Source organism: Eublepharis macularius, chromosome 9 (genome assembly GCF_028583425.1).
Source record: "Eublepharis macularius isolate TG4126 chromosome 9, MPM_Emac_v1.0, whole genome shotgun sequence".
Lineage (NCBI taxonomy): Eukaryota > Metazoa > Chordata > Lepidosauria > Squamata > Eublepharidae > Eublepharis > Eublepharis macularius.
This window is the reverse complement of record NC_072798.1, coordinates 66,863,712-67,007,890: the sequence shown is the minus strand read 5'-3', so window position 1 is coordinate 67,007,890 and position 144,179 is coordinate 66,863,712. Positions and strand designations below refer to the sequence as shown.

At 40.5% G+C, this 144,179-nt stretch overlaps 1 protein-coding gene across 1 annotated transcript; it reads right to left on the bottom strand.

Annotated features, from left to right (window-relative positions):
- Positions 1 to 46,722: 46,722 nt before the first annotated feature.
- TAFA2 (TAFA chemokine like family member 2) lies at positions 46,723 to 119,503 on the bottom strand. Its single transcript, XM_054989130.1, has 4 exons — positions 119,398 to 119,503; positions 61,932 to 62,084; positions 60,834 to 60,958; positions 46,723 to 46,804 (listed from the first exon to the last, which is right to left on the bottom strand). Exons 1-4 carry the CDS (start codon positions 119,501 to 119,503, stop codon positions 46,793 to 46,795), a joined length of 396 nt encoding a protein of 131 aa, XP_054845105.1. The 3' UTR covers positions 46,723 to 46,792.
- Between the last annotated feature and the right edge of the window lie 24,676 nt (positions 119,504 to 144,179).

Below are 144,179 nucleotides of genomic sequence, written 5' to 3'. Positions count from 1 at the left end.
TCTGTGTTTGTTGTTTATTGCGCTGTGGTGTGTAGTTTATAGTTTAAATAAAGAAAATTTTAATACATGAAAGACCAAGTAAATAATGTCAACCAGATTGCCCTTATGTACATGCTTGTTTACTTTCTCAAAGAACTCCAAAAGGTTGGTTAGGCAGGATGTCCCTTTGCAGAAGTCATGTTAATTTCCCTAATAATTCTGTCTTTGTTTACAGTTTCTACCAATTTTCCTTGGACAAACATTAGACTAGCAGTCCTGTAATTTCCTGGTTCCCCTCTGTACCCCTTTTAAAAGTCAGTGTAATGTTTGTTAATCTCCGGTCATCTCATACAGGGGCTGATTTTAGTGATAAGTTACATATATGGGTTGCCCTGACCTGGATAGCCCTGGCAAGCCTGATCTTCTCAGAAGCTAAACAGGGTCAGCCTTGGTTAGTAATTGGATGAGAGTCCTCCAGTGAAGACTGGGATTGCAGAAGCAGGCAACAGCAACCCACCTCTATTAGTCTATTTTCTTAAATAAATGTAAGGAAATAGGATTAAGTTTGCCCATGGCAGTATTGTTGGTAGTAGAGGACAGGTAAGGAACAGGAAATCTACTGCCACCACTCACTCTAATAACAGTGCTAAGGACATATTTCCCCATAGAATCACAAACACAATTTAAGGCTCTCCAAAATTCAAAGCCCAGTCCTGTATCTTGTGGGAAAATTTGCCACAGCTTTTTATTGGCAGTGAGAGAGAGGCAGATGGAAAACCTTCTGCAGCAAAGAAGCCTTCTAAATCTCCATGACTTCTGTGACATAGCCTTAGTAGTAGCAGAAATTAAACGTGCAAATGGAAGAATAGTATACCTTACTCTGTTCTTGCTTATTTGAAGAAGCCTGTTCATGTTTATGACAGGGTTAGTGTAGCTGGTGCATTTCCTAGCTGCAGATCTCAACTTTCTATCCAGTTTCACTCCTCAAGAGATTTCCTTTCAATATCTCATTTTTCACATCATCTCTATTTTAACCACTCATAGTTCTACACATCCGCTGCCAATTCCCCCAACTATTCACTCTCAATGATCTCTTCTTTAATATCTCCCTTCTTTCTATATCTCCTCTCCATTTGTTCTGTAAGGGCTGATTAAGCCAAAATAGCGGAAGGAAACTCATCCCTAACCAACATTACAGGTTTCTAAATTTTCTGTCTTGATATTTGAGATTGCAAGGGTCTTTCTGGTCCTGCTCCTCTGCCTTTGAAAAACAGCCTGAAATATATATATTAGGCAGCTAAAGGGAAAACGGCACCTTGATCCCTTGTTGCATGTGGATTGTACTAATAGCAAAGCAGTAACGAAAACCTAGAGTTAACATTTTTCTGATGAATATGGCTTTGAATATCTTTGCCATGTATTCTATATAAAAAAACACTTATATGATTACTATTTCTTTAAGTCAAATGTTCAAGTAAAAAATGTAAGAAGCACTTGAACTGGTACTTCTATTGCATATCAGTTATGTCTGCAAAGGTGTCTTCTTTTTTGCACCTTTGAATGTTTAAAAAGTCATTTGAAACCCTGGCGTGAAGACACAACAGGACATATTTAAATCAACTGGGAATTTTCATTTCATCTTCCTGGCAGGTACTCTGACATATAATCTTCAAAAGCCCAAAGATAAGGGGGTGCCGAAATCTTATCAGATGGATAGACATAAACCCTTTAAACATGTAATCTAACAAACATGTTTTCTTAGAGCTTTGGGCAGATTAACCCTGAACTATTTATCTACTCAAATATCTAGCTCCCCACATTTCAAGAGTTCTGGGCAGATGAATACAGGCTGTTATTCATTTAATTTGATCATAGGGAGTATAATGTAAAATGTGGAATCAGAGATTCACATCTGATGGCCTCTCCACATGCCCTTGTCTTCTCCAGTCAGTAACATCTGTGGAATCACCCAATTGATGGGTCCTCCTTGACCTCAGTACACTTGTCATTTCAATTTGTGAAGTCATCCATTGGTTTTTCATTGCATATCTGCAAACAGGCACACACACCATTAGAAAAATGCCCATGGAAAAATCTATACATTACTCTGAAGACTCCAGTAGCAATAGTTAGTACCAACCGTTTGCACTTCTGTTTGCAGTTTTTGGATACAAGACCCTCTGTGCGTAACTAGGAAATATTTATTTACAAAAGCATCTGGACAAGCTAGCGGATAAGGTTAGGCAAACAAGTTACAACACATATCTATGTCCAATTTATCCTTTCCAATTCTTCCAGTATCCTTTTAGAGAAAACAGCAACTGGCTACTAAAACTAGTGTGTCCCTTGCTGTATCGTAATGCTTCGAAACTGCTCCGAAGTAGGTATGAATCATGCTGCTGGAACAGGCAACTGGACCCCAAAACAGCTCTTTTACATTTGGAGCCTTTTGCCGTTCCATAGTCAAACTAACACTAGCAAGGAAGCAGGCTGTTTGATTGTTCTTTTTAAAATTCATCCTCAGTGCTACAGACTTGCCGAAAATAGTGTCTAGTTTTCCCTCTTACTATTAGAAATAATAAAAGCATAGCTTTTAGAGATTAAATTGAAAATCTAACCAGGTCAAATTTATTCCAAATTTTCCTTAAATGCCAATTATATTAACCATGACAGTCATTTATCTGGCTTTGTCCGTTCTTAGTGCAACTCAAGGCTTTCTTTTACAAAGCTGTAACAGCAAATCTTCTACAAATAAGGCTGTTATAATAGGTGGCTTCTTGAATTGCTAGATTTGGCATCTTTTTTACCAGTCACTAACACAGGGCATCTTATCTCGGCCACTCAAACAGGCAGTTATCCACCCGCTAATTTAAAAAATCATCCCTAGACAAAAATGATGTCGCCAATTATTACCCTGTCTCTAAACTGCCCTGGGCAAAGTTATTGAGAAAGCAGTAGCTGACCAACTCCAGGACTTCTTGGATAACTATAGTGCTTTGGACACTTTTCAGGATGACAGATCCCTTCAAAGAAGAATCTTTTGACAAAGAACCAGAAATCTTAGCAAGTGAAATAAAAGCTGCACTCAGAGCAATTGGGAGAAACAAATCACCTGGAGTGGATGGAATACCAACAGAGCTATTTCAAGCTACAGAACATGAGTCCATCAAAATTTTAACAAAAATACGAAAAACAATAGGACATTTGGGAGATCTTTCATTCATAGGGTTGCCATAGGTCAGAGGCAACTTGCCAGCACATAACACACAAATCTTAAAGAATAAGTGGTAGATTGCAACTTGGCAACCCTAGGCATAATCATGTAACCAAGTCTACATCCATCATTCCCTGCAGTCCAAGCTCAGTTCACAAGGCTTTTTCAACATTTGTTTGCCCTTCAGCAATCACAGAGTGTTAGCAGATGTGACTACTCAAAAGGCTACTATTCTATGACAAAGAGCATTTCTTGGCTCCCAACATTTCAAGCAACACAGCAAAGAATGTTTGCTGCACAAACTTTCTTACTTTGTCATGATGTATAGAAACCAAGGAAAGAGGTTTTGCTTCACTATTCATCCAGACATCTTTCCTTCAAGTGGTTATGGTTTTGAAAAAAAAATCTCTCAAATGCATAGGCTGTCTTGCTCCTACAAGGACTGTTGTGGTGAAGCAGTTTAAAATCTCATTTCCCTTAAAGGAGAGTTGTGTGCTTAAAGTAAATTATCTCTGTATGAGACGTAAATGTGTAAGGGAGATTAATTGCCTATTATTCTGTGAAATGGAGTGTCTGGCAATCCCCCTCTGAAAAGCAGACCCCTTTAAAGGTGTCCCCAACTGATAGATATGGCAGGTGAGTCTCTCTCCTTGTGAGCAGCCATGTGAAAATAATGAAACCAGCAAGTGGTGCTAACAAAAAATTCATTTTAAACTGAAAATAGCTCCAGTTTTAATCTTAATACAGTTTCCATTTGGAGTTTCTTCTCACAGGGGGATGTGTCTCGGTGTTTAGTATCACTGATGCTAGTGTGCCTGACACATATAGGATAGGAGCTGGCAGACAGAGTGAGCAGCCACAGCATCATTTCACTGGAATGAACATAGCAGCTGGGACCCGCATATCTGATCAGCCTTCCTTGGGGCAACACAAAGACTATGCTGCTCATTAATGTTTCAATAGACAGGCTATTAAGCTATTGAAAAGGTAGAAGCCCATAACAACTTGTTTATTCTGTAAACAGATGACATGACAAAAACAACCTCACATACTGTTATCTCCATGGTCTCCATGGTCTTGTATCTTTTAGGTTTTCCAAGCCTTCTCCTTGACCCGTCATTTCTGCAACATCTTTCCTTCTCCATCCATTATTTCCTTAAGTCCATCTTTTTCACCCCACTGCCCATCCTGCACTGATTCTTTCAGCCATCCTTCCTGGTTGCCGACCTCTATGAGTCCTCTCCAACTGCTTTCTAGAAAGCAGTACTATGTATTCTTGAAGTGATATGGCTAAGGCTCATCATCTCATTTATTAATGTTGTAATAAGCATATGACCAAATGATATCAAAATCTAGTAAATTTCAATTTGTCATATGGCTGAGAAATCAAGAAAGCCTATCGAAGATACACGAGATCAAAGACCCCTTGGAAGCAAATTCCAAACTCCATGGTGAAATTCAGATGAAGAGAATGTGGAAAGCATTTCTTATTTAAACCTCTGTGTCTTTGTACAAAATACTGTAGAATAGAAGCCATAACAGTCTAGACACTGAAAACTAAATCAATTAACTGTTTAACAATATACTGCAGGTACCAAATTATAATTCATAACCATTTTTCCTTTCTCTCCCTGGTTTTCTATTCCAAACTGAATGGTTGGGATTTGATAGGGACTTGCAGGTTCCTTGTCTTTTGAAGTCTTCAACGTTGAGATTTTTGTTTTTCCCTTTCGGAATCGCTTCCTACCTTCCTTGCTTGCGGCAGAAGGATTTATCAGCCATGCTCACACATTAACATTCAGGTCGGTAATTCATTTAATTCTATGAAAAGCTCCAAGTGAAAATGTTATGGAAAGACAGTACAGGAATATAACAATGAGGAGGGGGGAAAGTTGACATTAAGCCACCTTATTCTGTGTTACTGTATTACATTTATCACTCAAAAAACAACAAAGCTATTCTCTTTTACGCATCTTCTGGGAAAGCTTTGTTAGGAAATCTTCCATCCGTACAGCCGAACCATGCAAAAGGAGTTAGATTGAATGGCAGAAAGGTGGGCAATTTAAAATAGCTGACAAACACTTTTTTCAACTCCACTAACAAGCCGCAGTGATTGTTACTGTGTCAAGTGCACCGCTGGTCAGATGATTGAAAGGGAGGAATTAACCAAGGGTCAGTCTTCTGGTTTCCTTAGCACCACATCGTTCCGAAAGTGACCTGATTTTTTTAATTGACTATGAAATTGGCATGCATGTGATCCACTTAAACAGCACTAGTCTAAACTTTTCTGTCATCATTGACATTTTCCTATTATATGAGTATCATCCTTGAGGCATTTTTTTTTATTCTGTTAAATACTTTGAAATTTTGCAAATATTACTACTATGGCTTATTTCTTAAAATCAGAAGATGTTCTTACTAATTCAGGGCAATAAAAACATGTCTTTTATTATTGAAAGCTCAGCTATCTATTCCACCATTGCTGCAGGTGAATGGCTACACAGCGAGTTTCTTATAAGATACAAAATGGGAACTTTTCAGTTTTTTCTTCATATAGCCTGATGTGTTCCTGATGTATTCCTTTGCAGCCTAATCCTACACATGTTTACTCCAAAGAGATCTCCACTGAGTTCAATAAAACTTCATCCCAGATAAATATCCACAGAATTGCATCTTAAATGTATTGAATAAAAATGGGGAGTGCATGGGGGGTGACTGCCTGTCTTGTTCCCAGAAGGAAAGCTGCAGATTTCATGGCATGAAAGGTGAATATATCATTTCAGAAAATTCAGAAGATAAACATACCATTTTCTACAGCTGAGCCGCAAATCTCATTATCTCATCACTGTTTGACTCAAACAGCATGCTGAAGAGCTTTGCCATTAGGGCAGCGGCTCCAAGAGAGAGCATCTGCTTGGCATGCAGAAGGTCCCAGGTTCAGTCCCCAGCACTTCCAGTTTAAAGGATCTGGTACTGGTTGATGTGAAAGATCTCTGCTTCAGACCCTGGAGAGCCGTGGCCAGTGTGAGTAGACAAGACTGACCTTGATAGACCCATGCTCTGATTCAGTATAAGGCAGCTTCATGTATTTATGTAGGTATGGTGGTGGAGTTTCATTTCCTTATGCCATGCAGCTGTTTTTGCATCTGTACAGCAGGCAAAAGCAAAATAGCATCAATAACAGACTTGGACACCAAATGATAAGATTGTTTTAATAACACACAGGTAATTTATAAATAACTGACTGGTTTGCTCAGTTTTTATCTTAACAGCTGAACAGAGCTAGTTTTGAACCTCTTTCTGTTCAAAGTCCCATTTGCAAAGGATCCTATATACATAAGTATTTAAATAGACCACCTATATGTGATATGTTTCCGGAAAATTTGGAGAGTAGGCTTGTGAGTATGTTTGAGCTGGTATGTTTTCAGTCACCCATCCCCCCATGCATTTATTTGTACACTTAATGAATGTTTACACAGGGTTTGCCAGAAGACATTAGAGTCATCAGAGGTGCTCACTTGTGCCATAAAATATAGTACATTGTTTACATTTCATTTCCTGCTATCCATATAAAAAATATTTATTCACCAAAGAAAATGTATTCTTATAGCTATAGGTGGGGTAGCCATGTTGGTCTGCAGTAGAACTGCAGGATTTGAGCCCAGTGGCAATTTAGAGACCAACAAGATTTTCAGGATATGAGCTCTCGAGAGCCAGAGCTCCCTTCTTCAGATATGAGTAGGAATGCAAAACCCCGAGCCTTTCCATCCCAGTGGGAGGGATGTTACAAAGAAGGACATCAGGATGCAAAGGTACAATGTAGCTTGATTAGATGGGTGGGGTGTAGTGAGGGAAGATGTCAGGATGTAAAGTGGTGCAATGCATCTTGATTAGAGCAGAAATTAGCATCTGTAATGAGGTAAGAATCCTAAATCACTATTCAGCCCAGGGTGTATATGTGTTTGTGTGTGTGTGTGTGTGCATTGTTCTGAATTTGTGAATGACCTCCATTTCAGTAATCTCATGTTGTAATCTCCTCTCAAAGTTTCTCTCTTCGAGGACAGTCACTTTTACGTCAGCAGTGGAATGTCCTGGAAGATTAAAATGTTCTCCTGCTTGTTTTTAAGTGTGATTTCCTCAAAATAATATACAGTAACAGAATATTTTTAATAGTAAACTTTATATTTGGTTTGTTTGAGGCTGAATATAGCTAAAAGGAAGACTGCTCGGAGTAGACATGGGTTACACCAGAGGGATGTTTAGAAAATGCAGCAGGTTTAGACTGTCTTTAATATTTAATTGATCATAGGAGTCAGATATGGATAAAGCCTATTAGATCTATCTTCATTAATGATTAGGGAACTGAGGTTAACCAGCATGCTAATTAAGTTAGCAGGGGATAATAAATTAGGAAATGTAGCAAATGCCCTTTCTGTAGTAAAGTCACCGCAGCAGTACATAGGATCCAAAGCTGATTAGAAATATCTACTGAAAAAAGAAAAGATGGATTGTTGTGAACTGTGTGGTATGTACATCAGCTCCAGATATATTGAAATCTTTTTTTTACAGCTCATTGATTAAGAAGTGTGGCATCATAGATCTAGATGGTCCCTTTCAAGCCAAGCAGGAGTTTGGGGGGCTTCTTCTCAAAGATATCGAAAGATATTCCTTTTTAAAAATCTGTTTTGCAATGTTTGTGTTTTAGAGAGCAATCTTTTCTGATAAAGAAGACTGGCAGTGGCCAGTGACATTGGTTAGGTCCCAACAAAGGGTTGGCAGGATTAGTGCAGGTTAGGTGCTACAACTTAATTAATTGGTAAACAGCCTAAGGCATCCATGGGCAGGATCAACTTATCAGGCACTTTGGGTTGATTGGTTCAAGGTCCTTGGAAGAGAACTCTCTGTGTTAGGCATCATGACATGAACCTGCATGCTGACTGATCTACAAAATGACAAGCAACATCTATTTTGCACATTTTAGTGTGCAGGCAAGGAAAAGTGAGGTGTGGCTCTGTTACTGATTCAAGCATTGAGCCAGAGTAGTTTTGGCCAAATGCTGCTAAACCCATTGTATAGCCTTTTAAGGAACCCATGCTAACAAAAGGGGAAGAGTTCATACACTGCAGTTCAGTATTTAAAAATTTCAGTAAACCGTAGTTTAACTAGTATTGGTATCTGGTGACTTCATTTTTTGACGTGTGGGACCAACCAGTATGTTCCCAAAATGATCACATACCTGGCATCTAAAGTCAATTAAATCCAATTTTACAGATTTGTTGTTGAAAACTATATAAAATATCACCACAGGAGACTAAGGTAGGGAGAATTTTCCTTAAGACTCTGCAATTCTCTATTTAAAAAAAATCTGAAAATGGCTGTGGCCAGTTTGGTGTAGTGGTTAAGAGCGCAGGACTCTAATCTGGAGAACCGGGTTTGATTCCTCACTCCTTCACTTGGTGCCAGCTGGGTGACTTTGGGCTAGTCACAGTTCTCTGGAGCTCTCTCAGCCCCACCCACCTCACAGGGTGTTTTGTTGTGGGGATGATAGTAACATACTTTGTAAACCACTCTGAGTGGGTGTTAAGGGTGGTATATAAATTGAATGTTATTATTATTGCAGTAGATTCAAGACAGACAAAAGGAAATACTTCTTTATAAAATAAGTGAATTAAGATGTGGAATTCAGTGCCAGAGAACTTAGTGATGGCCACAGGCATATACAGCTTTAAAAGAAGATTAGACAAAGTCTTGGAACATAGGTCTATCAGTGGTACTATGTATTGAATGTTGTTGTTGTTGTTATTGTTAGGTTTCAGTTTTCTGCTGCAGAACTGCTTCTTGCTATATACTCACTCAAGAATAGGTGTTGTGTACTGGGTTGAGTTTCAGGCTAAGCTAGGCTCCTAATGCCTTATTATTCATTGGTTACTTTTCATAGGCAGTAGCCAATCAGTCCACAGAAATATAGATCAACCAAAGGGCTGCAAATAAGTTACATTGTATATAGTTCATGCAAATTAAGGATTCTAGTTGTGTGTGTTCTTATTGGTTACTGTTTGAAAGGGGCGTGGAGTTTATGTGTATATATTTGCTCCTGTTGATCCTGTGCTGTCTGTCTGTTTCTGGTCTTCAATAAAGATGTTGTTATGAGCTGAAATCCTTACTAGCTGAAATCACGATGAGCAGAAATCACAATACATAATAACAGGGATCCCAGATGCCCACTGGTGATGGGCAATCTCCCAGCGTTTTACCTCCTTGCCCATTGATTGCTGGCAACAGGCTGGAGATTTCAAGCCATCCAGAGGTAGCCTGCTACCAGCAGGTGTCCTGAGAACATGAGTGGCACACACACTTCCAGCAGACATGCCAATGTCACTTCCAGAAGTGATGTCATCACACCAGCCATGGCAGTGCTCCTGCACTTTGTTTGGGATGATTCTCAAAGAATCAGCCCTGCGCATAGTGCGGCAGCACTCCTGTGGCTGGTGGGATGACATCAGTGCTGGGAGCAATCGCATGCTTTGCACTTGAGCAAGAAAGAGATTCCTGGTAAGTACTGGGTCATCCCCTCCCACTGGGAGATATAGGGACCTGGAAATGCTCCTCAAGGAGCACTTAAATTCATTCTATCATTACAGTTATTGTCTGGTCTAAACAGATGTCCTTCATGGATTGCGTGAAGTGTGTTAGTGCAGAGTAAACAGAAGATTAGACAAATATGTAAGGGTAGTGCACCTCAGAAATGATGGACCAGAGAAGTAGGAGTTCTTGCAGTTTGTAATTGATAACCTCTCATTAGGGGTCTAATTGCAACTAAAATGATGCTTTCAGTTCTGACCTATTGATAATGACATAGAGAGTTAAAAATGAAGGGAATGAGCTAAAAGCAGAGTGATAATGAGGGGCCAGGGAAAATATTTTTCTGAGAAAAAAAGATTAAAAGAGCTAAATGTCTATAGTTGCCCTAAGAAGAACGTGCTGAGTGTGCTAATGCTAAAGGGTGAAACATGAAATGAATGGATGGAATTAATAAGAATTTATGCAGAAACATTGTTGGCTGAGGTGAGAGCTATTGGGGGCTATAAAATAGTTTTGGGCTAGAAGTCTTTAAGACCAACAGTGAACAAGCCCTGGAGAATGGAGTATATTGGACAGACTTGACCTTGTTAGCATAGTAGAACAGGAACTCTCTTGGATTTGCCCATCTCTGAAAGCTTTGGCAAAACTGAGTCTGAAGTGGAGCAGCAAAGCTGGAGCAATGACCAGAGCACGTAAAAAACTCCAGAATTAGAAGTCATTGAGGAAGTGTCAGCTGTAGCACACGTGACTTCTTCCTGTGGTCAAAAGTACTCCCGTAAGGTCACAGGGGATTATTGACTACCCTTTGCATAGTGGCTGGATAGCTCCTCTCAAGAGAAACCATGTGCACATAAAGCATTGCCTGTATTCTTTTATTGCCTCTTCTTTACCTTGCTAACATCTTATTTTCCACTACGACTTCTGAGTTTAAAAAAGGTGTCACTACATGTGTCTGATGACAAGTAATGTTAATGTATACACTTCACAACCTACCAGTTTTCTACAATTGTAACAATTCTTTTTTATGTAGTACTAGGACTGGCGTCAGAGATTGGCAGTGTCTGGCAGATGGTAGAATTCTGGGGGCTCAGAAAGGCCCTCTGCTGACTCCTCCTGACATCCCGCCACACAGCAGAACTCATTGCTCTGAGCCCTCTCTCTCTCTCTCTGAATAGTGGAAGAACTATGTGCGTGGATACCCGCCCCCCCCCCCCCAGGGATTGGATCCTCCTACCTTTCTTGTTGCATGTGGTGGCATGTGACATTCAGCCTCAGAAGAGAGAAGGGCAAGAAGCACCAAGACAGACAAATAGGAGAGAGCAAGTAAGCAGTTGTTTTGACAATGAATCTTGGATGCCATTGCCACTTGCTCATTGGCCTGGATTGGTAAACTACAGGGCAATCCTAAGCAGAGTTACCCCATTCAGGGGCCATTGAATTCTCATTTTTTATTACGACAGGAGCTGGCCTCATAAAGCAACGGGCAACCATTGTCTTCTGCTTGTGCATATCCCTCAGGCAACAGAAATGAATCTCTTTAAGGAAATGTGCTCCTGCTGCTGCTGTGGCCCAGAAAAAGAGAAGCAGGCAAGCAATGTACAATAGCAACTATTGTTGCAGACCTCCTCTGGTGATTGCCTCCTCCAGAGCTGCCCTGGCTACCCAAAATGGTAGCCACAGTCTTACAAGAAGGGGGAATCTCATGATGCTTTGGGAAGCCATGTAGAGCATGCACAACTTGAGTCCTGGGGAGGAGGATTATGTTCTCCATAAGGAGGATTATGTTAATATCACAGGACAAGGGAGAGGAAACACCATCCTGATCTCTTTGGTTGAAAGGAGAGATAAAGATAGATAGGCAGACAGCCAAACTAAAATAAGAGCATAAAGACAGGCTGAAATATGAATATGGAGACCATAGTCATAGTGTTTCTACTGATAAAGAAGGGCATAAGAGGTGATCTGAAGAGGGGTATCACAGGATCTGAGCAATAGAAAAGGTAAGGATTTGTATCAGCATTTTTGATTTGAAGAGAGAAGGTTAAAGTATGGCAAGGAAAAGCCAGAAAAAAGAAAGATTTGTTGAAGACATAATTATCCAATGAAGCTTTTCACAGATAAGGCATGAAACACCTGTGTTAGGTCTAACTAGTTTATTAAATGTCAATAAACTGAATTGCATTTAATAAACTAAATCTCATTTATATGGGTGGACTGCACTTGGCAGTCATTCATGGCTCCCCTCGTTTAGAAAGTACCACCCTGGCTCCAAATGCAGCCAGCAAACAATTGCCAGCATTGCTTATCCTAGCCTGCACATGAACTGTGCCAAGAGGTCACCACCCTGCCTCCACACTGAGCCATATAACAACGAAAGTTTGGGCCTGTGCTGCTCAGCATCCAGGATGTTCTTTCATGAAAACCACCCCACTAGATGATGGTGGTGGTGGTGGTGGTGGTGGTGGTGGTGGTGGTGATATACCACCCCTCAGAACAACTTAATGCCCACTCAGAGTGGTTTACAAAGTATGTTATTATTATCCCCACAACAATCACCCTGTGAGGTGGGTGGGGCTGAGAGCGCTCCAGAGAGCTGTGACTAGCCCAAGGTCACCCAGCTGGCTTCAAGTGGAGGAGTGGGGAATCAAACCCAGTTCTCCAGGTTAGAGTTCTGCCACTCTTAACTACTACACTAAACTGGCTAATGACTGAAACTATTGTCATAGCATGATGCCTCAGTGCACCCTTCCAAATCTTCCTGCCTCCCTATTGCTGCCTCACAAGAGAGTTTCTCATTGTACATTTAGGAATATGAGTGTTTGTCTGAACCCATGAGACCTTTGTCCATATTCACATTTTACTTTCCCAAGAATCAGCTGCCCTGTCTATCTAACCTTGTTATGTGTCCCTCAGTTGGAGTCTCAAAAATGCTCAAAAGACCTTTGAGTCAAAGTAAATCTGTCAAAAATATCAGTCTGAGTAGCCCAAACTGAAGTTACCTACAATAAATCTAAAAGAAGAACCACCCAAGCTTTGATTGAGAGGAAACAGAGGAAGATATTATGCAACACAGGTCCAGTGTCAGGATTAACTTGGCACAACAGGTCAGGGTTTTTAAATTTTTATTTTAAGGTCTATAGAGATGTTCAGGAGATAATCAAGCTTATAAATTAAATAAATATTGAGGGAATATTTGTGGGTGCAATAAGAATCATATTAATGGTAAGAGGTTTTCAAAGCTGTGCATATAGTGGAGTTTAAAACAATTTCAGTCCTGACTATGTTCTGCATTGGGAGCAATCTGCTTCATGAGTTCCGTAAGTGGAATGATTAGACAGTACCTATCACAATGTTCTTGCAGTAGGTTATGGGACCAAGCAGTTCTGCGAAATGTAACAGAGAAATGAAACAGCATAGCAGCGATTTTGAGATCAGTTGGAGGAAGAATTGCACATTGAATAAAGTTTCTTGATATCAGCTGCTTGAGTCAAATCATTGGTCTATCAAGGTCAATATCATCTCCTCAAACTGGCAGACTCGTCATAAATATGATCATAAATAGGGGTAGAAATCTTTCATATTACATACTACTGGGTCCATTTATCTGCCGATATGGAGGGTTGAATCTGAACCTTTCTGCACACTGAGCTAGGATCCCACTCCACAATCTCATACTTAGGATTCCTGAGGCAGAATTTTACAAATATTTCATAAGCTCATGGTATCTGCCTGTCTGCTCACGGCTGTGCTGCTGGATTAAATGAAGAGACCAGAAATTTAAAAATATGTCTCCCAACCTAGGACTGCATATTGCAGCAGCACTATAGCTTACCTGAACTTGATCTGAAGGCCACATACAGTTTTGCCATTTCTGTTCTAAATATGCAGTGTAGGGCATTTTCATCCACATAATGCTTTGCACTGCTTTGTCAAAGAAGAACCTTCCCCCGCCCCCATTCCTATATCCTACAATACCTGTTAGGGATTAGAGAGTAGCAAAAATTCTAGCACTTGATTTTTGTAATGAAGTGATGAAATAAAGTGATGGTAGACACGAAGGAAAAGCCTCAAGCAAATGATAGACATATATTGAATAGTTGCTACAGTACACTCCCTCAGAGAACTGCTTTAATGGGATATTAATATGTCAGCCATTGGAAGCCCTCCGACAAGTACTGAACAGCAGATCGGAGAGTTCAGGGCATGCTCTGTCATCTCTGCATGGGAGTATGCAGTCATTTGGGCTTTTCTCATCTTCACACAAAGCAGCTGTAACAAAAACCATTGAATGAATAAACAGGCTGTAAAAATAATGAATGGCAGAGACTGTTTCTTGTATCTTGGTATCTGTTTAATGGGAGACAGCCATTCCATTGAAACCCACTGATCAGACAGGCTTAGCAGTGGCTGAGTTTGTGCTGTGTATTACAAAGGCAATACATTTTATCCCCATATGTGGTGGTAGAGAGTGCCCTCATGTCATAGCTGACTTATGACGACCCCTGGCAGGGTTTTCATGGCAAGAAACTAACAGAGGTGATTTGCCATTGCCTCCCTCTGTCACCCTGGTCTTCATTGGAGGTCTCCCATCCAATTACTAACCAAGGCCATCCCTGCTTAGCTTCTGAGATCTGATGAGATCAGGCCACGGCCGGATTGAGGGGGGGCAGGGGGGTAGTCTGCCCCCAGTGCTGGCAAAGAGAGGGCGCCGGGCACAGCTGCCAGCCGCCAGGAGCGTGCCGGCGGCAGTGCGGGCAGCTGAATGGCCACCCGCACCATTCGCCTGCCCTGCAGGACAGGGAGCACGCAACAAGCTTGCCACCCCCTCAGCTGGGCAGGTGAATGGCATGGAGAGCTGGGAGGTCGCCCGCACCACTCACCTCCCCCATTGAGAGGGCGGCCGGCTTGCCGCACACTCCCTGTCGTGCTGGGCAAGCAAGCGGCACGGAGGGCTGGCAGCACGCCTGCCCTGCATGATGACATCGCGAACTGACGTCATCACACAGTGCCAGGAGCACAAGGGCAGCCGTACTTGGGTTGTCCCAGGCGCCAGGAACCCTAGATCCAGCCCTGGATCAGGCTCACCTCATCAGTACTCAACCCTAAATATCTCAGAGTCTATGTCAAAGAATCCTGAATTCTTTGTAAATTAACATAAATTTACTTACTAAAGAATATCAGTAATGGTCTATGAAAAACAAACTGGGAAACATAGAAGTGTCATCAGAAGTATGAGTTATGGCACTTGTCAGCATGTAGTTATCCATGCCGAGGAATCAGCACACATAACAAATTTACAGAATGATTGCTACCAAGTAGAACTAATTAATGTGGTCTCCATGTGGCTGTTCCTTATAGGCACCGATCCTCAGAATAGGTAGCTCAGGAACACAAATTGTTGTGAATCTGCTAATATTAATAGCTTTACCATATCTTCTGTTCAGCTTTCAGCTGTCTTAATTTTTCACCTCAAGAGCACAAGACATTTTCATTCTATGGAGAGAATATGCAGAACTCAAAGAAAGAAAGGAAGGTTAGTCTTTCGATCTAGAGCACTGTGGGATTAAAAGATCTGCAGTTCCACTTAGTACTTTCTGTGTAACATGGCAAGTCAAGTCATCAGCTATCCTGAGGTCAAGAAAGATTTTTTTGGTTTTTACTGGAAAGCATTACACATTCAAACCAGAGATAGTGTGCATGGACTATCATTAACTGTGTTTGCACACAGCTTATCACTGTTTCAGCCTGGCCTACTTAACTTGAAAGTACCAGGCAATGCAAATGGTGAATAATCAAGAAATGCAGCCATGTGCTACTGTGCTCAGCTGATGGGACACTTCATAGCCACCTGAGATTGAAAAAGAAAATTAGAATACTGAACATCCAGAAAGAGGAAAGCTAGCATGACAGATGGCTCAAATTGTACCTTCTTTGGTAAAGTGTATGGTGTGACTGCCCGGGGGATAAATCCCACCTGAGATGTGAACTCACTTTGGTCAAACTGATCTTAGTTCCCCACCTATAGAATTGGATCAATATTGGTTTACTTCATAGGTTTGTGGTGAAGACAAGTAAGATAGAAGTAGTGAGGTTCTATGTGGAATTCAAGCGCTATAGAAATGATTAGTGTTAATGGGTTGGATCCCATAGATCCTTACCACTATGGAAGAGCCTTAAGCTGCAGAATGGTACCCCCAATAGTAGAATGGATCCTTGGGATCTAATGTACTGAAATGAGATCTATGGCAAACAGTGATCTGATTTCTCATTTCAAGAACATTTTCTAGAATAAATGCTGGACTAAACTTTGTTAGCCTTAAAAATGTCACTGGCTTCTTGTTCTATTATGCGGCTACAGGCAAACATGGCTACCCATCAGAATTTACATTACTATAATGATCATTATATTGTTATGTTCAGATATGGGTAAACCTGTTATTTATTCTATTTTAGGACCTCTTTCTTAATAATTGGTTTTTTGCTTTGAGTGTGTGTCATCCTATTGACTCTAATCCACTGTGCTTTAAGCACACTTCCAGGCAGCTAACAGCTCAGTAATATTGGCTTATAGACACAGGGATTTGGTTCTTGGACAATCAGATAATGTGGCGATAAAGCTGTGTTTAGTATATACCACTTGATATGATTGAATGCTCCTCTGTACAAAAACACACCCTACAACCCAAATAAAGAACATTAGCATGTCTACTTTTCACCCTGACTTGATAGTTTGCTAAATACAGAGAGAATTGCGGGGGGGGGGGGGCGGATATGGAAATGCATTCAATTAAGTCAGCCCCTACCTGCAGTCTGAAATGTTACAGTGCAAACACAAGTTTACCCCCACAGTGGGAGCCAGGTCTTTCTCTCTTTTGATTAGACATATCAGCTCATTAAACACTGCATAAGAGCATAGGCTGAAACCTTTAGCACAGCAAATGAACACTGTGAAACTGAACTTCTCTTTTAATGATCTCCTTTTAAACAAGAGTGAAATCAGAAAGACAAAGAATACTGACTTTTGTCAGTGTTGACTTAATCTTCCTATGTGAAATTGTCCTAATGCTTGAGCTTCCTGGCAGGCTTTGGAACTAGGAATGTTTCACAATTTCATTTCTATGTCCTGTAATCATTCCATAACATCAGGCAAAGGGGGGGGGGGGGAAGCACTTATCCCACTGCCGAAGCTGTGAAGCTGTCACCTTAAAGAGTAACAAAATTTATTGCAGCAGCTTTTCTGAGTCAGAGCTCACTTCATCAGCTGCACTGAAATGTACATCCATTACAAGGATGCATTTCTACATAAGACCACAAACAACAGAAACGGGTAGTGGTACCAGTTACAGTTTTTATTTTTAAAGTTCCAGTTAAAGTAGTGTATTAATTACATCTGATGAAGTGAGCTCTGATTCTTGAAAGCTGATACTGGAATACATTTTTTTTACTCTTTAAGGTGACATTGAACTCTTGTTTTATTGTGAAGTTCTTCCTTGAATCCACCTTTTTGTGACATTGTACAACCCCCACTATTGTGATGGTGTAGGCTTTCCTGATCTAACTATGTAGAAAATGATAAAGTTACTTTGTTATTGTACCAAACGGTGCTGGCTAGAATCTACAAAGCTTTTGAGAATCATAGGATATTTTCATTAATCAGATAAAAGGCATTGCATTTCGAACACTTGTCTTTTTGCCCACACCCTGAGAAGAATACATGAGACACAAATGCATGGGTCATGTAGGTTTATTAAAGATTATACACAAACATTTATTAACTCTACTTTACATAAGTTTCCTCCAAATTTTGTAGCTTAAATATAAAAATAGCCCAATAAAATATGCTTAGTAAAGGTAACTCCACCCTGGCTAAAACCTCAGCACAGTTAATACCCCCACAATGCCACAAGGCATGAAGTGCCTGACACCTAAGCTCCTGCCATGCCCCCTTGTTTCTCATTCCTTTGAAGGGAGGGTGAGGCCAAAATCACTACTGGCCACCTTTGAGGGTCCCATTCAAATTTTTTCAAAGTGGAAACCTATTTTCAACATTCTAGTCTACCTGAGTTGCATAAATATCTGGCTGTTGACCAAGATGGCCAAGCTATGAGACCAAATCCTCACAATATTTTTTTGTCTCACTGAGCATTCCTCAAGAGCATAGCTTTGTGGATATACATAAATTGTAAAGTGAAGAATCAGGACTATCACTGGCCACAATTATCCTGCCCACAGAGATACCCTTTCCATCCTGCTAGATCACTAGAATTATCGCCAGCCACATTCATCATCACCACCTGCCTTGCTTGTATATTATGTATCTTGCTACAAATATGTACCAGGGATGGTTTGAAGTTGAAATGAGTCATACTAAAAAAAGGTAGAACAAGGCTAGCCATGACTGACTGACTGACTGACACACACAGAGAGAGAGAGAGAGAGAGAGAGAGAGAGAGAGAGAGAGAGAGAGAGAGAGTGAACAGGCTGCAAAAAGGGGATGCTGTTACATTTCCAGTCAGTATTGGGGGGGGGGGCTAATGACATTAACACATATATCACAGTATAAGAAAAAAGCAAATAGTAGCAATAGCATAGAACTGGAACCAACTCAGTGTGGCAAACTCAGCTAAAATGTGTCTAAACTTTTAATGACTGCTGATTTCGCTCTTAAAATGAATAATGTAAGACAGCTTGGATAGTGGCCTCGAAAGCATCATAATTATATATTATTTAATGCCAATTACAAGTAGAAGCAGAAATGTATCAAAAAACACCATCATACCCTACTGACTCTTGACTGGTATGTCATTTTGTATCCAGAAAAAGAAGAGGTAACAGACTTTATAGCTGATGAGAAATTGAGGCATTCTAAATTATTTTGATTGTATATTTTCATTCCTTGAGACAGCATTTATGAGCTGCCAAAAATTACAACACACATCACAATTTGCAGCACCACAGATAAATCAGTAGTCTCTCTCACACAGAGAGAGAGAGAAGAGAAAGAGAGAGAGAGAGTTGCATACTGGTCTACTTCTGCACAAGCAGGTGAGAGCCTGTGACAATAGCTATGTCATTTTTGGAGTTTGAGGTGCAGAGGTCCAATGGAACTGCCTCTCAAAGCAAAGGCATCCATTCTTTATCTTTCAAGGACAATGTTCTAATTCCCTTTAAAATTGTTACTGTGAATTACTGTGTAACAACATACTGGCTGCGTTCAAGTATTATAGGAACAAATTTTGCAAGTCCTTGGGATTGTGAATTCTTCCTATTCCTGGTTTGCAACAAACCCTATTTTGTTATTTTGTCCAAATCAGATTTTAAAAAAACAAATTATGCTTTGTTTTCTTTCCCACAAACTAGTATTCTAAATCAAGATAAACTGTTGGTTTGGAATCCTGGCAGGAGGAAAAAACATCCAGTTTGATCAAAATGACAATGTGTTGGAAAGCCAGCATTTCAAAAAAATTGTTCTGAACTGAATGCAAGGAGAAGTCTAAAGATTTCTAAGGGCTTCTGATGGTTTGTCATTATATTTGAATACAGTATTTGAATTTAAAGTTACTATTGCAATTTTCCACTACAGAATTTGAGGGCAGATTGTCATGAAATCTGGTTTAATAAGTGAGCAAGATTCGGGTCCAATACTTCCTTAAAGACCAACTAGATTAAAGTGCTACTGGACCCGAACCATGCTCTTCTACTGTAGACCGACATGACTACCCACCTGAAACTGTTTTAATAAATATATCCCTGTGCATTGTTAAATGCAGGCAAAGCACAGTGCTATAATTTGTACTATACAGTGATGCAAGTTCTAGATTTTCCAGGGTGTTTTTTAATGTTTACGGTTAGGGAAGCTCAGCCTGCCTGGTCTTCCCACAGTGGTCGTTTATGACAGGTAATTTCTTCCAACAATACTTATACTCAGGACTTTTTTTTCAGCAGGAACACGGTGGAACGGAGTTCCGGCACCTCTTAAAAATGGTCACATGGCCAGTGGCCCCACCCCCTGATCTCCAGACAGAGGGGAGTTTAGATCGCCCTCCGCGCCACTTGGCCATTTTCGCTGAGGGCAATTCAAACTTTAAAAAACTCCCCCCTTGTTCCAGCTGACCCAAAGTGATGTCATTGTGCAGTCTTGAGTTCCACCACCTCTTTTCCCAGAAAAAAAGCCCTGCTTATACTAGAGCTAGACAATGTACCTCAATGAGCACACTTTAAAAGTCCTATTCAACTCAGAATAGTATAAGTATAGGATCAAGTGTACATGTCACAGTTTCCCTTCCTACACTCGCTGAGGCAATTCAGTAGATATTTGTGGAGTTGATTATCACATGTATTCCATATCACTGAGACCCAGTGCAGCACTTTAAATCATGCAGTTACAGGAACTTTTGAACAAAAAGTAACTGAGAGAAATGTTCCAATTCTCACAAATTGTAGAAGTTCCTGTTTTTATTGTCAAGTAAAATGAGTGAGTATTTGTACATAACTAAAAATATATCACTGAATTATCTCCGAGATGATCAGCAGCAAGAAGCATCAGTTCTATCATGCACTCAGTGTAACAAGTTGCCTTGTACAAAGTTAGACCACCTAGCTGAACATTGTCTAGCAGAGAAAGTCCTTTCCTATCTCCTATCACTTGAGAGTCTCTCACTGGAGATGCCAAGGGCTGTACCAGAAACCATTTGTATGCAAGGCATGTGTTCACCCAATGAGCCATAGCCCCTCCCCATACTCTTGGCATGCAAGTTGTTTCTTTGAAAAATGATAGTATAATCTAACACGGCCCAGCACCATCTATCATCTCCTGACGCTATGTATAAAAGAGCATAGCCACCTTAGAATTCATGAACTGTGCAGATCATACCCCAAGCCTTGTTTCTAGGGCAAAGATGCTTCCCACATCTACATCCTACTTGTGTCCTCAAATGTCACATAGATCACACGCTCGCTCCTCTATCTCTGTCTCCTCGAGAGTGCTGCTTTCATGTCCTCTTTCAATTAGCTTAAATGTTCCTGTCTATTCCATGACAGGATGCTTTATGTCATCCTATTTTGCATTTTTATCTACCAATTATGCCTTTCCTTTAGTTGTATAATTCTAACGATACATTCCATGGTTCAGTTCAGATGTTTGGAGAATCAGGAATGTGCTGAAGGTTTTATACTCCCTCTTACCCTCTTGCATGCTGATTCCCTCCTCTGATTCCAGATTAGACTAAGCATAGTCTGCTGTGCTATTATGGCAAACTGTGGAGGAGGGAATTGGTTCGACTCATGAGATATACCCAGTTCTTCAGATCATGGCTTGCTGGATAAGATCATGACGGCTGGGATCATGTTTTTAACTGAGCAGTTAGCATAAATACAAGTGGTCACTGAATTTGTTGATAGATCTCCAAACCTCAGGGAAAGTAAGATCTGATTTTCTGGATACCTTTAGGCTATCTTTCCCAAATCTAAAATGCTGCTATTGTTGTCAATGACACTTCTTGTGAGATAAGAAATGTAAGTGGTGATTCCCCTCCGTAAATCCCTGTACAAGTTTCTTATCTGCTTCTCAATCCAACAAAACTTCAGTCTTCTGTGTCTTTGCCCTCCCTTTACCACTCTGCTCTCATACCCTCCCTGTCCATATGGTACTGCATTATGCCAATTCCACCATCCTCAGCCATTTCTAAAACCATTCTACTCTCTGTACAGCCCCTTACACCTAGAACTGCCTTCATGAACAACAGCATCAATCCTCTCATTTCCTCCAAATCCCATTTCCAAACCCATATTTTTCCACAAAAGCTTTGTTGGCACTCCTACTAAAATGCATGAAACTGTAATGGGTTAATATATATCCCCTATTTATCCCACTTCCACCTCTCACTTTGTTGTCTCCCTGACATCACATTCAGATTACAGGCTTCTTGGAGGAAGGACCTGTCCTTTTAAGCTCTATAAAGCACCATAGAAATTGATGACATAATGATAACAATAATAAGGTACCATATTTAAAGTTGTACCATTCAGTATGGACATATGAAACTGCCAAGTTAGACCACCAATTGGTCTAATTCTATTGTCTACTTTAACAGGCAGCGGTTCTCAGTGTCTCATGCAAAGAAGGATCTTTCCCAGCACCAGCTACCTTGAAATACTTTTAAAGAGAGATGCCAAGGATTAAATGGGGGGGGGAGCTTTCTGGATGCTAAGCTTCTGCTACATCATGTAGTCTCTCTACATGAGTCTTTTCACCAAGTTGTATATCCAGACTTGGTTCTACATAAGATGCTGTGACAGACAGGACTGGCTCCAGCTCCAGCTCTCCAATGGGAGAAGGTAAAATGCTGAGCCAATGACAGTGTCCGTTGGAGGGGAAAAACAGCTTTTGAGGGCTGCTGATTGAGGGGAGAAGGGATTGAGATGCTGCTAAAGGAGGCAGCAGAAAGATAGCTCGCTGTTTATCTATTCTGTTACATTGAAACATTCTTTGTTTCGGTCCAGTTTATTAGTTTAAAATCAGTTCACTCCTATGTTCCATTTTGTAAATAAAGTTTATTTTTGTTTTGTTTACTCTTGGCTGGCTTGAAATCATTGTCTGAGGGAAAATATCTCACACACAGTCCTCAAATGCTCTGGCCACATTAAATGGGCCAAGTTTAAATGGTGGCAAGTGTCTATACAAGGAAAGTAACCTCTAAGTTCCCTTTTCCTGGGCAGTAGCTGGGTGGGGGAACATAAATATAGGAGTGTGCTGCCTGTCTGGTGGAGCTTCTGGAAAAGGAGATACGGTGCCCTGTGAGGATTTGGGTCAGGGGTCTCTGCCTGCTATAATGGAGGCTAGACCGGTGGCATATGGTGACCCAGCCTTTACCTATCTGGGAGGTCCCAAACCTCTGAAGAGAGGTTTAGGGTGGGTGCTAAGAGTGTGTGAAAGTCTTGTGAGAGGATCTCTGCCATAGTTGCATATACATTATAAAATTCTGAAATGTTTTGAACCAAACAAGCAGCTAGAACACCCTGATGGGGTAGGTGGGGGAGCATTTGTAGAAGGGGGAGAGAGATTACATCAACATCCCATTCTTTTAATCTAAAATTGTTCAGAATATTGGACTCGTAATATAACATGAAAATAACATACAGCGTTAGGTGTGCTGCAAATTTTGCATAATGGAAAGTTCACCAAATGTTTGGAATGTTGCGTTACCAGCCTGGTCCAATTTTGTTCACCACTCAAAGACTTTACAAAGAAAGGTGTCCAAGAAGAAACGGTAATAGAAGTAGACATTCTGAGCAATAGGAAAGGGAAATTCTGTCATATCTATTTTGTCAGAGCCCTTTTCTCTACTGTAAGCATGTAAAGCTATAATAAGGGCTTTTATAGTTAAATTTCAAATGAAAACAGTGAAGGAAAGACTTTTCTCATTCTGACTGTGTAACATATTTTGGCATTGCTTCTATGAGTTAGCTGTTTTGACAAAGAACTCATTACTTTTGCTTTGGATTAAGACTATAAATTTTAAAAGTTCACTGTCGTATGTTTATACATGCACTTGTTTAATACAAACACTGGAAGAACAGCCTATTGCATGTCAAGAGCTGAACCTGGATAAGATTGACAACTGAAGGACTACTTTTCAATATTGTGTCCTGCTGAACATACAAAATCAACAGGAAGCTGAAATGTTAGAGTTTTCTTTTCTTTTAGAGAATCTAAAGAATTGGAAGAAAAGCTCTGTGAGAAGAACCTCATGTTCATTTCTTTTTATACTTTGTGAAACTGCAGAGACCAGGGATGTCCTTTCAATCTAAATTAAGATGACGTTAATTAAGATGGATGAAAGGGTTGACCAAGCAATTATTAATGAAAAGTATATGAACCGATAAAAGAGAAATTATGTACATCTCCATGATGGTTTAGAAGAAGACACCTAAACTATCCATATCCTTTCATATTATTTCTTCACCCCAGTAATTAATGGGATGTTCATTTGGCTTTTGCATTCGTGGTACATGTGAATCTTGAAGATTTGGGGTCATTACATCATTGTCTCAAAGAATAACTGCAACTACACACAGTGGTCGACTGATGTGACACCCCAAACCTTAAAAGTGTTCAGAATTATCATAAAATGAGTTTTTAAGATTCCAGTGCAGAATTATCCATAACAATAATGTGCAGCCAAAAAAAAATCCTTCAACCAGAAAGACATTGACCATTGCAGGAAGCTATACCCAGAATGCACTGAAGTTTAGGGCATGATTCCACTGAGGACCATGGTCCTTGAAGGACAGAAAGAACTATGTAGTTTTTTTCACAGATTTTTTAATCTTTAGGGCAGTGGCTACAATTCAAGGGGAGGCAGGTGTGCACAGGCAGGGGAAGACCATTTTGTTCTATCATCTTACACTTGTTCTGATAAAAGCAGGTGGGGTTCTGAGAAAAGAGGTGGTGGAACTCTCAAGAGGGAAATGAGGAAGATGGGATTCTTTGAAATAATATTATTTTCACACACTATTGCCGAGTATTTTCAAGAGGTGCCAGAACTCCGTTCCACCGCGTTCCCCCTGAAAAAAAGCCCTGGATAAAAGTAATCACTACTACCAAGCTGCAAGTTGGGGGGGAAATATGGGAAGCCATTAACATTTTCCTCTAAGCATTCTTTAAAGAGAGTCCCTGAACTTATCCTGGTAGTTTAGGACAGGAAAGGTTACAACTAGAGTTCCCCCCCCCCTTCTAAATCTCAGGTGTATATTTAAATAAATTTTGTAAATAATCCCTAAACAAACAAGCAAAGATATATTGTCGAAGGCTTTCATGGCTGGAGAACGATGGTTGTTGTGGGTTTTCCGGGCTGCATTGCCGTGGTCTTGGCATTGTAGTTCCTGACGTTTCGCCAGCAGCTGTGGCTGGCATCTTCAGAGGTGTAGCACCAAAAGACAGAGATCTAGCACCAAAAGACAGAGATCTCTCAGTGTGACACTGAGAGACAGAGATCTAACACCAAAAGACAGAGATCTCTCAGTGTGACACTGAGAGATCTCTGTCTTTTGGTGCTACACCTCTGAAGATGCCAGCCACAGCTGCTGGCAAAACGTCAGGAACTACAATGCCAAGACCACGGCAATACAGCCCGGAAAACCCACAACAACCATCAAACAAGCAAAGCTTTGATTTTGGAAGTTTCTTTGGGTTTCTGAAGGTCAGTATGAGGGCATACGTTCACTGCTATCAAGAGATTAGCAGCTCTGCACTAAGACCCAGCTGGCATGTCAGATTTGCTTTCAGCTGTAGTAATATTACTCAATTCTAGTTCCTCAAATGCAGCTGTGCCTACCTTCTCAGTACCACAAGACAATGAAGAGCATAAGGGCTTGCATACAACCATCTGGGAATGGGAGGCACATAGAATTTTCTAACATACTTTTCTAGTCCTGCAGCCCCTTTTGACCCCTGGAAAGATAATTTGCTAGTATCATGGGACCTGGAATGAGGACTGTTCACATGGTTGGTGGAGCAGATGGGTACCTTCACAATGTGGCTCTCTGACACTGGGAAGGAGGGAGAGTCAGTTCAGCCAAGAGGACTGGCTGATCATCTCCCAGATAGTGGAGGTCCTTAGGCTGTTTAAGGACTTCACTGTCATGATCTCGTCTGACATGGCAACCCTGTGTCTGGTCCAAATGCTTTAGAGGAAGATGGCCCCAGGGACAGGATGTGCAGACCTTGGTCCAGCAGTATGAGCATGCTTGTGAGAGGGCTACAAGAGAGCATTGAGTTCCACCTGCAATACCTCACTGAAAACAAGTTGTACATATTCACAACCCTGTGCAAATTAAGGGCAGCATCGTTGAGCAGGCTAGGAAGCTCACAAGCTTGAGTGACAAGCTCTCTCAGCAGGGGTAGTGTATATATGCCAGGAGGGGCACCATGCCAGCAGAGGGGAGGGAGACCAGCTCTGCTGTTGTACCTCGCAATTCCTCTTCTTAGCAGGGTTCTCCCACAGCCACTCCAGAGATGGAGATGACAGCCATCTCCATGGAGATGATTACTATCAGGGAGCCACTTGGATTCTCTGGGAATGTGAGGCACAAGGGTCAAGATATGGAAGAGGCAATAATCAGGGTCTATCCTTTAATGCCCTGTGAGCTGCATATCACTGATCCTCTGAGCGACTGGGCCAAGAAACAGGTAGTCTGGCCAGAACTCTTTCTCAAGGCTCAAAGGCTTCTCTCATAGTCTCTGACAAGTGAGAAGAGAGAACATGTGTTTTCTTATGCACCTATGGGAAGTAGGTGCAGACTCTCATTCAGACCAAAGAAAGGGGATAGAACTTATAAAGGAGAGGAGATTTCCCCTACCCAGTTAAACAGGGAGGTAGCTCTGGAGAATGAAGAGATCCCTGGTTGGGTGTGGTTGGAAACTGCCTTTTGGAGACCTTAAGATTCAGTTAAAAACTGAAGGAAAGCACTGGAGTTTGAAGATAAGAGGTTTGGGGTACTAGAAAGTGGGTACCAGCATTCTTAAACCCAAAAAAGAAAGAGAATACTAAAAGAAAGTATACTAGACTGCTTGGGGAAAACACAAAAGTGTCTAAACATAAGGATTTAAGTATCTGTGAAGAGCATGAGAACTAAAGTCTGTGTATGTACTGATTTTACCTCCGAGATATCTGAGGAATTACTTGAGAAATTTTCAGCCCCTAATTTCACCTGACCTTCTTCCTCCAAAATAAATTAGTTATTTTTTAATTTTATGCCTCGGATGTCATTTTTGCTGCTTAAGGACTAAGAAGAAGGAAAGAGTAGGAAGGAATGTCATAGAGGTCTTCCATGGGAGAGGGATCTTGTACTAAGTTACTTCTGTGTGTGTTTGCTTCCCATTGTCAGCACTTGTGCCAGGTTGGTGGTTCTCCTGGATGATTGATGTTGGCCCTTGGTTCTGTTCAATGATGTTAAGACATTGGCCCTGGTCCTGCCTGGCTTCTGTGAGTGATACTAGTTCTGTTGGGCTTGCAGCAGTATCCCTTGCTTCAGTTTGGTTCTCCTGAAATTTTCTGGTTTGACACTAATTTCAGGTGGGTAGCTGTGCTGGTATATAGCAGAAGAGTGAGATTTGAATCCAGTAGCACCTCTACTGGAATTCTCTGGTTTGATGTTGTTTCTGTTGGACTTTTTTGGTTCGGCTTGCTCTGGGACTAGACCTCTAGCCAGTGGTTACTGCTGTGTGTTTGGTAAAGGTTTTTTGCTGGAAAACCAGCTCAGAATTCTTCCCCTCACAGGGAATGCGGAGAATGGTAGGGGTAGCATGTTCAAGGGCCCATAGAATTGAACCCTTTGCTACAATCTTCTTAAAAGTATGGGGTCTTTAATGGACAGGAAGGACTATAATCCCTGAAATACACAAAAAACACACCCCCTCCCTGGATAGCTTCCCCCATAAGGAATAATGGAGCCAAATGTATTCAGATTGCCAAACAAAACCTGACTGAATTCTGAATTGGTATATTTGGACCCTAATATCCAGAATACCAAATATATATGGTATTTTGGATACCCAGATTCAAACAATACAAAACAATATAGTATGATGTGGTCCTAAGTTCCAGTAGCGAACAAGCTAGCTACAAGATGTTACCATCAAAAGACTGGCTCCTGTAAGGAGAGCTAACTATTCACTGCAAATTATAACCATTTAAACATTCTGTCCATTATTTTGAATGGTTATTCAGCAATCAATGTTTCTCATTATCAGGGTAGGTGCACAACAACTTTGAATATTCATGCTATCTTTGAATTTCTTTTCTCTCCATAATTATTCATGAAGGAAATGCTTTCCATTTACTTAGTCCCATTTTACATTGCAATTACCTGAAGTAATAGATCTATTACTATCACATTTTTATCTGTTGAAAATTCATGCCAATAGATCTACAAGTGAGAAGGCACAACTATATACCCGGTTAGAGATATGCATTCAGAGAATTACATTATATTTTCACCCCAGCTGGAATTTTCTTTTGTGAGTATTTAATTCAGCTACACAATCACAGTGTCATTGCTTTTTACCATTTCAGTCTGATAGGAGCATGTTCATTTTCTCAGCACTTCAGACCGAATGTTTTCCCACTTGTTTCAATGGTGACTGATGGTCAGAACAGCAGAGCCAAACGGTGCTCAGAAATTTGGTAATGAGGCTCATAAAGTTTATTGAATAAAATATAGAAGCTCATTTTGAAGGTCATATAAAGTTGCAATGTATTTCAGCTTAAACTGGGTGAAAAGCAGTTCTGTAAGTGTTCATTTTTTTTGAAGGGCATATGAGGGATTTTACTCCAACAAAGGAAGCTTCAGCATCATTTTGTTATCCAGCAGAGTTGTGGTGCTAGGAGCAAGCGAGAACGAAATTGTCATTATTGATTATTAAAATCAATTAGAGCTATTATGATTATCCCAAAGCTTTCCAAATGGATTTTTAGATTCCAGTCTGAGAAGGCAGATTTTGCCTCCCCAGTTTTTCATCTTCGTCTCACTTCTACTTTTAATTCCTTGATGCGCCTCTTAGATCTATAATATCCCCTTGTCAGCCCACTCATAGAGGTCTCCTTTGCTAGAAATGTTGCCACTCAGATATCAAAGTGCATGCTCTCCATCATTCTAATAGTTAAATGATGGCAACACTATGTAATTGAAACAGCAGGAAAGGTCACCTTGACAGTCCGGCGGCTGGTTTTTAAAAAGTAGCTTATGGCAACACAGCTTTTATTGTGAATCAGTCGACAGAGTTTATGTCTATGCTCAGACAAAGTACATTTGAATAATCTTAAAGGTGACATAAAGCCCCCCAAACCCATTTGAAGATACTGTAGGGAATGAACTCATTTTCTAAAAAATTCAGACCAGACAGTTTGCAATGTTAGTAGTCATGGCTGGAGCGATGCCACCAAACTTTTCTTGAGAAACGGGTCTGCTAGAATGGAGACTGTAAGAGAGAATTTCAAGTCTGTGCGAAGAGCCATAATGTATTTAACTGTCCAAACCAGTTCTTAGATCACAGGGCTTAGAAGAACTGTATAACGCAGTTTAGGATTGCCCTGTAAATCACGTGCATCATGTAGAATGTATATTTTGAACAGTGCCTTTTACTGCCTTCATGATCAGTGTTTCTAAGAACATTCAAGGTACTTGAATGTTTTTCCTTAAAAACCTCTCAAATAACAACAACAACAACAACATTCGATTTATATACCGCCCTTCAGGACAACTTAATGCCCACTCAGAGCGATTTAAAAAGTATGTCATTATTATCCCCACAACAAAATACCCTGTGAGGTGGGTGGGGCTGAGAGAGCTCCTAGAAGCTGTGACTGTGGGACAGACAGGCTTTAGTTCTTAGGTTTCAGAATGAGTTTCTTAAGCTCTTCAAAGTTACTTAAAACTTTATGTTGAGAGGCTTTTGTTCCAGTGTTTAGCCAAATACTCTTGTACACTTTCTTTGAGCATTTTATTACTTTTTTTGGTTTCCAGAAGGCTGATATCCTCTTTCCAGTACCGAAACTCCTTCTCTTGAAACACCAGTACTCGTCTTGAGTTTCTAACCACACCAGACCAGGGATTTCTTCATTGTTCAGAGCTAACTCCTTGTTTGATAGGGTAGGGAAATTCTTCTCTCACTAGAAGATCTACTCCCTTTCTTTGGCCCAAATGGGAGTCTTCACCTACTTCCCAAACTTTCTTGCCAACTTTCCCCCAGTTCTCCTATGTTAAGCTGCTCTCTGTCAGGGCTGGATCTCAAATCTCTCAGCACTCAACTCCTCTCGGCTAGTGCTGAAATCAAACTCCCCTCTCCCCAGCATCCAGTTCAGAAGTCTTTCCCTGTTCAGTTCATGCTACCCAATCAGTGTAGCCTTTCACTCAAAGCTCTGTTTCTGTGCAGCATTAACCCTTCACAGTTCTTCAGCTGTTTGTACAGCACTTCTAAAAATGCAGTCTGTCACACTAGGCATTCAGATTCCCTCCCTTAGCTGGAAAACAGAGGAAGTCCTTTCTTCATCACTCACTGCCAACTATTTTGAAACTCAGACAGGCTTTTGCTTACTATTGAGTGATTGGCTACTGAACTTTGAAACGTTGTTTTCCCCTTCTATGAAGTAACTAGATTGTATTGACTTACTACATAATTCATATTAGTAGGTATGGCATTGTCTGCTATTATCCTAATTAATCTACTGAGCAAGTATTTGAGCTACTAGCTCCCTTCAGACCTCATGAAGGTATTCTTTAAAATGGGATTGTTAATGGTTGCCCGTATCATGACTCCTCTTGCTCATTGTGACCTTCAGTTTGTTCTTTTTGATCTTTAATTGCTATATTTACACTTGACTAGAATTATGTTCTTGAGTTGCTGTTCATAAGTGATTTTGTGTATATAAATGTATGGTTCCACAAGATATTCTACGAACTGTGTACAATGTTTTTGCTTTGTTGTTGTTGTTGCTGCTGCTGCTGCTGCTGCTGTTACACACAACAGGGGTCTTAATAAATTATTTAGTTGAGAAAACTAGGCAGGATCTCAGACATGTGTCTGTTCTTGACTCACTGAAAAAGGGGGATGCTCCAATAGTTGAGGAACAGACACATGTAGACTATATGGGTAACAAGTCTTCTAAGACAATGTTGGGCAGTGGATTATCTCATCACTTATTTAACAAGTGAGAGAGAAGCCTTTCTAGGATACTAGCAATGCAATCCTATGCAGTTACTGCAGTCTACGCTTAGACTGGAGTAGAATGGGCATTCAGATATTCTGAAACTGAAATAATACATGAAAATTGTTGTTTCATTGACAGAAAACACTCCTGAAATTTTGGAATTGCTGAAAATGTATGACCTGAAATATTGAGAGTGCTTCCACTTTGGGGAACTCACCAACTGGTGAGGTGGGGAGGTGAGCCAGCTGGAGCTTTGAGGTGGCAGCCAGCCCAGATGTGGGCACCTGCTCTCCCTTTCAGGCAACAGAGGCAGCAGGAGAAACAAGGAAGGAAGACGAGCGAGCGAGCGAGCGAGAGAGAGAGAGAGAGCATGCCAAGGCTGGACCGCTGAATTGTCAATGTTGCTGTGGCCCTTTAAAATCACTTTAAATTTTAAACTTCCTCTGTTATCAGTAGGTGGTAGATCCCATGCTTCCTTTGAATATTACCTTTTCAGCATGAGGGTATAGGCTCACTGAAAACACCTTTTCTACAACACACTTTCATGGCAATGTGAGAAAAATTCAGCAGAGGGAATGATAATACTTTTATTAGACCCACTACCATCCTACAGACAAGTATACAAACTTTTACATTCACTAGAATTCTTCTTTAGGCAGGATTTAAGCAGAAAAAAACCAGAAGGGGAAGAGAGAGAAAGATGTTGCTGAGCACAAGGGGTTTCAGTCTGCTGTTTGAAGCAATCTTAAAATGGAAAATGGCAAAGGTGTTTTGCAGACTTAATTAGGTTATATTCGGCCTTGTATAAAAAGATCTCAGGCTGTAGCAAGTCATGCTGGATCAAAAAAGCAGAGTCCACAATATCTTTGAAAATATAACAGTCGGAAGTTATTAGATTCTGATTCTAGCATGAATCAATACTCTTGGTCCTTGATAAAGCAGAGAAGTGAAGAAAAACGTGGCAGTCCTTACATTAGTCCTTATATTAGTAAAGAGAAAGTTAGGAGAATGTTCAAATGCTATAACACCTTCTACAAGTGTGCCAGTGTTTTCACGACAATGGAACAGATTGTTATGGGAGATTCAACAGCATAGTTAGATCTTAGTACACAGCTACCAAGATACTCCTATGACCACCATTTCTACTGTTCGTGGTGTCCTTTTCTACAACACACTTTCATGGAAATGTGAGAAACTGCTATACCCTTTTAGCAATATAACAGGAAGATCAAAAAAGACGGACAAACTCCACTTGAGAGAGTTGAGGTGTTATTATTCATTCCCCAGAAATGGCAAAATCATCTAAAGCTGTGTTGTGCTATAATAAAGCTAAATAAATGAACAAACAGGATCAGAAAAATGACAAGAGTTGTGCATCAATTAATATTTATGCAGCAATGCACAAAAAATAAATCAGAGTACCCATATATAACTGAGCTGAAGCCTGGTAGCCAAATTTTGACTAGCTGGTGCAAATATCTGGGAAATTAGTATTTTCCCACCCAACCTCATCCCGTCCTGCTTTAAATATCTCTTTCTCATGAGATTACTGTTCTGCTGATGCCAAAACATTTACTCACCTTTACATATTCTTAACTACAGGCTTGCTAAATTCCAGCACTCAGCCATTGATAAGAGCATACACTCCTGATTTATCGAGGGAGGAAGGATTCTAAAAGAGAGATTGGAAAAGCATTTTTCTGATGCAGGAGTCTTTCTTGACAACTATTTTGCTGCTACAATTACAAATGTTTGTAAAAGCAATCCATAGACTGGCATTATGTGAACGACCCTATCAGATGCCCCATTATCACGTACACTTTCTTGGTCTATCCTCCATTCTCCTCTTATGTGTCACAGACTAAAAAGTGTTACAGCATCTAGTTCATGTATACACAAGCATGTGATAATATAACCACAGTCTTACCTCTGAATGCAGCCCTTGTTCTAAAAACTGCCCTCAGAAATTCAATATGGAAAAACAGTCTCTTTTCCTCAGCAGCTCTCTCTAGTTCTGCCAGTAAAAGTGTTGGCTTGCATTTTAACACCAACTGAAGCAACATGTCCCTGGTAAGAGCCCTCCAACATGATTTCAGTGAAGGCTGGCCCATTAGAGCAAATGGGGAAGCTCCACAAACTTCCACTGTCCCCAACCCCCTCCTGCCTGCCTCCTTATCTTCAACAGGCAGTCCATGAAATGGCAGTCTGTAGTTGTGGGCCAAGCTACACATGACGAATGACACTTGAACAGCAAGTATATTTCTCTCTGTTCACTTGCCCTCCACTCAATCCACTTGCCGTTCAAGTGTCATTTGTCATGTGTAGCTTGGCCCTGTGTCTATTTCTTGTCTTTGTTTAACTCTGCACTGCAAGCAGGTGCCACCAGCCCTCAGAAGTAGAGGGTGTTTTCCTCTCTAAGAAAGGCCCATCCACACCAGTATTCATTGGGAAACAAGTATCCTTATAGCTCCCTCTGAGTTTGTGGCAATGGATCCATAAGAAACCATTTACTAAGCATGTCAATCTTTCTTCTTCCCCAGGGGAAAAGAAGGGGAAGAAAAACATTGACCAATCAGGGGATCTCACAGAAGGTGAATTTTTATGGCTACCAGAGCCCCAAGAAACTAGTGTTTTATCTTTTTAAGTCCTCGATTTCCCTGTATTCAAAATCAGCCCTATATAATAGAATGCATCCACTATGAATGAGCAAAAATGGCAAAACTTAGGTCACATCAGAGAGAAAACAGTAAGTTCGTTTGTGGTCAAATGTAAACCTCTTATTGACTTTTTATGTGAAATAAATAATGATTTGGTGACTCATGGATATTTGGACTAAGGAATTTGGACATGAGAAAGAAAATGTATTTTAACATAGCGTAAGAGGAAATTTGAAAATACTAATATTTGTCATGGCAAAAATTGGAAACCTTTGTTTAGTTTATATAGTTTCTTTCTTCTTTTTTCTATTTATATTTTGTTCTGTTTGTATGGTTTGTTACTGTTTCTTACTGTTGTTTGTCTACTAGCTGATTCTATTTGGCTAATTTTGGGGTTATTGTATTTTTATGTTTCATTTTCCTTTCTTGTTTCTATTTTATAAAACTCTTAATTTTTTTTAAGCATAAGCACAAAAATGAGAGGCTATGGTGAAATTAGTTACTTCCAGGTTACATTAGGACCAATTTTTTTCATTAGTTAGCTAGTTTTTACATCCAAAACTATGTTTAGCCATTCTGGTTTGTAAGGTAAGTACAAACCAGTTTGCCAGTGAGGATGAAATGGGATCATCCTTGTCAATGCAGGAAATAAATAATTAATGATGGGAGGAGGGGGCATGCCAATGTACCTAAGGCTTACATAATAGTGAGCTGTGCTTTCACTATTTAGCTGACTGGTAGAACTCCATATTTTATATATAACATCTCAAGAAAAGTGTGTAAGTGGCACATGCAAGGAGTCCGCAGCTGAAATTTTCACTGAAGTGTTTACAGTGACAGGCTGTGCAATAGGAAAGGACAGGTTTGTAAGATCAAGAATAAATTGTTTAAAATACATCATCTGGGACCATTTTCTAATAGCATAGAAGAGTAAACATAAGTGATCTCTGGAATGGGAATTAAACAGTGAAGGCTGACAAACAGTGATTAGGTAATGCTCTTTTTGCTATCTAACAGCACTGAAAATACAAGAAACTACTTAATTCCATCAGATTGTTGAGCTGTGTCATCTCAATGCAGAGCTCACTCAATTTAACTATCAGCAAAAAAACCAAACAGCAACAACAAAAAGATCAGGATGACATTTTGCACTGAAAAATCAAAAGCATGCCTCATTTGCTAGTATCTGTCTTGCAGATGATATGCTGCAATTCTAGGCATGGGAGACAATCAACAGGGAGAGATGACAATAGCGGCTTTACATCAAAATACTTAGAAGTGACCAGGGCTTTTTTTCAGCTGGTACATGGTGGAACGGAGTTCCGGCACCTCTTGATAATGGTCACATGGCTGGTGTCCCCGCCCCCTGATCTCCAGACAGAGGGGAGTTTAGATCGCCTTCCATGCCATGTGATGCGGAGGGCCATCTAAATTCCCTTCTGTCTGGAGATCAGGGGGCGGGGACACCAGCCATGTGACCATTTTCACCAAGGGCAATTTAAACTTTAAAAAACTCCCCCCTTGTTCCAGCTGACCCAAAGTGACATCGTTGTGTGGTCCTGAGTTCCACCACCTCTTTTCCCAGAAAAAAAGCCCTGGAAGTGACTAACTAGTCATGTAACCCCTTGTCATAAAACAAGGCATCTAGTCCTCCCACCCAACGTAATCTGGACCTCAGTGTCCCCATATCACTGCACTGGGACACTGCAGAGAATTATCTGCCAACCAAATAGCTCCAGAGAGAGCATGCAAGTAATCCAAGTAAGATAAAGAAAATAACTAGATTTGGCTAAGTGACAGAAACAAATCTGGAAATGTAACTTTTACCACAATCTAGCTCTAGTAAGTTAGGAATTTGATGGTCTTCACTGTAATGTCATCGATGGAAAAGCAGGTATGAGAGGCAGGAGGTGTGGTCAGCATGATGTATTGCAGGCCAGCTTGGAGGCAGAGAAATAATATGGCGTGAATCTTGCAGCAGCTCCTCCTTCTTTCCAACATGAATTATTGGCATAGCTGGGAACATATATTAGGTACCTGGAAACATATATTAGGACCTCCTGTTCTGTTTTTTTGTTTACTTTTTACTTTTTTACTTCCCCTCTCCACAAGCTTAAATCCACTTCCAAATAATTGACTTACCCTAAAATAATACAAACAATAAAACCCATCTGTATCAACAGCAGGAAGTATAAATATTTTACCTCGTTGCTAAGGCTGAACATCTTTTATAATAAATATGGTATTTGGTGTTTGTATGGCTTATGGCTTCGGCCGGAAAAGCAATAAACATATTATTATTATAAATATGGTATACATGCCTTCCCTAAGGTGAGGGAGAAAAATGATATATCTCAAAATGATTGCTGAAACTCTAAGGCTGTGGAATGAAGTCCCTGTTTCTTGCTGAAGTCTTCATCTCATGTAGGAAAGATACCCAGGACAGATCTGAGCAGGACATAGTATTTATAAGGAGGTAGATGAATTTTAGCTTTCAGGATAGTAAACATTAATTCTGAAATGATTTTATTGAACAGTGCAATCACTGTTCACCATTTTAGGCCTCAGACATAACCCCTTTACTTTATACTTAACTGAAGGAGAGCCTAAAAACATTATAATTTATCTCTCTGTCCAAATTTCCATCTTTATTTGCAGAAATTATAATCTGGAAAAAAACATGGCAACCTACTCAAAGTCATAAATGATGGAGCTTTAGCAAACAGAAAACCTGTTTCCAAGTGTGCATGCATATTAAAATAAATTCTTTTGATACCATAGTTTTATTAACTGTTTATCAGTTGTCACAACCCAGTATAGATGCTCACTTTAATATATTTGAAAATCCATTTATTTTCACCTATTGATATGCATGTCTTACACTTGTAAATAATACAGCATTTTAGCGTTGGTTTAAAGAATAAACACAAAGGAAACAGATGTTGAGAAGCATGTCATAGAATTTTGGCTAAACTTAGGCCAAACTCATAACTTCTACAAAATTACACATTTATACTTCGTACTATTCCAAGCAAAGGAATTCATCATAAGTGTCAAATGCTGTGGTCCTCCACTACACATCCATTTTAAAGCTGACCCGATACAATATTAACCATTTTAAAATACTAAGGAAGGTAATCGGTGCTACAGCTAATTTCTCCTCATTGAAATAATATAATTCCTTGTAAAAATTTAGATTTATTGTGTGGCAGAATGATACACTCTACACCTCAAACTGATGTTCACCCATCATTAGTTTTCCAACATCCCATGCCATGATACAACAAAGGTAATGAAATAGTGGGACAATTTTGTTTCATGTGATGGAGCACAATACCCTGGGCTGTTCATCTATCATGGAATCCAATTTATTTATGATTAGTCAATGCTCACTGTTACAATGAGTTGTAACAACGGGAAGAGTTGTCAGTGATATACCAATGTTAGTAACCATTAGAAGCAACTTTAGATTGTGGACCCAATTATCTCCATCAAGACTGAGCTTCTCAATCTATACTATCAATTTACAAAACAAATGCAGATCAGTATAAATCTCTCTTTGTGCCTTTTCTAAAACCAGATTGCTTTTACAATATCTGGGTGGTATGCAAAAGAATAGCCTGCTCTTTGTCCTAAATTTCAAGATAGCATGATGTATATTAAATGGCATATAAAATTATACATTCTGTAAATAACTTCAAAAAATGTTTACAACTGCTTAAGGCATTTAAACATTAGAGATTTTGTTCATGAAACAACAGATGACCACGATTAAAAAACAGATACCAAAATAGAAGATAGAAAAAGATGGGCTGGTTTAACAACATGACTGCAGCATGGACCCAAAATAGCAAGGAAGTGGCCAAGGAAATATCAATGGATTCCAAATTTGAAACTAATTTTCTCTATCAAGAAACAGAACTGAGCAGACATCTACTTAAACATCCAGATAGTACTATTTTTTCAAGCAACAGATTTTTTTAAAAAAGAGAGCCCTAAAAGACACATCTGTGTGACTACTCTTGAATTTCAGAAATGAAAAATTAACATGCATCCTTGTCTATCTTTATGTAGGGAGTAGTTAGCAGTAGTTAGAGTTTATTATTTATTAACTTTGTAGGAATTAATGTTAATAAATCAAAGTGCATACAAGAAACATCCATCTTCTTGAAATTATATAAAACTGATATTTTAAAGGCATAAAATACCAGGGAGGGAAAATGAAAATTGAGTTTTGACCATCCTTTATTTTTCTGAAAGGAGTTGCAGTAGCTGATTAGCCGTAGGGAAACATGTCCAACTAATGATACATTCGTATATGAGTGACATGTTCAGGTAACTACTACTTGTCAACAATAATGATTAACAATGGAGATATATATTTTCATTCCTATAAGAAAAACAACTTCACTGTGTTCAAATATGTACTTTCGGACCTTCAGTATTAGAATACAAATTAAAAGTGTGCTGTGTCAGAGGACATTTCCTGGAACAGTAGTTTGATGAAAGCTGTATGCAATCCCAACAGGTATGGAGGATAAGGAAAGTTCTGCAGGAAATAGATCAGTACATTTCAAAGTCTGCTTTTGTAGAGGTGAAATGTCACAAGTATCAAGCCAAGATCCAGCAGACTACTGTTTCTTCTATGTCCCTTTTGCATCACCTCTTGACCTCCTTAGCCATATTGTTCCTTTAAGTTTGTGCTATTTTTACAAATGTACACAATTCAGTCCACTGAAATCATTACGATAGACAGATTTGTGCAGCTGAGTTTCCAGTAGTTTTGATCCCAAGTGGCTATTTATCACAGCTCATGTTCTCATTGAAATAATCTGCATGCCCCAGCAGTTGCAAGCTTAACCTCATGGATCATACTTGAGTATTAAAACTTCTTACATGGCTGTATTTAACATTATCAGTCATGAGTTTGATTTGATTTGTCGTTTGCTATCGAGTTACCTGTAAAGATAAAAATATAAAAAGAAGACAAGATCAAATTTAGATGTGTTGAACATTAGGTTTATAATGGTATAAATCTGTTTTCAAAGCCCCTATGTAGAGAAGGCACATGTAGTGCAATAAGACTGCAGTTAGGTCTACATATTCCAAAACACATTGATTCTATGAGTAATATTCTAAGTGAGTTTAATCTGAAAACATAGAATAGACAGGAATAAGGAAGGCATCTCAGATGTTGAAGGAGTATGGGTGGGTAGGTGTGGCCCATTTTCTCATTTCTTGACAATGTAAAATATCCCTAATTTCCATTTGAGTACATCGTTTTGCAGTGAATTCTGGTAAATTGAAAACTAGGTTCTGCCCATTGTAGTAAAATTCTAGTATATATGTTTGGAATATTTCTCCCTAGAATTGAAGACGTCTGGCTGAAAAATATCTTCAAAGATTATTTTTAACAAAGATACATAGAATCCCAAAAGATCATTGGGCAAATCCTGCTAACTAATTAGTAGCAAAAATCACAAGATACTTTGAAGAATAAAGTAGTTTGGGATCAATAACAACAATCCTCAGATCCAAACTTGATGACAATCTAAGTTCCATAGTCGGTCTGGCTGCCTTTTTCAAAATCAGGCATAGCCTTTCCAATTTAAACCACTTCTATCTCCACACTATAGAGAAAACATGCAAGTACCATTCTGTGTATGCAAAATAAATAAGTTGTACAAAAGGCCTGTTGCTCATGGAAACACACAGACTTTTGTTGGAACCATAACCTCTGAAAATATTACTGTGGGATATTATTTCATACTGAAGGAATTTAAGCAGCCATACACTGAAATCAAATTACTGCCTAGATTATGGGCAATGCTGAAAATTTGTTCATTACTTTCATGATCTTTTAGATGTCATCTTTTCCTATCAATGCAGAAAGCAGAAAACATTTGGGGGAGGTAGCTTCACTGGAGAAGAAAAACACATCTGTATATGCAAAATATATTCACCCTCCACCCCTTTGTAGACATAGCAAGCAATCCTCAGAACATCACTACAGCACTTTCATCCAGTCTTACATTAAAAACAAAAACGAGAACGAGTTCACAAGACAGAATATTTCACAGTAATTGGATTTTCCCCCATGCCTGACTTGGATTTAAAACATGAAGAGAAAAGAAACAAAATCTGTCATATCAAACAAAAACCTCTTTTAAGGACTATTTCTGCTGTGTCAGTGGATACAATTAATAATCATGTTACTTTCTGAAACACAACTTTAACAAATGATGCTATCCATTCTCTGGAGGACTGACCCAGTGGACGGACTGCAATAATGGTTTATCAAGGGATGTCTCAGATTTCGAAGGGTCATGTTCCTTAATGATGAAACATTCCTTTGCCCTCAGCAAAACCATCTGCATTTAGTTCTTATCAATTCTGCAGTGTAGAAATGCTGATAAGAATACTAAAAAGGATTGCCTTAGGGCTTTACTACTTAGTTTTACACTCACAAACATATGAATATTTTATAAAGAAAAAGAAACAATAGAGCTATATTTTGGGATTGGGACAATCTATAGTAATATAGGCATGTAGACAAGTAGGAAAAAAGTGGCGGTGGCAGCACTATGCAGGGGAGAGACAGGCATTAAGTTAGGCTGCGGCTCTTGGCCATACAGAAGGTTTTTGTTACGGTCTTTGAACTTATCAGCTGGATTTGGAATTTGTTCAAGACTCGTTTTTGAGAAGGCCACAGATTTTGTCTCACTGAATGGAGTGCAATGTCAACTCTCAGAAATCAATTAAATATTCTTTGCATTACCCACGCAGTATTAAGTATCGATTAAGATGGAATGCAAAATAATTGGAAGAAACAAGATTTATGTACACTGTCTTGAGTCCCCTGGAAAATAAACAGGAGCCATGAGACAGTATTATCCTTATGATTATAGTTTAACACAGCCAATAGTTTAACAATATAATTTTGGAAGTTAAGTCAGAACCCCATCTCCCTTCTTCTAAAGCAGAAAAGTTGGTCGGACACAACCTATTGTATCATTATGATTCTGCAGAAGTCCATAAAACAGTCATGTCTCAGCGAGTTCTTATCTGTCTTGGAAAGTTAAGGATGTATACCATAGCTATTGATTGGTTGGATGGTTGGTTGGTTGGTTGGTTGACTTACCTTCTTTATACTCTGCCTTTCTCATTGAGAATCAAGGCAGTGTAAATCCATGCAATCAACAGCTGGGACATTTAATAAACAATGCAAAAGGGTATACAAATGCAAAATTTGCAGAAGTTTGGAAACAAGCAGTATATGTGACTATTTGCACCATTGCAAGCATGTGCCATCCAAATGATTGATCTGCAGATTCACAATCTAAGCAATGCATGGCACATGATCATACATAGCGGCAATCTCTGTTTATGCAAAGGATTATTTCATGCATCGCTAGATTATTTTATTTCAGTTTACTTATTGTTATATCATTACTGCCATTATTATTGTTTTATTGGAGAGCCTAATGGCTTTCAGTTGCCAGCACTCCTGCTGCTCCACATGTCCTTCCTTTTTTGTCTTAATTTTATGCCTGTAGGTCACATGTTGTTTCTCTGAGTAACACTTGGAAAAGTCCACATTGGCTACTATCTGGGAACATAAATCCTAATATGAGGGGAGCACACATCAGCCATTAGTGTTAATGACACCTATCTGCTTGCACATTAAGCAGAGTATAGACTATTTGGAATGTGGAAGTCAATTTCATAAAAATGTAGTTAAATTTAGCTAATACTCATCCATGTTATTTACACGAAGGCTTTGTTTTTGGATGGCATTCAAGGTTTTCAACAGAGCAGCTGGAAGGCAGGGTCCTGTGCCAGTTTCCTTAAAAAAAAAAATAAGACTGCAACACAGTGCTGGTCTTAAAAATCCTAGGAGAACAGTAACATTCCAAATGCATTCCAATCAATTCCAATCAACTTTTCAATTAATTATTAATACATCTGAAAATTAACTTTTGCTGTTGCTCAGCACTACAGATGGGGGGAAAGGAATATAACACCCTAAATATTTATTTGAATTAATTTGTTCATACTTGGCAAAAATTGCTCCCTATATGCTAATGTCTTTTTTCACATAGGTTGCTACATTATAAATACAAAGAATTAAACTCTCTTCATTTTCTGCGTACTCAGTGCACAATTACGGAATAATTACTCTGCTGTTTCAAGACTTTTTAATTTAAATTGGTGAACGGTTGCTGTGAGCCAAGCCTAATTGTTTGTGAACTTACTAGTTTCATATTAAAACAACAATGCATAATTAAATCCAAAAAGAGTTTTACACCTCAGATAAAGTTGGATGGGTACTTGTTAGTTTGAATTGCTTCATTTACCATAGAAATAACTTGGAAGGTCTCTTGAAGGATATAGCTATCAATTAACTATTGCAGTTGGTTAAACCATGTCCGCTTCTGAAGCAAGCAACAATGAAGGCCAAAGAAACCTGATAGTTTCACTCCAGGTATCAGAACTCAGTTGCTATGTGGATTCTTTAGAAGAGAGGAGGGGAATTTAAAACAACACAGAGAGCTGAGAGGGAACCTTTCTGTATCTAAGTGTCCAGGAAAGGCTCCATGAACAGGTATAATTCCTGTCAGGAGAAAAATTATTAGGGAAAGAGGAGGAATGTTGGGGGACTGTGGATGGAAGTGAGTTATGGACTTCATTCATGTCATTATTTTGAAGGATCTACTAGTAATATAGTTTACTGGAACATCTGTGTATTAAGTAGGCAGCTTATGTGTATGTATCCTAAAAGCCTCAAAATTTTGTTTGGCCAGAATGAAAATACAAGGCTAACATGAACTGAAAGTCACTAGATTTTGAGCAGCGCAAATTAACAAGTAGAACATGATTCAACAATTTGACAGCATGAATCCCATGTAAAACATGTTTATATTGCCTTTTCTCCAAGGAACTCAGGGAGGTATACATGGTTCTTCCTTTCCTGTTTCCTTTCTTTTCCTATGCAGCATCCTCTCATATATATAACTGTCAACTTTTCCTCACTAATTGCCCTACTATTTAATGACAACTTTTCCCTAAGGGCACTTTGGGCTCAGAGGATCCCTTTCTCAAAATAGCTTCTTTTCTACTTTGATGAAAGCTGCATACCAGAGAGGTTGCACAGGGCAAAGAAATGGAAGATTAGGTAGGATCAGCCAAACATAGCTATCTAGTAATTTCCATAAATTTGGTTGTTCATGCAGCTATATTTAGCAGAAAACAAGTCATTTGCCTATACGTCAGGTGTAAACAGACTGCTCTTCATTAGAATCCAGACTGAATTCTCATCACTAGAAGGAAACTGTTGATGGTTTTTATTTCTGAACTTTAAAGAATGGCGAGATACTGTCTGGAAATGCTTATTTGAGCAGATGGGTATTCATTAGTTGTAGGAATTTGAGAAACAGAGTTCTATGTTTTGCACAAATAGTCAACAATATGACTATTCTGCTGCTCTGCTCCTTGGTGTTTCAGTGTGCCTTAGTTGTTACAGACTAGGATAGATTCAGTTGAGTAGTTGACATTACATTGAATTCACTTGACTGAATGGGCAAATATATTCATGTGCTGAAAAGGGCATGCTTAGAACATACTTCTTCCTCTAATAATTACTGTCTCAAATAGTCATTGCTGCTTTATTTCTTGTCAGCTTTGTCAACTTTAGCCTCCTTGTTACCAATTGCTACTGGCCCAGCAATCTAGAAGCCATACCTTCAATGGGACATTGAGAGATCTCCATGCCACTTCAGCTACAAGATGTACTTCATAATCCTTCATATATCTCAAGGACCATCTAATAAACTATCTCTGCCTACATGTCCCTTTGCACTAGTTGAGGTCCTCAGGTTGCCCCCCCCCTCCCAGTAGCATTCCTAATATCATGGCTATGCCTTTTCTATTGCAGATCCCACTCTGAAAATTTTTTTACAAGACACTGCAAAGTTATTTGCCAGGGCTTTTAATGAGGATATAGACTAAAGATATCTTTTTGGGGAGGAGGTTTTTTTTATTATATTCTGAATTGTAATTTATAATAATGAGGAAAGGCAGGATATAAATATTTTAATAAATAATTTAAAGTAGTATCAGAACACTTGGGTCAGACATTTAGATGGCAAGACTATATTAAGCATGCCATTGCCAGCTTATCCACTACTGTCTCCTGTCATGGATAATGTTTGCCATCCCCTGCAAGCAAGTACACTCACAAAACCATCACAAACTCTGCTTTCTTGGCTGCCAGTTATTCTTTCTGAAATTCTAATTATTCTCTGCCCACATCTCCTAATCTAAAACTACTCACTGAGTGTCTGGCATGGCTCCACAGGTCTACTTCTGCCAAAAGATCTGGACTGAATCTTTCCCCTAATGCATATGATTGTTTGTGCTAATTCCAGAGTATCTCATGATTCTTGCTGGATTTCTAGGAACCATTAAAACCCATATTTCTATTTTGTCTGCCTTAAATATGGCATACAAGTAACTCCATATATTAAAGCTTTGATGCCTTTTAAAACTGGAATTTCACTGAAGATACTGAGACTTATTTTTTAAAACATCAGCTTTATACTCCTTTAGCAAACTGAACTATTCAAAAATCACAGATGCAATTAAAAGATCATTTATTCCAACCAAATGTTATCAATGATAGGTGACAAAACACAACATCACCTTCTTAAGGTCTTAAATAAATGGTAGGCAGAAAAAAAGCAAATAGCAAATAGGGTGCCCACTTAATTAAGTGGCAAAAGGCCACTAGAAACCCAAAATGTATAATATTAAGGTCAGAAAGAATGTGCATTTCAATGACATTTATTTGTCTCTATTCACCTGTTATTTATGTGACCCTACATAGCTGAACTTGAGCCTAGGCTCACTAGACCTTGTTCCTTAGCATGTGGAGAATGCCTTTTCCACCTACCTAAGCAACCCAAGAAAGTCTATACACATCTGGGATTTTTAAAAAAAAGCTGGATCAGAGGTAGTGAAGGCCTAAATAATGACACCTTTACTTTTAAAAATGTATTACTTTATATGTGCCAGGAAAACTGCAGTATAACCATTAAACTTAATTATTGCAGAGCTAGAGGATAAAGGGAGAAAAAGAGAGAGTGTTCATTCACTGATGTAACAAGGAGTTGAAGACTCTGTTGTGCTATAACGAGAGTGTGAAATTAACATTTTATTTAAATTTTATTTTGGTATTTCAGAAAAGACATGATTACCATCATACAAACATTTCAGGAGTACAGATATTATTTCAGGAATACATTTTAGGTATGTTTTTCAGGTTTCAAAGTATTGGGCATATTTAGGATCTAGAGGTGGGCACGAAACAAAATATGAACCGAAGTTTGTCATGAACCAGGGTCGGTTCATGGTTCGTGAACCGGCGGTTCGTGGGAGCTAATTTCTTATGAACTGTGATGAATTTTAGCCCTTCATTTGATTTATATTTTGGTTTGTCACTGCTGACAGCTTGGCGCTGATCAATCAGTTTCCTAGGCAACAGGGGGGAGGGCTCTCAGCAGACCTTTTGCTGACCCGGAAGTGATGTTTTCACACACTGAACAAACTGATTCGCAAACTAGGGCAAGTTCGTGAAAGTTTGTGGTTCGTGAAATGCGATGAACCACAAACTGCATGGTTTAGAATTTTCTCGGTTTGTGCCCATTTCTAGTGGGATCCAATCCAGGCTACTCATGTTTGTGCACTCCAGAGGCCCTTCAGTGATGTTTACACTGGAATTGATGGCGTTTCTTTGGGGCCAAATCAACCCCAAACATATTATTTTTGCTATGTTTGAGGACAGTTTGGCCCACTGAGACCCCATCCAGTTTTCTACCAGAAGTGACTTTAGCGGGGCCTCCAGAGCACATGTCATTTTGCAACATGGTCCAGGGTTCCTGGCCTACTGCCCCTCTCACACAGCTAGATGAGTGGGACAGGGGTGCTAGCCATCCTGGTGGCGGTAGGGGATCCGTGCCCCCACCAGGATGGCTAGCACCCCTGTTTTAGCTCTGGAATATTATGTATGTATCTATGTATGCATTCATTTGTTCATTCATTCATTTGATTTCTAGCCTGCTCTCCCCGCAAATGGGCTCAAGGTGGGTTACAAGAAGATATAAATTACATTTAAAACCAGAATACAACCACATTATCTACACAACCAAATATTACAGTAAAATACAGTTCTTGAGATAGCAGCCCATACCATCCTGCAATGATGCACGGTGGGAAGGAAGGGGGAAGAACAGCCATCTTGATCAGAGTATGATTCATGTGGGGGGGCCGAGCTGACTATACCAAATTCACATTCTTATGCTATAAGTCACTTGTCCTAATACAGTCAAGGTCATGGTTAAAGTAAAGGAAGATCGTTGTTATCTATGGGCAACATCATTTAAATGGAAGTAAGCTCTGGACAGGGCAGCATTTTGCAACAAAGCTTAATTCTTTTACTAGAAGAAACTGTATTATCTCCTATAACATAACACAGTCTCTATTATTAATTTGCTTGTTTATCATATACAACAAAGGAACATTTACCAAAGCACATATCGCAACAGTGCAACACATATCGCACTGGAGATTCAGCAAAGCCAGAGCCTGAATATATTCTGGTAGCAGTGCAAAAGTTGCAAACCATTTATTTGGGTACTGGTTCTTAGTAACATGTTAGTGATATAGTGGGTACATCTGTAGCTGTAATGTTCACCAGAAGAAATTCAGCCCATATTCTTTTTAGCTGTGTTTGTAATATGTATGCATGCTGTGGAAAGCATGATTGGTTAAGGTTCCCATGGCATGTACACAGCGTAGACCAAAGTTAAAGAGAACATCATGGGGATGTACGTGCAGGCATATACCTGCTGATTTCAATAAGGTAAAAATGGCTTGTGTGGTATAATAATTAGAATATCAAATTAGGATCAAATCCCTATGCAGTCAATGAAGGATGTTCACTTGGGTTAATGTCTCTCGGCCTAACAAAACTCACAAGTTTGATGTGAAGATAAAATGGAAGGCAGAAAAATTCATGTAAACCTTTGAGGAAAGGCAGCATAAAAATGTAATTGAAAGATAGATCTGAAATGGTAGCACTGGCACTGGGGAGACAACTCCAATTATGCTTGTAATTTTACTGGAAATGTAGTGATATTTATACATTTTATTTTTTTAGATTTTATTTGCACTTTTCAGATTATAGCACTTGTTATGAGAACTATCTAATGAGTGCCTGCAACAATCACATTAAAACATACACGTCTGTTATAGAGCATGGATTCCACTGCAGAGGGCTACCTCTGGCTTTGCTAATGTATAGTTTGAAACTACATGCTCTGCAAAATTACATGATACTGAGAAACAGCAAGATACATCAAATTTGGCTACAGCTATGGAAACCTGTTTTTGTACACACCTGCTGCTCTGTGAGTATTAAACCAAGGCTGGAACATCTTTATTCCTCAACGAACCTTCAGGCCCTTCCTGAGAATCCGACCAAGACTAGGATTCATCACTAGTGCCCCAAACGTGGAGCCAGAATATTGTGTATGTGTGGAATAATCAAAAACTGACATCAGCCACAGCAGAAATCTCCTTGTTCTTGAAGGATTTTACACGTTTGCCTAAGAAACAAACACAGGTCAGGTACTACACTGTTACAGGCTGAACTGTATAAAGCAAAACTGGAATTAGCGGCAGAACTTTTTGCTTACAGAAAAGATACACATTGTCTTAAACAAATATAGTAATATTTATTACCAAAGTGCATGATAAACATTTCCCTGATAAGGAAATGTATTGAACATTAATATAATCATCTTATAGCAGAGCAAGAACATTCACTAAACTGAATTGCAGCAACAATGATTCAGTTCTCACTGCATGACAACTAAATGTCCATATTGAAGTTAATTTTATTTAAAATTGGAGAGCATAAAAATGAAATTACTTTTTCTATGTTGTTTCAGCAAGCATTTTGATTGCTTGTTTTTAATTTGCTTGTGAAAGGGCTTGTCTGATTGTTTTATTGATATGTTTTATCTATTTCACTGTATATTTCTTTTCTGTATAGAAATATTTTTAATGATGTTGTTAGTCACCTTGAAACTCTGGAAATGTGGCATCCACATTTTCAAATAAATAAATACAAGGAAATATGGCATGATTCAGCAACATTTAGTCATGGGGTCTGTCCAACTGAAAGTAATTGGAATTTACAATTAACTTTCGGTGCATTGTGTTTGACCATAGTACTTACATTATTTGGGAGTAAAAAAATCATGATTATCTAGAGCTTGTGTACACATTACCTTTATACAGCCATCTGAGTACACTACTTGGATGTGACTTGCAGACGTGTTCCATGCATGATATGCATAATCAGTTCAGCTAAAGATTGCAATCTGCATTATCTGGCAACACACACACTTGAACAACATTTTATTCCTTAGTTACCATACTAACAGGTAGATATAGCATTTATCTTTTAGCAGCTGTTCAGCTAAAGTCTATCAGAAAGTACTACCTAGGGGGGAAATGATCAAAATTAGGGAAGTAAGAAAGTTAATGGGTCACCTACTTCTAGATGACACAAGAAAGGAGGCAGCAGGTGTAAGCAAGGGCATATGATTTCCATTCCCTTGTAAGTTTTTGTAAGTATTCCTCCCCAAATTTCTCCTACTAAACTCTGGCAAATTCATATGATTAAAACTTGTACTTTGCATTTGTCAGAATGGAAAGATTATGTCTATATGTCTCATAACCAATAAAAGGAACTGATCTGTACATGTGACTTTACAGATTTTATCTTCACAATAACCCTGTGAGATAAGTTAGCCTGAGAATGTGTCACTGAACCAAGGTCACCCATCAGCTCCCATGGTGATTCAAACTCTCAGATCCTAATCTGAAATGCTAGCCACTACACCACACTGGCTTTCATGGAGTGGCTGCTGTTCAATAGTAGCAAGCAGCTGGGCCTGGGTGAGTCATGCAAGTTCTGTAGTATCAAGTCACCCAGTGGTTACTGTCAGGCTTGACCCCAATGAGTCCTCCTTCAAAGGACAACAACATCCCTAGAAAATACCCTGCCCCCTTCACCTGCCCTGACAGAAACCAAGGCCTGAAGGCTAGCAATACTGTTGTGGTTGCCTAGCAATGACCACCGAGGGCCATTGCTACAGGGGATATTTCTATTGCTATGGCCACTGAGAGCCATTGCAACAGGGGTTGTTGCTATTGTTTTGAGGGGTTTGAACTTCTATTGTATTGTATTGCATTGTATATTGTAGGGAGGGGTCTCAGATGCTTTGCTAATGAGTTAGGGACCATAGACTTCACCACTATGTTGCCTTGCATATATTTGTTGTTTTGAATATGTACTCCTATATACTACCTGTGCTTCATGTTATCTAATGTCAGTCCTAGAATTGATTATGTTCTGTTTCAGCAATTCTTCAACTTTGTATTGGTTCCTTGCTAATGCTATATCTTTGTAAAGTCCTATAACATTGTTTATGGAAATGTCCTTGATACTGATTGTACTAATATCACACTATGTAATCCATCTTGAGTCTCAGTGAGAAAGGCAGACTATAAATGACATAAATCTATTTTTAAAAATATTTCAGATTTTTCTGCAAATCTGGGGCTTTTTCAGGTTTATAGAAGATCTGTCTTGGCTGTTCATGGGTCTGGTCTCTGGATTTAAGAATCTACTGATTTGGCCATGTTGAGAATTAGATATATCGATATAAGAACTCATATGAGAGGGGAAAGAATCAAAACAACTAAAAGGAAATAAAAATATTAATTTTCCATATGAAGTTTCTATACATCTATTCAGGCAGTGAAATAAACAGTGTCATAAATCTGTTTGCAATCTGTTGTTGAACTAAGTCTGCTTAAGGTTAGCTCTAGAAACAATTTACAAGTGCCTTGTTGGATCTGAGAAGTGATACACTACACAGTGTTGCTAGAAAGACAACTCTGCACACATTGATAATATGGCACTGAATTAAATCTATAGTTTGAATATTTAGATGCTTTAACTTTATAAAGGAAGGTTAGAGTAATGAAATATTTACCAGAAAATTAGTTTTATCTGGAGAAAATGTACTCATTTAATTATATTTGGAAATATATCATGAATGTGTCTGAACTACTAAAACATTTTAACTGGGTATGTTTGATCTTTCTTCTGAAACTATGGCCCCTAAAAGGAAAACTACACTTAAATTTCCGTATATATGAAATGATAGGAATATTTCAGGTTTTTCAAACAATATCTGCAGGGTTATCCACCTATATATATTAAGTAGGCACTTTACTTATGCAATAGAGATGGGCACGAACCAGAAAAAACGAACCGTGCAGTTCATGGTTCACTGCATTTCACGAACCACAAACCATGAACTTTCACGAACCTGCCCAGTTCACAAACCGGTTTGTTTGGTTTGTGAAAATGTCACATCCAGGTCAGCAAACTGTCACTTCTGGGTCAGCAGAAGGTCACTTCCGGGACAGAAGAAGGCCACTTCTGGGTCAGCAGAAGATCTGCAGGAAGTCCATCCCCTGTTACCTAGGAAACTGATTGATCAGTGCCAGGCTGTCTGCAGAGGTGAACCAAAAACAAACCAAATGAACTAGCCTAAAGTTTGTGGTGGTTCATCAGAAATGGGCTCTGACAAATTGCCGGTTCGCAAACCATGAACCGGCCCAGTTAGTCATGAACTTTGGTTCGTATTTCGGTTCGTGCCCCTCTCTATTGTGCAATCATCCTTATAGGCCATTTAGTCTGCGTGAATTTTCTAGCTTCAATATATATTACACAAAAACATTAAAATCAGGGTTTTATGTAGCACATACCAAAGTTGGAAAATATATGTGGTGCCCTAATCAGGAAAAATTGCATTGGAGCCTATCAGGAGACCTGATTTAAGGTAGCATGTGCTCCTGATATGAGCGGCTAGATATCCTCAAATGTAACAGACATCATAGCATTTAGGACATCCTTCTGCCTTCCCAAATACACATAAAAACAGTTACCAATATAAGCAAAATGCTGGTGAACACATGTACATACATAAAATTATGTATATAATAATATGGTGAACATATTACATATTTGGACCTCATTGTTAACTGGGTAGACAGGTAGGTTAACATAGAAATTGTATATGAACAAATAATGGAAAACTAGCACAACAGGCTGATCCTATGCATACTAAATCTAGAAAGAGGAAAGAAAAAACAGCTGATGATTAAATACTTGTATTACTGTGCTTGAAAATCGAATATTTAGCTATTTCTGCTGCTAGCAGGGAAAAAATGGGTCAGAAACAACTAGAATTTTCTAAATTCTTCATAAGAAAAAATCCCAAACCATCACATTAACAGTGAAATCCTAAGCAGAGTTACTCCAGTCTAAGCCCACTAAAATCAGTGGGCTTAGACTGGTATAATTATGCTTAGAATTTCACTGTTAATTGCTTAATGCACACTAGGTTTTAGGGAAAATGCATTTAAAGTAGGAAGGTCAGCAGAAAAACGTTTCAGCTAGAAACCAAAAATACCTGCAAGTTTTCTGTAAATAAAAACTCTTTCATACCATTTGGAGCAGGATGTTTACTTATGACCGAACCTTCAGCAATAATGATTCCCTCTATGAAGCAGAAACATACTACTTGATATGAACTGACAAACTGATACATTTTGGAATTACCAGTTCCCCTACATCCACTATGTACAGCTCCCATATTTGGATCCCACGATATTGCTTCAGCTGAGGAACAAACCAGATGTGCCATCTGAAGACCCTTTATTAGCTCATCTAGTGTTTTTTGTTTCTTTATATTTAGAAGTAATCTTGGGGAAGGAGCTGAGGCTCTCAGGGGTTCTCCTTCGTGACATTTTCCCCAATTTGAATACCTCCCCCCACCTGCTATTTGCTTCATGATGGAAAACACACTTGTGCCACAGAGGTATGGGTATTTTTTTTCCTGTGGAGCAGATAGATAGAGGGGAGCAATTTAAATTTGGAAAATGGCAAGGAGAAAAAGAACTAAACATCCCTTTCTCAATCGAATTTGGGCTTCCCTCCCCATGTGCCATTAGTTTTAAAAGCCACAGAAAATCTGACTATGGATCTCCTGCCATTTCATCTAGTTGTACCCTGAAAGAATGTAAAAGAAAAGCAATGCCATTTTCAAAAATGACCTTCATGGATAGAGATGGAAATATAATGAAACAGTTAATTATATGTTTCAATGGCCAGACTTTTTCACATTTAAGGAGATGTTTGACACTTAACATCTGTAAATCCTGCTTTTGCTAATGCAGGCTTCCTGCGTTGTTGGGAGAAAATTGTTCTAGTACAATTAGACAAGAGGAAATGTTATTAAAATTTCACATTTTTTTTAATAATACAAATGACCCAGAGGAGCATGCCTGCGCCCAAAAGAATAATGTGAAAAGTGGGTCCGAAAACAATTCAGCCAAAGTTAAGCATTTTCAAATAATAAAATGTTGCATAGGAACAGATGTAGAAGAGAACAACCTATTCAAAAAAAATAAGGCCAATTATATGAACTAAGACTATAGAAAGCTCTTCAACCATTTCATACTTACTGTAATTTCTTTAATACTGGAACTGGGTTTTTTTCCTAATGAGCATGAGATTTTGAGGAGAGAGCATAAATGCAAGTACATCCTCCTGGATTAACACAACAGTACCAAATGAGCCATAATAGATCACTACTACGATGGCTAAATGGAACCTCCATGTTCAGAATAGTCTGAATAGCAGCTGCTGGAAAGGCAGCAAGAGACATGTTGATCTTGATAACCTTCTTTGCAAGGTTTCCAAAGGCATCTGGTTGGCCACTGTAGGAAGCAGGATGGTGGGCCAATGGAACGCAGGATTCTTATTACGTTCTTAATTAAACTGAATATTATTATTATATATTATTATCGTACTGAAACCTTCTCTGGAAAAAATCCTCAAGATTATTATTATTATTCTGTGTATTAAGAACTCCAAACTCCATTGGTGGTAACAAAGAATAAAAATACATGTTGCTAAGTACCTTGGGACACTCAAGTGCAAGATTTTATGTGTGGTCCTCAAGTCACATGCAGGCTGTTCTTTCTTGGCACACGTGCATGCTGCTTTCATGGGAACTCTCTTTTTGTGATTGCACCCACAAGTGAGCCAGGAGGCCAGAGCGCCAATTTAGCTCTGTTTTCACTACAAGAACAAGTATTGTTGGCTCCTTTGACTTGCCAATTTGTATTTATTTAAGGTGTGAGAAAGTGTCAATACCTGCATTTCAACGGGTGGGTGTGGGAAATGGGGGAAACTGGGATTCTGGCAGTTCTAAACAGAGAATTTCCTTGTCAAAGATTGCCTACAGGGATAGCAAAGAAAGGAATAGCCAGAGCTATTTCTTTATAAAAATGTAATGCAACAGTTTCCATCAATTTCAAACCACACTGTTATTAGAAGGGGAAAATGTGAAACGTGAAATTAGCTCACTTGAGGACATCTCACACTTTCATCGAGCCTGTGAGACAAAAGACTGGGTCCTCTTGCAGATTAGGCAGGAATCCTGCCTACTCAGCCATGGAACTACTCTGGCCAGCTGAAAAGTTATTTCCTCCAATAAGCTTCTGTAGCCTTATTATTTTGTTCCACCCTCCTGCTCTAAAGTAATCTACATAACTCTTGAGTGTTCTTACTCAAAGCCATTGACTGTGCATTCTGCTTCCTTACTTTTCTGGATGCCTTGCTCAGCACCTGGTTTTTCCTGTCCTTGATATTCTGTGGCACAGAACATCCTATATATGCTTCCTTCTCAGGCTTCTGTATTACACATGAAGTACATCTTTAAGTGGCACAGACATTGACAGAGTACCGTCTGCCCTTCTGATGTGTCACTCCAATTCTACTTCATTTTCTGGCTTTGACCTCAGGCTTGTTTTGATTTCTAGTTTTTGGCTGACTCCTAAGTAGCTTCAATGAGAGTGCATAGGAGTTCAGCTTTAGACAATGTTGCACAAACTCAACCCTTTGCAATCTTCAAATTGTTTTTCCTGGAGTCCTCCCCCCTTAAAATCAGCAACACCTATTCTGGATCAAGTCATTTGAGAATTGCACCTTGAATGTGAAAATAATTCCACTGTTGTTCTCATGTGTTGATCACACTTATTCTGTTGTCCCATAGGATCTAATCTATAACCTTTTCAAGATAAATGGTGTGCCTTTGACAAATCTGTTTAATCTGAGCTACAGCCCTATTTGTGTGAAGAAATTGAGAAAGCATGACAACTCAAAGGGAAAAAGCTAGCAAGAGAGCAATATTTTTACCTTTTTTGCTAGCACAGAAAGCAGAATTTGTACTGTTTTTTTTTCTCTGTAGCTGCCGAAAATGCTTATGCATCTGTTATAATTCAGAAGAGGACTGATCATCAGCCACTATATCTGCTTCATTGACACTAATATCAGCCTAGGCTAAAGATAAATTTCATTTCTAAATCCAGGGACTCATTTTCAGCCCTTCTGTATTGTTCTTACTTGTCCATCTTTATTTTTTTCCTTAGCAGGTAAGTAAGTAAAGAGTCCTAATAGAAGAAATGGAATCATGGGCTATAGCAACAACTGTCAACACCAGATGATTACATTATTCTTACCAATTACCACATCGGTAATAGTCTTTTGGAGGGGAGTTAAGGTACATCAAATCCAGATTTCATGACAGAGCATTTTTGGCCATCAGGGCAAAGTTTCTTTTCCAACATTGTTCAGGTTACACAGAGAACTTTTACTGTTTTGTCTCCTTTCAGATTAAGAAATGAATGAAATCTGCTGGCTTTGTCTTCAATCTTCATATCAATGTCCATAAGGATTGAAAATACATGAGTGGGACTAAATGACCAGGGCATATGAAAAGCAACATTCTTTAACAAGTGAAAAGCCATTTTTTCCTAAGATACAATAATGTTTATAATCATAATAGTACAATCCTAAACAGTGTTAATCCTAATTAAAGGTATAACTCTGCTTAGTATAGCAATGTTAAGCGCAGTCTTAGAGTTACACCCTTCTAAACTCATTAATTTCAATAGATTTTAAAGGATGTAAATCATTTTAGGATTGCACTGTAAAACAACTCGAGTTAATTGTGTGAACACTGCAAATGCACAATTAGCTCTGTGGCCTCCATCATATCTTTTGGCTATAAAATAGCTTTAGATTCCTTAGCAAACCAAGATTTCATGTAAATCCAACAATGTGCCACTTGTATATTATAATATGAAAGTGCCTTGTTCCTCTGTACTGGGAATTCTTCCAAACAGAGTAGAACACTCGCTATGCATGTAGATATTGCTAAAGTAGATCAGTAGCATCTTCCCACAATTCGGCCCCCACCCAGCCGGCAGCCAAGGGCTTGAGGCTGGAGGCCGCATTTGCCGCCGCGGAGGATAAGTGCAGCATTTCCCCGGCCTCTCAGGGTCACATGGGAAGGGGGCGGGGCTGTGCCTTAACAGGACAGTCCTGCCTCTGCATCAGCACTTGTTGCCTCGTGCTCTTATTCATTATGCGGAAGCCTTTTTTCCTTTTCAAGGGGCCTTCATTTGCTGCCTTGAGCATATATCAGGCTCTCTCAGCTGAGCTCTTCTGAGGCCAGTTTTACTGAAGGCCCTAAGGGCTAGGTGGCTATAGCTGCCTTGGGGAAAGCTGTGATATTCCCCTGCTTGACGCCTTCAAACAACAAGAGGAGAGCCAGGGCCCAGCACCAGGCTCAGTGGTTTGGCAGAGATTTTTTATTATTATTATTATCCCTTTCTTATTTATATTTGGGGACTGTTGTCTAACAGTCAGGAGGGCTAAAGCAGGGTTATATCCAGTCCTTGCAGGCCTCTGGCCTAATTAGGCTCTTCTTCCCCTTCCCCTTATTTTGTTGGGAGGGTGTATTTTCAGCAGAAACAGCACTAGGCTTTGCTGTAGGCCGCAGGGGTGAATTGCAGCCATCTGAGGGGTGGATTACATTACTGCTACTGGCTTAGTAGGGTGGATGCTGGTAGGCCTCCCTCTCTCTGTCTAGGCTCCCCTCCCCCCCGCCCCCGTTTATACTTACTTAGGAGGGAGTATTTCTAGTAGCAATAGCTCGGCTTCAGGCCTTCAGGCAGCAGGGGGTGCATTTTGTGAAAAGGCTTGGCAGTTTATTCAGTTGGGTGCAACCATTTTGAGTGTGGCACAAGTGGCCTGCTTTGCCTCCTGGCAGTGCAGCCTTATTGAGAAGGCTTCTACAATATGCACAGCTCCAACAGCGGCCATTTTGAGTGTGGGTTTTATATGGTCTGCTTTGCCTCCTGCTTACTGGCAGTGGAGGCCATTTTGGTGGGGCTTTTGGCCTGCTTAGCCTCCTAGCACTGGCAGCCATTTTATAGACGCCTCTGCAGCTTACACAGTGTTTGGGCTACCTTTTGGGGAGTATGGGTTACTACAGTACATTACCAAAAAGAGTCCAGGAGCACCTTAAAGACTAACCAATTTTATTGTAGCATAAGCTTTCGAGAATCACGTTCTCTTCGTCAGATGCATGGAGGGCAGAAGGAAACTGGCCAAATATAGAGGAGGAGAGGGGGGAAAGGGGGGAAGGAGGAGAGGGGGGATGTAAACAACCCCTTTGATATGGAGATGCAGACAGCTCCTTTTGGTGTGGGGATCAGTTTGCTTGTGTAAAGATTCAAAGGAGTTTGCCGTGTTAGTCTGTAGTAGCATTACTGTACATTTCCATCATGCCACTATTTAAAAACAAAACAAAGCAAAACAGGCTAGCAGCTCTGCTAAGGGCAAACAGCCACTGAATACGTATCATGCAAAGGAGCCCTACCTGCATAGTTAACCTTTGAGGAGAATGAAGTGGCCATAGGGAGTAAGGAAATGAATGAAATCTGCTGGCTTTGTCTTCAATCTTCATATCAATGTCCACAAGGATTTAAAATACATGGGTGGGACTAAATGACCAGGGCATATGAAAAGCAACATTCTTTAACAAGTGAAAAGCCTTTTTTTTCCTGAGATACAATAACTTTTATAATCATAATAACAGTGCAATCCTAAACAGCGTTAATCCTAAATAAAGGTATAACTCTGCTTAGGATAGCAATGTTAAGAGCAGTCTTAAATAGAGTTACACTGTTCTAAACTCATCAATTTCAATGGATTTTAAAGGATATAAATCATTTTAGGATTGCTCTGTAAAACAACTCAAGTTAATTGTGTGAACACTGCAAATGCACAATTAGCTCTGTGGCCTCCATCATATCTTTTGGCTATAAAATAGCTTTAGATTCCTTAGCAAACCAAGATTTCATGTAAATCCAACAATGTGCCACTTGTATATTATAATATGAAAGTGCCTTGTTCCTCTGTACTGGGAATTCTTCCAAACAGAGTAGAACGCTCGCTATGCATGTAGATATTGCTAAATTAGATCAGTAGCATCTTCCCACAAAGGAAGATTGGAAAACCTGGGCTGAATCCACATTACCTCCGCGCGTCCCGGTGTTGCACTAAATGTTCGCTAAACACCCGGAAGTATAGCGTCTTTCTAGCGCTATTCAGAAATTGCGCTCGAAAGACGCTATACTTCTGGGTATTTAGCGAACATTTAGTGCAACACTGGGACACGCGGAGGTAATGTGGATTCAGCCCTGCTGTCAAGTAGTATGTAAAATATTGGGCTAAACATAACAATGAGCTAAGTCAGATCAATTTGTTAGGATTTTTCTACATTGACAATGAGGTCAATTTGTTTTTCCCACACAGGCACCAGTTTCTCAGAAGAAAATGTATGCAACATAAATGCAGATCATCATGTAGAATTATTCTATAGGAATTTCTTGCATTATATGAATGCACACAGGGAACCTCTGTGTTCCAAAACAGTTGATTATTTCTAACAAAATCTGTGTCTAAAATTTGTTGAACATATAGATAAATATCTACTTTTTAAATTATCTCCTATTAAATTAGGCATGTTGGCAGCAACTTACCACTTCTGAAGAATCTGACTGTGGGGAAGCCCTCCCCTCTCCCTAGTGCTTACAAGGAACACCCAGGGAATGGTGGTCGCAGGGGGAGACACCAGAGCAGGTGGCAGCTGAGCCAGCCCATCTGCTGTCTTCTCCCATGATGAACTCTCTCTTCTGCAGTTCTCTGAGAGCAGGGAGAACAGGAGAGCAGGTCGAAAAGCCAGGCCACCATCACTGCAGCTGGGTAGGGGGTGAGCAACACATAGTGCCCAAGGAGACCTTGGGAATGTTCTGCCCGAGGCAAGAGGAGGTGCACATGGAGTATCAGGATAAGGGGACCTTGTTGCCACTGCTGTAGTTGAGAGTGGGCAAACAGCAGGCAGCAGCTAGGAAAACCTGGGGCCCCAACCAGAAGAGAGGTGTCCAATGGAGGCAGGGCCCTGGGGAGGGCTAAGGCTGGCTACACAGGAGCAGCTGCAGCCAACCCCTGAGGACAGTAATTACTTGGGGGAGGGCAGGTTCATACCACGGGGGAGCAAGGTAGCTGCCCTATTGGCTCCTTGCTCTGTCCCTTCTGGGGCAGACAGCCACCAGGGAAGGGAGCCACCAGATAGGAGATTCCATCTGATGGAGACTTTAAAAAGCCAGGCAGGAAGATGCTGAGGAGGAAGGGCAAAGCATCTCCCATGCTCCAGGTGGGAGAGTCGAGCACCTTGAGGGAAGAGGGAGGCACAGGTGATGCTGAAACCCTTCCCCCCATTTCTGAGGTAAAATCCTGGCTCAAGGCTGCAGAAAGCAGCCCAAGGACAAGGCAGTTGTCCTGGACTCTGACCTCAATGAGGAGGAGGTGGAAACTGATATATTTTTGAAAATACTATAAAGTTGGTATACACTGGGGTTGGATCCTATGATGCTTTCGACTAAGTTGGGTCTTCTAGCTCCCTTCCTCCAATTTTTCTTCCAATGCAGGAAGACTTTCTCCATCTGAAGAAGTTTTTCTACATTGCAATGTCTTTTTCCATGAAAGAAATACTTAATGGAAGGGACATGTAGGAGCCAGCCCTCATTTTGTAATTGGTTGTTCTGTATTTGTTTGTAATTGTAGTTTTAGTTTGATTTCATATAATTTAATCATATATTTAGAGATCTGGGTAAGGCTTAATAATACTATCTATCTGGTCTGCTATTTGTGGGTTTTTAATTGCCACCAGTGTAGGAATTACTCACGAGCAGGAGTCATTTCGTAGAAAAAGAGCTGGAGGAACTCATTAGCATAACTTATTTGCATATGCCACACCCCTTGACATCACCAGAAATGTGTCATTAGCATAACTGATTTGCATATGCCACACCCCTTGACATCACCTATCTTGGCTGTTTTGGACCCAATCCTGGCCATTCAGGGCCAAAATTGGGCCCAAAATGGCAAAAAGGGGCTGAAAATGGCCAAAAAGGGGCCCAAAATGGTCAGGATTGGGCCGCTGCTGAGCGGGAGAGTGATCCACCACCCATCAGAGGCCAGATCTGGGCCGTTCAGCCCCAATCCAGGCCGAAACAGGCCCCAAATGGCTGAGAGTCAGGTGGGTGGGGCCACCTGACGTGACCTCTTTGGGGAACTACCGGAACTGCGTTCCTGCACGTTCCCCCTCAAAATGAGCCCTGCTCACAAGTAAATAATCCAGCAGAGTACTTACTCCTAATTAGACCTTCTGTCAGGGAAAAGCTCCAAAACTGCTGCTTAGAGAGTGCAGACTAAGTAGAAGACCACTATATTCACCAATCTGTAGTAGAATCGGTTCTCCCAAATATCACCACTGGGACAATATCTTTTAGAACAGTTAGTTGTCTTTGATTAAGCTCTGTTTCTTTGGATAAATCCTTCCGTAGACCCTGATCTGCATTTAAATCATGCTGGATTTTCAGTGCCCTTTCACTATTGTTGTCTTTTTAATACAGAAGCATCTGTCAAACAAAAGAGCCTAATTAAAAGGAAGACAGACAGACAGATCTTAGAATACTGATTCTCTCTGCAAATCTCTGCTAAGTTCCTTCAAAGCTGAAGTATGAGATCAACAAGGTCTTAAAAATGCACACAAACTTTAATTCTTTTGAGAACACTGAAGCACATACAAAATGTCATTTGACTATTTTTCCTTTTATGTTATATATTAACATCTATGGATTATTTCTTTTGACAAGATAGATTCATATTTTTATACTGCTGAGTCTTTATGCAGTTCTCAATTAATTTGTTCTTGATTTGAGTTAAACACAAGAATTTGGGAAAATTAGGCAAGATGTATAAAAAAACTCCTACAGGTGCTATACAATTGGTATGGCATTTAAATATGTAAACTTAGGTTCTTATGTATAATGTGTGTAATGAGTATAAATTAATTAGCTAAATTAATTAGATAACAAAAGACAGAGAGGCCTTTCATACTAAATTAGTCCCCCAAGCAAGTAAGGCATGAACTGTATGCCTTTTTCTTGAGATCAAGGCTGGATCTACGGGTGCAGGCACCCCATGCAACCCTTGCCCGGGTCTCTGTGCGTGCACGCAGTGCGCACATGCTCTCAGCACTGCATGATGATGTCACTTTCATGACATCATCACACAGGGTGGGAGGGTGCTACCCGCACGGCAAGCTGGCCGTTCCAGCGCCCGGTGCATTGTGGAGCTGGCAGCGTCGGTGGTGCAGGGGCGGCCGGCTGGCTGGCTTGCCGTGCGCAGAGGGCCTCCTAGATCTGCGCTCAGCTGCCTGCACGGCAAGCCAGCCGCAGCGCTCCATGTGCTGGGGCGGCTGGCTTGCCGTGCGGGCAGCTGAGCACAGGGCCAGGAGGCCCTCCATGCGGTTCACCTGACCCGCTGCCCCATGCCGCCCGCACGGCAAGCTGGCCACCCCAGCGCACAGTATGCTGTGGAGCTGGCGGTGGTGGCGGGTGCCTGGTGGCAGCGAGGGCGTGTGCTGCTGCTGGGGCACCTGGCTTGCCACATGGGTGGCTGAGCTCAGGGCTGGGAGGTCCTGTGTGTGCGGCAAGCCAGCCACCCCATTGGAGGGCCTGGCGAGGGCCTCCCAACCTTGCATTCAGCCTCCCGCGTGACAAGCCACAGCACGCTCCCAGCGGCTGGTAGCCACGCCCAGTGCCCCCTCTTTGGTGGTGCCAGGGGCAGGCTACCCCCCCTGCCCCCCCTCGATCCGGCCTTGCTTGAGGTTGCTTCCTCCTTCCACCATGGACTTAATATGAGCCCAAGACAATCCTTTAAAGTTAAGTTTATATGATACCAAAATTAGTATCTGGAATTTGTGAAGCAGTATTAAAGAAAATAATATCTGTTAGAATGTTTAAAGTACAGGTTTTAATTTTAATCACAATGGCTTAGAATGGGGACCAGGATTTCATTTCTTTTGGACTTACTTCCCCACAAACCAGCTGTCTAGTGGTATATTGACCTTTTTGAAAGGAGTACATTTTCTTTGGATTACAGAAACTGTAAATAACATCATCATCATCACCATCAGCTGGTTGTTTGAGAATACTTCAAAAGCAAAGGTCCACCAAGTCCAGTGTTCTTTCAGCACCGCAGCCAGATGTAAATACTATACCTACCCTTGTTGTTTTCACCTTATTCCCAGAAGAACAGCTCCATCCTTTCCGATCTGGAAGAACTTTGCACTCTTCACCTTCAAGACATGGTTGCATTTGACACCACCATTTTTGTTCCACTATTGAAGCTACAGCATAAGAAGAAATGCAAATGGACAGTATCTTTTTATTATTCCTTATAAATAATTGAATTATCAAGACATTCTGTAGCAAAGCCATACGTGTACCATAATCTGAATACAGGATTTAAAACATTATAAACACTTGGCACATAAAGCTAAAATGATAATTTCATGGGTGTACTTGAACTGATATCAGAAGGTCATTCAACTGTAAGGCCAATGAATTGCATCAGTATTGGAACTTTCAGTTCGTCTACAAACATGTGCTTTCTTTTAGACTGCTTTAAACGTCTTCTGGACAAATTCTGATTTCTTAGACATCCAGCATCTTTTCCCTGGTCCACTTTCCCCTTCTTAATTCAGCTGTATTTTTCAATTAGGCTATAAAACTAGTAAAAATTCTAGTCTAAAGTATGTATAAAAGTATTCTTTGAATTTAGCACTGCTTCTATGTCAGTTGAAAACACAAAACTGGAGTGGAGGTGGGGATTCACACAACTCTTCAAAGAAAATGTTGTGAAATTAGCCAAAGAAACTTGCACCTTCTCTGGGGCTTTGTAACTGCTGTACAGAAAGTAATCATTTATCTAAACTGACTAAAAGAAATGTTTTAAAAAATCCTCTCTCTCATTGTGTTGCATCTTGGTAGCAAAAATAACATAAAGGAAGTGTGAAATCACAGCACATGGAGCAAATGTGCTGATGTAGCTTTGGGACCAGAATTAAAAATGAATTTGCTTCAACACTATAGGCATTCGGATTTTTACATAAAATTATGCTTCTCAAGAGGTTCCTTGCAGAAGTAGGCTCAGCAATTCATTTTGAAATCTCTAGCTATCATTCATCCTGGGTATACCTCAAGAGAAGTCTCAACATCCTTTTTCTTATTATCAACATTGGCTTGAATGAAAAGCAAGTATTACAGAACTCAGGAGAATATAACAGAAGGGGGAAGAACAAACAACATAGTATGTCGCACCATCAACACAAGAAGGAGCTGCTCGGGTGGTACCAGCTACCTGCCCAGGAAAGCAGGAGCATTTGACTGTCTGCGATCTTTCTTCTATCTTGTTCTTATTACAACATCGGTGGAGAGCCACCACTTCACAAGTTCCAGTTTTAACATGATGAGCTGTGGAAACAAGAAGAGGTTGACAACAGTGATGACATTTCTGTTTAGATGCAGTACAATTCTTTTGAAGCAGAACGTTACCGAACTGGAGGCCCTTGTTCTGCAGACTTCATCTGAGAGTTCCTCTGTGTGAAAAGTGAGTCTATCCTGTTCCCTAGATTGAGATACTTTACAATTTTTATAGCTCAGAACATGGTACCTGTGCAATTTTTATAGCTCAGAACATGGTACCTTACTAGTGCAAGACAGAGAAATTGTATGCGTGGGGTCCATGCATGATGGAGGCAGAGTACAGAAGGTACCCAGAAGGAGCCTAGATTCAGTTCTGACATATGATCTCTTTTTCCTATGATTTAGAACTTCATATGGCATTTGCAGGGCAATATTATGTAGAGTTATGCTTCTCAAACCCACTAACTTCAAATGCTGTCCTAAATAGAGTTACATCCATTAACTTCAATGGACTTAGAAAGTCTTATAACTCAATAGACTTTATAACTCTGGACTTCAGGCAGCACTATTAGAAAACAACATTCTGTGATATGGTAAGAACTAGAGGCACTGCTATCCAACCATATTCTGAAAACTTAAGGGAACTTATTTTTTTACAAAACAGGAGTGGTGATTTTTATCACTTCTCCCTCCGTCTGCAAATCCTGACTATGATGTTGCTGAAGAAAAGCAACACATTTCTAGGTTCTCAGTAGACTGCAATGGAAAGGGAGAAATGGCTGAACTGGCAGAAATCATTCTCTCCTCTTAAGGAAACGTTAGGGAACTTGAGTTGTCTTAACTGCATCGTTGGATACAGGCCACTGTAAACGTACGAAAAATATAGCATATGTGTTTTTTACATCAAACAAGTATAGAATACTCCATTGTGTGACAGTTTATAAAATAAATGGTCAGTTCTTAATGTATTCATGATTTTTTGCTTTCATTTGCCTACTTATTTAGTGTCAACTTGTTATATGCAACAACCATATACTTTGGAAATATAAATATGAAAAGGGATGTGTAAACTTTTCATATGTCAAGAAACTCAAGAAACTCCCTCCGGAAGAAACATAAAACCTCCACCTTTACCATTTTTCTATTAACTAATTTTTTTCCAATAATCATTTTGAAACACTTGCTGTAGATGTATTGCTATAGCAAATATCATTTGCTTTGTGTTAGACTTATGGAACGAACATTCAATATGATGAACAGTGCTGAGAGTAGAAAAATCAAACATTCAGACAGTATCAATAGTTTTTTAGTTCAAGGTGAATGTTAATGAATGTATTTCATGATACACCAATTGAAAGCACTCCCTTACTGGAAGAAGCATCTAAATCAGGAAGTTTGCTTGCATTATTACAAAATCAAAAACAAAGTTGCTGACTTTTTTTTTTAAGAAAGAAGAAATGAGCCATGCAGTTCTTATGAAAAATTTTCCATGATGAAATTTATTGATTTGTTTTGAAACTTAAAAAAAAATTCAGTTCTTTTCCTCTGAGGAAACCCTTCTTCACAGCACAAAGATGGCAGGGCAGGAGTGAAGGTACAATGTTCAATTTGGAGAAATAAGAGCCGGTGTGGTAACAGATGCAGGAGCTTGAAGCTTGGCAGGTGAAATACATATTACTTCTTGAAATCCTTCTTATGGATTAGGTAGGCTTGCCATCCCACTGCCCCTACCTGCTGCCTCCTGGCCCGCTCACCTGGACGGGTGGGGGGGGGGAGGCAAGGGGAAGAAATGAGTGTGCTCGCTCCCATGTTTCTCCGTCATGCTGGAAAGCAAAGTCATGGAGCACTCTAAAACCCAGTCCAGTAAAAATCACCTCCAAATGGGAGATCCAAACAGGTAATTTTTACTGAACTGGGCTTCAGTGCGACTCGCAGCTTCCTTGTTGTGCTGGAAAATAGAGGTGCTGTGGGATTTGCTGAAGCCTGGGCCAGGGGCGGGGGTTGCACTGAAACACTGATCAGTAAAAACCATCTGTTTCAAGGCAATTTTTACTGAACTTGGTTTCAGTGCAACCAGCTGCTCCTCTGTTTTCTGGCGCAAGATGGGAGTGTGGAAGCATGGACATGCTGGAGGTAAGTACCCCATCCCACCCCCCAATTCCCAGTCCCCTGCACACCCAGTTTGTTCCCTGGGGCCCCTGGAAAGCCTGACATTAGGGAATAACATATTAGTTATTCCCCCTCCCCAGCATAAACACAGTCAGACATATGGTACAATCCCTTCCCATAAACAGAGTCCTCTTTCCCTTTCTCCTTACATGTTCTGCAGAACATGGGATCATTTCTGGGAACAAGAAGTCTATGAGGTTTACATCTATCTACACTCTCTTTATGACTCGGTACAAGTTACTGAAGCTTCAAAGAGTTAAATGTTTTCAAGGAATGAAAATCCAGCAATCTATAGATCAGGTTTCTCTATCACAATGTTCAGGATTTATCATTGTTTAGGGAAGCTGGAAGAAATGAACAGATTAATTAGCAATTACCTTGGATTTATTAAGAAACATTTCAAAAATGTTGCTGTAATTTAGTTTTCGGCAGACTTTAAGGAGATGGGTTAAATCAGTAGGATGAGTAACTAGGCACAGGCTATATTACAGGCGGAATAACTGTTTTAACAGGAAACAGAAGGCATGAATTAGGGTTGCCAGCCTCCAGGTGGTGGCTGGAGATCTCCCAGAATTACTAGTGATCTCCAGGTGACAAAAATAAGTTCCCCTGGAGAAAATGGCTGCTTTGTAGGGTGGGATCTATGACATTATACCCCACTGAGGACCCTGTCCTCCCTAAACCCCACCCTTTCCAGCCTCCACCCCCAAAATCTCCAGGAATTTCCCAACTTGGACCTGGCAACCCTACATGAATACCATAAATTTAGCTTAACATATCTAGAGTAAGAAAGCAGTTTTCTCTCTGCACCTAAATAGTAATACTGAAGTGTTTTGTCAGCCCTCTATTAAGCAGCTGATTCCAAAATTATGGTGCTACCATCAAGGAAACCCTACCCCAAGCCCAATATGTTTGGACTTTATAGGTCCAGGAGCAAAGTGAAAGGATTGCATAACACATAGGCACTGAGGATCTGTCCACTGAAATATTTCAATAACTACCTCCATAAGTCCAGTGTAAAAAGATCAGCGTTGTTTTAGACAGTGTGGCTTGGTTCAGATGTTATTCCTCAGAACTGCAAGAATCTCATGTAGGCGTTCTATTGACTCAGACTTTTGGTTGATTTGAATGTTTTTATTTTTCCCTCTTCTATCATGATTCAAATGTTTTATGTTGACTTTTATGCATCAGTTATATCTTTATTTGAATTTCATGCTGCTAGCAAGCTGCAATTTTCTGTTGAGGACTGTTTTACTATAAAAGCCTCTAGATTTGTGTGATAGAAGTTAATTAAATAAAATAAATATAAGGAGTGTAAACAAATCAGTGCCCCGGGGCGCCTCCTAAAAAATGAGAAACTGTCCTAGAAACCCCAACAATGTCACAGAGTATGGGATTCTCTTCTGCTCTATTTCCTGTATTGCCACCAGGCAAATGAGTGATCAACTCAGCATCTCCATTCACGGTGGGCTCTCTACAAGTCCTGACTTGTGAAAGTGAGCCTGAAGCTCTTTCAAGCCTCATTCACACACTGCCAAACTGTGATCTGTTTCAACTGGACCTCATGCTTGCCATTCTCTTCATTGTCCAAGAGAACAAGGTCGTATAGCAGAACATGGGTCACTATGCCCATTCAAATACTTCTACAGGAAATTCAAATTCTTTCCACACTCTTCTATAAGCTGAAAGATTTTGTCATCTCTATACAAAATGCTCACAATCACTTTCTCTGGCATAAGATGCAATACATTGGTTCATTTAAAACAGTACTATAACCAAAATATCACAATATTAACCAATACTTCATGGTTCTGCTATAGGCCTAGCTTGTTTCTTTCCCTTTTTCTAAACATGGAAGAGAAGCAATAGCACCCAGTTGTGATATAGAAACAGTCCCAAAAACTGCAAGGAAAGAGGGACAAGAGAAGTAGAATAACAGCAAAAAGATGGGATAAAATGTTAACTAAAAGCCTAGCTGAACAGAAATGTTTTCTCTAGTAGGAGGCAGCAGGCAGCCTTCAAGAAGGAAGGCAGTAGGGCAGCACCAATGAAAAGATCCTGTCCCTGGTCATTTCTGTGGGCAGAGGCACAGGGAATTCTGCTTGGGAAGATGATCCTAACTGGAAAGCTGGACAGTATAGAAGAATGCAGTTCTTCAGGTGCCCCAGTCCCAAGCCATTCAAACCTTCACTGGGAAACACCACTTAAATTCCAATTGATAAGAGAGGCAGCCACTGTAGATCTTTCAGAGCATAGGGTGATAAGTTTTCACTTCAATAAGCTGTACAATGACCCATTGTCCAAGTAAACAAATACTATAAGCACAAAACAAAAATTGCCCTTCCTAGCAGAATAGTTAGTGCAGACCTGCTCACAAATCTAGTACACTGCTATGCAAAACATGGCTGTCTGCAAACAGGAGAAGCACAGACAAAACTGAAATGTAAAATTAGTGTTGGGCTATGGGTCTCATCCCTACTTTTGCTGCTTCTTTCCAAAGTTCTTATTTGTGTTCTGAATTGTCTCACTGATCCTAGATTTCATTTGTCTCCACACATTCCCTATTTAATCGTTTTTACACAGCAAAACTAGCTCTCCAGAGATGGCACATTACACCTTCTAAGCAGAAATCAAGCACTACCTACATGCACCAATAAGCATTTGAAATGCAAGCTATTTAATATATTTAGTTTGTTGTAAAACACTTTCAAAACAAATTAGTGCTGAAGCAAACCTTTTCAAGGCAGCAAATTTCTAGGCTGCAGCCATTACCAAGAAAGAATGGGACATTTTTGGGTTTTTATGTCAACATAATCAAATTAAATAGAACAGCCATTTAAATTTATAAATGGTATAGAAAGCATTCCAATGGAAAATGTGAAGAACAGATTAGATGAGAAAATAACCAGACTTGCCAATAATGGTCACAGAAAAAGGTAATTCATTTCATTCTTAATGAAGAAAACTTCAAGTTTCTATATAAGACATTCCTACCATTTTGATGCAATAAAAATCACTGGCAAAGAGTTTCTGTTTTTTATCTACATTATGTGACATTTTCCCCAAGATATAGCTCATTGTTGTCTCTCAAATAATTAAGTTCCAGTGTTATAAATACAGTTACCTCTAGCATTAAAGATAAAAGAAACATCCCATGCAGACTTCCCATAACCAAGTATTACTTTCCTGCAATGTAGTGTAAGTTACTATTTTAACAGTGCAGTTCTAAGCAGAAGTTAAATGCTTCTGAATCTATTGGTATCAATTGACTTAAAAGGTTGTACCTGGTTTATGATTGCACTAGGGGTGTACAGTTGGAGACTGCCAACCTGAAAAATAACCTGACTTGCCTGGCATTGAATTGGGTAGACTGTATCTGAGGCTGTCAAAACTAGAGGTGGGCACAGACTGTGAAAAAACCACAGACCACTGGTCCGTAGTCAGTCAATTTTCACAGTCCACGGACCAGTCACAGACCCACCCCAGTTCGCAGACTGGTTCATCGGTCCATGGTCTGTCACTTCTGGGGGCCCTGGTACCTCCCCCTTTGCACTCACAGATGCCAAGCAGCAAGTCTTCAATAGGCTCTCCTCCAGCCACCCTCCAAGTTTGCCCAAGATAGCATTTCAGAGCTCTGAGTTACAAACTCTCAAATAGGTCGCCCCAGGAAACTTCCAGTAGGAGCCGCAAAAGCCAAATGAGTTGCATTGGCTTGCAGCACCAAAAAGTTGCAATGAAACATTGGATTGAGTTGGAGAATCTTCCTCTGACAACGTAACAATGGCCCCCAGAGTAGAATGATGGTCCCAGGGAGCAGAAAACATGCTCTGGGGCTGGAATGGGAAGGGAGAAAAGTACTGCTGGTGCTGGGCACTGATGTGCAATCAGGACAACCTTTGTACTTCTTCCCCCCATGACCACCCTTCCTCCTCATTCCAATCCTCACGGTGCTATAAGAAAAGCCCTCAGCCGAAGGACCCCCTGAGTTTGGTCCCAGAACTTGCTGCAGCCCTGAGACTGGGTTGGGGCAGAGCCCTAGCCAATCATCACATCCTAAGGGACCGCCTCTCCCCGTATGTGCCCCGGAGAATGCTCCAATTGGTTGGCCTCAACCAGGGCCAGGGCCTTTTTGGTCCTGGCCCCAACCTGGTGGAACTTCCTGTCTGAGGGCACCCGAGCCCATCAGGATCTTCTATCATTTCAGCAGGCCTGTAAGACAGAGATGTTTCACCAGGCGTATGGTTGAGGCCAGCATGAGATCCTCACTGAGCCTCTCACCAGCCTCCCACTAAGTGTGGGTTTATATAGTGTCCACCGGCCGGCTGCCCAACATATGGGTACAGCATGGGGCTATGTAGTGCCCATTCGTTTGCTGACCCACGTATGGGTTGCAGTACATTATCTGTCCACTTCCCTCCCCCTGTATGTTGATGGGCAGGAATCTGGAATTGACCTCATCTCAGAACAGTTAGTATCTGTTGTTGATTTTATGAACTCTTGTTTTATGAATTGTTTTAATATTTGTATTATATTTTTATAACTGCGGTACCTTGCCCTGAGCACACTTGTGGGAAGGGCGAGTTAGAAATGTAATTAATTAATTAATTAATTAATTGAAAAGGAAAAAAAATGAGTCAGAAGAGTGAGCCCTCAAGGAGCCCAATAAGCTCAGCACTGGGATGTCTGGTTTCATGGACCAAAGGACCAGCCAAAGTTCGTCACGTCCATGAACTGGCCCGGTCCATGTAAAATTTTGGTCCCTTTTCCAATCCGTGCCCAACTCTAGTCAAAATTTCCCAGAATGACTTCTGGATCTCTTAACATCATGAATTAACTGCTGGAGATTTAATAGAGCCTGCCTGCCCAGATTTTTTAAAAAAATGTTTCTCCCATTCAACAGTAAAAAGCATTTCTCCCAGCCAGTTGTAGCCCTGGGACCAATCAGATGAGTTGCCTTGGAAAATTATAGTCTTGTGCTCACTGCTCCTTGCATCTTGGGAGAGATGCCATGCTTGGATTATGCTCTGGGTTGCCATATGGAAAAAATGAACATACCAATTTAGAAGTTCTTGCAACTAAGTGCAGGGCATGTAGGCTCTCAGGCCTGGCATGATGATGTCACTTCCAGAAGTGCTGTCAACAGCCATCCTCACCACCTGGGCAGCTTCACAAGGCCAAAGAGCAGAGCAGCAGAGCAAGGCCCAGACCAGGTCATGGCAGTGCTTCTTTTTCTCAGCTGGCCAACCTTGCTGAGGGGTAGAATGGCAGAGCGAGTCTGGCCCGGGCTGCGGCAACACCTCCAGTATTTTAATCTCATTTCCCCAGAAAAATACCAGTGAATACTGGGCACCTGGCAACCCTAATTATGCTAGACCCTGGGTGTATTTGGTCACTTAGGAGGAGAGTTCTGGAGAGGAATTATTCTGATTACTGTTTTGGGTTCTATGCAGTTTAAGCAGCTTGTTTTGAGCTTCTGCCTTTCCTTTTTTTTGTGCTTATGATGCATTTGTGTTTCTTGTTTTTCATTACAGCTTTTTTCTTGCTTTGTTAGCTTTTCAGTCAATGTTACCCATTTTCCACTGTTTTGCAGATTAATTAGTGATTTGGGGTAATGTCACATATTTATTGCTTAGGTTGGATAGGTAGGCTCCCTTTCCTCCACAACATGATTGATGGGACAGGTGGGAGCCTCACTAGACAGACTGGGAGAAAAATTTTACTCAAAGATATTAAGCTTTGAAGAAGAAGAACATGGCCATGTTTGCACCTTTTCCCACTATACTGAAAGGATAGCAGGGGGCATCTTATTCAAGGGGCTGTAAAATCAAAACCTTTTGTCCAATTCACTTGAAACTTGGGGAGTCTTTAGAAGACAGTGAACTGGATTCCTTGATGTTTTGATACCATTTTGTGGAAAAAAAACATCCTGTCAGGAAAATCTGCCTTTTCCCACACATAGAAAACCATGGGTACACATCCTATCTGATCTTAAAGAAAATGGAAATGGAACCTAATGAGTCTTCACAATACAATTCAGTTTTAATTCTTAAATCTGATATACCTTCCCTTCTTAATTTACAATATGGAATTAACAATAATTTTTCTAGGCTTGAAAGTAAACCAGTGTAAAAACAATGGGGGAAATAAGCAGCTTTTCTGAAATTGTTTATGGAATCAACATTCAGAAATGAATAATCCAGTTCTGACAGCATCGATGATGTGTTTGTTTAATATTTTTAAACACATGTACTTTCCTTACGTAAAGACTGAGTGCTTCTGACTGCAGGCTCGAGCAAACGTAAGTTTGAGTTTGATAACTGAGAGTGATGCTACAGTCCTTCCTTTTTTGACTTCTACTTGTATGTATACTTACCTGCTCATTTCCCTCCAAGTAACTACAAGTGTGAAGGTAGAAAGAAAGAAAGAAGCTAATGGGAAGGGGCACAAATCCAAGTTTACAGAACCCTTGTGTCTCTTTTAATGTGCCTGCTTTACAACCTATTAGGGACTGTGCTCATCACCTGCCTCATCACCTATGTCCTCAACTCCCTTATAATTCACCCAGTCTCCACCTTTCCAGCATTCTCATCTGGATCCCTTCTGCGCTCACTTCTGAGTTTCAGGATAGAATCTAGACAATGCCTGCAGGATCACAATGCTCTCTGGCTCTTCCTTATTTGCAGTCTACTCTATAGTACATACTTTTATGACAGAGTGATAACAAGTACATAAAAGTTCAAGATACGTAATCATAATGCAAAGTATTTCTGTATCTAATAATAAACTGACTAGCCCCTGTGTGAATGAATAATGCCACAAAAAGGGACCCTCCACAGACACAAGGTACCTACTTAGGAAACAGTTGGGCCACAGACAAAAGAAAACACTGGCTTTCAATTTAAAGCCACTAAAATATCTGAGAAAAGTATCCAATATTTCACAAGGCAAAGTTTATGGATTCATATATGTCAAAGACCATGGGTTTTCCAAAACATGGAATCTGTGGATTAGATGTGGGACGTGCATTCAAAGCGAGTGCTTGTCTTTGAGCCAGGATCCAATACAAATTCCTTATTGTAATGTATTGCATATAATGTATTTATTTTGGATTTTGTTTCTGCTTGCTAATGTTTTTTTTAGTTTAAATGCAGGTGTCTGGGGGGGGAAAGGGGTGTTGCCAAGTAGACCCCCTCTCCTGCTTTAAGGCCTGCCATGAACTGTGTTAAAGTTTCCTGCGTTGCTGTTTTACTGCTGCACCAAAGACTGCCCTGCACGTGTGTGTTCTGGTACACTTGTCAGTTTCCTGCCTGCGTGTTAATTACCTCGCTGCTATAATAGACTGTGTTAGTTCCCTGACTCCATGGTTGGATAACTGCACAAAGGACTCTTTTCCTGGGCAGCCCTGCCCAGACCTGTACCTGGACTTCCCAGTGTGTGTTTGAACTTTATTACAAGTGTGCCCCGTGCCTGCATGACCATCTACCACGGACCGTGCCTGTTCCCTGCTTTGGACTGTGTTTTAAAGTGTTGTTCCCCCTGCCTTCATGGAAGCCTGCCTCATATGGGCCCAAGCCGCTGCTAGCAGCCGGGCGCCTGCCGGGGAAACCTCCAGCGAGCGTGGCTAGGCGCTCCCTGGTCAGTTCCCGCCTGGAGACTCCCGCGGGTCGGTCCCCGAGCTTGCCCTCGCTACCGGGCAGCCTGCTATCCAGCCCCAGCTATGCCCAGCCGGCATCCATGTTTTCAGGCAGCCAGAAGACCCAGGGAAGAAGACTGCTTTGGGAAGCCATTTCGGTGAAGCGGGCACACCACGTCCGCAGCGAGAGTACCTCGCCCCGCTCTGCATATCTTAGGAGCCGCCCCGGAGAAGGAACTAAGTGCCGACCATCCCAAGCACTTAGGGAATGCATCTCAAAGAAACCTCTGCATTCCAGAGCTGATGACATCAGGGCAAGCCCTGTCCGCTGGAACATCCATTCAGCCCACTCGGATTTCCCCCTCCTTCTTTTGTCCCCCCCTTCCTAAGGTGTCACTTATCACAATCAGATTACCAAAGTGGCCCATCTAAGCCATTCAGTAGCCCATTAGAACCTTTGTTTTAAACTGTGAGAACCACCAAGTACAGCACCAGCCCCAGGGTACGTTTTGGGGTATTTAAGCCGGTCTCCCAGACCGCATGGCGCGTGTGCCACCCTATCCAGAATCCCTTGCTGTCCGTCTGTGGTCCCAGTGCTGGCATTGGGCCACCTCGCTGTTGTGTCTCTGCTTCGCTTCAGGATTGTGAGTATTCCCCACCATCGTTGGGAACCTGCTAATGCGAAAGTCTCTATACTTCTTATGCTGTATTTCCTAGTCCTTGTATGCTTTCTTGTGTGTATGTGCAAGTTCAGGCTTACGCCACATTATTAGTAAAATACATGTGTTTGGAACCTATTTGTAGTCTGCCTCTTTGTCACTAGAGTGTCTGGAATCGGGACCTCCGTAAACATAGGTTAGATCCACGCTAATTTTAGTTACAGACTGCTAAGCTAATTTCCCCCTTATAATAAAAAAAAAAGCAGTTCTGGTAACAGGGGGCAGACAGATGAATGGAGTGTGATCAGATTGGACAGCAGCTGTACCCTAAGGGGCATGAAAAATTAGTCTGTGTGAATAGGTTTGTGAATATATCTTTCTTTGAAACCACCAAGCTTAAGAACTATTCTGAAACCAATATGCTTATCAAAACTCTGCAACCACCAGTTATGTATTTACAAAGAAATTCTACTTTTGTTTAAGAAAAACAGATTTTTTTTAACCTCACAACCACTCTCATGGGCTGACCATTCCATCAAACTATTTTCTATAATAAAGTCTTCCAGTAGAAGCAGTTAAGCAGAAGAAATCTAAAGAGAAAGCATTTTGTGGCAGTGAAAAAAAATTGAGGGTGGCAGCAATATCCAAGTCACTAAAAAAAGAGAAGAAGGTGTTCTCATACTCTAAGCCTGAGTAAAGTAAAGAACACCAGAAGCTTTGTGTGAATGGAAACATAAAGACTGGCACAGGAACCTTCCTGAGGTATAAGTTTAAGGTGACATAGGGAATAGCTGAACTAAAGGTCCAAAGGCAAAGGTTTAAAAAAGTTTTTTTAAAATGGCAAATCATTACAGGATGGTTCAAAGCAGGGTTGTTCAAAGCATTACAGTTATTGACTATAATGGTGTATGACACTAGAGATGGGCACGATCCGCATTACAAACGGAAAAAAACCCACGATAATGGCGATCGTGACCTGGCAGATCGTGCTCGTCCATGGCCAACGATCCAGTGGTCGGGAGAGGCCTGGATCGGGGCGTTCGGGGATCCAGACACTCGGGCGCCAGCAATCTATTCCCCTGGCAACGGAGCCAGGGGAATGCCTGAGCTCTGTTTGCCCTCCTTCTGTCGCCCTGGAAACACGAATGGAAGCCCAGCTTGCCTTGATCAGCAGGGCTTCCTTCCAACCACAGAGCAGCAAAGCAGTCATAAGTTGGGAGAAGGCACCTGGGGGAGGGAGGGGGAAGGGGGTGTTCTGTAGCCATGGGCACTCCAATCTCATCCCTGCAAACCCTGATAGGCAGCTCTGACGGCCAAACACAGACCTCCTGTGTTGCTGAATGGGACCCATGCTTATAAATAGCCATGGTCTCCCAGGCTGGGTTTCACTTTCTGCGAGCAGTCAAGTGGGACAGAGCTCTTGCTTGCTACTTGCTAGCCTTTGGAGAGAGAGAGAGAGACTGAGAGAGAGGGCCCCGCCACAACCCACCTTCCCACATAGCTGGGAATACCAGCGTGCCCCGCTTTGGCATCCATGATCCATGGTTCAGGAAAGGGAGCTGATCGGTGTGGATTGTTAATTCAGGATCGTCGCTGGCGCCGAACCACGATCCACTGGCTCGTTAATTTTTTGGGGATTGTGCCAGTCACTATATGACACCCCTTCTCCCTTTTTGACTTAAACAACTTAAATGGCACTAGAGGTGTTTTTATATTCAAAAATAACAAACTATTTCATGTACTATAGAAAGGTCAGGTGAATTCAGGGGCTGAAAATTTCTGAGGTAACTCAATATAGATAACTCTGAGGGAAAATCAGTACATGCACACACTTAAGGTCTAATGTTTCAGACTAATGAGAGTTTCTTAAGCTCTTCACAGTTACTTAAATCATTATGTTGAGAGGCTTTTGTTCCAGTGTTTATCCGAACACTCGAGTACACTTTCTTTGAGTATTCTCTTACTGTTTTTGGTTTCCAGAAGGCAGTTATCCTCTTTCCAGTACCCCAAACCCTTCGGTACTCACCTTCAGTTTTTAACTGACTCTGAAGGTCCCCAAAGCAGTTTCTAACCACACCAGACCAGGAGCTAACCCCCTGTTTGACTGGGCAAGGAAATTCTCCTCTCACTAGAAGATCTATCCCATTTCTTTGACCTGAATAGGAGTCTTCACCTCCTTCCCAAAATTCCTTGCCATTTTTCTCCTAGTTCTGTCTGTGTAAAACTGCTCTCAGTCAGAGCTGAATCTCGAAGCTGTCAGTACTTGGCTCTTCCCAGCATCCATTTCAGAAATCTTTTTCTGATTAGCTCATGCTACCCAATCAGATTCCTTGGAGTAGCCTGTCACTCAAGGCTCTCTGTTTCTGGGAAGCATTAACCCTTCACAGTCCTTCAGCTGTTTGTACAGCACTTCTAAGTTTTAAAAAGTGCAGTCCATCACATGGTGGGATAGTGATGAGTGGGGAAAAGGTGCAGTGACATATTTTAGTGATAGTTGAGAAGAGAACAGGCTTAAGAAAGAGAAATGGCAGAATTTCTGGGAATGAGAAAGGACGTTTTAATAGAAAAGTGTATTGAATTGGGAAAATCTGTTGAGATGTTCAGGGTGTCCCTAATACAGCACCAGACAAAGGGGAGCGGTACAGAAGGAACTTTAGGAAGTTCTGAGGTAATTTCTACATCCTCAAGGCCCAAAGACAAATGTTTTAAACTGTTTTAAAAACAGGGCAAATCATTACAGGGTGGTTTAAAACTAAGTAAACAGTTACATTTACATTCTGCACCAAGAATATATAATAACAATCCTTAACTAAGGCCACTTTTGCATTTTTGGAGCAATATTAAGTTTTATGGATCATGACAATTAGAATCAATGTAGAGTAGTTCTTAATAGGTGACACCATGAAAGTATACCAATTTCCACATCCATTCGTTTCAGTTGCTCACATGTATCCACCTTAATATGGTTTACCTATTCAATACTGTATAACATTACAACCTAAAAGAATGCTTAGATTTTCTATATCATACAACAGTAATGCAAAATAGTGTGAGTAAAATACCTTTCAAGTCATACCCTAAATCAGCATGTTATTATTTCATGACTACTGATTTTGGCAGGGATTTGCTTTATTCATACTGATTGACATGGAAAGCTGAATGTAGGTTATCTTTTCTCTACACTTCAGCAATTTCAATATGTCACATCAGTCTCAGCCTGTCACATTAGAAAGCAATGATATGAATAGCCTTGCAATTTTTTCAGAGCCTTGTTGCATAATGTTCAGATGTATCAGATTTTTCCTAATGGATTGGTAGGTTCAACGTAAATGTATATTTAATACAAGACTTAGAGCTAAGCATTTTTGGTAAATGTCAACTGAACATTACAAAAAAGAAATATAAAATTTTAACATAGTTACAATTATCATGTAGTCTCCTACAATCAAGGTTCCAACACATTCAAGATCCATTTGGCCAAAGGATCTTCACAAACTTGTATTATTGCTTCAATCTTCTATGAAATACTTAAGAATTGATTTGCATAATTTCCTTCAGATCCATGAAAACTCTGTAAAAACATCTCAAATAATCTACACTAGATCATTGATTGTTGGCCCTTTTATGTGCCCTTCACGAGGACAACCAATGATTAGAAAGATGCAACCCTCAAGGGCGCCCATCTCACAAAGTGCCAGTTAGAAAGGGTGTGAAACAAGGCTATGTATTTGTTCCTTTATTATTCTTTTGTAATATAAATCCATGGTACAGTCCCCATCTAATCTGGATTTTCACCCCCTAAACACCCCTAAATAGACCCATTTTTATGCTCTTATATGCAGATGACACAGCTATTCTGTCATACACCAAGATAGGGCTGAGAAGAGCCTTCCAAGCACCTTCAACTTACTGTAATGAGGAATTTGTCAAAAGACCCAAGATGCACAGGTGGCAAATAGATAGATATAAGATTGAACAAGTCAAAGTATTCAGACATTTGGGAGTTGCACGTCAATGTTCAGGTTCATGGGCTGCTCACCTTCCCCAGGTTACAGAATCGGCTCAAAAAACAGCCTTTGCAATGTTGAGATTTTTTCATACTAAAGGTGGAGCTTACATTTCCTATGCTCTGAAGGTTTTCCAGGGCAAGACGGTACCTCATCATGTAAGGTATGCAGGTATCCCTGTATAAAAAGTATTCCAAACCTGAAACAGTTCAATCAATATTTTTAAGATCCTTATTAGGAATACCAAGGTGTGTTCATAATGCTTTGCTTAGGCTAGAGGCTAGATTAGTTTCATTGAAAACCTGGGACTGGTTCTGTGCTATTTGCCTATGGCTCAAGATAAAACTCTTCCCCTCAGGATTATCTCTTTAATCCTCTTGGATAGTTTTCACTCAAGGTGGGTCTCAACAATAGGACGTAAAATGTCACTACTTTTACTTCAATTTGAAATATGCTATTCCACAATTCAGACTTTTGTCTTGATCCAGAAAAAAACTTACTGTAAGGTTTGTTCCATAGTAGGCAGTCAGAAATATTACTGAAAAATTGGGTTCAAAACTTAGGTGCCAATCCCTACATTTTTATTTCCCTTTTATATTTACTAGTACGCAGCCATCTTTTCCTCATGGGGGGTCCCCGGGGGGGATCCCCAGATCCCACCCTTCCCCCTGCACCCACTTACCTGGCTGGTGGGGGACGCGCTCCCTGGGGTGCCCCCTCCCTGGGTGGTGTGGTGCGCCCTCAGGCAGGGGGTGTGCTCCTGTGCTGCAAGACCAGGCGGTGGTGGCAGCAGTAAGAGCAGGCCGCTCTTGCTGTGACCATGGCCGCTCCCTTACACTGCCACTGCTTGACACTGCGGCCCCTGTACGCCAAATGACAGTGGGCCACGGTTATCGTGAGAGTGAGCAGTGGCAGCAGCAAGAGCGAGCCGTTGCACTGAGAAGAGGCAGTGATGGCAACAAGGGTCCCCTTTGACCCAGGGGCACTCTTTGACCCCATGTGATGATGTCACTCATGGAAAGGAAGCCAGGGTAAGTACCAGCTCCCAATCCCCCGCCAGGAGACTACAGAGACCTGGAGATCCCCCGTCGAGGGACTCCAGGTCCCCGGCAACCCGAGATCTGATCCGTATCCTGCTCAAATTTCCATTCAAAGTAGTTCCTTTCCTACTTAATGCTGAATTAAAATGAATTATACCCTCATATTATATAATTGTATAAAGACACTTCTGTCTATAATACATTAATATTGATGTGATATCACCCTCCGACGGTTATCATGAAGTCACAGTTATTCAGTGCTTCTAAAAGTAATTACAAAATAAAAGTGCTGTAGTTGAAACTGATATTTTGAGGCCAGCACATAAATTTGCATAGACATGTCACAGGCTATACCCCACGCTGTAGTATATATAATTCTGCTGAATGACACTTCATGCATCTGATGAAATAGCTCATGAAAGCTTGTGCCTTATAAAAACTGTCTGCCTTTAAGGCAACATAACCCCCTTTTTTGTTTCTGTTGCAATAAACTTATACAACTACCACACTGGAATTCCTAATCCATATTGTAAAAGACTAAATTATTCTTCACATTCTTACAACTATTATTTACTTTCTCTACATGGAACAACTCCCTTAAACAGACTATTTTTGCCACAGCTCTAACATACTCCTCCAGTCAGCTTTTTAACGAAGCACTTTTTTAGTATTAGAAAGCATAATTTATATATTGACTGTGAATGGTTGCATTTTTAGTTTGGTTATCTCTCTGAGACAGGTTATATCCACAGTAATAATAAACTATTCAACATGGATGCTGTGTAAATTGGTGGCAATTATTTTTGTGCCATATTTGTACAACATAGCATCTTCAGCCATACGAGGAGGCTAAGAAAAGAAGTCTGAAAAATAAGCACATGTCTATATCAGACCTTAGCGAGTTGGTCCTTCTATTAAGACTAGAGATGGTAACGAACCAGAAAAAAATGAAACATGCGGTTCGTCAAATTTCATGAACCATGAACTTTTACGAACCTGCACTCGGTTCGCGAACCGCTTTGTTTGGTTTGTGAAAACGTCATATTCAGGTCAGAAAACCGTCACTTCCGGGCCAGCAGAAGGTCACTTACAGGTCAGCAGAAGGTTGTGCAGGAAGTCCATCCCCTGTTGCCTAGGAAACTGATTGATCGGCACCAGGCTGTTTGCAGTGACAAACCAAAAAACGAACCAAATGAACCAGCCTAAAGCTCATGGCGGTTTGTCAGAAATGGGATCTGATGAACTGCTGGTTCGCGAACCACGAACCGACCTGGTTCGTCATGAATTTTGGTTCGTATTTTGGTTCATGCCCATCTCTAATTAAACTAAAAGTAAGTTTTGATAAATTGTAATCTCACTTATTGTAGGCAACTAGCTTGAAAAGCCTTTGCTGTGCAATTAACCTTCTTAGTCCAGGTGCGGATAGCGAGAAGAGTTAACATGGTATACTGTGAATTGGTAACCTTTAAAATAAACAGCAAATGAATAGTTTACCTTTGCCAAATTGCCAAACATTGCTACACTGTGCCAGGAATAAATCTCTTTCATCAGTTTGCCTGCCAGCTACACGTTACTACCATCTGTATGGGAAGACTTTTAGACTCTTGGCAAAAGATCAAGGAAAACTGTATTGTAATTCCATTCCCAGTACAGAAAATCACTAATGACTAATCAAAATACCCAGTTATCAAAATCCCAAGTGTATAATCTAGATATAGAAATAGACTTTGAGTTGAATTATCTCAGTTAATGGAAAACAGAGGAATATGTTGGATTAATAGGAAAAAACTGGCTCAGATTCATCTGTGTGCAAACTTTTGAATGCATAAATCCATCAGCTAGAGTACTTCATGTATAATCTTTTGGATGAGGAGAATTTTCTGCCATCTGATTTCATCCTGTTGGGTTTAGCAAAAATAATTCTATTCAACCACTCTTTTGGTATTGTTAAATAAGTGTTGTCAGCAGAAAACTATGGCTTCAATGAAGGATTTTTCATGAGGATACAAAATCAAAATTTATTTATTTATTGTATTTATTTATATCCTGCCTCTCTCTTGCCAGTTCATTCTAACTCACTAGCCAGTGTCTAAAATTTGATAGGTATCAGTTTATAACAAATAAGGTGACCGTCCTTTAGAAAGCATTGATAAAATGGTTTCAAATCTCCTTTAATCTGAATTAATTATGTACAGTTCAGAATCTATACATTTCTCCAAGATATGGTTAAAGGAAGGCAGACACATTTTCTAAAAGATGCACTGTGACATTTCTGTGCTTAAACAGCATTGCTGCAGAGAGGATGCTCTGTCCCTTCAACATGATACAACCCCCCCCCCAAAAAAAAACCAATGGAAGCTGCAGGGATCAAGGGAAGCAAGTTCTTCAGCTGTATTGTGTGGGGGCTAAACTGAAAAAACATGTTCATTATTAGGGTAGTCTTTTGCATCACTCCCTGAACTGAACCTGTCTACTGTGGAAAAATGGCCATAGGCAAGCAGTGCAGGCAGATACTGTTTTCTCTTGGGAAACCAGACCTAGCAGTGAAGCTGCACTAACATTCATTAGATTTTCCCAGTAAACATCAGATTCCCCAATTTATTTCTAAATTCACGCTCTAGGATTACAGTACCCAAATTACTTCCCAATAATTTCGCTAAAACTTCTAAAAGCCAAAACAAAACTTTTTTTGGTTAATGATTATGGCAGATTTCCAAATAAATTGAAATACAATAATGCATTACATGAAAATTTAGGCTATTTCCAAATACCAACAGATTGTTATGCACCTGAATATCCAGAAAACTCAGTTAGCTATGATGGACCCCCCCCCCCCACTTCTCTCTCCCCACTGTGAGGCAGATTTTCCCACCAAAACTAAGTTTTCCTGCACTGACTGAGCAGCCCCAAGTAGTGTATTAATATTTGTGTGTTTGATAGTCTGTTTGTCCCACTCTGACATGCAGATATAATTCTGTCTTTTTACCCCTGCCCAGGAACTTGATGGGGAAAAGCAGGTGCCCTCTTCCTGTTTGTTGGAAATGGCATTAGAAACTGTATAATGTTAAAAAAAGAAATAACTTTATTTGACATGCAGGGACTGAGTACGTGTAGTCAGTGAATGGAAATGCAAAGGTACAATTTTGGTGGTATTACAGAATACACTTCGTGCAACAGGCAAAATACTATCCTTGCTTATTTTCATATATTCTTGATTCCTAAAGTGAGAGGAATTTTACTTAGTAATTTATGTATAGCTAGGGTTGCCAGACTCCAGGTAGTGGTTGGAGATCTCCCAGAATTTCAACTGGTCTCCAGGCCACAGAGATCAGTTCACCTGGAGAAAATGGCTACTTTGAGGGGTGGACTCTATGGAATTATGCCATGCCAAGGTCCTTTCCCTCCTCAAACCCGACTTTCTCCAGGTTTCTCCAGGTTTCACCCCCCAGATCTCCAGGAATTTCCCAACTTGGAACTCGCAACTCTATGTACAGCAACAATGTTTTTCAGGAAGTTTCCTATGACAGTTCAGGTTTTCTGGAGTTAGACACTTTCTTTGTACACCTAACTTGCTCTTTTCTTGAAACTAGAGGGTATTTCATCTCCTAAGTAGGCTAAAACCATTTTCCCTTCAAAACAGAGCTGGGGTCCTCCTTAGAGTCAAACCCCCTTAAAAAACTGGGCAGGAATTAATTTTATTCTCCTTAGAAGATATAACCTCTCTTCTTTTTGACTTGAAAGGGAGTCTCAGCCCACTACCCAATCACTCTTGCCAAAACACACTCCCAGTTTTCTGGTGTCTGTGTAAAGTGTACTTCAGCTTATGCTGATGCTTAGACTTTGAATTCTTAGATAGAATTCTTCCTCAGGGCTGTCATACTACAGTTAAGGAAAATGCCTCCAGCTACATGCCTCCAGCTACCACCCTAAACATACCACTCGGTTGATTGTCTACAGCCAAACCTTACGTTACAATTGTATCTGTTCCAATGCTCTTGATCGGGACTCCCATTTAAGAGATTTACAACAAGCATTTTTGGGGCTACAGTACCCACCTAATGAAGTGAGGAACAAATCGACAGGGCCAGACTAGTACCCATAAACAGCCTGTTCCAGGACAAACCTAAAGGAACTAACAACAGAACACCACTGGTTGTAACATACAGTTCCCAGCTCAAACCCATCCAATGTATCATCAGTGACCTACAACCCATCCTGGAAAATGATGCCTCACACAAGCCCTGGGTGGAAGACCTCTTCTTGCCGACAGCCCCCCAACCTTAAACGACTTTTCACCTACAACCATGAATTGGCTAGCAGAGTCTCCAACACAGGTACCAGACCCTGCAACAGACCCAGATGCCAGCTCTGCCGTCATATCTACCCAGGAAATACAATTACAGGACCCAATGGTGTCAACTACACTGTCTCTGGCTCTTACAGCTGCTCATCCTCCAATGTGATATATGTCCTCATGTGCCAACAATGTCCACCTGCTCTGTACATTGGACAAACCAGTCAACCTCTGCGCAAAAGAATAAATGGACACAAATCTGACATAAAAATGGCAACATCCAGAAACCAGTGGGAGAACACTTCAATCTATCAGGACATTCCATCAAGGACTTAAAGGTCACTGTAGTTCAACAGAAACCTTTCAAAACCAGAATCCAATGGGAAGCTGCTGAACTGGAATCCCTATGTAAATTTGACTCACGTCAGGCTTGGATTGAATAGGGACTATGAACGGTTATCTCATTATCAGAAGTAACTGATTTCATTATCAGAAGCTACTGATTGCATCTACTCCCCCTCCCCTCTCCACCTATATATCTGACCAGTTTCTTCTTACCCTCCATGCATCTGATGAAGAGAACTGTGATTCTTGAAAGCTTATGCTACAGTAAAGTTAGTTAGTCTTAAAGGTGCTACTGGACTCTTCTATTTTGCTACTACAAACTAACACAGCTATCTCCTCTGGATCTCTTCACTCTAAAGGTGAACCTATCTAACTTTTCTTGTCAGACTCCCTGACTCCAAATCCTGTCAGAAAACAAACTAACTGCCTTCAACCTGGTTCGAACTGACCAATCAGAGAAGAGGGACCAGCCTGTCACTCCATTTTAGGGAACAGTTAACCCTTCCCCTCCCAGCTGTCAGATTTTGCTTCACTTCAGAAACCTGCTGTTAAGTGCAGTCTATCACAGCTGACATCATTCAAAGGACAGAGTCCTCTTCACTAGCCACTATACTCCCTGTGTCTTAGGCAAGCACCCTCCATTCCTATATCTCAAGCTGTCTAGAGGACTCCAGCCATTGCTGGGCTTCAGGAACTGGAGCCTGGAACTGGCTCTGTCAGAGGGCTCCTAGCCAGCTGACATGTGTAGGATGGTTCCATGCCTTGAAAATAAAGTGAAGTGTCCTCCCAGGCATGGGGGGCTGTTGCCACAGCGTTCCCAAGGGGGCAAAATTTGGTCATTTTAGTTTCTTCTAGGTAGTGGGTGGAGGAGAGGAATAAGCTTGAGCATTTGATTAATCGGCAACCCTGACTCACCATGAATGCTGAATAACAAGGCTTGTACAGAAGTGGCTTTTGCTGATGAAACGTTTTATTTTACATCAGGTTTTTCAGTGTGTATGTACTGTACTATATAAAGTGAAATTATAGGGGAAAACAACGGGGAACTACAAGAACTTTCAGGGGTATCTCATGTCCCTTTTTACTATTTCCTCTTTCTCTTCCCTAAAAACTTCCATAATTTGTCCTCTTTTCCTGCTTCCTTCTCTCCTTCCCATCCACAAGCCAACTTACTTTTATCTACCACCCTGTCTTCAGCTTTCCCTCCTTCACTTCTTCTGGCTGCCTCTATCTGGGAAAACTATGGCTGAGTTGCACAGTGCTGGCCACCGGGCCTAGTTGTGTGATGAAAGGGCTTGCAGGGGGGCACCTCACTTTTTCCTATATCCCCTCTCATTTTCTCTGTTTCTCTTCCTGTTAGCCTCTATGTTCTCACTTTTCTGTGCCTCTCTCTCTTCTTCCCACCCACTAACTAACCTACCTTTTATCTGTACCCCATCACTAGCTATATTGATATTTATTTATTGCATTTACATCCTGCCTTTCTCTCAATGGGAACCAAAAATAGCTTACTTCATTCTTCTCTCCTCCATTTTATCCTCACAACAATCCTGTGAGGTAGGTTAGGCTGAGAATGTGTAACTGGCCCAAGATCACCCAGTGAGCTTCCACAGCTCTCAATCTTGTGTAAAATCATCATGACATTCAAAACCAATCCAAAACGATCAGGATATGGGAAAACAAGACACAGACAGCAAAAAAACAAAAAGCAGCCAAGAACTTACAGGAGTTTTTTTTATCAGCCTCAGAAGCCAGCACTTTAAATGGAGAGCAGAAAAGACACACTTAAAATGGCTGCTGAGGGAAGCTAGGTGAGTTTGCTACTGACTTCACCCCCTGATCCTGCTCTAGCAGCTCTATTAGCTTCCATGGAACAAAACATTCTTTAAAAAATGTCCCTACTTATTAAATCACTAACAGATCAATTTACAGATCTTAAAATAAGCACAAAATGCCTCACAGAAAGCAGACTGTGCCTTAGAAAGGAATGAGACAATACAGGAAGAAGTCTGGAAACTTCAAAGGGATAAGAGGCAAATGCAAGAGAAAATATTGTACTTAGAACTCCAATCAAGACAATCAAACCTGAAATTTAGGGGTTTTGAGGAGCATCTGACTGCCTCAGAAGACATACCTTCCTTTCTGGCAAACTGGCTAGCTAATATTTTAACCCTAGAAGATAGTATTTCCCTCTTAATAGCAAGAGCTTACAGGATTGGCCGTCAGAATCACTAGACCAGAAAAGGCCCCAGAGATATCATGTAATTCTTTTCTGATAGAAGAACAAGAGAAAAAAATACTTGACACTGCCAGAACTCAATCTGCACTTACATTTAAGGTAATCCAATTTGGGTTTTCACTGATCTTTCAAGTGAAATACTAAATAAAAGGAAAGAACTTAAAACAACAACAGAAGCATTGAGACGAGTTCATATCAGATACAAATGGGTAAATTACACAAAATTACAAGTGAGACACAAAGATAAACTTTTCTATGCCACAGACTATGATTCAGACCTGATGCTGTTACAAGATGTAAATCTGGCTACACCAATGGATCTTGATAAAACATGCCAAAAAAGGAAACTAGAACACCCATCCTCTCTTCACAAGGAAAGTAAAATGACTGTTCATCACAACTAATGGAAAATGCAGATGGATTCTAAATACAAAACATTTATCAATTTATTATTGCATAATACCTTAAATTCTGTGGGAAATTATGACTAGTTTTATAATTGAATATAAAAAGCTTTATATGGTTTGGGGAAGGGGAGGGTTCTGTGTTGACTTGAAGTAGCTCTCAATTTTTTTATTTTTTTATTTGTAGCCCTTCAAATTGGTGTTTACACCACTAACCAGAGTGAAAAGTTATTCTCACCTGTTTATAGAGGGCTTTAAAGCTGTTATGTTCTACTCTTCATTCTTATCATGCTATTGCTCTTCTCTCTAAAATTCTACATTGCTTTACGCTAATCTAGATAGAAAGATCTACAACCTAGGTGATTCAATCAATTTTGAACATAATACTGGTACTCTTATAATAAATAATTATTTAAATGTTTTGATAGATAAATATATAGATACAAATAGAGAGGAGGTGAGCTAATTTTAAATTGATTCTCTATAAATCTATTTTTTGTAACTGAATTTTTAAGGGGGAAATTGGGGGAGGGAAATAAATAAATTCATTATAACTGTATTAATTGACTGAGGGTGGGGAAAAGTGTGTTCTAACTGCTACTTTGATTTAAAAGATGTGCAATCTGTTTTAATAATCTGTGGAAGGGGGAGAAACATTTGATTTAGCTAATTAATTCTCTTATCTAATTATTAATTAGTAAATCTTTTTAATGTTATTGTAAAAATCAATTGATATCTATTTAATTGTTTAGAAGTGAATCATCAATGCATATTGCTTATTCAATATACATACTTAAGCAAAAATTTAGAATTAACAGTTGGATATTGATAAGTTATTATCCTGTATTAAGTTACTGTTGGTTATTTTTCACTACTGATACTGGATTGCTGTATATCTTATCTATTGTACTTCAAAAAAAATTGTAATATTAATGGTTGTTATTCTGCATCAAGTTATATAACTAAGCTGCTGTCAAGGTACATTCTTAAAGTTCTGTGATAATGTATTTGAACCTTAACATAACCTCTCTTAATGTGCAAGATCTTAATAATCCAATCAAAAGAAAATAAATCTTAACGAATTCGGCTAAGCTAAAGCCAGATGTTACACGTCTTCAGGAAACTCACACTCCACAAATAGTGATGAACTGAAAGCTAATGGGATTCAGTTTCGCTACCATGACAAAGGGTCCTCAAAAGTCTGTGGTGTATCAATTCTAATCTCAAAACAGGTATGTTTTCAGCACAAAGCAACGTCTATCCACAAGATAGATTTCTATTCATAAAAGAATCAACAGAAGACCAAATTTTAACATTTCCTATAAAATATGTTCCTAATAACAATCAACTCGAATTTATAGAAGATACTCTTCAAACACTGACAAAATTCCAAGAAGGAAAAGTGATTGTAGGAAGCGACTTTAAATTCATACTGAACCATGTTACTTGACCATACATATTTCAACAAGCTGAAAAGGAAAGGGAAAAATCAATTCACTTGTTTAGCTGAAATAATCAACAACCATCAACTAGTGGACATATGGCATCTGATGCAAACCTATGAAAAAATTACACCTATTTTTCAGCAAGGCATAACATTTACACCAGAACTGACTTCATTCTAATCTCAGACTCATTGATAAACCAAGTCCTAATTTCAGATTTTGGAAATATTACATGGTCTGATCATGCCTCGGTCAGTTGCATTCTACTGAAAAGAGACGGACTTTAGATAGAGCACTTCTATTGAGTGAAAAGAATACTAAAGAAACAGACAAGCCATCAAACAATATCTTAACATGAGAGAAGACTCCTCACCACATACAGTATGGGACACCCTGAAATTGGTATTAAGAGGTCAATTAATATCAACGTTCACACGCTTGAATAAAAGTAAGAGAGCCGCTAGACAGGCATTAATTGATCAAATCAAGAAACTTGAAATCCTGGATAAAGCAAGAAGAAGCAAAAAGATATACTGTCAACTTCTTGCTGACCGCAAACTGTTAGATTCTCTGGAAACTAATCGTATACAAAAAAATCTTATATACCTGAAACAAAAGCAATGGTTCAACACCCAAAATCACTTTGGCTTCTATCATGGAGAACAAAAAACAAAGAGATGTCCATAATAGTTAAAGTAATGCAAAATACTAAAGGCCACTGTTACTGAAAGTCTAAAGATATAACTCAAATTTTCAGTGACTTCTACAAGCAGTTGTACTCTACAATGAACCCAAAGCGTCCATCTATCATTGAATATCTATTATGACATACAAAAATAAGCTAGATGAATCTCACTGTTTACTATTAGAAGAACCTATCAATATACATAACATTACGGATGCCATAAAAAAACTTGAAAAATGATAAGGCAGCAGGTCCTAATGGCTATCCATCGGAGTTTTATAAGAAATATGCCTCTGTTCTCGGTCATCCACTAATGGAAACTTGTAATAACATTCTTTAAAAAGGAAATCTTCCCCCATCATAGTCCACAGCATCAATAATAGTCATACCCAAACAAGACAAGGACCTTCTAAATTCAGCTTCATACAAATCGATCTCCCTGTTAAACATAGATTACAAAATATTTACCTCCATTATAGCCAAATGGATCAATACCTTCATAATAGAGTATATTCACCAAGATCAGTCCAGCTTTATCCCAGGGAGAGATTTAACAAACTATATAAAACCATGAGCATACTTGAATCATGTAATCATAGCAAATCAGAAGCTCTTTTTCTATCACTGGATATTGAAAAGGCATTTGACTCATCTATATGCCTTTGGGTACAACCTATGGGTTTTGGAGATAACTTCCTTAGAACCATCAAGTCAATCTACTCTAAACCCACAGCACAAATCAAAGTGAATGAGTTAACCTCAGAATCTATAATCTTGGAAAGAGGGACCAGACAAGGCTGTCCTCTCTTGCCAATGCTATTTGCCCTTAATTTAGAACCTCTTGTGGAAGCAATCCAAAATAATGATCAGATAAAAGGATTAACATTTGCATTCAACAATTACAAGTTAAGTAAGATTACGACAAGCACTAACATTAAAGAGAATGTCTATAAAATGATCTATCGTTGGTACCTGACACCAAAGAAAATTGCGCTAGGGAATGTGAACACGTCTAATAAATGCTGGAAATGTAAAAAGCATGAAGGATCTTTGTACCATATGTGGTGGACTTGTGAGGTAGTCAGGCAGTATTGGGGGGAAATAATAAGAGTAATAAGTGAGATTTTACAGTTTCAAGTTAATAAGAACCCAGAACTCCTGCTACTGAACTTGGGAATGGAAGATATTCCAGCACAACATAGGACATTGCTTTTTTACATGACAGCAGCGGCTAGACTTTTGTATGCGCAAAAGCGGAAAGTACAAGAAGTGCCAACTATCGAGGACTGGATTCACAAATTGCTGTACATGGCGGAGATGGATAAACTGACAAGAAAACTAAGAGACCTTGATCCAGGACAGTTTAACACAGATTGGGAGAAGCTGAAACAATATTTGGTGAAAAAATGGGAGGTGGGAGGAGAACTGTGGCAGTTTGAAAATTATTGAAGAAAAACAAAAGAAGAGAGAAGTGACTATACCGGGGGGAGGAGAGTTAAAGAAGAATTACTAAGCAATTATTCTATTTGATTATTCTATACAGTATTAAGTAATAGTTATTATGTGATATATAAGAATAGAAATTAATTAATTAATTATGTTGCTGGCAGATAGGGGTGTAATGGAGAATTAACAGAATTAAAATTCATGAATACAAGAAGGGGGGGAATGAGAAGTAGCATATAGAATATAGGTTAAATTGATTGACTTATGCTGAAGGTATTTTTGGTTATAGCGATATTTAGAAATGTACAGAACATGGGTCAAATTGATTGACTTATGTCGAACGTATATTGTGTTTATAGGTATATTTAGAAATGTGTAGAATATGAGTCAAATTGATTGACTTTATGTTATAAAGATAAGAGATATAAGAGATATAAGAGGAAGTAAAGAGTAACATATAGAGTATAAGTTAAATTGGTTGACTTATAAATGTATTCATCACTTATGAGTACTCAAGTTATGTATAGGGAGGGATAAATTGTTTGTCCCATATTGATGACATTAGAATGAATAAGTTAGAGTACAGGATATTGAGAATATTACCAGTATTATTACTATTGAATAACATGCCAGGAATGTATTAGTTAGTTGATAAGTGAAGGGAAATTGACTTAGTACTGTGTTATAATAGACTAGCTTAGAAGAGTGTGAAAGTATATGTTTAATTGACAAAATAAGTTGAAATGAGTAGGGGAAGAATAGACAAAGGGTTGGAAAACTGTTGGAAGTCAACAAACGGGGGGGGGAAAGGGAGGGGGTTAGAACTGGAATATTAAAGTAATTTGATTGTTATAAATGACAAAATATTTCTAATTCCAATAAAAATTTATTATTAAAAAAAAAAAACAATTACAAGTTAAATATGTTTGCTGACAACATGTTACTATACATCAAAAATTCAGTAAACTCTCTTCCCCAGCTTCAAGAAATGCTCTCAACATTTGAACATATATCAGGACTGAAAGTTAATCAAACCAAATCTGGATTACTTCCTATTTATCACATGAAACAGCAAAATTAATTCGTCAACAATTTAAATTTCAATGGACTGACAATAATCTACCTTATTGAAGGATTTCGATCCCTTCCACCTTAAACAGCTTGATGAAGGTCAATCATATTCCAAAATTCAAGGAAAGCAAGATTTATTCAAAAGGAATCAACAACAACTATCTTGGTATGAGCATTATCATCTCATCAAGTCCTTTGTATTCCCAAAATTAATTTTCCTGTTTTGAACTTTACCCAATGAATTATCTGCAACCTTATTGAAAAATTGGCAGACTACCTTCAATAATTTCCTAGACTACCTTCAATACCTTTCCCAGACTACCTTATTTCCATAAACGTCCAAGGATTGCATTTTCCACTCTGAAGCTAAAAAAGACACATGTAGGCTTCAACTATCCAAATGTTGATATCAATGCCAATTCAATAAAAATAGCAAATATAGAGCTGATGCTGCAGATGGGTGATAGTCTGGATTGAATCAAAACACTACGGCCGCTCCATCAACCTTTATCCATAAAAGAGCTGATCTGGAGTAAAACGAATTTACTCCAGACGATCAATAAAAAATTGATGATCAGTAAAAATACCATCCTGGTGGCTACACTTAAAGCGTGGGATATTCATAGAAGCAAATTAGTGCCGGAAATATCCCGATTTTCCACATTCACAGCTCAAGTTTGTTTTCCATCCGGTCAGGATCCAGCCTCTAGAGAACTCTGGAATCATCAGAATGCTATGCATTTGATAGATATTGTTACTTATAAAGGGATTCTTGATAAATCAGAACTAGAAAGGAAAATACAAAAGAAGCTCCCCTGGTACTCTTATCTACAGCTCAAACACATGACCACACAGATTAAAACAACTGAGCAAACCTTAGATAATCCAATGGCAATTTAGCTTAATTTCAAAAATTTACAATGCAATCCTCCTTACCTGTAACAATAAAGTTCCAACATACCAAGTTAAATGGCAGCAGAAGTGCACAAATCTGAACTTAAACGATCAATGGAAGTCTATATGGACCTCAAATCTCAATTTGCCTGTGGTTAACACCAAGCTACAAACTTACAAAATAATACATCGTTGGTACTGCACACCTAAGAAATTGTCCACAATATCTTCAGCAAAATCACCTCTGTGATGGAAAGGATGTGGAGAAAGGGGCAGTGCAAACACATTGAAAAATTCTGGAAAGAAATCTTGGAACAAATAACCCACATAATTGGCTACACACTCACAATAAACTCTGAAATAATCTTTCTGGACCAATGTCAGAACTCAACTGAACCACATATCAGGCGCGATCGCATAAGGATCTTCTAGGTGGCAGTGAATGCATAACTTCCTAGCATACTGTATACTCTCCGTATTTCATGTTCTACTGTAGTACAATAAAGATTTTTCTTTGGTTAAGACAAGCTGCGTCCAAGCTTCACCCACCTCCTGCTCAGCCATTTGCTAGAACTCTACACGCACACAGAGGCTCACCAGCTTCCCCAAAAAGCTAGTGAAAGGTCAAGCCTGTTTCAGTTTGGGTAATGACAACTACCGAAGAAACCAAAGGGCTGGGAGTGAGTGAGAAGCCACCTCCCAGTCATAATAGATGGTATCAAGTTACCCAGTGGCTGCTGATAGGTCAGGCCTCAATAAGTCTTCCCTCAAAGGCAAAGGAGCCCTGGAAAGGCCCCTCCTCCCCTTCTTAAAGCTGTAGGCTTTTATGGGGGGGGGTTAATATTAACCCTTGATGTATTTTTTTTTAAGATTTCAAGTTTTCTGCAAACTTGGAACATTTTTCAGGTTTGTAGAAAGATCTTTGTGTGTTCAAGGCTCCAGTCTCAGGATTTAAGTATTCACAGATTTGGCCCTGTCAAGAATTAAATATATTGATGCATTTTTCTAGAATAGGAAAATACATTAAAATTCAGTAAATGAGAGTATAAAAAGGAACTTCTGTGCACAATTCATAAATAATTTATGGGGGGCGTGGCATCGACGGCGGGAGAGATGGATGCCTAAAGAGCGGGCTCCGTCTCAACCCCACCACAAAGCCCATAAAAATATCCTCAATCACGATCCAAATGATCTATTATGAAGGGTAAGAACGGACAAAACAACAAGAAGCAGTATCAAAGGTCAGTAAAGAACTTACAAAGCTACTTTGCAGCGTCACAGCAAGAAGCAGATATTGAGGCAGAGGGGGTAGCTGAAGCAAAAATGGCGACCGTGGGAAACGCTAGTGCACCTACCTCAGACTCAACGATTAAAACGATGCTAAAAGAGCTGGAATTAAGCATTATAGATCGAATGTCAGAACTGATGAAGCCGTTAACTGACCAAATTTCAGAGCTCAAAACAACTATGGACAATGTAGTTAAAAAAACGGATAATGTTGTTGAGCTCAATGCAGCAATGCAAGGTGATATCCGAGTGTTGCAAACAGAAAATGATCGTGTACAAACTAGAATTTTAAACCTGGAACTTCAAGTGCGCAGTCATAATTTGAAATTTAGAGGAATGGAAGAGACTATGATGGTTAAAGGAGACCTTTCTAACCTTCTATCGTTATGGTTAAAAGAATTATTGCAGCTGAAATCTGAGGCTCCGATAATAACTAAAGCATATAGGATCGGCCCTATCAACTCTGATAAGCGAAGAGGACCAAGGGACATTATAGCAGTCTTTTCTGATTGGAAAATAAGGAAAAGGGTCCTGGAAATGGCCCGAAAGCAGAAATCTCTCAAATATAAAGAAATGTTGGTAGCTGTGTTTACAGATATTCCTAAAGAGATTTTGGAAAAACGGAGGCAATTTAAGCAGATAACTGAAGAGCTGCAAAGAGCAAAAATAGAATACAGATGGACAAATCATAGCACATTACGAATACATTCTAATGGAAAAGTATATCATGCATCTGACTTGGACACGGGCTTCAATATCCTACAAAAATTGGGCATATCACCTCCTATGGACGTTGACTTTTCTTCTCAGAACAGGAAACGGAGTATGCCCATAACTCCACAAAAGAACAGCAAAATCCCGGTCCGTAACTGAAGCCAAACCCATGGAGGCTACGCAGAGGGACTGCAACTGATGGCAATATTCTATTTATGGAACGTGATTTTATGCTTATGTGATTGAATCTAGAGGGCGGGAGGGTGGGGTTGGGACGCTAAAGCCTTCCAAACAGCCCTAGATTGAGACGGTCCTTTATAGTGTATTTTATGGTAGCCCAAGTGAAAAGTTAACTTTGGGCTACTAAGGACTGTTTAGCGATAGTACTTTTTAGGCAGTTTATTAGATAATATAACTTTAAAATAGTTAATTATTTAGATATTAATAGATAAAATTCAATAGTTAAATAGATAAGAATTATATAAAAAGTTACAAAGTTATCTTGAAAAATTTATTATATAGTTAATTTATTAGGATTAGGCTAGGAAATTGTTTATATAAGTTGATAGAGTGTTACTTTAGAGATTTAGTAATTAGTAGTTGTTCATATAGTTGTGAAGTGACAATTGATTAGTACGTGTTGCTAATATACATATCTATGGGTTTGGATTAATGTTATATATACACTGCAGTAAAATTGATTAAACTTTAAATAGTAATTGTGTATTAGAATATACTAAGAGAAAGAAAAACGTTTAAAAAAAAATAATTTATTGAACTCGTATTCACAGGATGTAGTGATGACCAACACACTAGATGGCTTTAAAAAGGGGGGTGGGTAGAACAATTCATGGAGGAGAGGTCCATCAGTGGTTGTTAGCCATGACAGCTAGATAGAACTTCCATGTTCACAGGTAGGATACCTCTGTATGCCAGTTGCTGGAAGACAATGCCATAAGAGTAGGTTTTGTACTTTGTGCCTCTGCTACAGGTCTTTGAGGTCTCTGGTCAATAAAAGTAGAAAACAGGATGCTAAACTAGACTAATATGATTCAACAGTACTGTTCTTCATGCAACAGCTCTGTATGGCCAAACTAGAATATTATACACTTGTGAAGTCATACTCAGGTTAGAACAAAAACAAAACAAACAAACAAAAAACTTGAAAGGTCATAATTCTGAATCTGCAAACAGCTTCATAAACCACCTGGTAAAAAACACAGATTCATGTGGCTAATACTGCATAGACCAGAAAGAAGGGCCAGCTCTGATTGAAATTCAGTAAATGCATAAAAAGATTCCACCTGATGGAGTACACATATTTCTTCTTGGATGAGCTGAGCTCTGGCAGTATTCTGCCACTTGCAATTTATTCTTGGTTTTTCCTAGTCCCAGTTTCCCATACGATACCCTCAAAAAGAACCAGCAGTGAAAGCAGTTTAATGAAAGCGAATAGACAATTTTCCTTGGCATAACATTAACCATCTTAAGTAAATGATATAGTAAAAGTGTGCAGGCATTATGTAAATCAACTTTTGCAGCAAACCAAAGCCCACAATTAGCAATAATGTGATTTCCTTGGGAAGGGGGAATAGCAGAAAAGGTAATTTTCAGGCAAGATAAGAATGCTTGTAACAGACATTGTTTTATTTTTTTCTGTCATTGGTGAACCATATGCGAAAAACTGAACTCAGTAAGAAGCAGAAGGATATGTCTCCAAGCTGCCTTCAGGTTCGAAAATAAAAAGGGCACAACAGTTTTTCTTTTCTTTAACACTCCAGCAGACAGGTTGCATCATTATGAGATAAATGACACAATTTCATAGGCAATATGTTTTGAATCTTCCATGAATATTTTTTCAAATTTATTCTGAATGAGAACAGATTCTCTTGACATGTTTACAAATATGAGAAAATTGCACAATTCTGAATTGAACAATTCTGTATCCTTCCCAAATCAAACATTCTTTTTTATTTTACAAAAATTAACACTTAATCTACTATCCTTCCTCAATGTGGTACCTACGGGTGCCATAGTGTCCACCACCAGTTTCATCCCTGCTGTCTACTGAGCGTTTCAGAAAGTGAGTGAGGCCATTGCAAAACAGTATGCCATCATTCATATGAAAGGTTTTTCCACTGGAGGATCTGGAGGACTGGTAAGCACTTGGGCTTTCCTTGGTCAATGTGTGGTTCCATTTTCCCTTCAGGCTTTTATTCTTTTTATTCTCCAAACTCTTTCTCCCTCCTCCCTCAAACTTTTCCTCATTTCTTTTTACTTCTCCTTCTCTTTCTCCCTTCCTTTCCTTTACTTCCATTTCTATGATTGCAATACACATCTATTTCACAGAGCTTTTCATAAATCTTATATTTTTAAGCTTCTTGTATGTGGCTATTAAACAATGATTTAAAGTCATTTATTTTTTATGGCAGTTGTATTTAGTATTACTGTAAAATATTTTGAGCTGGAAGGAAAAAACAGTGTGCGAGTGCTTTAATAAATAAATAGATGGGAAAAAATCCTCTATTTTGTAATGCTAATGAATTCCTGCAATTCAAACACTGGAAGTGCCAGGGGTTATGCAGACTCCAAGATCTTGCAAAGAGTGACAAGCCACTCTCAGAAACACACATTTTTATGCAAATTTTGTCATACTCCAAGTAACTATTTCAAATTTGCCAAATCTCACACCATTTCAAACAACCTCACATTCAAACAAGCCACTTATCCCCTGACAGATTTGAAAAGTCAATATTGTCCTACACAGGCTCCATCTTCACTACAAAGTCCTTGTGTTTGTTGAGGAACAACACAAAGACAAACATCAAAAGAATTTTATTCCTTCCAGATGCACACTGGCACTTTTGTTTGCAACCACAGCATGCAGGAAGTAGCTGTAACCTCCCCTCATAAACACACACACATACTCTTTTGCACTGCTGTTGGCTCCACTGTGTAGATGAACTTACAGACTGAGGACTTCCTCATAAGGGAAACTGCTATCTTCCATTTTCTTATAAATATTAAAGAGATGCAAAGAAAAAATACATGAACTCATACTTCTTTTGCCACTACTTCTTTGGAAAGCACTTTGATTTTGCCCCCACACGCTCAAAATGAAGACACCCATTTAGGTTTCACTAAGATTTATTAAAATTCTTAAAACAGGTGAGCTGAATGTATTAACGCCCTAAAAGGCTTCCTAACTGATTCACCAGCATTCGGGCAGAAGCTCAAAGCCTCAGTTGGTAATATAGCCAGCCACACCTCACTTTTCTTTGCTTGCACACCAAAATGTGTGAGAGATGCTGCACATCAGCACCATTCCCCTATGCTGGTCAGTGTGTGGGTTCAGGTGACAAGAACCAAGATGGAGAGGGTGTCTGTGTTGTCCCTAGGGTTAGCCAATCCACAGTGGCTGGTTTTGTTAGCTCACCCCATCCACAGATCCCTCAGGTTGCTTGCTGATCTAATTAAGATATAGCACCTACACTGCACTAATCCTGCCAGCCTAGTTGTCATTGAGACCTGGCCTGTTTTCCAGAACCCCTCCTCTTAACCTGAGCAGTATGAAACTAGTGATAAATGAACTTCATCCAGCCAATTTGAAAAGGACCTTTAAAAAAAAACCTTGCTCAGCTCCATAGCAACTATGTATTCCCAAACTTGTTTATGAAGGTAGTGGGTAGAGATGGGCACGATCCCAAAAAAATTAACGATCCAGATGATCGTGGATTGGCGCCGGCAACGATCCCTAATTAACGATCCACACCGATCATCTCCCATTTCCGATCCATGGATCGTGGAGGCAAAAGTGGAGGGGCGCCCCGCTGTTCCCAGCGATACAAGAATGGTGGCTGATGCCGGCGGCATCTGTGTTTGTGTTTGGCTGTCTGTGTTTGGCCGTCAGAGCTGCCTATCAGGGTTTGCAGGGATGAGATTGGAGTGCCCATGGCTACAGAACACCCCCTTCCCCCTCCCTCCCTTGGGTGTCTTCTCCCAGCTGGTGACTGCTTTGCTGCTCCGTGGTTGGAAGGAAGCCCTGCTGATCAAGGCAAGCTGGGCTTCCATTCGTGTTTCCAGGGCGACAGAAGGAGGGCAAACACAGCTCTGGCATTCCCCTGGCTCCATTGCCAGGGGAATAGATTGCTCGCACCTGAGTGTCTGGATTCCCGATCCGAGCACGATCGCCCCGATCAAGCCCTGATCCAGCCCCCTCCCGACCGCTGCATCGTTGGCCGTGGACGAGCACGATCTGCCGGGTCCCGATCGCGCGAACGCCATTATCGTGGGTTTTTTCCTATCATAATGCGGATCGTGCCCATCTCTAGTAGTGGGTATGGGTCAGCTTTGCCAGCAAACAGCTTGCCCAAATGGGTGGGAAGGTTATTAAACAGCCTTAACAGTCCACAGTCTAAATGCCCTATAGTTTGCCAGCCAATCCCTGGCATTTTGAAATGCGTGATCTGAGCAAACTTCATCTCTGTGCTAAGGTGGAAACTCCCTTTCTGACATTGCCTCTCCTAATATTTATGGTTGTGACTCAATCCCACTTTTGTAGAAGCCTCTGAAGTCTTCAGTAGACTCTCAAGATGATCTTAGATGTAGGTTAGCACTAACACTGGCTTTCAAGACCTTTTCCCTTATGTAGAATATATTGCTTTCCAGATTTTCTATTCTATTATCTCATACAAGATCCAGTATGTCACATATGTCCCGATGATGCAACAGTTTCTTTCTCTTTTTGCCATCTTTGTAGGATGGCCGGGTGTTGACTTTTGCAGGCTCCTGGCCCATAAAATCTCCTTAAAAGGGGCTGCTTGCAGCTACAGTACTGTCCAGCCATTTCTGGGACCAAAATACAAAGTAAAACTGCCCTTTAGTTCATCTTTTATAATCTGCCAATTAAACTACAATAACTGCATCTATCTTATTCTATCTACACTTCCCACTTATAAGCAAACATCTTGTGTCCATTTTAAACCACCTTTCTCTGACTTTTCAGATGCTTTTGTATAATTTCAGACATTCCATAATTTTTCTGGCATGTTCCACAACTTGCTTAGTAAAAGGAAGGTCTTAATTTTTAAAAGTCCAGTTTCACTCTGTAGGCCCCAGGCAAATCTGTGTGATGAGCATAGTCAAGGGAGTAACTCTATTCAGCTTCAGGGGGGAAAAAGGAGCTAACGAGATATTTGCTAGTCCTGTGAAACCCTGTCTTTTCAAGTGATCTCCCTAGGTATAACCTTCCCTTCCTATTATCGATTCTATATAAATAGTTAGTCTTTAAGCTACAGGCCATGTGAATCAATAACATATCTAAACAAAGTCTGAGAACTAAACCAGCACAAACAGGGAAACTAGCAATTCTTCAAAGAAAAATAATGTTTCAACAGGCAAAAGGGAGCAAACAAGTTCGGGATTTGTTTTGTAGAACTCCTGTCCCAATCCAGTATGTCTTTTTAAAAATGGTTCCTAACATTATACGGAAGATAGGAAACTTATGTTTCTAACAGGAAATTCAGTTGCATCCTGATGTGTCTGACCACACACTGTAGCATTATGGCAGTCAAAGTGCCATCACACATATTTATTCTTGCCACACAGACGTGTTTTTTTTTTAAAAAGGATACTGGCTTGTTGCTTCTTCCCAGCCATACAGCAATTAAGTATGAGTACCGTTACCCTGGGAAAGAGGGGAAGTAGAATCAGCACTTGACAGGCCCATTGTCACAGGCATGAGTTTGGACTCTTTAATTTAGAGGGATTTTTTTAAAAAAAATCTGCTCCTGTAAAGAAAAAACATTATGAGTATGGGAAGTCCTTTCGAGAACTGGTTTGGAGGCTTCTTTGACTAGAGAAATTCCCTCCCCCCTTTTTTGGAGAGGCTTTTCACTTGCTAGCAATAAGTTACTTGTGCTTCTGTCCTTGAGTCAAGATAAGCCATTCTTGCTGGCTAATTGTAGTTTGGGGACGTGTGCCAAGAGCTGCAGACTTGTCACACGTCCCTTTTCGCACTTGTCAGGTGATGTGGTCAGGCTGGGAGTGGGTGTGGTTAGGCCTGCCTCACTTTGGTTCCAGCTTGAACCAATGCGGCTCTCCCAGCAGCAGCAGAATGCAGCTCAAGCTGGGAGCTGTCCTTTGCGGCCCCGCCCTGGAGGAAAGGAGACAGGCTCCCTTCCCAGGCATCCTGAGCTTAGCCGGGGGGCGGAGCCAAGAGCCTGATTCAGGCGGCTCCTCTCTTCCCAGCTGCAGTCTCTTTGAGTGCTCGGCCCACCCACCTCACCCTGTTTTTAGTGCAGGAATAGCCGGCTGCTGGGTCCAGAGCCAGGTAGGAATTTTTCCCTCTTTTCCCTTATTGGCCTTTGGGAAGGGTTTTTTTTTTTTGCCTACCTTGCACTAATGGCAGTGTTCTGAGTTATTGTTGGGTTGTGCTGTTTAGTTAGTAGTTGGCAGGAGATTTTGGGAATAGGGTGCGGGCTGGTGAGCACCCTGTGGCACTTCCCCGTGAGTGGGGACAGGGCTGCCATTAAGGGCGGTATGCATGGTTGCGGCTACCGTACGCTGGCAGAAACCTGCGGGGATCCTCAATACAAGGCCTCCCCTCATGCCGTGCGGCTGGGTGTGTAACAGGTGCTTCAATGGGGATCCATGGCCTGGCAGCCCGGGTTGCAGCCATTCAAAGGATGGCCTACACCCGGGGGCGTGGGGCTCGCCCAGACAGGTCAAGGCGGAGGTCCGGAGTTGACCCCAGGGCTTGACCTGTACCGCTTAGTTAGCTCTTGCCGTGCATTACCTTTATGGTCATTTAATAAACGTCCCTTTATTCCAAGTCTGTGTCTGTCTCTTCCTTCCAGCTGGGGTTGCAATATAAACTGGCTGTTAACCAATATAGAGAAGCTTATGTTGAGTGCCTACCTTAGACCTCTGCTTATGCTCTTTTGCTTTGTTTCTGGCTCTATTTGTTGAGAAGGACTGAAGCTCCATCTTTTGCCTTGCTGTTTTGTGGGACTTTTGCTTGCTACAACTGAGAAACCAACTTGCTTTGCCTCCTAAGAATTTGCTGTAGTATATAGAGCTTACTGCTGTAGTTTTTTGTTTGTTTGTGCTCACTTTTTGTCTCGTGTGTGATAACCCTGCACCTGGAATTAATAAACCTTTATATTTTTATCTTGTGTGGGTTATTAAGACTCTGAAGCCTCACTGCTATAAAACCTTGGTTGAACTCACCCTATGTGTGCTTGAGATCCACCTACCAAACAACTATTCTTTTGCTGTGAACTCTGCCTGTAAGTTTATCCTTGCAAGGTAGACTTTGCTTTGGCTGAATTCCCTAATAGGCTCTGGAGCTTTGCTCCCTAACTCCTTAGCCTAGGGATAGTCTGGGGAGCTGGTGGCAGCTTACTTGGTTTGCTATTTGCAACAGGACCTTCCAGGCAGCCTGTGTCCCTTCCCCTGAGCTGGGCTGGGCCCCAGGGGTCTGGAACTCCTTGACAGCTCCCATAAATGCAAAGCTGGGGGCGGGGGGTGACCTGCAAAGCACAATGTTTGATGAGGTATCAATGAAAATAGTAAGCATCCCACTTTGCTCATTCTCCTTATTCTGCAATAGGATAAAGATACACACATGTCCAGTGGGGCATGGGAATCCATTAGCAGATAAATTTAAAAGATAACAGTAGAAATGCTATACATAAATCAATCAGTTGATGCCAACAAGGTAGCAACAGTTCATACATATGGGTAAGCCTTAGCCCTCCCAACTCTTTTAAGCTGGTGTTCAATCTGCCTCGTGCCTATTTCAAAACAAACATTTGTACTGATTTAACCACCCTAGTCTTTGTTCAAACCAAAAGTCACAGTCTTTTGGATCCCAATGAGGACCCAAGTAGCCTACAACATTCTTGTCAATTAACTCTTTATCAATAGCTTTGTATTCCTGAACATCCTTCCTTTGAGTATAGCTACCCAAGGTCATGATTTCAATGTCCTAAGAAAATTAAATTTTAATGTACTCCAATGGGTTTTTTTTTTCTATTCTGAGACTTTTAATGTATTTGCATATATTTATTGCACTTTGTACAGGCTGTGTCTGCTTTGCTTCCAGGTTTTTCTTCCAGAATGATTGATCCATGGCTGGCTGGCTACAAAGTGGAAAGGCAGCGCTCTGAGAGGTCTGAGGAAAGATTCTGGAGAATGAGCACTGCTTATGGTCCCTACTCTCTACATTGCTTCCAGTGTATTAGATCAGCTTCAGACATTCAAAAAATCCCTTCATTTCTAAGTCTTATACAAAGGTTGTTAATGCACATGTTCCCTGTGAAAAATGTGAACTCTTCCTATATAGAAGCACAATGTGCATCTCTCCTCTGAACATGAGACACAGAAGCTTGATTAGCAACATTGGCCATAATCATAAGATGACCTATCAGCTTTAAACATGAACTTTCTTGCATTTGTTTGGGTCACAGTCATATTGTCCTTTAATAGTAGGCTGCTATAACTTTCAACTGCAAAGCAAACTAACAAAATTAGGTCATAGTTACTCATACAGCTCTGCTGAGACAATACAATGGAGCTTTGAAAAAGCCCTGCTGACAAGAGCAAATTTACGGTTATTTTTTATCTCTCCCATTTGCCACCAGTCATGCTGTCCTTTACTGCATATTTTCTTAGATTTTGAACATGGGAGCAACACATATAAATCATGGCCTACTTAAATGTCAATACACTTATTAGACTGAAGTTATAAGCCAAAAGGGAACAAAGTTGGCTTTTTCAAGAGGGGGGGCAGGTTTCTTTAACTGACATTTATGAACTTCGGCTGTTTCACTACAGCCACGCATTCTACAATTTTTATGTGTGCTGTTAGTAGAATTATTTGTACATACTGGTTCTGAGCATACCATGCCACATTGCTCAATAATCTAGCTAGGCAAAGTCCTTGGACTTCTATATCTACGGAACACACAGCTTTTAGTGCTTATGGACACTAGAGTCTTGGTTCCCGTAAATAAAAATAGGCCACAACAGTACAGTGGGCCACCTGTGAACAACCTACGAAGCAGAAGCAAAGAGTGAAGATACATATGAAAAGAAGACTCTTGTCTTGGCACCTTTTTTCACTGCCCTGTGAGGCTGGCTTGGGGTTGTCAGATGGGGTCCAGAATATCAGACCCCGGAGGTAGTACTTATTTTTTAATATTTGTGCATGCACAAAGCACATGCACACTCCCACTCTGGCATGATGACATCACTACCAGAAGTGACATCATTGCACTAACTCTACTTCCAGCCACTCCCAACCACTCCTAGGCGGGGCCACACAGGCACAGGAGGCCAGGCAGGCAGGTTGGCCATTTCTGCCAGTGCCATGCAGGAGGCCAGGCACCCAGGCTTCCTGGCCACTCCAGGCTTCCTGGCCACTTCTCCAGCTACTTCCCCAGGCCAGTTGTGGTGCTCATGGGGCTGGGCAGCTGAACTGGGCAGGTTAGCTGCCTGGAAGCAAGAGAGAAGGGGTGGTGCCAGGTGTCTGGTATTTGGGACTCTCCCAGTTCTTAAATTATATATATTTATTTGATGTTGCTCCTTGAACAAAACAGGTTACACAGGCACACGTGGAGCATTTGCAGTAAAACAAAGAAAGGTAACATGTCTAGTACTCTAGGTGAAAATAGTAGTAGTATGACAGGCATTTTGCAGAAGTCCAGGAGCCACTTGGAGACATATCCTTATAAGTAGGCCCCCTACACTACAGGGGTGGACCCTGAGATGGCACTAACTCTCAGAGTCACAGCATCACAAGTGTGCTGTGGGAAGCACAGAGCATTGAAAGCATCAGAAAAATGTGCATATGCTGTGTCTAGGAAAAAAGAAAACAAATTTGGGTATCCCTTGAAATGTAAAACTTAAACTGAAGACCAAATTCTGCCAAGGTGACGCATACAGGCATATAAGAACAGAGAACTGTAATTGTGAAAGTGAAAACACTGAACAATCTTAGTAAAATGTAGATCAACTAAGATTAAAAAGGCAAAAGAAACTCTTTTTCAACTAGCAGAAAAAAGGGGGGTGCCCTGGAAAGGGTCAGTTACCAACCATCAACAGAGCAAAGAAAAAAAAATCTATTGCAGCTTCAAGTAAGATACCCTAGTTGTCATGCTTTTTATACACATTCGCCGACAGGAAAAAACTGCCTATAAAAAGCATTGGGTTTAGAGGTGCAGGTTTATATCATCTCTGTTAAAAGAGAAGCAGCTGAGCAGCCCCAATCATTACACTGATGGTCTGAGGCTGCTATGTCACTGTGTTAGCTGTATTAACTCCTGCCTCCAGGGACCTCACCCTGGAACTGAGGACAGCCTAGGAGGAGGACAGATTCCTTGAGTCAGGCAAGCACATTTCCAAAGGCCTTGGGGGAAAGCCTCTTAGCCTCAGATCCCAGGCCTCCATTAAGCTACACCTCCAGGTGTCTCCCTCAGAGCTGACACAGCCAAGGAGGGAAGGGGCAAAACCTCTGGGAAAGAATCCTGAAACCCAGGGCTCTGTCAGGCCACATTTCCAGGCTTCTTCCCTCAGAATCAAGGGGGCGTGTCAGTTCCTGCCAGGTAGATCCCTCAGCCCCTCTCCAGTGAACACACATTGGTTCCAGTAGAAAAGCTTTATTTAGGATTTTACAGTTCAGGTCTGCACTCCATCACGGAGCTTGGCAGAAGTGACCAGGCAAGACAAGCAATCTATGTTATACTTGATTTTTCCTGCGCTCAAATGACTGTTAAGGTTTTGGCATGCAATTCCACACAGGTCCTGTGAGAACCCCTTTTAGTTATGGCTAGATATCTGGTACACAATAATACATTCCCAGCATCTGGGCAAAGTAGCAAAGGCTGGCATCTGGACGCTCCAAGGTCAGTGTTAGCCTAGAGGTGTATATTTCTATAAGGAGAGGCCCATTCTGGGTCTCGAAAAGCAACACTTGCAATATGGAGAGAATATGGCTACGGAGAGAAGACATCAGGTTAGTAATGAGCATTCTGGTTACAGCATACAAGTAATCATGGCATGACTGTGCAGAGACATGACAGGGCAGGTGCCTTTAATGAGGCTGGCAATCAGCCGCAGCTTTGGAGAAAAGCAGTTGTGAGGAAGCTCTGATGGGCCACACCTCTGAACTCAGCCCTTGGTATTCAAGGGTGCCAGGGGGGAGAGTAGTGACTTTAATCAGGCTGGCCTGTGCATGCATGGTCCCAATGTGGGACTAAGCAGACCCATGTTTCCATCTTATTTTCCCAGCTCACCTGCCCTCCTCTTGTTACTGCTGCCTCCTCTTTCCTTTATATGTAAATAACATTAATAAAGTCCTCATAGCAAGGTGCCAGGAAGAGAAAGAATTTGTGCCTCTCAAAGTGAGAGTATCAGAATTGCCATACCATTCTATTCCCGTCTGTTGCATGTTATGGTTTGGAACCAGCAGTCAAATCCTCTCGATCCGAGCAACACTCTTGTCTCGGTCTACCTTCCTGTAGGATATTTTATTAAATTTCTCTTAGCTGGATGAGAAGAGGTTGACAGTATTGATAGTGAACTTGGAGGAAAATGAGCAGGAAGGGAAAGGCTAACATACCAGAGTCTGATTTCCTGATATGCACATCTGTCCTTTCAACTGTGAAGGCAGAAAAGTCAATGTTTTTCTGGTTAAGATTATACTATTATACTGTTAAGATTATACTATTATAGCCATGCTATTGTAATGCATCTATCCTCACCCTCAGCAACCAATTCAATTCTTTTAGACACACAGGCTGCCTCTGCCAACCTTGCTGATTTTTTGCCAACTCTTTCTTAGCTAGAAGGTGGAGCATGCATCTTTGGGGGCATTCTGAAAATGATTAAGATTAGCTGCAGACCTGTCAGAAGTAGGAAATCTAAGTTCTAGACATTACCAAGCAGGAAGTTGCTTCTCTATTTCTAATGAATGACTATTGAGGAAAATAAGGCATCTGGAAGAGGGAGTTTTGGATGTTTAATTGTATTATTCACCTCCAAACATCTGCCAGGTATAGGAAAAGCAAAGATAACAGAATCTGAAATAAGATATAGAATAAAATCAGCAGGGCACTATAGTAACACTGCAAAGTAGACCATGCAGTAGAACACACTGCACGTTTGAGATGACAGCTGTTTGAATACCCTTGGTTTGGATTCAAATAGGCCTGGGTGAAATGAAACCACAGTCATTCAAATGTACAGTATAAAAGAAAATAGCTTTTCAATGCAAATAGGATGACTTGAGAGCTATGTGTCAGGTGCTGTTGGGTTTAAAGCTGCACTGCAGGGTTGCCATGAACTTTTTCTGCTTAGTTGCCATCAAGTTGGGTCAAAACTACAAATCTCAATCCATGTAGTATTTGCATTCCGACACATGTTTTGTGCCTACATGGTTGCAACTGCTGTCATCAACAACATCTTGCCATCATAAACAATAACATTTCAGACTAGTTCTCTTCCTGTATCTTGAGTATCTAGCTGCAGCAGCCTGGGACAAAAAACTGCAATAAGGTGCCCTTTAATTGACCCTAAAGCCATGGCACAGGAAGACTGCACACCATAAGCCTACTATACAATCTTACTGTGCTGTTTAGAATCATGGATCAGAAAAGTCTTATATGCTACTGCAGAAGCAGAAAAGTGAACACAGGTGACAGAGGCTTCCCAGTTTTACAGTCTGTCTGCTCCCCTCTCTGATTAGTAATGATCTACTTTTGTCTCAGCAAGGTTTTCCACATACAAGACAGGGATCCTTAAGGGCTAAAATATAGGTTACATTTTAAAAAGTAGGGTTGGAATTTCCTAGACACAACTCTCACTTGGCAAAATCAGATGGCAACTGCTGGGAACTAAATTTGAATTGGTACTGCTCCCCTGCCCCAAAACACTGACTGTGCTTGTTAAAAAAGGCACCATCTACTTTAGCCCTAAGGAAGTGAGACAGTATCCTCCTATACACCAATCAACATATTGTTGCATGTTACTGGCCTCATGTCAAAGTCCTCATTATAATTCCTTGGCATTTGTGACACAAAATCTTATGTTATATAGGCTTTCTTGAACACCCACCAGTTCAGCTCAAGTCCTACTTCCCAGTTGCAAGTGGTAAACTGATCATTCTGTGAGCGGATCTGATATGTCAAAATCCATTCATTTGCAAGATTATGCAACTTTCTCAAACAATTATAAAGCTTTATCTCAGCAGCCATTCCCACCATCCCCACTTACCTACTTTTACCTCTTATTTTAAAAGGCACATCATTAAAAGGAAAAAAAATGAGATTTTTGAACTGAGGCTTACTATTAGTGTTTCTATATGCCTTCAGTGTCTCACCTAATGAACCCACCTAATCTTGGCTGCAAGATAAGGTAGATTGCTATAGATGTTTTAGTTCAATGAGGTTCATGAGGCTCTCAGAGGATGCAAGAAACACACCTGGCCATAATCCCCCTTGAGATTTTTGCTCTATCATCCTAACAGATTCATGCAATATAGTCATTGCTGTTTTTATTACTTTCTAATATTATTACAGAATAGAATTATGTGATACTAGAATTTATTGTGCCCTGATTACTAGAGAGAGGAAATTATAAGTCTGTACTGGTCACTGTCACAGTCAAATACAAATCTTTGTTTTTAGAAAGAAATCTTCTGTAATCTAAAAAAGACAATCACAAGATCCACGTCTACACAGATTATAAATCTGGATTTAAAATGGATTTATTTCCTTCAAAATTGATTTCACTGTATGTCAATCACCAAACCAATTTTGATGTATCCATATACTTTAAAACTAAGGATATAAATGGTCAGCTGGGAATACAAAGAGTTGCCTGTCTCAAAAAATATGAATTATATGGCTCTCCTACTCCTTTTTAAATAAGTGGTGTACAATTGAAATCACTTTGAAGACTACTTTTGCATTTTTATTAACTTAAGGCACCCACTACTGTTATGTCTACCATAGAAAACTTTTTTTACAATTTTATTTATTGTACTTTTTCTCACCACCATCTGTTAAACCCTCTTCCTCTCCTTATTACACTTTTTCTTCTCTTTCTACATAGCCATTGTAGACACCCATCTCTCAATTAATGTTTCCTTCTGTTTTTTCTGCATCTCATATCACCCTCTTTTCTCTCTACACAATTACCTATTTTTTTACTCTTTCCTTGGGTGTCTGTGTTGGTATATACTCCACTCTCAATACCACATTCCATTGCTATTACTCACTATTTTTATCTTCCCATAACTTAAGGTCCCTTAGTTCTCCTCTATGTCTTTCTTCAGTCTCTTATTTAAATTTATATCTACAACCCCTTCCCTTGTCCTTATCTCTGCTACCCCTCACCAGGTTCAGTGATATTAATATATAAGACTTTCATTCTCCCAGAAACACTGAAAAGAGAGTCAAATATAGGTACCTGGCTATCAATAAGGAACTAAACAATAAGTGCTAACTTTACTACACATCTTTCAATCCAGGAAAAAGTGGAACAGTTCAGGTATTCTCCTCTTCCTCCATCTCATTTTTGATGGGCTTGATTGGGAATGTTCCTAAAAGAGAAGATAAAAGACTGCAAACAATGACTACTTGATTTTCCCCACATGGAGTCAGGGATGAGCAGTAAACAGCCTATGGGCTTTATGTCATACATCTCTACTTTTGAATGAACTATAGTATATGTCTTGTCCTGTGAGCAGGTCAGTGTGTCACAAGGTTATCTTCCCCCTCCTGTAGGGAACCAGAACTCCCCTGTGGAATAACAAATCCAAATCCTGCTTATTTATTGTGCATGACCAGAGGATTCAAAGAACACATAGACTTAGGCCTTCAAGTAGGGACATATGTTAATGTTTTTATAGTACATAGTATAATAATAGGTATTGCATACATAATAAATGGTGGCGGTGGTGATTCAGACAAAAGAGCAGCCTGTATTTGTTCTTCATAATATCTAGTCAATCTCATCATGTGGAGTGATGTCAATGCACTGAATTTTCTCAACTCCACTGACTCCTTTCAGGGATGTATAACATCATTTCACACACTGCGATTTATTACACATTACCAAGAGAAAGGAGGGGAAAGGAGATGTAATACATGTTCTCTTGTGTCTAGTTCTACAGGAAAGTCCTGTGACCTGTGAGGGAGGTGAAAGACAAATGTGTATGAGAAGCGAGGTTGTCCTTATCTCAAGATATTGTGCAGCTAGAGAGAAAGGCAATTTTATGATGTAGTGTCATATATTAAATCATTTTACGAATATTTGTCTCAGAGATTCCATTCAGTTCATGCATAAATTTCTTCTGTGGATAAACCGATCCCATTAGGTCAGGGCACTGGGTTAGTTGCTAGCTATACACTAGAATGGCAATACTGGAAAAAAATAAGTTCTTCTACATTACAACACTTGCTTAATCTTCAGGAAAATAATCACTTGAGAAAGCAAGCATTTAAAAAAACTCTTGATCAGCAAAGATCAAGGGAAAGGTTAATCCTACCAAATGGAAGAACAGTTAAAGAAATTAAAATTGCTGATTGGTATATATGATTGAATGACCATCTGTCCTAGAAAGGTAACATATAAAAAACGAACACCCCCTCCCCAATTCTAAAATCTTAAGCTTTCTAAATGATCTACACAACTTTTAAAAGATTAATTATGCAGCAATGGCATAATCCTGCAGCAAGCTAAACATGCTTTTAAAGAAACCAAGCAATTGGAAATATTTATATAGATCTCAGCTACTATTAAGGGCAACTATGGAGGCAGAGCAGCAACTGCACCACACAGATATATTAGGTTCTAACCATGGACTCCTACTAGGGTTGTCAGTCCCCTGCTGGGTGTGAGGGCTCCCACCCTCCACCCTCACCCCCCACTTACCTAGTTGGCGGGGGGGGGATCAGGCTGGATTCTGGCCAAATCAGGCTGAATCAGGCCACTGTGGAGTACAGCAGTGCTCCTGCATGCCACAGCAGCCTGATTTGTCCTGAATCAGACCTGATTCAACCCCCTGCGGAGCGCAGGAACGCTCCCAGGTCATCACATAGGCCTGGATAAGTTTGCACACTGTTGGTGGGAATGCCCACATTTGGAGAACTTCTGGAAAGAGATTTTAAGACAAATAAAAGTAATTACAGGTTACTTGATCCCATTAGACTCTAAATTGATTTTTTTGGACCAATGGGATACTATCATAATTCCTCCTATTAGGAAAGAACTCTAAATTGATTTTTTTGGACCAATGGGATACTATCATAATTCCTCTTATTAGGAAAGAACTCATTCGCAGCCTATTAACGACAGCTAAATATTTAATAGCAACCAATTGGAAATCATCAAAAAACCCTACAATAGGAAATTGGTTCCTCAAAATTTGGGATCACTTCATTCAAGAAAAAATTCATGACAAGATGTTTCAATCATTGCATTATCTGAAAGAAACTGACTTCATGCCCAAATGGTACCCGTTTTTTGAATACTTAACAATTAATAATTTGCATCCTCCTAAATATTTACATTACATTTCATCGTCGTAATGAATATTTAGCAGATAATTCTCAATCTAGGTCACTCTGTATATGAAGAACACACAATATAAGAGCTTACTTTATAAGTTACAGTTATAGGACCTTTTACGTATATTGTTTTGTTATCATTATAAACTTTACTAAGTGTTAACATGTTCAATTCAATAATGTAACTTGCTGAATTGCATATGTATTTATATTGTTTTTCTATTTGTTTTGGTAATTCTATAATAATTTTTTTTTTTTAATCACACAGGCCCAGAGCATACGTGCCAGGTCTTCAGCCTCCTGCTGGGAGGGTAAGGAGACCTGGCAACCCTATCTCCTATTTATGAACAATGTGATCTTTATCTGAGAAGATCTGGTTGATACTTGGGCTCATGTTCTTTTTCCCACTGAACTTAGCACCATGAGAACCAGTGTCTAAACAATTAGTTACCAAAGGAACAAACAAGATCATAAGAATACTACCCTACTTCCACAAGCCATGATGCACACTGAAGATTCTACACATGATAGGAGATGGTGTGACAAGCTTGCTTCTGCACCCTACTACATTTTAATGTCCATCTTTACTGCTTCAAACCAAGAGGCAGGGTATAAATTACTTGGAGCAGGATGTGAGCCTATTTAAAATTACATATTAGGGATACAATAAATACTATTACTTTTCACTGTTCTATAACTTAAATGAGAAAAGGAGAAAATCCAAATAAGTATGTTCTTCAAATCTTTTTTGTAGAGAAAAAACATTTTATGCCATTGATAACTTATAATGCTATATTGAAAGCATTCACAATAACGTTAACTGTGATCAGATCAACAACACGGACAGCAAATCAGAAAAAAAAACTATCACTCCTGTTCTCATCATGTTTCTAAAGAGTGTTGCTGTGACGGGCTCAGCTTCAGATGCTGAGATTTCCAGTCAGTGAGCTATGATGGACATGTTTCCTCCCCTCCCCCCACATGGGGCTAGCCTGAAATGGCAGTTGGGGGATGGAATGTTGGGGGAAGCTGTCAGTTGGAGTTGGAGAGAAAACAAGAGAGTGAAAGGGAGTTGGAGCCTGGCTTTAGACCAGAGAGGGTCAGCCAGAGAATCCTCTGTAAGAAGAAATAATGTTTGTGAAACACTTTTAGTCCTAGGACTAAGTGGGGAAAACCAGCACTAACTCCTACTTAGACTCAAGAGATCTGGGAATTATAGAGGGCCGAGGAAGTGGGTAGAGAGGAGTCTCCCCTTCAGTGCCAGGAACAGGGTTATAGCTCATAACTATAATGCCTGCCCAGTATCTAGGAAGGGTTTGTCTCAGTGGAACACCCTAAGGTCTGGAGACGAGGGAAAGTTGTGCTGTGTTTGTGTTTGAGTATATAAAGTGTAACATCTGTGAAGCAGTGTCAACCTCTGAAAGAAGCCAGCAACCTAGTGTTAAACCAAGTGTTTTGTGCCTCACACCAGTGAAGTTGCTGTATAAAAACCTTTCTGTTACTTAAGTTCAAATATCTGCCTACCTGCCTTTTGACTTTAACCTACTGTAAATAAATCTTCAGTTATGTTTTGAACCTCCTCAAGCCTTGTGTGCCAGTTTCTGCTAAAGGGAAGCGAAAACTCCTGATCTGTTCCCTACTAAGACCTGGCTGGGTAACCATTTTTAATAATCCTTAAGGGTGGGACAAGAAGGAAAGTTGAAGCTTAACATCAACCATGCTACCAGAGCCTTCGCAGCCCAGTATACAGCTTTACAGGCTTAAAGAGGAGTTTTACCTCAGGGTAGGGGAAGTTCAGCCTAAGCCTGAGTTGGACATGGGTTTGTGGCAGTTACCAACTCTGGCCTGGAAAATTCTTGGAGATTTGAGGGCAGTGCATGTGGAGAGGAGAATTTGGGCAGGAAGTTCACCTAGAAATTATGATCTCTAGGGGACTTAACATTGTAGTCTGAAGATTAGTTATAATTCCAGGAATATCCCAACCCCTACCTGCAAGTTGGCAATCCTACTACTAAATAAATCCAAGTAATATATTATAATTACATGGATAACATAGTAAGAGAGTTGTCATTTTTTCAAAGTAGCCCCGCACAATTCTGAAGTTGGCAATTTATTACTTACTAAGCAGTAGATAAGACTTCAACAGGGTTTGTTCAAAAAATAGTATATTGGGGGCATGGCTTTGACAGTGTGCCGTGCAGAAGCCATTATCTGTTGCTCCCACATCTCTTGCTTTTAAAATAACTTTAACTTATTAATTTGAAACAAATTAGTCTTGGAAAATGCCACCCAAGGCTTTGAAGGCTAAACAGAAACTAAAGAATGTCGGGGGAGCGTCTTCATTAGAGGACTCTTTTGCTTCAGCAGAAGCAGCCAGCACCTCCATAGCCTCATCGAGTCATGAAGATAAAAACAATGCAGGCTCGCTCCTAATGACAACTTTCTTATTAGAGAAACAGCGTCAAGAATTAAAACAAGATATGATGGACATGATAACTCCTTTAGCTCATATGGATGAACTGGAAACTCAGCATAAGCAAACGGCTCAAAAAGCAGAAGATGCTTTAAAGAAAGCTGATGGATTGGAATAACTTCTCAAGATGGCTGGTCCAGAGAAAAAATCATGATACTGGATTCTCGTTTAAGAGATAAAAATTTAAAATTTCGTGGATTTTCATCATATGCTGAAGCAGCAATGGAACTCACTATTTTTATCGTGTCCTGGTTGGCTACTTTGCTAAAACTGGAGGAGGGGGTGATGCCTTTAATTGTGAGAGCCTACCGAGTTGGCAAAACAACAAATATTTCTGAGGCAGCCTCTCCCAGTAGAGATATAGTGGTGGAGTTTGCTGATTACCGGACCAGGAAGAGAATCTTCATGGAAGCATGCCAGCAGAACGGTTTGGAATTCCAAGGAAGTAAGATATCTGTATTTTCTGACCTCCCTTCAGAAATGCTCAAGATTCATAGAGACTTATGTAAAACCCACTATTTCTAAACTGCAGGCAGCTGGGGGTAAATATCGTTGGCTACGATCTGGCAAAATGTTTGTGGAGTATAACCAAGCTCAATATATTGTCTATGACCATGCTTCTGGAACAGCTCTACAATCTGCACTGGGACTGTCTACTTTAGAGCAAGTGGGAACTAGAGCTGAAAAAAGAAAGACTCAATCTACATTGACTTTAGCTAAAAGCAACAAATGTTTTGTTACTGAAGAAGCAGAAGATGGAAAAATAGAAATAGAGGGACTCTAAGTTCTAAACTTTGAAAAGTCTGAAGATGTTTCAATTAGTAAGATGAATATGTAACAATCCTGAATTTTCTGTATGAAAGGAGCTGGGGGATATCGGTAGTAATTAGGTATGTGCTCCAACATCATAGGCCTATGGGTGAGGCAGGATGTCCTTTTTTGGGTCTTCTTTCCCAGCCCATCACTTGGGCTTCCCTAGACCTGTTCAGTTTTTTCGAGTCTCTGTATATATACCTGTCTGATAATTAGTTGTATGATATGGTTCAATATAAGATAGAAGATCTCAAAGAACCTGAGAAGTTAGAGATTGTTTATTGTATCATAGCATTTAGAAATCATCATGTTGTAAAGTTAAGTAAGGGGAAAAGAAGAACATAGCTTAAATATAGGACCAGCAATGACACTGTGCTATCACTATCTAATGTTAACTTCAAGTTAGATTGGATGTGTATTGTAGATTCTCTATAAGGACTTAAAATAATATACTTCAAATGTATTTTTGTTTGGTTCTGAGATAATATACTTCAAATGTATTTCTGTTCGGTTCTGTATCGTAATTAATTAGTTGTATATGGTTCTTCAATAAAACTTTATTTTAAAAAAATAGTACATTGGACAAAAAATATTATATGGGGCAAATGGCATCTTTATATTGCAGAAACTGGTGTTTAACAGCCATAATATGAGGTTGTCCTGGAGCTAATATTATGCCTTGTTCTTCTTTTAACCACAAGGCAGTAAAATGTTAGGTGGCCCTACATGAATGACTGCAGAGAATTTGCTGTTGGTTGGAATTTCTTGAACCTGAAAATTCTATCCACAGTTCTTGGCTGTGGCAGGTCAAAGTGTAGGATATTAAGAACAATTTATTCATGTTCCAAGGCCTGTTCATTTAAAAAATCCACTCCAAAGCTATGAGTTTTCTTCGACACTTTCTTACCATTTATTCACACTGCTATGAGCTAGATCAGTCACATGAAAGCTACTAGAGGAGTTAGCCGTGTTAGTCTGTAGTAGCAAAATCAAAAAGAGTCCAGTAGCACCTTTAAGACTAACCAATTTTATTTTATTGTAGCATAAGCTTTCGAGAATCAAGTTCTCTTCATCAGATGCCTGATCCGAACTGGTCAAATACAGAAGAGGAGGGGAGGGGAAAGAACAGGACATATATCACAAGAAGACAGAATGCAATTAGTGTGAAGGCAATCAAAACATTCCTTTGCTTGTAAATGTAAACATCTCCTTTTGGTGTGGAGTCAGTTTGCCGCAGTGAAGGTATACAATTCCTATGTAGTATAAGCCCTCGATAACCACAGCTCTCCCTGCCAGCTGCATCTGACAAAGAGAACTGTGGTCCCCGAAAGCCCACAGGCACTCAGGCTGAGATAATTGACAAACAAAGCCCACACCAGGCGTCTCTGGGCTCCCCCAGACCACACCTCTGTAAAGGAAATCTGTTACCTGTGATAATGTGATAACCATTCATAGTCTCTATTCAGTCCCAGCTTGACAGAGTCAAATTTGCATATGAATTCCAATTCAGCAGCCTCCCGTTGGATTTTGTTTTTGAAGGGTTTCTGTTGAACCACAGCGACTTTTAAGTCTTTGGTGGAATGTCCTGGTAGATTGAAGTGTTCTCCCACTGGTTTTTGGACGTTTCCATTTCTAATGTCAGATTTGTGTCCATTTATTCTTTTGCGTAGAGGTTGGCTGGTTTGTCCAATGTACAGAGCAGAAGGACATTGTTGGCACATGAGGGCATATATCAGATTGGAGGATGAGCAGCTGTAAGAGCCAGAGACAGTGTAGTTGATGCCATTGGGTCCTGTAATTGTATTCCCTGGGTAGATATAGGGGCAGAGCTGGCATCTGGGTCTGTTGCAGGGCCTGGTACCTGTGCTGGTGGCCCTGCTGGCCGATTCATGATTGTAAGTGAGAAGTCGTTTAAGATTGGGGGGCTGTCTGTAGGCAAGGAAAGGTCTTCCACCCAGGACTTGTGAGAGAGAGGTATCATTTTCCAGGATGGGTTGTAGCTCCCTGATGATACGTTGGATGGGTTTGAGCTGGGAGCTATAGGTGACAACCAGTGGTGTTCTGTTGTTAGTTCCTTTAGGTATGTCCTGGAGCAGACTGTTTCTGGGTACTAGTCTGGCCCTGTTGATTTGTTTCTTCACTTCATTTGGTGGGTACTGTAGTCTCAAAAATGCTTGTTGTAAATCTCTTAAGTGTGAGTCTCGGTCGAGAGCATCGGACCAGATACGGTTGTAACGTAAGGCTTGGCTGTAGACAATAGACCGAGTGGTATGTTTAGGGTGGAAGCTGGAGGCATGTAGATATGAGTATCAGTCTGTTGGTTTCCGGTATAAGGTGGTATTTATTCGTCCATTATGTAGTTGTACAGTGGTGTCCAGGAAGTGTACCTGTTGTGTAGAGTGGTCCAGGCTTAGGTTGATAGTAGGGTGAAAGTTATTGAAGTCCTGATGAAATCTCTCAAGGGCTTCCTTCCCATGGGTCCAAATGATGAAGATGTCATCCAGGAATCTTAAGTATAGTAGTGGTTCCAGTGGATGGGAGCTGAGGAAGCGTTGCTCCAAGTCTGCCATGAATATGTTAGCATATTGTGGTGCCATGCGTGTGCCCATGGCTGTGCCATTCACCTGTAGATATAAGTTGTCACCAAATTCGAAGTAATTGTGAGTGAGTATGAAGTGACAAAGTTCAGTGGCGAGGTGTGCTGTGGTTTTGTCCGTGATAATATTCCGTATGGCTTGCAGTCCATCTGCATGTGGGATATTGGTGTACAGGGCCTCCACATCCATGGTTGCTAGGATGGTGTCATCTGGTAGGTTGTCAATGGACTGTATTTTCCTGAGGAAGTCAGTGGTGTCCCGTAAGTAGCTGCGTGTGCTTGTGGCATAGGGCCTGAGGATAGAGTCCATGTATCCCGAGACTCCTACTGTGATGGTGCATTTTCCTGAAACAATTGGGCGTCCTGGGTTACCTGGTTTGTGGATTTTGGGTAGTAGGTAGAATCTTCCTGGTCGTGGTTCCTGGGGTGTGTCCATATGGATGCATTCTTGTATGTCCGTGGGGAGTGTTTTTAATATTTTATTGAGTTCCCTTTTGTATTGCTCCGTGGGGTCAGAAGGTAGTATTTTATAGAATGTTGTGTTGGAGAGTTGTCTTTCTGCTTCTTGTATATAATTTTGTTTGTCCATGATGACAACTGCTCCGCCTTTGTCAGCTTCCTTGATTACGATGCCAGAATTATTTTGGAGGCTGTTTATGGCCTCTCTTTCTCCACGGCTGAGATTCTGCTTAAGGTGTTGTTGTTTGTCAATTATCTCAGCCTGAGCACGTCTACGGAAGCATTCAATGTAAAAGTCCAATGAGGAGTTACGGCCCTCGGGGGGTGTCCATGTGGAATTCTTTTTCCTGGAGTTTTGTAATGGTGGTTGTGTATTGCTGGGTTGGGGGTGTGGGGGCTGCTGAGGCTGCTGTGATGGTGTCTGTTCAGTGCTTTGTTCATCGTTTTGTTCAGCAGAGTAGTTGAAGAATTCTTTCAGTCTTAGGCGTCTAAAATAGGCCTCCAGGTCTCCACAAAGTTGTATGGTTTGTGTGGGTCTGGCTGGGCAAAAAGATAGTCCACGTGAGAGGACTGATTCCTCTGCTGGGCTCAGCTTGTAACTGGAAAGATTGATGATGTTGCTTGGTGGATCCAAAGTGTTTTTGCTCTCTGTTGCAGGCAGGAGTTTTGAGAATTTCTTCTCCTTCTTGTTCTGTAATTCAGTGAATAGATTGCAATAAATAGTTTCTCTGGTTGTGGTAAACATCTGCCAGTTCCCGGTCTGTGCAGAAGGGGTGTACTTCATGGAAAGCTACTATCACTCACTGAATTCAGCAGCATAGCTCAGCTTTTGTCATTCAGTTACAACCACAGCTTTCCAAGTAACACAATCTTTCTCTTCATACATTTTAGCATAAAGGCGGCCAACCTTTTTTGTAGGGTAGTTTTTGTAGTCCTTTAAAGTGGATTATATATTTTAAATTAAAAAAATACAACCTGATACACAAAAAAATAAGGCTTTTCCTGATATGGAATTAGAGACGGGAAAAACTTCACTTGAAAAACTGCTGCACATCAGGCTATAGTTAAAACTGCAGTTTAAGACTGGTAAAAAAAATAAACCTCAGTAAACCAGCTTGTAACCTGCTTGTAAGACAGACTCATGCAGCTTATTGCATTTTGGCACCCATACTTTGTCCTTTTTATTTTATGTATCAAGAAGATACAAAAAGGTAAGACCACAATCCACAGATAGCAGTATTCAAACCAGATTCCAAAGGATTATTTTTGGCTTTCTGGATCATAGCAAGTTGACAATCAGTGGAAGAGTCTAAAATTAATTGCATTTCAAAAGGAAACATCTAGATCAGATTAAAATGTGGAAGAACATAACTTTCATTTGAACTCAGATATTACCTGCTAGGGCTGCATATACATATTATACAAGAATGAAATTATTTGTTTATTATTTTATTTATTTTTTCAATTTATATACCGCCCATCCCCAGGGGCTCTGGGCGGTGAACAGTTAAAATCGATAAAAACAAAAACTAAAATCAATATACAAATAATAAAACAAATTAACAAGGTGCAGTGGTGGGGAGAACCCTCCCCCACCCCAAAGGTGGGAGGCCGACATGGCACCGCCCCCTTCAATCATCCAACGCCTGGCGGAACAGCTCTGTCTTACAGGCCCGGCACCGCCCCCTTCAATCACCCAACGCCTGGCGGAACAGCTCTGTCTTACAGGCCCGGCAGAGCGTTCCACCAGGCTGGGGCCAGGACTGAAAAGGCCCTGGCCCTGGTTGAGGCGAGGCGGGCTTCCTTAGGGCCGGGGACCACAAGTGAATATTTATTCGCTGATCGAAGCGATCTCCAGGGAACGTACAGGGAGAGGCGGTCCCGAAGATATGCCGGTCCCAACCCACTCAGGGCTTTAAAGGTAAGAACCAACACTTTGAACCTGATTTGGAATTCAACCGGAAGCCAGTGCAGCTGGCGCAGGACAGGTGTGATGTGTGACTGGTAAGGTATACCAGTCAGGACCCGTGCCGCCGCATTCTGGACCAGTTGTAGTTTCCGGATCAGGCCCAGGGGTAGCCCAGCATAGAGTGAGTTACAGTAATCTAGCCTGCAGGTGACCGTTGCATGGATCACTGTAGCCAGGTCCTGGGGCGTCAGGTAGGGGGCAAGTTGCCTGATCTGACGAAGATGGAAAAATGCAGACTTGGCAACCGCCGTGACCTGGGCCTCCATCGATAGGGAGGCATCCAGGAGCACACCCAGACTCTTTACCACTGGCAAAGTTGCCAGTGGTGTCCCATCCAGGGCAGGGAGCTGGATCCCAACATCTGGCAGCCCCCGTCCCAGCTGCAGGACCTCTGTCTTCACTGGGTTCAATTTCAGCCTGCTCTGTTTCAACCATGCCGTCACAGCCTCCAAAGCTCTGGCCAGATTGTCTGGGGCTGTGTCTGGCCGGCTGTCCATCAACAGAAAAATTTGGGTGTCATCCGCATATTGATGACAACCCAGCCCAAACCTCCGCACCAACTTGGTGAGGGGGCGCATATAGATGTTAAATAACATCGGGGAGAGTATCGCCCCTTGGGGAACCCCGCACACCAAAGGGTGACGGGGTGATAGATCTCCCCCGAGCGCCACCCTCTGTCCCCGGCCCTGGAGAAAGGAGACCAGCCACTGTAAGGCTTTCCCCCTAATCCCCACGTCGGCAAGGCGGCTGGCCAACATATCATAGTCAACCGTGTCAAACGCTGCTGTGAGATCAAGTAACACAAGCAGCGCTGACCCGCCTCGATCCAGATGCCTGCGAAGGTCGTCTGTATTTGTATCTTGTATTTGAATTTTTTTAAAGAGGCAGTTTTCCATAAGCATAAAACCATTTTCTGGTTTTGGCAACTCAGTGCTAACATGATAAAACACTCTAAATTACAAAGGTGCAAGCATTATTTTTTAGTCTTCAAAAACCTTTCTCCCTTTCTCTGTTATACAATGCTATTTAAACCATATTTAATTTGTAATGTTATTCAACCTATTGTGGTTTATGCTAACAAAATTTGAAAGAGAATCTGAGACTGAACACAGAATGAGGACTGTACTTCAAGACTATTTTTCATAACAAAAACTACAGCTAGCATTGTAAGATGGTTTTGTTTACCATCAGAATTCTGTCCCCTATTCATCTATAAATGAAGAGATACTATTCTTAGGAGCAGGGTTCCTGGTCATAAAAGTAAACCAAAGACAGCTTTCTCCAAGTTGCTAGATAAGTTGACAGTGTTACACTGTCAACTTCAAACGCAAGATTGTTAGCCTCCAGGTGGGGCATGGAGATCTCCTGGAATTACAACTGCTCTCCAAGCCACAGAGATCAGTTCCTATAGAGAAAATGGCTGCTTTGGAGGGTGGACTCAATGGCATTATAACCTGCTGAACTCCAGCCCCTCCCCAAATCCCACCCTGATCAGCTCCACCCCAAAATCTCCAGGTATTTCCCAACCCTGAGCTGGCAACCCTAAATAGTGGCAGATTACCATCAAGGAGAAGAGCTATTTCTATAAAGAGAAGAAAGGTCTCTTAAGTCTTTCATTTCTTGGGGGAAAAGCCAAGACTGCTCAGTGCAAACACATCCTATCTCTCCCCCTTCCCCCAGCCACAAAATTCATCTGCATTGATAACTAGAATGCTACAGCACCATACATATTCCTGAAGATTGTTTTTTATGAGCCTCATTTCATGAACTCATCTACAGCACTTCTATGCACTGTTCGTTGAATCAGTTTTTATGAGAGAAACAACTTTATTATATGCTTATTCAATCTTTCAAGTTTACCATCCCAGGATAACAAAATAGAAAATATGGTGATAAAATAGAAATTCATTAAACAGTGTTGAGTGTAACGTTTCTTCAGCAGTATCACAGGAAAACGTAATTATGTTCTCGAAGTGACATACCTTATAGAAAACTTTTTCTATTACTGATTTCCGCATTGAACAATTACAAGAAGCCAACAAAGAAATATTACATAATTGTTTAAAGTTAGATAGGCCTTGCTGTAAAGCACCTGTGGACGACTCCACATAAGTACCATAGGTGCAATGTAGTACAATTTCTTACCTTTGTGATGGTTTGCCCCAGATGCTATTTTCCCCCACAATGTTACAACAAATATTATTATTAGCAGTTTTCCTTTTGTTGCTTTCTGTAAGTATCTTTTATTCATCCTAGAAAAGAAATAAAACAGACAAAATGAAAACAGTTCATAAAGTACTTATTTCCATATTCCCCCACTCCCCAACTTTGTAAAAGTAGATGAAATGCATTCCTAAGATAACAGGCGGCCATCCCTGGAACTGAGATTCTTAGGTTAGTCACTCAGCAGGGCCCATGTGGTGTGCCCGCTGGCCTTAGCAGGGAATTAGATAAAATTCATTCCATTTGCTTAGGCTGGTCTTTTTGCACATTAGGAAAATGCTTCTATATCGATTTTAGATGTGCTAGATGTTTAGTCAATAACTTCTGAACAGGAAAAGGAGCAAATCTTCTTTTAATGCTACCAAGGCTCTACTCTCAAACACATTAGCTGGTACAAATGTAACTGTAGTATTTGGTGGCCACACCAGCAAAGTAAAGGCATAATTCTGTTTTGTTTGTTCTATCACAATCTCCAAGACCTCCATCAGTGATCCATTTTAGAAACTTATGACAAACCCCACCTCCTCCAGCAGCATGCTTGACATTCCTCCTAAACAAAAGAATATGTAACTTGAAATGCAATCCTAAACAGAATTGTGCCTTTATAAGAAACAAACTAGATGTTACTTTTTTCAGGAGTTACTTTTTTCAGCCCCTCCTCCACCTGAACTGCTGCTCCTATCAGAATTGGGGGCATCTGTATTTCTGACATACAAGCTGCCAAGTCCCCTTGGCAAACCTGTGAAAAAGCAACATACAGTTTGACTGAGAGCTGATTGAAAGGAGTAACTGCATTGTTAGCAACTAGGTGGCTGGCAACTAACATGAACATATATTATAATGATAGCAATGGAGAAGTTTCATGGGGAGGACATACCCATTAATGACTTCTTATTTCCTAGTTCTGTACAGGTCTTTCTCAAGCAACTTAAAGGAGAAGGAAAACTAACAGGTCCAAAATTGTCATGCTATGGAGAACGAATGTGTGACAAGTCATCATACCTATGCAACAATCATGTAAAAATGCACACACAACCTTTACAGTATATTGAAATGTACATAGGTAGAAGCCAGTGCCAGCTTTTACCAGCTTGAAGAATTTCAGAAAATGTGAAAAATCAATTTGTCCACATACATTGCAACACCCAAGTGAAAATGTATGTACTACTATACAATTCTAAAATCTAATCTGCAAACTAGTTCGGTTAGCAATGAAACCTCACATCAGTATAGCATGTAGATATACTGACTGGTATAATACAGAAATATGCTGGCATACCTGGAGATTCGCCACTGTGGCATTCTGCGGGTGTCACATCACTGTGAACTCAGTGGTGGTACTAGACTTCCCAAGTGTCCATCACTGGCGAGCAAACTCCAGTTTGTCCCTCTACCACCAGCAGGTAACCTGAGCAAAAAGGTGGCATGTGTGCTCCAGCCAGTGTGATGACATCACTTCTGGAATAGCATCACTTCTGGAAGTGATGTTATTGCTCAGCTCCTGTGCTTTGTGCAGGGCTAATTTCAACCCCAAACAGGCTGATTCTCAAAGAATTGGTGGTGTGCACAGGAGCGCTCCCGTGGTGACTGTAAAGACATCACTTCTAGTCATGATGTGCCAGCTGGGAGTTTAAGCACACATGTGAGGACTAGTGAGTACTGCACCGTACCCCCACTGGTTGCTGGGTAACCTTGGTTGGTATGGCTGCACTTGTTGGAATAAGACACTGGCCTAATTTGAACTGAAAGAGTAAACAGTGCTTGCAGGTGGAGAAGGGGCTTGATACTTCCTATAGTTTCTGTATAGTGTCTGTTTATCTGTTGCTATAGAACTGGCCCTTCCCTGCAGAGAGTAAAGATTCCTTCTATGTCAGTTAAGATGTCTGTTGCTGTATCTGCCTCTCTCTCCTGTGTACAAGTCATGAACATCTGTATCTCACAGTTTGCTGTTTATTTTACTGTAAATAGATATTAAATGAAGATTCTATTTATCTTCTTACATGATTTTACATCACACTGGATTCTTCTGTTGACTCTGCTATATGGTGGTATATACTGCACTTGGTGAGTGAAGGGATATTGCCCCATCATGAGAGTTGTCAGGGATATTTAATTATATCTCCCCCCTCTCACAAAGGGGTTATGGGCCCAGTCAGTGAAGAGAAGTAAATATCTGCAAGATAAATAAGAGAAAACATAATGGCCACATATTTAAAGGCAGTGAAATTGCTAGAGCCTCCTGTGCCTGTTCTAACCTCCAGTAACTATCCTTTATGGAAGTTCAGAATGGAGAATGAGCTGGTGAAGAAGGATTTGTAGGAAACAGTGGAACAAATCCCACCAGAAGAAGCCCCAAAAGTGAATTGGGATAAACAAGACAGAAAGGCAAAGGCAGAAATTGCAAATTATGTGAGTGATAGTGACTTACACCACATAAGAGACTTTAAGACTGCCAGAGAACTGTGGCTGGGACTGGGAGAATTATATGAGAGAAACTCACTGAATGAAAGACTGTACTTGTCAAGAAAGTTGTTTAATATAAAATTAAACAAAGGTGGTGATCTAGAAAAGCATGTAAGTCAAGTGACAGAGTTAATGGATCACCTGAATACCACAGGCAAGAAATTTGATGAAGAGTACAAAATCATTTTAATTCTGTCAAGCCTGCCAGAAAGTTACAGCTCTTTGATACATGCACTAGAGACAAAAGATGAACTTTCTAAAAATATGTTGTCTCACGACTTAAGGAAGAGGTATCTAGGAGAGCAGAGAAGGCAGCAGCGAGTGAGACACAAGCATTTTCTGCACAAAGGACTGAGTATAATTTTAAACATAGAACCACTTTACAAGGTGCAAACAAGATAAAACTAGAAAATGCTTTTCTTGTGGAAAAACAGGTCATTTGTCTCAAGACTCTAAAACAAAGTGGTGTTAGCAAAGAAAAACAACAAAAGTAGAAGCAAAAGACACATGAAAAATGTTTCTGTTGCTCACCAGAATAATTTAGTAATTTCAGAGTGCGGAAGAAATAAGGATATTAATACTAAATCCTCTGGTTGTATAATTGATTCAGGTGCTTCCATGCACATGACCTGTAATTCTGAGTTCTTCAAAGAATTGAATGAAACCTCATCAGAGGATGTCATAATTGCAAATGGCAATAAAATAGCTGTACAAGGAAAAGAAGAAGGCTTGCTTAAATGTGTAGCAGGAGGAAGAATTGTCTACAATGAGGTGAAAAATATGGTTTACTTGACAGAATTAACAGTTTAAGTATATCTGCTTTGACCAAGCGTCGTTTTAATATAAATTTTAATTGAAACAGATGTACAATCACTAGAAATGGTGTTCTATGTGCTCAAGGTTTTGAAAATAATAGAGTTTTTGTTCTAGATACAGGTCAAGAGAGAGAGAATTTGGTCAAACTGAGTTCAAGCATGAGATGTATTCATTTGTGGCATAAAAGGCTCGGTCACAGAGACTACAAAGTAATAGAAGAAATGCAACAGAAAGGTTTGGTAAGAGGAATGGAAATTAAACCTTGTAAAATTGACTTAAATAGGGGAAAATGTGAAAATTGTTGGGAAGGGAACAAGGCCTTCTTTCCCTAAACAAAGTCAGAGAAGTTCAACAAATCCTTGGCGGCTTATTCATGCAGATATTTGTGGTCCAATTCAACAAATGTCATGTGGACAAAATAGATATATATTAACATTTATTGATGATTTTTCCATATACTGTGTAACTTATCTTTTGAAAGAAAAGTCAGAAGCTGCAGAAAAGATGAAGTACTATGTTGCAAGTGTTGAGAATCTATTTGGGAGAAAACCACAAGCGATACTTTCAGACAATGCTGATGAGTTTATGTCACACCACATCAAGTCTTATTTGAATAAAAATTGAATAGAGCACTTGCACACTGTTACATTTACCCCAGAACAAAACGAAGTGGCGGAAAGAATCGCTATTTGATGGAAATGGTTGGATGTATGTTATCAGATTCTAACTTGCCACATAAATATTGGGGTGAAGCTGTGATGACTGCAACATATTTCCAGAATAGACTGCCAACAAAGACTACTAATAAGACAGCATTTGAAGTTTGCTTTGGAAGAGTGCCAAACATAAGTCACATTAGAATGTTCCTAATAGGAAAAACATTAAAGAGGAATAGATCAATATTAATTGGCCAACTGAAAAGGATGGAGTAAAAATATTCTTAGAAGAGAAAATAGAAAGCAAGTATCCACGTACAGGGAATTCACAAACAGAAGGGGAAACAGAGACTGAGAAAGAAACTGAATGTGAACATTTGGAAGAACAAGAAGAACCTTCTATTAGACCATCATCTAGAATCAATAAAGGAGTGCCAGCAGAACGGCTGTCATACACAGCAAAGGCAGTATAGAATAGCGAACTGACAACGTGGAAAGAAATAGACAAATTACCTGTGGAAGAAGCAGCCAAATGAATATCAGTGGCCAAGGAAGAAACTGAAGCATTGAATAAAAATAATACTTGGACACTTACTAAGTTGCCAAAAGATAAAAAGGCTATTGGTTGTAAGTGGGTGTTTAAGAAAAAAGATCAGGACGGAAAGGTACAACGATATAAGGCAAGGTTAGTGGCAAAAGGGTATATGGAAAAACATGGAGAAGATTATGACAGAACATTTGCTCCTGTAGTAAAGTACAGTACAATTAGAGCTTTGCTTAGTGTTGCTGCATTTAAACAACTTCATGTAGAACAACTAGATATAAAGTTAGCTTTCTTAAATGGAGAAATTGAAGAACTATATATGCAACAACCAGAAAGGTTTGAAATGAGGCAAGGACTAGTTTGTAAGTTACAAAAAGAAATCTATGGTTTAAAACAGGCTACTACAGCATGGAATGATAAATTAAACAAATTGCTTTTACAACAGGGTTTTATACCAAGTAGAGCTGATCCATGTCTTTTTACAAAACAACAAAATGGAAGAATAACTTATTTATGTAGATGATATGATATTGTGTAGCGAAAACAAACAAGAATGTACAAAAATTGTTGAATGTTTAAATAAAGAAGTAGAAGTTAAGAGACTTGGTAATTTATCTTATTATTTGGGTATGCACGTAGAAAGAGAAGATGATAGTTTTCTTCTCAAATAAAAACAGAAAATTGTTGACTTGATAGAATTTATGGGTTTAAAGGAAGCAAATGTTGTGACAACTCCAATGTGTACTGATTTCATTTCAGAAAAGGATGAAAGTGAACGTTTACCTGATAATGAATTGTACAGAACAGTTACAGGGAAATTATTATTTTTAGTCAATACATGCAGACCTGATAATGCATTTGCAGTGGGTATACTGTGTAGGAAAGTGAGTTCGCCCACTAATCGGGAATGCACTAAAAAGGTTAGTGGGGTATTTGAAAGGCACTATTGATCTTAAGCTAAAGTTAACAGTGACAACAGATCCTAAGTTAGTAGAGTATACAGATGTGGACTGGGTTGGAAACAAAACAGATCGTAAGTCTACAAGTGGTTTTCTATTTTTATTTGGAAATGGAGCCATAAGTTGGGCTAGCCAGAAACAAAACTCAGTCGTTTATTCTATGACTGAAGCAGAATATGTTGCTGCAGCAGAGGCATGCAAAGAAGCACAATGGCTTAGCTAGATTCTAGAAGATCTGGGAATGCCAAATTCAGGGCCTATTAAAATTATGGAAGATAATCAGAGTTGTTTGAAATTAGTGCAATCAAGAAAATAAATGCACGTACTAAACACATAGATATGTCATGCAATAAGAGACTTTGTGTCGGAAAGGGTTTATTGAAATGGAGTATTGCCCAACATTACAAATGATTGCTGAGGTCTTAACAAAGCCTCTAAGTAAAGACAATTTTGAAATAATGCGTAATGAATAGGGGTGTGCATTTCGGTAATCAGGTTACCGGAAAAAAACCGAAACAAACCTGTTTCGGTTTGTTTCGGTATTACCAAAATGTTTCATGATTACCGAAATGTTTCGGTAATACCAAAACAGCGATTACCGAAACGTTTTGGTATGTTTCAGCAATCGTTTCGGTAACCGCGACCGAGAATCGCCACAGTCTACGCAGGGGTAGAAGATGAGTGTGCCGACGGGCAGATGCGTGCATAGATTTTCCAGTTCCCATTTCGTGTTGAAAACACTTCTTCTTAGGCGCAATGAACATGGAAGGGCAGAGTTCTCCCAGTCACAAACACTCCTAGATCATGTCTTTTACTGTAAGGTTTACTGTCCGTGGATAACCTTACAGAAACTATAGAAAGTATCAAGCCCCTTCTCCACCTGCTCTGAGTGGGTGTTTAATCATCCTGAAGGGAGGTATATAAATGGGTGTTAAATCATCCTGAAGGGCGGTATATAAATCGAATGTTGCTGCTATCATCATCATCATCATCATCATCATCATCATCATCATCATCATCATCATCATCATCATCATGAGGTTTGACAGGGATATTTAATTATATCTCCCCCCTCTCACAGCACTGGCATTGGGCCAGGAAAGGAATGTAGCTTAGTTGTTATCCTCTCGGCCTACATTTCATTCCCAGTGCTGAGATAATGTCACATAAACATTACTATTTAACTCAAAAGGTGGGAAAATCTAGTATCTCTCATGAGCTTCCCACCATACCTGCATAGCTTTGGAAACTGATTAAGTCTACAGCCAATCACAGCTCTCCTAAACAGTAGATAAACTCCTAGCCAGTGCCACAAGTCTCCTGCCTCAGAGCCAAACTAAAAGTGATATCTTACACAGGTTGGACACTAGTCGGCTTCCCTCAAGTTTTGATGGGAAATGTAGGCATCCTGGTCTTGCAGCTGTAATGGAGAGCCAAGCTGTAAAACCAGGGTGCCTACATTTCCCATCAAAACTTGAGGGAAGCCGACTAGTGTCCAACCTGTGTAAGACGTCACTTGTAGTTTGGCTCTCAGCTGGTCACACATCTCAGATTACCAAATACAGGACCCTAATAGTAACACACTGATGGTGAAAACTTTTGGTAAAATGTTTGTTTCATAAGTTTTGCTGCTGAACAGATAGGCTGGTCTTCAGTCTAAAAAGTAGTAAGTCTCTTTAGTTATTATAAATATCAAATAAATTGCTATCTGCATATGTTGTTCTTGTTCACAAGTACTTCTGGTTTATCTGGACTGTGTCCTGTGTAGTAATTTTTTTATAACCTTTCCCTTCTATCCTGTCAGGTGTCTGGTTTCCTCCCAGACTATTGGGGAGGGGGGACAAAGTTGGAATACCATAGTTCTGCACACAGGCGCGCACAAGGAGGTGAGCAGGCTGGCCTGCCACATGCCTGGGAAACAGCCAGCCCATTTGCCTGCCCAGCCTGCTGTGTGCCCAGCTGCCTGCCTGCCTACTGGGCCTGCTATATGCCTGGAGAGTGAGCAGCTGGCCTGTGTGCACCCACCCCGCTTGTCCAAACACCCAGCCTGCCATGCACCCAGGAAGTGGCCCACTTCTTACACTCCAGTGATGATGTCACTGAAGTGACATCATCACTGTGGCATTGGGAACACATATATGCTTTGTGCACACAAAGGGAAAAAAGCACAGGTAAGTGCCAGGGAGGGAGGGAGAGCTATCTGACAACCTTATCCTTGCCTGGGAACAAATATTTTATTGCATGGACTGCTTCAATTACTACGTAACAGCTATTGAGCTGGAATCAATTCTGTAATCCCCCCAAATTGCTCAAAGACCACAAGTGGAGGGGAGCTTTTTTGTTCTACCTTTGCTGAATGCAGGCTCCAGTTTAGATACACCATTTCCTTCAACATCCATCTCTTATTCTATCTACAAAGTACTCAAAAGGATTACAAAATACTACAAAAACTGTAATAGTTCTGTATTCAGCTTGGCCAGTTGTCTTTCTAAACCCTTGTAAAATAATTGTTAAGCATTCAACATGAAATTTAACTTACACTTCAAGTCACACAATCTTTTCCATTATTTTTATCACTTTAAATTCTCATTCAGTATCTGTACTTAAATAGTCTACAGTGCAATCTTAAAGAGTGTTACACTCCTTTAAACTCACTGACTTCAATCGAATTTGTAAGGATGTAACCCTGCTTAGGACTGCTCTGTTAAGCAGCATTTACAAAAATCCTTATATGCAAAAAGTCTACAAATGGTGAATTAAATCTTCCTTATTGATCTCACGAAGGCTGAAAAGGAAAACAAGAAAAAACCTAGCTTTAAAAAATCTTTTACTGAAGTCCAAATTGCAATTTATATTATGATTTCTAACAGGCCCCTACAACAAAGGAAGTGTTTTCAAAGAACAGTAGGGGTTATCGATACTATGTTTGCCTCACACATCCAAAGCACAGGTGTTTCCTAAGGAGAATCAATATAGGTGAGATTTTAATTAACCAGCTGGTGTTGATTCCATGCTCAGTGCTCAACATTTTAACAGACATAACCTGTACTAGGGGAGAGGGAAGACTGGGGGAGGGGCATTCTCAAGGAAAACTAATTGGGAATGAGGATGTAGTGCTTCTTGGAACAGGAAGGGGACACATCTTATTTGGGTATTCTTAAATACTGGCTGGTCTTAAACGCTTTAACGCTTCCTGCTACAAGCAATGAGCCGATTCTTGTAGGCAGTTCAGCAGCTTATGAGCTGCTTGAGCCTGTTTGGTGGGTTACTTTCCACATATATGAACAGTGCAGTTGACAGTATTTCATACATGTATGTTCCTACACAGTCCAATGAGTATTCCTATACACACACACATTTGTCGTCATTGTACACTGCTCGGCAGGAAATTATTTAATTTCCAAACCAATGAGTCAGTCAGTGACTATAAACAACATTTTTTTTTAAAAAAATCTTATTGTGTGGTGATTGTTGATGGGTTGGATCCAACAGCTTTTTTTTTAATAAAAAAAATTTATTAACAGACTGTAACATATACAAAAGAGAAAACGTACACATGGATAAAATACAGGATACAAATAAATACACTGGTATCCAACCAACTTTTCTGGTGAAAAGGGCACAAGCATCTTCAACAAAAATACTATATGATGAATCATAGGTCCTGTGCACACAAAGGTGATGTGGGACAGAAGAATTGTGTGAAATAGACTGGAAAATATGGCTGGATCCAATCCCGAGTTATTAAGGTTATTCTATCCACTCATCCATTCATGTCCCTAACTCTTGTATCATTTTATTACCTCACCCAATGCAAAACTCTACCACCAGAGACACAAAGCTGTTTGACAGCTATTCAAGTTGGATGGCAGCAAGAAAAGATGCAAGTGCTCATACATGAACATGGTTCTCAAAAACAGTATGTTGCTTCTTGAACATGTTTGCCTTCAAGTTTATAGCCTTCCTAATTGTAATTTATGAACTAGTCATAATAGATCAATATGCATTAATTTAAACAGGCATTGCATTTACACTCACACCCTTTGCTACAACAATACAATTTACAAGCTATTTCTATCAAAGTACAAAAGTTACTTCTCTGTTAAGATCTGACACTAGGAACAAGGATGCTGAAGACTATACAGTTTTCTTTCAAAGAATGTTAACTATGTCTAATACCTGCTGTATGAGGTATTAGAAAAGAATGATTTTTTTCAGTTCTTCACTTCATACAATTAATTGGTGAGGACTGGGCACTAAGCCAGCTATTTCATTTTCTACGAGTTGTAACATCTAATTTGGCAGCATATGAGAGTCCTAGAGCTTAATTGAATGCTTTACAGCTGTCTTAAAACTACCGAGAGAAACCTGTTTTTCAAAAATGCAAGACTTCAGACTGCATTTCAATAAGAATTCTAATTAGTCAATGTGATTAGCAACAAAGCACCTTAGACTTATAATTGCCAAGATATTTATTCAGATAGGTAGTAGATGATAATGGAACTCATAGCATTGTTTTTTTTAAACTAAAGTTTCAATTTAACATGGAGAATGTTAGTGTAATGAGGAGTAATAAAACATGGTATTGTAATGAAGGGTAGACTTGCTGGCTGGAGCAAAAGCAACCAAGAATCATTGATGATTTATAAAAAACACATTATACATAGTTAACACAAATAAAGCATATATGTTTGATATAAAAATATTAAATATCATATGTATTTATTGCCACTCGTCCATAGATTGCCAAGAGCCCCTGCTGGGCACTGGCCAGTGGATAATGATTCCCTATGGCTCCACCCTCATAGAATCCAGGCTCAGCTCCAAATACCATAATAAAATAGGGTTTCCAACACCCAGGTTGCGTCTGGAAATCTGGAATTACAACTGATCTCCAGACTACAGAGAAGATGGCTACTTTGAAGGACAGACTCTAGAGCATCATACCCCACCAAGGCCACTCCCTTCCCCAAACCCTGCCCTCAGGATTCACTCCAAAATCTCCATAAATTTATCAACCCAGAGTTGGCAACCCTATATTAAAATAACCTGCCCAGCTCCTTGGTCCCATCATGATGAGTACGGTCTCCAGAATCTTATTTGTCTGGCCTTACTCTCAGTGACCCAATCCCTACCACAGTCAAAATTCTTTTTTAAATACATAGTTGTATCAGGTCCCTTATCTGTTTTGTTTTGTTCTGCTCCACTGTACAATGAGATGTTTATTTTATTTTTGTATGATTTTAACTGTTATTTATTGTATTTTAAACTGTGGTTTCATGATGCTGTGACCTGCTCTGAACCTGCTTGTGGGGACGGCGGGATATAAATCCAACAAATAAATAATGGAAAAAATTACCAAGAATAGATTTACAATAAATGAAGTAAATAACATTAATAAACTTGGACTAATATTAGACATTACTGTACCTTCAGAAAAGTTTCCAGATATTCTCATTATGTAATTGTATGCACATCTTAACTGATTTACATAATTTTCTGGCTTAAAAAATTGTTATGGAGGGCCAGCTGAAACTGATGAACAGCAGAACGAATGCTATTTGTAGTACTATTGAGTATGTTACTGGAAAGGTTATAGCATTCAAAGTACTGAACACCTGCTCACATTATGTCATTGATATGATCAGACTTTATATTGCTTTTATGTTGTTGAAGGTCATTTGGCTTTCTGTCATAGCAGAACTCATAATGTATCCTGAAAAGGTTTATAGTGAGGTATCCATTCAGATTTAGCTGTGCCATGAACTTCTGTCACCAAAACACAGATTGCTTTCTGTTGTACAATTTGTTGTGTAAATCTTTCAACCTGTGCATCAATTTGTTACATTTCTCTCTCACACAATAAAAATATGTTAATTTATCAAAACAATCTTTCTGACTGACTTTGGAGTTCCAGTTTAATCACTTGAAATTCTTATTTATAGGCCTCAGTTCACACCTACATAATATTCTCTTGGACTAGGTTAGGTGCCATTGATTTAGAACCATGGTACTTCAGGAAAATGATACAGCAAGTTTCTGAAAATGTAATTCATCTGCCTTGTATACTCAGTGAAAGGAGTTCAAATTCTGTTAGGGTATTTAACATGAGTTCCAGAACAACAGATGTTGTGTATTTTCTTTCGAAGTCTTGTGCTCATTCACTTGCCAATCATTTTTAATTCAGTGATGCTTTCATACACACGACTATACATTGTGTGATAATTCTTCCACGCAGAATTAAAGGGTATGAGTGTGATGACACTCTGCAGGAATCTATATTTATTCCTATTGAATTCAGTTTAATATTCAACTGTAACATCCTGGACTCAAGTTCAGGCTTGTTTTTAGGGTACTGTATAGAGGTTTCACAAACCACGAACTTGCCCCAGTTCATGAACCGGTTTATTTGGTTCATGAAAACATCATTTCCGGGGCAGCAGAAGGTCACTGCCGGGGCAGCAGAGGGTCACTTCCGGGACTGCAGATATCCCATCCCACCCGGTTGCCTAGGAAACTGATTTATCAGTTCATGAAACATTACTTCCGGGACAGCAGAGCATCACTTCCAGGGCTGCAGAAAGCCCATCCCCCATTGATAGGAAACTGATTGATCGGTGCCAGGCTGTCTGAAGTGAAAAACTGAAAACTGAACCAAACGAACCAGCCTAAAGTTCATGGTGGTTCATCAGAAATGGGCTCTGACAAACCGCCGGTTTGTGAACCACAAACTGGTCTGGTTTGTGATGAATTTTGGTTCTTATTTTGGTTCGTGCCTGTACTTTAAACAGAATATTTTAAACTGTAAACTATAAACATTCTGCTATCTTTTCATGTACTGACAATTTTCAGTTTGCTCCACATGATTATTACAACTGTGTCACACAATTAAATGTAAAAATGCGTTCACAAGTTGGCAGACAACATCAGCATAGTTCACAAATATGTCACATATACCATCAACTCCACCTTCTTAGTAAGAGATCTTCAAATCCATACTTATACAAATACTTTACTATGCAGGTACTCTGTCTCCACAACACTACCAGAAGTCCAGTTTTTTCTTATCAAAGCAACTACTTCCATTTTGCATTTACAAATTCTTGCACACATGCACATCACTAATCATGCCAGATTTTGACTAATCATAACAGATTCTTCAGTCATTAAGCCCATCATTTTCTACCATGAATGTAACACATTTCTTCATCCGAGAGGTAGTTCACAGGTACTAGTGATCTGAGGGCGTTTTTTAGGGATTCTGGTATTCCCTTTAATATTACTGTTACATAGTAAGAGTAGCATAGTATAAATATTTTTAAACTTTTAGCTTTTTGATTTTTATAGATACACGTATTTTACTGTTTGTCAGACAAAAATAGTCTGTTTAACAGACTGCCATACAGTAGTTTCTTCAGACCATTCGGTATTGAACTCTGAGATTCCATTGAATTAGTAATAAAAGAAACTAATGGGACAAGCTAAAACATCTTCTTAACCTGAACCAAACTAACACAAACTTTCATATCATTTTACGTAATGTTCTTTTAATCTACGTTGTTAAGCTTCCAATTCCAGGAAAAGTGTTTCAGATGGGGAATTCTCAACTCCTTTGTCAGAGATTTACAAGTGGCCATTTAGTATGTAATAACAGTGACAGAGAAAGGGTGCTATTATTATTATTACTATTTGTGCAAAGTTGTTGCTCATCACTACTTCATTTTAAATGAACACTTCACTGCTTGACTGACAGCAATCCTTGACATGAATCTACTGGGAAAATAAAAATACTCTTTGGATATCAAGTGTTAGGTTAGATTGATATTGTACAGTTAAACTAGTTCATTGTCTGAGTCTATTTCCTTCTAAAGGGACATATTCTTTGAAACACACTTAGAACAAAATTAGTTAAAGCTATCAATGACTTTATAATCAAATGCAAATTTTACATTAGAAATAATACAATTCATAATTTTAGATATAATGCATTTTTCCTCTATGGTTTGTTTGTGGTGACCTTTATCTGATAGCATAAATGGTTTTTTTTTAATCTATATTTTATAAAAGAGAAGAAAAGCCCTGCTGTATCAGCCCAAAGGGCCATCTTGTTTCCCAGTGTTCAATCAGATGCCCAGGAAAGCTCACAAACAATGCATAACTCTCCCTCATTTTCAATACACGGTAACAGGAATTCAGTGGCATATAACCTCTTAACACGAAGGCTCTATATAGTCATCGTAGCAAACACCTGTTGAGGGCCAATTTGGTGTAGTGATTAAGAGCGTGGGACTCTAATCTGGAGAACTGGGTTTGATCCCCCACTCCTCCACTTGAAGCCAGCTGGGTGTCCTTGGGCAAGTCACGGCTCGCTGGAGCTCTCTCAGCCCCACCCACCTCACAGGGTGTTTTGTTGTGGGGATAATAATGACATACTTTGTAAACCGCTCTGAGTGGGTGTTAAGTATATAAATCGAATGTTGTTGTTGTTGTTGTTAGTAAACTTATCTGCAATGTATTTATCTAATCTCTTTCTATGGCCATTTAAGTTAGTGGCCTTTACAACATCTTGTGGAAGCAAATTCCATATATTCATTATGTGATATGTAACACTTTTGAAAGGGTATCTTTTCTGAACGCTGACAATTGTTGACCATTTTCAGTTAGTGACCAAACCTTGTATTACATCAAGCACATTCTCTTTTTCCACTCCCACTAAGTGGAATTTGGTAAACCTCCACATAATCATCTTTTCTCTAAACTAAAAACACAAACCATTAAAAAAATCCAAATGATTTGAACTTTCATAGTTCCAACAGCTTAATCTTTTTGCAGTGGTTAGAATCTCAGACTAGGATCTGGGAGAACCAGGTTTGAATCCCCACTCTGCCATGGGAAGCTTGCTGGGTGATATTGGCCCAGTTACATACTCTTAGCCTAACCTAATTTACAGAGTTGTTGTGGGGATAAAATGCAGGAAAGAAGAATTATGTAAACCACCTTGGTTACCCAAGGTGGGATAAATAAATAAATAAATAAATAAATAAATAAATAAATATTTTCGAGTTCTATGTAAAGCTTTTCGAAATGAGATTACTAGAAGTATACACAATATTCCAAATCCAGCTGAACTGTAGATTTATATAAAGATCCTAGCTTGATACCCGAGCTTCGCAGTATTTAACTACTTTAAATCCAGTAGTAATACTTATGGGTATGTAACATGTTTTGATTATGTTTTGGTATTGTAGTATAATAGCATAGTATCCAAGTTTCACAAAGGTGTTTGAATTAAGCGAAGTGTGCTGATACCGAAAACCAATGAAGTTAATTTCGAAATGTAACATTTATTGAAGAGATTTTAAAAGGAAACAATTGTAGTGCAATAAATAAAGTGAAAAATATGTCCTTTCTACTGATGGACCTCTTTGTAGACCACGTTGGTGGTTTTCCTCTCAGGTGCTAGGATCACCAGGCTGCTGGGTGAGCTCACTCTGGAGCAGGTCACATAGAACTGCCCATGTGAGAAGCAGTCCTCCCTCAAGGAAAATGATGTGCATATTTCTTTGCCTCATCTCTAAGTTGCTTCCTCCTTTTTGCCTCCCCAGTCGGAATGAAGAGGCAAACACAAGTGCTGGGATTAAAGGGCCACTTTATTAATTTATGACAACATATTTGTCAACTAACGGTACAGGTCAGGCCCAGGGGTCACTCCTGGACCTTTGCCCTGACCTGTATGGGCGACTCCTGACAGCCCTGGGTGCGAGCCATCCATGGTATGGCTGGAGCCCGGATGGCCTAGATAAGCGGTTCACCCCCTTAAAGCTCCCCCACCTGGCCGTACAGCTGCAGGGGGGACCGGCTTGTCCAGGGGTTCCCCACCAGGGCATCTGACGTGACTGGGCCATACAGCAGCCAGCTGCTCCTGACAGACCCTGCTCCCCACCAATGGGGATATGCCAAGGGTGGTCACCGGCCCACTCAGTTTCCCCAACTACTAACCTGTCAATGCTTGCCAAGCCTCTGCTTAGGCCATAGAGCCCCACAGGTGGCATAAAGCCGCCCAAGCTATTGCCACATCTCCTCCAAATTTTGTTATTTCCATCCCCTCAGTAGAGGTCAGCAATGTGGCCCAGCTTTGAAGACAGTGGGGTAGACAATCCCACTTTCATAAAACTATAAGCGGAGTCTAGGGCCTCCACTCGGCCCATCAACACTTCCAATCTCCTCACACAACATGTGTGGGAGCCTAGGAAAAACACCAACTGGGGCCAAAGCTTCATGCACACACCCAGAGGGGGAGCCTTGGGCCCAGCAACTACCATGTCCCACCCACAGGCAGGTAAACATGCGCACCCAGGCACGCAGGCCATGGGCACAAAACAAAAACAACTCCAAGCCTCTTGCACACACCCAGCAGGGAGGCCTTGGGTCTCAGAGCACCCATGGCACAGGCCATGGGCCCAAAAGAATCTCCAAGCTTCTTATGCACACCCAGTGGAGAAGCCTTGGAAAGTACGAACACTTGCTCTGCAACACAGCAAGAACATAGGCACCACACCTGCAATGAACAAAACATTCCGCCAGTCTGGTTCTCCAGCTTCCCCTAGGAAAAAATACAACAATTAACGTCCAAACAGGAAAATGAACAGAAACCGCACAGAAGACCTGTTACCCACCAGCTGCTGAGAAAGCCCAGCACCATCAGGCCCACACCTCTTGTCTTGCCCTGTCCTCTTGAAAGCTGTAAAGGCACGAGGATCTGCACAAACAGGGCAAGCATGTCGGAACTTACAAGGTTCCCTAGAACAAACCCCTTTGGACGCGAACTCCCAGCACAGCATGCGTGCTGGTGTAGCCCGCTCCCCAGAAGAGCACACACTAGCTAGCGTGGAGGCCCGCTGGACCAGGTGACTGCTATCAGATTGATCACCTGTGTTGGGCTTAGCTGGGGACATCAGCAAGATGCTGATGCACCTGATCCCAAGGCAGGAAAGGATTGAGAGCGGCATGCATCCTAAATTCTTCATCATATTGCAGCCAAGCTGCACCGGCGAAGTCAGTATACCCCCTATATATGATATCCATATACTGAAATAGGGGGCTGCCCTCCAAGGTTGAGCCTGTGCGATCACGCCTTCATAAATTAAAAATCCCGGAAGCCAGTTGGCCCAGGACCTGTCAATTTTTCAGCGCTTCAGTTGCTCCTTGTCCCTATCGTCTAAGTCCTCCTTATCCTACTTCTCCAGATCTCTTAAAAGACATCCACATATTCACCCCACAAAATCTTCTCCCTAGTGGCCGGGATGAGGTAGTTTCCCAGTGGTATAGCTGTATCACCAAATAGCAGTGCACGGAACGGCACAGCCCCATAATTAGCCCAAGGGACCCAATAATAATAACCCCAAGGTGCTACCATCCCCATACTGGAATGGGCTTGCGAAGCGGCCAATGGCCAATTCACTTGAGCAGTTAAAGACCCAGAGTAGGCAGGCTGACCCCACTGGGACCAACTAGCCTGACTACATCCATATGTACCTGCCTGTGTGTAGGAGGACTGTGATAGGCCCTGGGGTGCAGGGGCAGCGGCCAGAGCCCATTGCCCCCAGGGCCATGTGCACCCTTGCTGGGGCAAAGAAGACTTAACATCACCCTCTGGAGGTTGAACAACCAATGCCACTTGCCCAGTCTCCGCTGTACCGCTCATATTGCCCGCTGGATTTCTGGTGTCATCAGGCAAGCCCTCCAGGGCTTGCCCCACAGCTGTAGTCTGTTCAGATGCCCCAGTCACAGCTCCAAGGCCAGAGATACCTTCTGAAGCCATCAAACAAGACAAAATATCTGTTAGAGAAACTTCAGATACCACCCTAATGGGCCTTCTGGCCTTAGCACCCACAATAGCTGCTGGCATGCCACGCGCATGCTCCAAAGCTGCCAACCTAAGTAAAATCTCTTGCCTGTTAGGGCCATCGTCCTCCTGATCAGATGAGGACAGTGCTACTACAGGCCTCTTAGGAGGGTGCTTGGAGGGCTGTTTGCCCCTGGATGTACCCACACCCTTTTTAGGTGGCATAGCTCAAAACAGTGTAATTCAGTAATCCCAAAAAATGGCCTAAATCCCCCACCGCAGACCTCCCAGACGGATAACTGTGGGAAGGCAATTTAAAGCTACAGTGCTTTAAAATGGCAATAATCCCAAAAGATGGCCTAACCCCTCCACCAAGGCCCCCCCCGGCAGATAACTATGGGAAGGGAATTAAAGCTAAAGTGCCTCAAAATGGTCATTGCTACCTAATGCACTAAGATGGCCACCAACCACCCTTCACACAACAGCCAATGAAATGGCCACTGCGGCCTGGGCCCACCTGCACTACCCTTAGATGGCGAGGCACAAAGCCAGGCCCAACAAGGCCCCCAAAGTCCCCTTTCCAAAAGGCCCCAAAGGTTAGCAAGGCTTGGAGGGGGGTAGTGGTGTAAGAGGCTTTAGCCCCACCGGCTAGATAGCGAACAATGAAAGGGCCCAAAGGTTAGCAAGGGTTGGGGGGTGTAAACGGCATTAGCCCCACTGGCTAGCTAACAACCAATGGCCTAAAAGGCACGAAACGCTCTCGCGCCCCAAACGCTGCCTTGCCACGCTGTCTAGAAGCCCCAGAGATACAGTGCGCAGCGCCTGGCAAAAAGCAGTGAAGGGGAGCGCTATGCAACACTCCTGCTGTGAAACAAAAGCACGTGGCAGCACATGCTCCTCAGCCGCCGCCACACCCTGCCGCAGTGAGACCCAGGCCGCAGCACACAGCTAACGCAGCTAAAGGGAGCATTCAATGGTGCGTGTACTCCCACTGCTGTCCTGCCATGCAAAATACCGCAGCCTCACCCGCCTCCGACACAGCCCCGACGGCATGAGCTGGCCCTGTCAGCTGTCCTCTGCTCCTCTGGCTGCTAAGTGGGGAAAATGGGCGCCATTTAACTGCCTCCACCAAATGCGACTAGAGCAGACTCTCCCAGCAGCGCCAACCGAAGTCGCACTGCCCAAGAGTGGCATGGAGAAAAAGCCCCCAAGAGTCTGAAACTAGCGGCCACAGGCAAGTGGCAGCGTGTGAAAAGGTGCAGTGCTTGAAAACCATGTGCCTCAGAGCGCTCTGCTGCCCCACAATCCAGGTGATGCCTCCGCCTAAATCGCTGCCAGGAAAAACTTCCATAGTTGGCTTTGCCAGCCGACGCAGCTGCACGCAGACAAGCCTAGCTGCCTCATTTGCCTACGAGAGCAAAGCTCCTGATGCAGCTTTGTTCGACCCTGCCGCTCCTTCGGCCAGCAGAACCTCACTGCGCCTTTGCTTCTCATGCTTGGATCTGAGAAAACATCCAGCTCCAGATGAGCACAAGGTGCACTGAACGCCAAAGGGCGGAGTGGCTGAAAGAGCCTGGATAAACTCCACCCTCCATGCACAGCTCTGATTTCCAGGGCGAGCGCTGCAACTGCCTCTTCCTCCTTCCGGAGGATCAAAAGACAGCCCCCAGCTGTAGTGGCTGTTTGCCATCGGCTGGGAGTTCCGGATAGCATCAGTGTATCTTGCACAACCTCTGCCAGGAGGCTTCTTGGGGACAGTAAGAGGTGATGGCTGTGAGAGGTGTGAGGTGGAGTTGGACTGAGGGATGGGTGGTGTGGTGGGCACTTCGGCAGGTTCATGTGAGAGGTTCACATTGAAACGGCCCCTAGAAAGTTCATGCACCATCTCCCCAAGAACATTTACAAACTCAGTTGCCATATTGACTTTTATATAAAATCGCTATTCAGGGATCTTGTACCGTCTTTCTTCAGCTATCTGCAGTTTCCCTTACCTGTTTTTTACCTCAGAACACAGAGTTCCACAGCTGACCAATCAGAGAGAGGGAGGTGCAAGCAGGTAGGAGCCTGCCAGAGAGCCTGCCAGCAACACAGGAAAGCCAGGCCCCTCAAGGAGATTGGCAACCCTAGTGAACTTGTAGGGAAAGGCTAGGAGGTGCATTTTACCTCAGGACACATTCAATGACTTCCAACAGCAACTGCATACTGTTTAGAATGTGAGGCGTGAGGACCAGTCAGGCTGCATACAAAAATGACCTCTGTGTTCCAATTGTCTTGGGTGGGGGGGAATGAGGTGTGGAGCCCCAATCAGCCCACATATGCAAATGACCTTGAAAGGCTGGCCCAGTTAGGGAAGAGTGGCCGAGTTGGCAATGGGTGGGGGCACAAGCAGGCAGCAGCCTGCCAGCCACACAAGAAAGCTGTATCCCTTTGAGAAAACACATTTTACCCCTTAGGGGGTGAATTTCTTAAAATCTCTTCTTAGTGAGTGTTTACATCTTGAAAGGAATATTCTCCCCAAATTTCATGTTTCTGGGTCCAAGAGTCTGGGCTCAGCATTGATGAGTCAGCCAGGACACTTGTCTTTATATATATAGATTATGATCTTGTTATATTTTCATTCCCTTTCATAATAATCACTAGCATAGAATTTGCCTTTTTCACTTTCACCTTGAACTGAGTCAGTATTTACACTGAGTTCTCCCTGAAGTTTTTCCTGGTCAATTATTGCCCAGTTCAGACACCACTGATAAACAGGTTGTTAGGAGGTTTTGTGTGTAATTTCACTTATATTGGACTTTATTGGCTATTCTATTTTCAATTCACACAGCTTTAAGAGATCTCTCTGAAACTCCATACAGTCCATTTTGGTATTCGCCATCTTGAATAATGAACAACTGCAATCAAGAACATTTTACTACTCACCCCTAACTAGGGTTGCCAAGTCCATGGGACAAAATTTTTCTCAACGTATGACTATTAAGTTAATCCAAAAGAGTTTTGTGTGGGATTTTGCAATTTTTTTTTCAAAAGTCCAAGCATATAATGTCTATCAGGTCACCCTATCCAAGCAGATCTTCCCTTTGCAGGTATGCTATACCTACTTCTAGAGGCTTATTTATCCTTGACAAATTATTTCCACTGGTTTGCTTGGAACCAGTGTTAGGATAACTAGCCTTTCATTTACTGATTCTCTCTTCTCTCCTCCGTAATCCCCTCCCTTTTAAAAAAAAGATCAGCGTTGCATTGACTACTTTCCAATCTTCTGTTAAGAAAATCAGTTTTAGTGATGAGTTGCATATTTTTATTCTGAGATCAGCAGTTTTGTATATGAATTCTTTTAAAATTCCTGGGAGTACACTATCTCGACATGGTGGCATTAATTTTTAATTTCTCAATTAGCCCTGGAACATTATCTCCTTTCACCCAAAGTTTCAGTTCTGCAGTGAAGAATACCTGTAGAACACTACAATCACATGACAGAATCAGCCACCTATTTGTCTGATGAAAACGTAAAAGTAGTGGACTTGTTCTCATTAAATATTATAGCCATCACTGAAATAAAGCCATTATTGTAACGTTTCATGTGGTTCAATTAGTTCACAAATTATCTCACAATTGCCACTTCGAGTGAACTTCTACCTGTGCGTGCAATTCCATACCAAGTATTCTACAAAGGTATGTTTCTTGAAATGGATTTTTGATTATACCATAATCAAATCCATTTAAATACATCTTTAAACATGAAAAATTAGAAAATTAACATGTAGTTTTAAATTAGATCCAGAGGAATTAGCCATGTTAATCTGTAGTAGCAAAATATTAAAGAGTCCAGTAGCACCTTTAATTCTAAACAACTTTATTGTAGCATAAACTTTCGAAAGCCACAGCTTGCATCTGACAAAGAGAGATGTGGCTCTCGAAAGCTTATGCTACAATAAAGTTGGCTAGTCTTTGGTCTTGATCTTTGGTCCCACACATTTTAGTTGAGAAAATGGATTGATTACTTGGATGAGTGAATTAAGTGAATTTAGTGCAGCCAGTTGTGTGACCCAGCATTACAAACAAACAGGTCAAGACTATAAGAACATAATAGGCATTCCACAGGATCAGACCAACAATCCATCAAGTCCAGCATCCTGTTTTATGCCTCAACAGCCAAGAAAGTGCACATAGAGGCCAAGGGGTTCCCCTGACATTACCCTCTGGCTCTTGTATTTAAAGTGTTCTGCCTCCAGGCGCAGAAGTTCCATCTGGTCATAGTAGTTAGTAGCCTATCCCTCATGAATTTAATTCCCTTTTAAAAGACATCTAATGCTAGTGGATATCACTAGATCCTTTGCCAGTGCATCCCACCATTTAATTATTTGTGGAGAGAAGTATCATCATCATCATCATCATCATCATCATCATCAAGATTTGTACCTCTGCCTTTCTGCCCCAATAAGGCCACTGAGGCAACTAACAAAACAGAGATTAAAATCATCTTCAAAATTGTTAAAACCAGCACACAAAAATCAGTAAAACATTTTTTTCAAAACATAAAATATACATTTGAAATACTGGGGAGGAAGAAGGGATCACTTATGAAATGACAAGTGAAACAAAAAAGTCTTCACCTGCTGGAGGAAGATGGCAACAGGATAAGTGAGTATCCTTGGTGAGAGAGTTCCAGAACTTTGAAGAAGCCCCTTTCCTAGGTTGCCCCCCACCTTATCTCAGAAGGTGGGGGAACTGAAAGTAGGACCTACAAAGATGACTGTAGGGGTCAGGTAAGTTTATCAGGGAATAGGTAGTCCTTCAAGTATGCTGGTCCCAAATCATACAGGGCTTTAAATCTCAGCACCAGTCCCCCAGAATGGTCACCCCAGAGGTCTTCCACACCACTCTCAAAATCACCTCAGTCAGCTCAGACAAGGAGACTGTTAGGCAGTAGCATGGGCAGTCACATGATATGGTACAGAGCCTCAAAGATTGGAAGTTTCCTGGATGGGCCATCATTCTAGGGAAATAGAATCATTACAGATTACAGTGACACCACCTCCCCGTCAAGTACCTGGGGGACACATTTGGGAGACATTAATAGTAAAGGGGTTCTAATCCTTAATCAACTTGATCGTCCTCTTCTGCACTTTTGCAGGTCCACAGTATCTTTTTTGAGGTATACTAACTAGGACAGAACACAGTAATCCAAATGAGGCCACATCATGCAAGAGCCACAAATGAGGCCACATGTACAAGAGAATGATCTGAACCCTCCCAATTAGGTTGTTCATCGTCCTGTTTCCACATTGATTGAATTTAAATGTTTTAAATTGTTTTTATGGAAATGTAGTATTTATGATGGCTTTTAAATCTGCCCTGAGCCCGCTTGTGGGGAGGTGGAATAAAAATCTAAAATAATAAATAAATAAAATTACAATAGTCACTTTTTTATTTTTCTCTTTTCTAATAATCACGGAGCTTGCCTTTTTGTCTCCTGCTGCATTTTGAGTCAATATTTTCTTCCAGCTATCCGCTACAAACCCAAAATCTTTTTCTGTCTCCACCAATTCAGATCCCATCAGTATATATTTAAAGTTAGTTAATTTATATATTATGTTTCAACTAAAACTCTGCAAGGTGCTATACAATGCAGTAAGATACAAGAAAATCAATAACATGTCAGTAAGATACAATAAACATTCACTCTGTACCATCTTTACATGCGTCTTCTCGCCCAGGCGGTATGGAATTTTGGACTGGGCTGTCACCAATATGCGAATGACACCCAGTTGTATCTGCTGATGGATGGCCAGCCTGACTCTTCCCCAGATGTCCTGGTGAAAGCTTTAGAGGCTGTGTCTGGATGGGTGAAGCACAGCCGGCTGAAGCTGAATCCGGTGAAGATGAAAGTCCTGTACTTGGGCCGTTTGCTACCTGATTTGGGAATCCAGCTCCTGTCCTTTGATGGGGCACCACTTGTGCCCATCCCATTGGTCAGGAGCCTAGGAGTGATGCTGCACTCTTCCTTATCAATGGAGGGCCAGGTTGCGGCTGTTATCCAGTCAGCATTTTTTCATCTTCGGCAGGCCAGGCAGCTTGCGCCCTATCTGTCTGCCCATGACCTAACTACAGTAATCTATGCAACTGTCACCTCCAGATTAGATTACTGTAACTCGCTCTATGCAGGGCTTCCCTTGGGTCTGACCTGGAAATTACAGCAGGTCCAGAATGTGGCTACACATGTCCTGATGAGTGTACCATACAGGGCACATATTACTCCGATCTTACAGCAGCTGCACTGGCTCCCAGTAGAGTTCCAGATCAGGTTCAAGGTTTTGGTTCTAACCTTTAAAGCCCTAAATGGACAGGGACCAACATACCTGAAGTCCACCTCTCCCTGTATGTACCCTGGAGAGCAATCAGATCGGCAGGCAAACATCTATTGGTGGCCCCTGGCCCTAGGGAGGTGTGGCTGGCCTCAACCTGGGCCAGGGCCTTTTCGGTCCTGGCCCCTACCTGGTGAAACTCTCTGTTGGAGGATACTTGGGCCCATTAGGAGCCTATGTCTTTTTGGCGGGCCTGTAAGACAGAGATGTTCTGCCAGGCGTACGGTTGAGGCCGGTCTTAGTAGTTCTAGAAATGCCTTCCAACTGGTCTCCTGTTGGGGGGGGGGCTACATAACATCTGCCCCCCCACACATGTGAGCCACAGTGATGACATCAGTTTGTTCCCCCCTTCCCCCCCTTTGCTTATATTAGGGCTGGGAAGAGTGGCGGGAGATGCCATCTTGGAATTTTAAATGTATTTAATGCTGGTTCTGATTTTAATGAATTCATATGGTTTATTTTTATATTATTACATTGTTGTAACCCGCCCTGAGCCAGCTAGCGGGGAAGGCGGGCTAGAAATCAAATAAATCATCATCATCATCATCATCATCATCAAAACAGTAATTTCAATAAAATACAACAGAGATCAATAAAATATCATAAAATCAGTAAAATACAATTTTCCAGTAGTGCCACCCCATCCACACACATATACACACATATAATTTCTTAATGATCTAACTCAAAGGCTCTCCAGAAAAGACAGGTTTTAAATTAAATTAAAACCTATCTGGTTCTGATTATCACGTTTTGCTCCAATATGCACCATCCAACTTTGCACTTACTACCTACCTTGACTTTCATTTGCCATGCTGTTGTTCACTAAGGCAGTTTGAAGAGATCCAAATCTGAAGATCTTGTCACTTACAATCTGCTTTCACATTCCTGAATATCATCTGAAAACTTGGCCAGTACACTACTCACTTCCAATTCCAAATAACAAATAACAAAATAAATATTACTGGTCCCAGTAGTCATGGGACCCAATTGTTTTCTTCCCTCTGTTACAGGAACTGTCCATTTAGTCATACGTTCTGTTGTTTAACCAAT

Coding starts and splice junctions, on each gene's coding strand:
- TAFA2 (XM_054989130.1), bottom strand. CDS start 119,503: ATGAATAAAAGATACTTACAGAAAGCAACAAAAGGAAAACTGCTAATA. Junction 62,085..119,397: donor TGGGGCAAACCATCACAAAG/GTAAGAAATTGT, acceptor TTGTTTCCACAG/CTCATCATGTTAAAACTGGA. Junction 60,959..61,931: donor AGCTCCTTCTTGTGTTGATG/GTGCGACATACT, acceptor CTTATGCTGTAG/CTTCAATAGTGGAACAAAAA.